The sequence below is a fragment of the Furipterus horrens genome, unplaced genomic scaffold (genome assembly GCF_987537825.1).
Source record: "Furipterus horrens unplaced genomic scaffold, mFurHor1.1.pri manual_scaffold_11, whole genome shotgun sequence".
Classification (NCBI taxonomy): domain Eukaryota; kingdom Metazoa; phylum Chordata; class Mammalia; order Chiroptera; family Furipteridae; genus Furipterus; species Furipterus horrens.
Genome location: NW_028327181.1, coordinates 81,180,111 through 81,308,664, shown reverse-complemented (window position 1 = coordinate 81,308,664; position 128,554 = coordinate 81,180,111). Strand labels below are relative to the sequence as shown.

General features: G+C 50.0%; 6 protein-coding genes, 1 long non-coding RNA gene and 2 pseudogenes across 18 annotated transcripts; 6 read left to right on the top strand and 3 right to left on the bottom strand.

The window, feature by feature from the left end:
- The first annotated feature begins 5,083 nt into the window (after positions 1–5,083).
- LOC149998572 (uncharacterized) lies at positions 5,084–13,150 on the top strand. The gene is made up of 3 exons (XR_016514230.1): positions 5,084–5,318; positions 6,096–6,245; positions 12,776–13,150. It is a non-coding gene; the product is annotated as an uncharacterized LOC149998572 (long non-coding RNA).
- A 5,748-nt stretch (positions 13,151–18,898) lies between these two features.
- On the top strand, positions 18,899–35,184 carry SLC4A1 (solute carrier family 4 member 1 (Diego blood group)). The gene is made up of 20 exons (XM_090290569.1): positions 18,899–19,031; positions 22,937–23,019; positions 23,144–23,234; positions 24,220–24,281; positions 25,137–25,317; positions 25,419–25,554; positions 25,960–26,083; positions 26,206–26,284; positions 26,433–26,617; positions 27,124–27,334; positions 27,578–27,790; positions 27,966–28,114; positions 28,227–28,421; positions 29,357–29,530; positions 29,968–30,057; positions 30,508–30,674; positions 31,204–31,457; positions 32,352–32,521; positions 32,615–32,791; positions 33,469–35,184. Exons 2-20 carry the CDS (start codon positions 23,005–23,007, stop codon positions 33,547–33,549), a joined length of 2,754 nt encoding a protein of 917 aa, XP_090146695.1. The 5' UTR covers positions 18,899–19,031; positions 22,937–23,004; the 3' UTR covers positions 33,550–35,184.
- A 13,516-nt stretch (positions 35,185–48,700) lies between these two features.
- LOC149998570 (cytochrome c oxidase assembly protein COX16 homolog, mitochondrial pseudogene) lies at positions 48,701–49,003 on the top strand (annotated as a pseudogene).
- A 5,262-nt stretch (positions 49,004–54,265) lies between these two features.
- On the top strand, positions 54,266–68,041 carry UBTF (upstream binding transcription factor). Of its 2 annotated transcripts, XM_090257443.1 has the most exons (21): positions 54,266–54,543; positions 55,620–55,743; positions 57,183–57,358; positions 57,920–58,003; positions 58,102–58,257; positions 60,477–60,541; positions 60,826–60,946; positions 61,292–61,402; positions 61,738–61,871; positions 62,032–62,173; positions 62,461–62,502; positions 62,631–62,744; positions 62,835–62,990; positions 63,346–63,501; positions 63,604–63,714; positions 64,117–64,205; positions 64,301–64,490; positions 65,253–65,300; positions 65,399–65,470; positions 65,556–65,699; positions 65,789–68,041. In XM_090257443.1, exons 2-21 carry the CDS (start codon positions 55,686–55,688, stop codon positions 65,912–65,914), a joined length of 2,295 nt encoding a protein of 764 aa, XP_090113569.1. In that variant the 5' UTR covers positions 54,266–54,543; positions 55,620–55,685; the 3' UTR covers positions 65,915–68,041. The 2 variants fall into 2 exon arrangements, with proteins under 2 accessions (XP_090113569.1, XP_090113570.1); XM_090257444.1 differs by lacking the exon at positions 61,292–61,402 and having other exon boundaries at positions 54,269–54,543.
- Positions 68,042–72,721: 4,680 nt separating this feature from the next.
- On the top strand, positions 72,722–80,508 carry ATXN7L3 (ataxin 7 like 3). Of its 4 annotated transcripts, none has more exons than XM_090257659.1 (13): positions 72,722–72,972; positions 74,316–74,426; positions 74,727–74,859; positions 75,064–75,235; positions 75,408–75,505; positions 75,676–75,698; positions 75,983–76,049; positions 76,200–76,285; positions 76,810–76,878; positions 77,136–77,179; positions 77,464–77,535; positions 77,622–77,779; positions 77,881–80,508. In XM_090257659.1, exons 2-13 carry the CDS (start codon positions 74,376–74,378, stop codon positions 78,027–78,029), a joined length of 1,122 nt encoding a protein of 373 aa, XP_090113785.1. In that variant the 5' UTR covers positions 72,722–72,972; positions 74,316–74,375; the 3' UTR covers positions 78,030–80,508. The 4 variants fall into 4 exon arrangements, with proteins under 4 accessions (XP_090113785.1, XP_090113786.1, XP_090113788.1 ...); XM_090257660.1 differs by having other exon boundaries at positions 72,723–72,972; positions 76,004–76,049; XM_090257662.1 differs by having other exon boundaries at positions 72,724–72,972; positions 76,004–76,049; positions 76,257–76,285.
- Positions 80,509–80,587: 79 nt separating this feature from the next.
- Positions 80,588–84,622, bottom strand: TMUB2 (transmembrane and ubiquitin like domain containing 2). Of its 6 annotated transcripts, none has more exons than XM_090257663.1 (4): positions 84,476–84,622; positions 83,856–83,980; positions 82,030–82,593; positions 80,588–81,814 (listed from the first exon to the last, which is right to left on the bottom strand). In XM_090257663.1, the coding sequence occupies exons 2-4, from the start codon at positions 83,888–83,890 to the stop codon at positions 81,448–81,450; spliced, it is 966 nt and encodes a 321-aa protein (XP_090113789.1). In that variant the 5' UTR covers positions 83,891–83,980; positions 84,476–84,622; the 3' UTR covers positions 80,588–81,447. The 6 variants fall into 6 exon arrangements, with proteins under 6 accessions (XP_090113789.1, XP_090113791.1, XP_090113790.1 ...); XM_090257665.1 differs by having other exon boundaries at positions 83,856–83,915; XM_090257664.1 differs by having other exon boundaries at positions 84,530–84,622.
- A 10,250-nt stretch (positions 84,623–94,872) lies between these two features.
- ASB16 (ankyrin repeat and SOCS box containing 16) lies at positions 94,873–101,811 on the bottom strand. Its single transcript, XM_090291122.1, has 5 exons — positions 101,389–101,811; positions 99,611–99,878; positions 96,254–96,746; positions 95,814–95,927; positions 94,873–95,310 (listed from the first exon to the last, which is right to left on the bottom strand). The coding sequence occupies exons 1-5, from the start codon at positions 101,687–101,689 to the stop codon at positions 95,125–95,127; spliced, it is 1,362 nt and encodes a 453-aa protein (XP_090147248.1). The 5' UTR covers positions 101,690–101,811; the 3' UTR covers positions 94,873–95,124.
- Positions 101,812–106,121: 4,310 nt separating this feature from the next.
- Positions 106,122–119,726, bottom strand: HROB (homologous recombination factor with OB-fold). 3 transcript variants are annotated; one of them, XM_090291081.1, is made up of 10 exons: positions 119,577–119,726; positions 118,569–118,619; positions 114,914–116,095; positions 113,168–113,251; positions 112,041–112,181; positions 111,330–111,438; positions 111,061–111,146; positions 110,591–110,716; positions 108,944–109,061; positions 106,122–106,764 (listed from the first exon to the last, which is right to left on the bottom strand). In XM_090291081.1, the coding sequence occupies exons 1-10, from the start codon at positions 119,577–119,579 to the stop codon at positions 106,673–106,675; spliced, it is 1,992 nt and encodes a 663-aa protein (XP_090147207.1). In that variant the 5' UTR covers positions 119,580–119,726; the 3' UTR covers positions 106,122–106,672. The 3 variants fall into 3 exon arrangements, with proteins under 3 accessions (XP_090147207.1, XP_090147208.1, XP_090147209.1); XM_090291082.1 differs by lacking the exon at positions 112,041–112,181; XM_090291083.1 differs by lacking the exons at positions 106,122–106,764; positions 111,061–111,146 and having other exon boundaries at positions 108,994–109,061.
- Positions 113,928–114,248, top strand: LOC149998565 (DNA-directed RNA polymerases I, II, and III subunit RPABC4 pseudogene; annotated as a pseudogene).
- Positions 119,727–128,554: the final 8,828 nt, after the last annotated feature.

The following is a 128,554-nucleotide window of genomic DNA, read 5'->3' as shown; positions in this document are numbered from 1 at the left end:
ATCCCTGAGTGTAGTTCTTCCTTCTTGAAGTATAATTTACTTATGGCAAAAAATAATTTTTATTTTAAGAACACCATTTAATCATTTAATAGATATATGCACTCATGTATCCCACACATGAAGTAAGACATTTCCACCCCCACCCAGAAAGTTCTCCTATGCCTCTTCCCACTACCACAGCCAGTTCTCACTACCACAGAGGCAACCGTCGTCGTCGGCAGCCGTCCGTCTCGAGAGACGATGGCGTAGCTTCTTGAGAGTCTATCTGCACCGCCGAGAATGGCTGTGCAGTCCGATTCGCGAGTGACAATCCCTGCCACACTTGTTACAGGTGAAGGCAGATGGCTGTTGTTGCTGCTGTTGACGCTGCTTCCGCCTCGATCTTTTCTGGACCGCCTCCTCGTTGCGCGCAGCCTCTGCGCGTGATGTACCTTGCCTGACCGCGAGCCTCCAGGCTAGGCGGTCGTCTGCTTGAACTTCCCATATGTTGAGATTGATGGAGCATTGTGTCATGTCCTTTTTGCAGATGTCTTTGAACCGCAGTTTTGGGCGCCCTGTCATCCTCTTGCCTTCTGCTAGCTCGCCGTAGAGGAGGTCTTGGGGATACGGCCTGCATCCATTCTTTTGACATGGCCGAGCCACCTGAGGCGTCTCTCGCTAAGAACTGCATGCAAACTGCTCATATTGGCTCGCTTCAGCACCTCGGTGTTGGGGACCTTATCCTGCCAGGCGACATGCAGGACGCGTCGCAGGCACCTCATGTGGAAGCTGTTGAGTTTCCTTTCGTGCCTTGCGTAGGTGGTCCACGTCTCGCTGCCATAGAGGAGAGTGCTGAGTACGCAGGCTTGGTAGATGCGCAGTCTGGTTTTCTCAGTGAGGCTGGAATTGTTCCACGCTCGCCGGTTCAGTCTGGCCATAACTGTGGCTGCCCTGGCGATTCTCCGGTTGACCTCCAAGTCGACTGACAGAGAGCTTGAGATGGTGGACCCGAGGTTAAGTGAAGTCGTTGACAACCTCCAGGGTGTATCCGTCGATGGTGATGCATGGGGGAGTCCCCGTGCCTTGAGCCATAACATTCGTCTTCGTCAGGCTGATGGCTAGTCCGAACTCCTTGCATGCGTGGGAAAGGCAAGTGACTAGCTGCTGGAGTCCCTCTTCGGAGTGTGATGTCAAAGCTGCGTCGTCGGCGAAGAGCATCTCACGGATGAGCACCTCTTTGACTTTGGTCTTGGCTCGTAGACGGGCCAGGTTGTAGAGCTTGCCATCGGATCTGGTGTGAATGAAGACACCCTCGCTGCAGTCCTTAAAGGCGTATTGGAGGAGCATGGAGAAGAAGATTCCGAACAGCGTAGGCGCGAGGACGCAGCCCTGCTTTACTCCGCTGCTGACTGGGAAGGCCTCAGAGGTTGCGCCGTTGTAGGACACCGTGCTGTGCATGTTGTCGTGAAAGGACATGACCACAGCAAGCAGATGTGGTGGACAGCCAATCTTCCGTAGCAAGCTGAAGAGTCCGCTTCGACTGACCAGATCAAACGCCTTCGTGAGGTCAATAAAGGCGAGGTAGAGTGGTTTATGCTGCTCGTGACACTTCTCCTGCAGCTGGCGTAGGGAGAAGATCATGTCCACTGTTGATCGGCCAGCTCTGAAGCCATACTGGGACTCTGGGTAGACGCGGGAAGCAAGGGTCTGCAGGCGGGCAAGAGCGACCCGGGCGAATACTTTGCCGACGACGCTGAGGAGAGAGATGCCCCGGTAGTTGTTGCAGTCGCTGCGGTCTCCTTTGTTCTTGTACATGGTGATAATGTTGGCGTCTCTCATATCCTGGGGGATGTAACCCTCCTTCCAGCAGCGACAGAGTAGATGGTGGAGCGGCTGTAGCAGGACTGGTTTCCCGCTCTTTAGGATTTCTGGAGGGATTCCGTCGCTTCCTGGTGCTTTCCCGCAAGCGAGGCGGTCGATGGCTTTGCCGAGCTCTGCCGCAGTAGGTGGGGTGTCTAGCTCCTCCATGACTGGTAGGTCTGGGATGGCTTTAAGAGCAGTGTCTGTTACGGTGTTCTTCGTTGCATACAGCTCGAGGTAGTGCTCGGTCCACCGCCGCATTTGCTGTTCCTGGTCAGTGATGACCTCACCTGTCTTGGACTTAAGGGGGGCGATCTTGGAGGGGATTGGGCCTGTTGCCTTCTTGATACCCTCATACATTCCTCGTGCATTGCCTATATCGGCGGCTTCCTGAATGCTTCTGCACAGGTTTAGCCAATAGGTGTTGGCACAGTGGCGGGCGGTCTTCTGGACTTTGTTCCTGGCAGCCCGTAGAGCTTGAAGTGTACTGGGAGTGGGCGTGACCTTGTAAGCCAGTAGGGCCTTCCTCTTAGCCTCGATCACGGGTTCCATTTCTTCCCAGTGAGCCTCGTACCAGTCAGCGTTCTTCCGCTCTTTCTTCCCGTAAGCAATAATGGCGGAGTTGTATATGGCGTCGCGGAGACGTGGCCAATTGGATTCGATAATGTCATCTGCCGCCACTCCCTCGCCGAGTGCATCTTCCATCTTGTTGATGAATTGCTGGCTCTTAACTGGGTTGCTGGCACAACTGGTGTTGATGCGTGGGCGACCCTTCATCTTGGAGTGGTGCAACCTCTTCGGCATTATGCGCACCTTGCTTACCACGAGGGCATGGTCCGTGTCGCAGTCTGCACTGTGGTAGCTGCGGGTGAGGAGGGTGCTGCCAATATCCGTTCTTCTGGTGATGACGAGGTCAAGCTGGTGCCAATGGCGGGAGCGGGGGTGCCTCCATGACACCTGGTGGATCTCTTTGCACTTGAAGAATGTGTTTGTCACGCACAGGCCGTGGTGACACAAGAGCTCAAGCAGTCGCTGACCATTCTCATTGATCTTTCCTCTCCCAAAGTTTCCAAGGCAGGTGGGCCAGGCCATGTGGTCGGCTCCTACTCTTGCGTTGAAGTCTCCAAGGAGATAGAGAGCGTTACTTCTGGGAATCTTGGATAACGCTTCGTCCAGTGCATGGTAGAACTGTTCTTTCTCTTCGGTGGTGGCGCAGAGGGTTGGGGCATACGCGCTAAGAATGCTGACTGGGCCGAAAGTTGTTGACAATCGGAGGGTAAGTAATCTCTCTGTGCCTCCTGTGGGTGGCTCTATGGAGTTAACAAGCATTGACCTGATTTTTAGAACTATAGATTAGTTTCTCTATTCAAAAACTATATATCAGTGGCATTATAAATTAAAAACTCCTTGGCTTTTTTCATTCAGCATAATATTTTTGAGATTCATCGGTGTTGTAGCATGTTTAAGTAACTTGTTTATTCTTATTGATGAGAAGTATAGCATCATTTGTCTATTCATTCTCCTGTTGTAGACATTTGAGTTGTTACCAGTGTGGGACTATGGTATTATAAAAAAATTTTCATGAACATTCTTATTCAATGTTTTTGTGGACATGTATTTCATTTCCCTTGGATAAATATGCAGCAGTGAATCAATAAGTCATAAGACAAGTATGTGATAACCTTTATATTTTTAAAATATTTTATTTATTTATTTAGAGAGGGGAAGGGAGGGAAAAAGAGAGGGAGAGAAACATTGTTGTGTGAGAGGAACATTGATCGGTTGCCACTCGAATGTTCCCCAGCTGGGGACCGACTGAAACCCAGGCATGTACCCCAACAGGGAATCAAACCTGTGACCTTTCATGTTTCATGAACAGTGCTCAATCAACTGAGCCATTCCAGTCAGGGCAAGTATATGATTAGCTTTCAAGAAACTGCCAAACTCTTTTCCAAAGTGCTTATACCAGTTGCACAATGTACAGATGTGTCAGATTTCCAATGCCCAATCTCCTTTCCAACACTTAGTGCTGTATTTTAGCCATGTAATGGGTATGTGATGTATGTCACTGTGGACTTAATATACACTTCTCTGATGACTAATGTCGAGCTTTTTCACAAGCTTATTAGCCATTTGTATATTTTCTTTTGTGAAGTGTGTGTTCAAGTCTTTTGACAACTTTTTCTATTGCGCTGTTTGTCTTTTTCATCATTGAGTTGCAGGAGTTCTTCATATATTCTAAATACAAGTCTTTTATTAGATATAACAAAATAAAACATTTTGGGGCTGGGTGGGTTGCAAGCTTTTCTCCCAGACTGTGACTTGCCATAAGAATCAAGATGCTGGATTTTGTTGTTTTCCAAAATGCTGGACTTTGTTCTAATAGGCAATTACTCAACTTATTCATAATAAACTTAATTCATTTGAGGCTTATTTTTTAGGTGTTATGGAAGGTCTGAATTTGCCTTTAAGGCTAAAATAGCCCTGCAACTAACATGTTACTTTTGGGGGTCTCTACTGAGTGCCCTGGGTATTTTTAACAAAGATTCTCCACTCTGGGTGGTCAAAACTTGACTATAACTAGCCTTCTGTGAGTTCTGGCAATTCTTTAGCTTACAGTGCACCACTGCCTCTCTCGGTGTGGAGTTTCACCCTCACATGCATGGCTTAGTATCAACAACAGTCCCAAGGACACTCTGATGCATATTTCTGGAGCTCTTTCTCTGCACAACTTCCTTTTCTTTAGTATTGCACTTTGCTTTGGCCATTGGGAAGTGCATGGTATATATTTCCCCATCCTCTTATTTTTACCTTTCAGCATGCACACTCAAAAACATTTATTGAACACCTACTATATGCCATGTCCTGTGCAAATTGTACAAGACCTACGTGTAGGTTAGTATATAAGCAGAGGGAATGAAGAGAAAGAATGAAACTCAAAATTAGACAGAGCTATGGGATTGGAACATTAGCATTTGACCATTAGCAAGGAGTGACAGGTTCTGATTTGGGCTTTAGAAAGGTCTTCAGTTACCGGGAAGTGAATGGACGGCTCCTTGGTGATTGGCCAGATCAGGTGGAAGTTTTTCAGTCACTCCCTGTTTATGGCTTAAGCAATGGGTGGACTGAGGCATCATTGGCTGATAGGGGACCTTGGAAGACGGCCAAGTCACAAGAGTCTGTAGGCTGGTGAGAGAAGATAGCTCAGAAAAGACACACCTGTGGAGCACTGACATGGGGGGAGGCGACAGGAGGAAGACGAGCCAGCCCAGAAGATAGAGAAGAAAACATAAGCGAGATAGGAGGAGAGCTGAGAGCAGACACTTCCAAGTAGGGAGAGGCTGCAGGTGTCAAGTGCAACAGAGAAATCCAGCTGAGGACCTGGGGAGTATCCAATAAATTTGGCAACTGATGGGTTATTAGTGGAAAGGGGAGATGGTGGAAAGCGGGATTGTCTTGATGGGAAGAGAGAATGACAGGTGAGAAAGAGGAGACAGTCCCACTCACTGAGCTGAGCTGCGCGGAGGAGAGCAGGGTAATCGCTACAAGGTTTCGTGAAGACTGGTTATTTCAGTGGGGTGGGCTTGAGCTCATCAGGGCTTAGGGGAGGAGCAAGTACAGGGAGAGGGAGACTGAAGGCGGAAGCCTGGGAGAGGTGTTGTGTTAGGGGGCAGGGCGGGGCGCTGAGGGGTAGGGAGTCACATTGAATAGCCTGGGCCCCCTGGAGGACGGGTGGCATCACTACCGACAACAGGAGTTGAAGAAGAGGGTATTTATTAAATTTTTCCAAGTGAAGAGGCCTTTACTGATGGAGAGAAATCCTCTACCTCTACCTGAACTTGGTTTCATGTTCAGTTCTGAATCTATTGAATAATTGATATTACTTTAAATAATAAACATCTTTAATATTCACCCAAGTAGAAGTTAACACTTAGGAAACTGAAAAATTAAATATCTCCATTTTTTAAAAAAGAGTTTATTTACTTACTTTTAGAGAGAGGGGAAGGGAGGGAGAAAGAGAGGAAAAAAACCATAAATGTGTGGTTGCCTCTCACACGCCCCCAGCTGGGGACCCGGCCTGAAACCCAGACATGTGTTCTGACTGGGAATCGAACTGGCGACCTCTCAGTTCACAGGCCAGCGCTCAATCCACTGAGCCACACCAGCCAGGGCAAATTTCTCCATTTTTAATGTGAATTACCAAAACAATAACAATAAAAATAGATAACATTCAATATTGCGTTTACTCTGCTCAGAGCACTGGTTGACGTACCTTACGTGCATTACTTCACTAATCCTCACAACGCCAAGAGGAAGCTACTATTATTATCACCTGGTTCCTATTTTGCATCTGAGGAGACTGAAGCTCAGAGAAGTGAAGTAACTTGCCCAAGGTCACACATTTGGTAAGTGTTGAACTCAGTCACCTGGGCCATGAAGACTCTGCTACAGTTACACACTGTAATAAAAACATGGCTGATTTTTTTCTGAACACTTTAAACACCTTAAACAATTGGCGCCCTGGCTGGTGTGGCTCAGTGAACTGAGCGCCAGCCTGCAAACTGAGGGGTTACTGGTTTGATTCCCAGTCAGGGCACATGCCTGGGTTGTGGGGCCAGGTCCCCCGTTGGGGGCTTGTGATCGGCAACTGACTGATGTTTCTCTCACACATTTGGGTTTCTCTCCTTTTCTTTCTCCCTCCCTTTCCCTCTCTCTAAAAAGTAAATAAATAAAATCTTTTTTTAAAAATTGGCAAAACGTACACAAAATTATTTCCAAAAGTATTATGTCTGGTTATCAGGCAAACTGAGGCTACTTTGCAATGAGGAGAGAGAACTTAAAGCCACCGTGTGGAGGGATTGCTCACATCCTTGCTCACTTTTTTACCTTCATTTTCTGCCCCCTTGGGCACAAGGATGGCCACTTCTTATGCAGAGGCCTGTCCGTGGTCAGAAGTACCTTTGACCCTCTGGACATCCTGCTGTGTCTCCCTGCTGCTTTTCCCACCTGTCGTATTTCAGGTTTGCCTAATTATCCTTCTCTTCCTGGTGCTCAGACTGTCCTGCTAGGCAGAAAAACAGGAGCATGCCCCTGACATCTTTGACAGTTTTCTTGCTAACCCAGGACACAGAAGCCACTATTATCCTGGGAATCATTTCCTTTGATCTACGCAACGTGTCCCAGCAGTAGAGTCCTGGGTGTGAGCAGACTCACTCATGGTGAGGTCATGCAAGGTTTGGGGGTTTGCTGCGCAAATGAGGTGGCAGGATGAGGGTGCCTGTATATTACAGATCCTGGCAGTCCATGGCCTCTGTCCTCTTGGCCTCTATCCTCCAGGCCTGCTCTCTAAGATGCAGGAGGGTTGGCAGGATCCACCAAGCTGCCAGTTCCATCCTTCATGGATACACCTGCTACAGGGCTTTTGGTGCATCTGTTTACTTCTTTGCTAAATCATTGGAGGGAATCCCTGCTCACTCTGGGCTTTACTGGCCAAAATGTTGTGTGACTTGGTGCATGCGAGGCTCTCACAGGTTGTGGGCTACTGCCTTTCTCTGCACTGTCCCAGAACTCCACTGTTTACTCTGCCCAGACTCGGAGGCTCCCAGGCCCCTCAGCCTGGGTCTTGGGCTTCTGTATCCTGAAGTACCTAGCACAGTACCTGCCTGACACATTATTAGTAGGTGCAAAATAAATGTTGTGGACCTACTTTAATGAATAAATGAACTAACTTCCCCTTCATCTCAAAGTTAAGCCTTAGGAAACCTCATTTCCTCCAGTTATCCAGAAGATATTAGGCCCAGTATTTTTTTTCCCAAGGCAAGATGGGTTAATGTTGCTCCCTTCGGAGTCTCCCAGCAGAGAGCACTGGGTCCTGAGATAAGGCCCTGGGCCCTGCAGAAACGGCTCCCTCCTCTCCACTCACCCCCCTACCCAGGGCCTGTTGTGTACCATAAGCCAAGCACTAGTTGAAATTAACTAGGGATGGGGCAGAGCTGAGGCTTGAGCTCCTGATTGGCTGCACCAGGCTCTCTTCAAAAACAAACAAGGCGTGGTAGTAAGGGGATCCTGGACTTGAGGACTCCCTGCCCTCCCCCAGGCTCTAGAAGGGACAGCTGAGTTTTTGAGTTGAGTTTGCTGGAGTCTGGTTGGCCTCCCCTTCAAGGAGCAGAGGCACACTGGAGGCATAGAGGTCACCTCAGAGCTCAGCTTTCCTGCTGGAATTAGGTGTGGGCAGCTCAAGGTCCCCTGATTGGGACAGTCCACAAAGGAGGGGAAGCTGGGGTCAGGGGTTTGGGCACCCAGAGGCCTTGTTCTTTCCCTTCCCCATCAGCCAGGCATTTGGGTTTCTACCCTCACCTGTTGGGAGCATCAGACCTTGGGATCCAGCAAGTGGAGGTCTCCCTCAAAGACCCCCATGCTGACTGGGGTTTTCTCCTAACTGTGGCAATGGCTGCTAGTTACCAGACTTCACTATATGCTTGGAGCTGTGCTAAGGGCTTCCTGCTTTCTGTGCAATATCTCATTCTACGAGCGCAACCTCTCTTGGAAGCTGGATTTTATGGATGAAGAATCTGTGACTTTGAAGACATCAGAGAGCCCTGATTTGTGTAGTTCAGTTGGTTGAGTGTTGTCTCACAAAGCAAACGGTCACTGGTTCAATTCCCTGTCAAGGCACATGCCTAGGTTGTGGGTTCATGGTTCCATGTACCCAGTCAGTGCCTCTCGATGTTTTTCTTTCTCATCAATGTTTCTCTCCCTCTCTTTCTCCCTCCCTTCCCCTCTCTAAAAATAAATAAGAATTTTAAAGACATCAGGGAACTTACTCAAGGACACATAGCTAGTAAGAGGCCAGGTGCAGTTGGTTTGACTCCAAAGCCACTGGCTTAACCACAACTTTCCTTAACACACAGCACACACACACACACACACACACACACACACACACACACACACACACACACATAGGGGGACACACCCATAGGCCCAGGCCAGGAGAGAGGCCCTGCCATCAGCTGTCAGGCAAAGGCCCCGAACATCTGGCCCAGCAGATAGGAGGGACCAAGAAGGGATGGAGCTATTCCCCGAGGGAGGGGCTTGTCCTTCAAGTCAGGCCTGGCCCTTTTCTAGGGGAAGCACCTGTCCCATCTTCCAGGAGGGATGGAGAGAGAAGGGGCCCTAGTGAGCTGGGAGGGGAGGCCCAAACTGACAGGGAGACCCACCTACCCAGAGAAGGGTCAGAGAGAAATCCTAGGTGATGCCTGTGAGAGGCAAGCCAGGGGCAAGACAAAGAAACGAGGGAAGGGGACCACCCCCAATCCTTCCTCCTACCTCAAACACACCAACCACTCTCTGGCCACACAGACACATCAGGCTCGAATTCCTGAGGATAATTTCTTTACCCGTCTCCCCGCTCTTCTTCTCCCCCTTGAATCACTCGCTCAGGCCCAGCGCAGGGAGTGAGGTGCTCCAGTCAATTACAGTTACCCCTCACACAATGCAGGTTTGAGCTACATGGGTCCACTTACACACAGACTTTTTTCCCAGTAAATATGTACTCGGCCACCCGTATCCCTGGGTTTCGCATCTACGGATTGAACCCACTGTGGAAAACTGTATTTTGGATCCCGTTAGAAATCTGTGGCTGTGGAGGGCTGACAGTATGCATTGCTCTGCGTTATTTTAAAAAGTGACTTGAGCATCCACAAATTTTGGGGTCTGCAGAGGTCCTGGAACAAATCCCTGTGGATACTGAGGGACAACCACAGTTTTGAAGAGTCAAAAGTTATACAAGGATTTCTATCTGTGTGTGTGGGGGGGGGGTCGATGCCCCTAATCCGTCCCCCCCACATTGTTCAAGGGTCAATTGTATTACTGTTAAGGTTTGATGTGGAATCCCAGCTGTAGTGATACATATTTTATCAGCACTTGGTTGGTTTTAAATATAGTATGCAGGAGAGAGTGACTGGGGGGATCCCTCACCAATGCTGGGGTTCCTCTCACACGTGTGTTGCTTGGGGGGCCAGAATGCACCCTTCTGTACCACCACCATGGCTCCTGGAATCAGGGGCCCTCTGAATTCAGAGGGGTACTGCCTGGGGCTGACCCCCCTGTTCGGAGGGAAGAGGAAACAGAGCCAGCTTCCCAGTGGGTGGTCGAAAGCTTGGAGAATCCAAGGTCAGCCCCTGCCACACCTAGTCCTGAGCTCCTGCTGGATGCAGGACCACCCTGAAAGGAGGGGGTGACTGAGTCACAGTGGGGCCCTTGGGAAGGGAGGAATGCTGAGCTGGAGGAGGACCAGGGAAGGACAGGAGTACAATCTGTGCTGGGTGGCAAGTCAACAGAAGGGGAGGCGGCTGGGCTGGAGAAGGGCCTGGGCTCAGTTTTAAACATTTAACCAGGTAAAGGACGAGCACAGACCCGAGGACCAGTAGGTCAGGGTCTGGAATCAAGTTCACAAACCTGGAGGCCAGGCCTAGAGGCTGGCAGAAACTAGGTCAGAAGGAGGAATGTGGATTTTATGCTGAGGCGGCCAGGAGCAGCTGGGGGCAGGGTAGGGGATGAAATCAATGGGCTCCTGGCACACGAGCATAGTCCCCTGCAGGCCCTACCTATAGTGGGACATGGGACCTCTCTCCATAGGTCCTCCCCACACACAGAAACCCCCAGGTGTGGGCCCCCTCCCTGTTCACCTCTCCACCTCTGCAGGTTCTCTGCCTTCCCCACAGGTCCTTTCGGGTGGAGAGTTCTCATGCACAGGCCTGAACCCAGGGCCACCTGGGCACTAGGTGGGCAGAGCTGCATCAGCAGCGAGTAGTGGACAATAAGGGACTGTCCCAGCCAGGCCCTCCCATGCCCCAGGCCTCTGGCAGTCCAGTGAGCTACAGGTTTCCGGTCAGCTGCAGCCCCGCCCGCCCGAGCCCCAGTGTGACCTCCAGCTGTCACTGACTGGGAAGAGCCATTTCCTTAAAGTTTTCCCTCCCTGCCCCCATCCAAGCTTAGTACCCTGGCTGCTTGCCTGTGAATCCTGTTCCAGCACCACCCCCCTCCACCCCTCATGACCTGTGTGACCTCTGGGAGGTTACCTCACCCAAGGGTGTATTTATTGATTTTAGAGAGACAGGAAGGTGAGAGAGAGAGAGAGAGAGAGAAAGAAACATTAATCAGTTGCTTCCTGTACGCACCCCGACCAGGGATTGAACCCACAACCTCTGTGTGTGTGTGTGTGTGTGTGTGTGTGTGTGTGTGTGTGTGTGTTTGTGGGACAATGCTCCAACGAACTGAGCCACCAGACCAGGGCTCTGTGTCCCATTTTCTTCAAATATTGTGAAGATTAACCAAGAACAGTCTGTAAGTAAAGACAGTTTACCTTATTAAGGGTGGCCTTTGGGCCACGTGATTAAGTCTTTCTGTATGGGTGAGGAAGCAGAGGGTCAGAGGTTGCTAGTTAATGGGGAAGAGATGAGGCCTAGATGTCAGCCTCCTGCCCTAGGCTGAGGCTTCTTCCAAGACTAAATTCTTCCTCATTTTGAAACCCTGAGGTTTCTGGAGACTTGTGAGCCATCCTAGAGCTGCTCTCTCCACCTGTGGGCTATGCTTCACCGCCTGGGGACAGCAGCTGATAGCCGGTGGGGTTAGTGATGGATTATGAGACGGTACTGAAAAGGGTGGAAGGATGGGGGCAGGACTGGCTGAGTTGGAAACTGGAAGTGACCTCAGGGGTTAGCACTGCAAGGGAGAGGGATAATACTGCCAAATGTTCTACACCAGAGGATTCCACTTGTCTTTCAAGATGGCTCCTCCTTGAAGCCTTCCCTGACTACTTCACTCTCTTATCGGAGAATTCCCGGGGCTGGAGAACCTGCAGCTTAGCCTTGGCTAGCTGAGTGTTCCCTGTTAATACATACAATAAGGGCCAACCATCTCTTCATCATCTAATCATTATTAGAGAGGTTTCCCATGTATTAGCTCATTTAATCCTTCTAACAGCCTTGGGGTTACAACCAAGAGCCTAAGGTTCAGGGAAGTTTAAATGTCTTGCTCACAGAACATTGGCTGAAACTCAAGTTCAGGCTCCCTGGTGCCAAAACTCACACATTCTATCCACTGGAGCCCTTCTCCAAAGGTTGGGGCTGCCTCTGGGCATTTAATTCAAACTGAGTTTCCTGGCACTGAAGATAAAATGGAACACCTGATGAGTTAGGTAGTCCTCCCTTGTCTGAAACAAAGAAATCTACCAGTCCATCTGAAGTTCTAGACTTCATTCTATTGCTTAATCCCAGGAGGAATTTATTTCATGGATTCCGTGTAACATCCTTACCCAGTGATTTGCAGAAATTACAGAAACTTGTCCCAAACATCCATTTCTTATGCTGATCCCATTAGACGCCAAAGGCACGACATTGTGAGAAGTTAAGATGGAATTTCTCAGGGAAATGGCAGCAGCAGACTTCAGGTGATGGTTTTCTGGCTTCCGCCTTGATTCACAGAGGAGCCAAGGGATCAAAGGAGTCAGCATGTGAGGTGGAAGGGGTTGAAAGAGCACTGTGCCTTAGAGAGCAAAGTTCAAGTATTGGCCCTATTGCCTACCCTGTGACTTTAGGCAAGTTACTTAATCTCGCTGAGCCTCATTTTTCCCTTCTGTAAAACGGGAATGAGACTGCATTCCTCAAGTAATTATTGTGAGGAATCATTCAATGATTCATTCAGTAAAAATTGAAAGCCTACCTTATGTCAGGCACTGTGCTGGGCTCCAGAGATACAGTGGGGGACAAGGCTGGCATGGAGTTTATGTTCTAGTGGAGAGAAAATAGGAACTAATTACATAGGGAGCTATCAGTTGGTAGGAGAACGAAGAGGATTTAGCAGGAGATATGATTCTGACTGAGGGTACTGGGTATCCTCTCATTTCCAGTCTCCTCTTCTTCCTGTGTACTAGAACTCTGGACACAGGACTTCCCAGAATAAAGACTACATTTCTCAGTCTCCCTTGAAGCTAAATGTGGCCATGTGACTAAGTCCTGACTGACGGGATATATGCAGAAGCAATCTCTGAAGAATATTCTGGAAGAGAGAAGGCAGTTCTTTCTTTAACTCTTTCTCCTTCCTCCTGGCTGGAGTACAGAGGTGATGGCTGAAGCTCAAGCAGCTGTATTGAACCATGAAGAGAAAACCAATTGCGAAAGATGTCACAGACAGAAGGTACCTGGGTAGGGTCTCTGACACTGTAGAGTACCCTTGCCAGCCTGGGACCTTGTATCTCCAGACTTTTACATCAGAAAGAAATAAACTGCAGTCTTGCTTAAGCCGCTAAGATTTTGGGTTTTCTCTCACACACAGCCCACCCTGATCTTCCAATGATAGAGTAGCTGGGGGTTATCTCTAAATGGCTGGTCAAAGAAGGTGTTTTTCAGGCCAACATTTGATCTGAGACCTGAACAGCGAGAAGGAGCCAGCTGGGGGAGATTGGGGAGGAGCACCTAAGTGGGGAGCGGAGAGACAAGCAGGACCACGCTGGCGCCCTGGTGGAACAGAGCAAGGGGGTGAGCAGGGGGCAGGAGTAACCCAAAGCAGGGAATGGGTGTTACTCCCCGCATGGGGAAGCCATGAGGGATTTTATTCAGGGGAGTGAGGTCTTCTGATTTATGTTTCTAGAATATCACTCTGAGTGCTGGGTGGCACCTGCATTGTAGGGGGTCTGAGTGCAGCCAGGAGGCCGGGTGGGAGGCCCCTGGGGTGATAGAGCTGTGAAGCCACGGGCCTAGGGAGAGACCGTGGGGATGGGGAGAAGAGGATGGAATGTGGAGGTACAGCCATAGAATAAGCCTTCAGGATTGGATGTGGGAGTGAGGGAAAGACAAGAATCAAGGAAGCAGCTTGGTTTGGGGGCATGAGGACCTGGGTTAATGAAGACTAGGGGAGGCCTAGGACTCCTTTCTTTGCTCAGGGGAAATAGTTACAATGAAATAACACTGTTACTGTGTGTCCCTCATGTTGCCTTTCTCAGATATTGTCTCACCTGTGCTCTCAGCAGTGGGGTACAGGACTGGTTTTTGATTGATCCCATTCAAAGTCATCAAACACAGATGAACTGTCAGCTATAGACAGAGCTGTGGGACAGGTTTAAGGGACTGAGCGACGCTCCCTGTTCTTGGGGTTTAGGGTCTGTGAAGGAGAAAGACGAGCCACAGACCATCGAGCAGAACACAGATAGACTATGACACAGGTGGGCTTGGCCGGAGGCATCTCAATCTGCCAGGGCTTGGGGGAGGACAGTAGGGGAAGGGAAGCTTCACAGAATCAGAGATGCAAGAGCTGAGCCCCAGAGGTCAAAGCCTCAGTCCAGCAGACAGGGAAAAGAAAGGTGTCTCAGGACAAGAAAACAGCATGTGTAGAGACTCAGAAGAGCAGAGAACGCAGAACTTCAGGGAAGGCAAGTGTCAAACCTCTGAGAGTTCACAGCCCTGCCTTGAGACCCCTTAACAGATCCTACCTCCCAGAACACCCTATCTTGATGAGCTCCCAGCTCTCTGAACCTGCCCTCTGACCTCTTTCGTCTTCCCCATTTGGGAAAACCCCATCGCTCTTCCCTCTTCCCTGACCACCAGCTCTCAGGGGATCCTGCCTCCTTCTGGACAGACAGTCAGAGTGACTGACCTTTGTACAGATCTGCCCCAGCTGTCCTAGACAGGCAGAAGCCTCCAGAATGCACCCCTATGGCTCAGCCAACGATGCTGGGGATGTGAGTGATGGGGCACAGGAATCCAGGGGAGGAGGTCTGGACAGGCTCATCCCTGAGAACCTTTCCAGTTCCAGTTCTACCCCACCCTGTTCCCCTACTCCCCCCCCCCACTCTCTCACCCCTACCATTCTAATGATTGGCCCACTTATAATGTGCAGAGATGACTGTCCCACTTTCATTAATCCCCAGGCCGCTCAGTGTCCCCAACCTGTGCTGTGCCTTACACCTTCTGCTGCCCCTTCTGATGAACTTTTCTAAGGCTCAGCTCAGAGGCTTTCCAGAACATCTTCTCCACTTCCCAAATTATGTGCCCATCAGGTCCCCCATTCTTTGTTCACATCCCTGGTCGTCACACTCTGGTTCTTCTGTGCTACTGTTACAGAAACAGGGGAGTCCAAAAATCCCCAGAGTTTGCGGCTGGGGGATGGGGAGAAGGAAGGAGCTTTCAGAATGCCTCCAAACGCCTGAGGCTGGTGTCTGGTGTCTTTCTTATGCAAAATTGCTTGGATGCTTCCAAGTCCTCAGGTGGATGGGAGGAGTCTTGAACCAGGGGACGGTATGGAGAAAGCACACAGAGCCTATGTAAGGTTCTGTGAATGGTCAGAACTGTTTGCAACACCCACTGCGTCAGAGGAGGCAGTCCGGGATATATAGGCAGCTGCGGACATTTTAGCTCTCTTGCTCTCGTGTGCTCACTCCGTGTGGCCTGGAGAAGGGGTCTCCAGGCAGCTTTAAGAGGCTCTCGCCATGCAGTTTTGAAAAGGAGAGGAGATCCACGTAGTTTGCAGGAAGAAGGCAATTTACAAGGACGCTGAGAATCCAGGCGGTTCTGCATTGAGAGCTGGAGGGCACCACAGCACAGAAAGTACCTCCCCAATCAGAATTGAGTGATTGGCAGCTGCTGGTAAAGCTGAACTGTGTTTGGAAAGTAGGGAAACGGTGTTTCTGACCTTCCTAAGACTGGCCAAGTTTGGTAGGGGGGAGACAAAGATATGTGTTTATGGGTGTTTTAAAGAACATAAGACTTAACAGCAGAAATCTGCAAATAATCTAAATCTATATAACTTAAATAAACAATTCTTTTTCTTTTCACAAAACTCTGGTATTGAGAGTTATAATTTTGGCGGCGGACAATCGGGCCCCTAACTAAAGAGCCCGTGGGTTCTGTTTCAATCGGAGCAGCCCAGGGGTTCTCTTACACTACCACCTGTCCTCCCCCTGGTACGTGAACTCCTTGAGGATGGATGCTGCATGGCCCTGGCCACCTGATACACAGGTGACATTCAGTCCCCATGGTTCCTTCTCCCCTTCACAACTCAGTCTCTTACTTGCATCCAGAGAAGATGATGTTCTCAGCTCCTTCCCATCTGACATCCCATTTGGTCTTTAAAACGGCCCAGAGAGGAAAACCAAGACCAGAGAGATGTGGCCAACTCAAGGTTACAGAGCCTAGCGGAGCCTCCTGTCCCAGGAGTATCACTAAAGTCAAATATGCCAGCTGTGAAGCACTTCCTTTTAGTAAGAAATCCTAGTGGTCTGAGTCTCCAGTTCATGAGGGCACAGAAAGTCATACCTTCAACATGAAATACCTATGGGTACCGCTAGGTCACCTGGCCAGACCCTGTCCCCTCTGCCAGCCTCCTTCCTGGCCCACTAAAGTGGCTCACCCATGCCGTGTGGACCTCTACTCACCTTAGCTACAAACCATAGCCTACTTTGCCCTGAATCTGAGATCAGACCCTCCCTTCAGTTCCTAAGAGGGAACTGTCCAGCAAGGCTTTGCTGGGGGTTTTGGGAGATCAGCTGAGAATCACCCACTGGGCACCAAAAAGCAGGTATGAGATAATATGATAGGTCTATGTTCAGTGGTCACAGGCCCACACTGCTCCACCTAACACCTCATTGCCAAGCCCATTGCAAGGGACAGCTCACCTAATCGCCATGAACCCCCCTTTCCCACCTGAAGTCTCAGCCTGGTCCCCTTCAGGCCAAGAGAGGGAAAGCAGCCTCCCCTTCCAGGGCCTGCTGCCAAGCCCTCACTCCTCACTGAGGACTGCCTGCATCCCAGGATGATTGAAAATGAGACCCTCTCGTCCCTTCAGAACTGCGTTTCCTGCACACAGAACCTCCCCTTGGGACCCCAGGCTTTCTGACCATCTCCATTCTGCCCAGGGACATGGCTAAGGGGAGGCAAGCCTCTCTCTTGTCTTGTTTACCCAGTGCCCAGGCCGGTGCCAGGCACATGGGGCCTTCAGGTGAACTGAACTGACCCAAGTCCAAAATGGAATAAAAAGGAGTGAGAGGAGCCATCGTTTCTTTCTGGGGAAGCATAAGCAAGCGAACTGTGATGTTGGGCAGATTTGGGGGAAAATCCTACAATCAGGGGAACAAGAATGATCTAGAACACACAGTGTGAATAGAAAGGGCCAGATGCCAACCTGTTCTGCTGCTGCTTGGGCATCTGGTGGGCTGCAGGAGTGGTATCTGCAAGAGGTGGGAAGATTCTGTTCTAATCCAGATGTTTCCGGCCAGCTACCAGTCCTTTCTGGGGTGTGGGAGAGGTGCTCCCTTGCTGCCTCCTGCACCCGGCTACCTCTCAGCTCCTGTGGCAGGCAGAGGAGTATCTGGGTCCTCCCTGGGCCGTGGCAGGAATGCAGGGCTGTCACCTAGTATTCGTTGCCAAAGGCCACAGGGAAGCAGCCCAGTCTGAGCCAGGGGTTGGGACAGATTCCACCAGCCAGGAGAGTGAGCACCAACCTGGAGTAGGGAGCCCAGGGTATAGCATGAGGCAGAATAAAGCCCTGAGTCCCAGCTCAGGCTCAGCCAGCTCCGGGGCCTTGGGCAAGTCGCCTACCTCTCCACCCTCAGTCTCCTCATCTGTAAGAGGAAAATCACAAAAATAACCAGCGCCTTCCCCAGAAGGGTTTGGAGCACTCAGAGAGAGAACACAGGCAAACTGCTGGGCACAGTGCCCTGCGCAGAGCTCGTAACATTCATCGGCTACTCTTCTCCTGGGAAGCCACTTTACCTCTCTGTTCTGTTAGTTTCCTCCTCTGTAAAATGGGGAGGCTGGAGGGATTAAGTGTGACCACCAGGTGAAGCCCCCAGCACAGTGCCTGGAAAAGAAGCCCCATAAACAGGAGGATTCCGGCTCTGGTCAGTCCCTACCCTTTTCTCTCTGCCAGCACTCAGTAGTGCGGGCTTGTGCAGACTCAGGAAATGATTGTAGAATTGCTGGACATGCCCATCTTTCTGTCCTTGTCTCTGAGCTTCTATGTTTGGGATCAGAAGCAGAGAACCCCCAAGCTGACAGCCACAGAACCAGCACTCTTACTTTATAGATGAGGACCCTAAGGAACAGAGAGGGGCAAGCACTTGCCCAGGGTCCCACAGCCAGTCAGTAGCAGGGCTGGGCTAGGATGATTTCTTGTCTCTGCCGCCCAGAGCAGTGTCTGCAAAACCCCCAGGCTGTCTGCTTTCAAACTCTCTTCTTTCTTGCCAATCTGAACACATCTTTCAGTCTGTGCTTCTTTAGCAAACAAAGCCCAGGGATAGGTGACCATTCCCAGCACCCCCAGGAGCAGAGACTGCCCCACTAGGGGGGTGTGGGGAGGGGCACAGCGTGGGCCGAGAATGCAGGCTGCTCTGGGCCAGGCTGCTGACAGAGGAGCCAGTGTGCCCAGACATTGAGGCTTTGTGAGCTCCGAGCTCCTGTGTGGGGAAGGTTGTTTTGTTGACCTGACATTGTTTCAGGTTGACTGAGTGGCAGCGTCTTAGCACCCAGAGGCCAGCTCTTTGGAATCAGCCAGGGTCTTGGGCAGAGGGTAGCCAGGGCACTCATGTCTGGAACAAGATGGGGAGGGGGCTGCCTGGGCCCTGTGAGCACTGGGCAGGTCCCCATGGGCAGGGCTGCAGAGGAAGAGTGAGTCCTGAGGGGGACACCGAGAGAGGAGAGAAGAGAAGACTCCTGTGCAGCTTGGGGCCAGAGCAGAGGGCGCTGGCCAAAGTGAGGATGGACAGAGGCAGGACAGGACCATCCACAGGCTGGAGCCAGACCTTCAGGAGCTGGGAACTCTGAGAAGCCAGCCATCATCAGACCTTAGTCCACACAGGAAGACCAGGAGAATCCTAGGGGCCAGGAGGGAAGCGTTGGGGGCTGACTGGCTGGGGTGGGGTGGGCCAGACTCACAGCTGTCCAGATGTGTGTGAGAGATAATTCTGTTTACTGGGCACCCAATGGGAGCAGAGCGGGGTGGGGTGGGGGTGAGAAGGGGCTCCCATGGCCCATGGGCGGGCAGATTAGGAGGCGGGGGCATGAGTCAGGGGTTTGCAAGCTGCCCCTGGGGCGAAGGAGGGAGACCTGGCGCTGTTAGAGCAGGTGTGAGCTCAGCTGGTCTCAGAGGGCACCCACAGCTGCAGGAGTTCCTGGAGGGACCCTAAGACTTGTGAGCAGGTGAGCAGGGCTGGGAGGGGCTATGGTTGGTTCTGTGGTACCTGTTGTAAGGGTTTCTACAGGCACCCTTCCTAAAATCTTTGCCAAAGTGGGCACAGGTGTTCTGACCTCCAAGGGGGGGAGGTGCACGGGGGGGGGGTGAGAACACTGCAATGTGTGTTGTTGTCCCTGAGGGCACAGGTCCATTGGAGGTGTTCTGACCTCCAAGGGGGGTGTAGCTGGGGTGAGTGGGTCGGCCAATATTAAGAAAACCAGCCGGTGTTAGGAAAAAAAGGCTGGCACGTGGCTGCAGAGGTGTGTGTGGCTGGTGTGTAAATGTGTGTCTGGGTCCCTGGCAGGCTCCTGTTTACTAGGCCCTCAGATCCCGCAGACTCAGGTCTCACCCCCAGCCCCTTCTTTCCCCCATATACGGGGATCCCCAGGCCACTTCATCTCCCTCTTAGGAGATAAGTTGTCAGCTGACACTTCTTCCCATTTGGGACATTTCAGGGAGTCTACCAGGGAGACCTGGCACTGTCCCCGCTCTAGGGGGTGTATGGAGGGAAAGGATGAGTCCCCTACTGCCGAGGATCTCAAAGCACTCAGGCTAATTCTATGGGACTTGGAAAATTAGAAGGGGATAAAGATAGTAAGTCTAAACTTGGTACCCAGTAGCAATGAAAATGATGGCAAACGTTCACATAGAGCTCCTTATGTGCAGGCACTATTTTAAATGCTTTATACACATGAACTTAGGGCTATAACAGGTTTATGAGGCAGATATTATTATCACCCCACTTTATAGATAAGAAAACTGAAGCACAGAAAGGTTGAGTCACTTGCCGTAAGTCACACAGTTAGTAAATGGCAGGGCTGGGATTTGAACCCAGACAGTCTGACTGCAGAGTCCATCCTCTTAATCACTAACACTAAACCAGCTAATAGCTGTTTTGTTTTCTGGAGGCAACTCAGTCTAATGGTTAGAGATGTAGCTAGAATCAGGTAGGCCTGGATTTAATTCTGTCTCTGATACCTTCCTACCAGGGGACAGAAGCAGGTAAACCTCTTTGAACCTCAGCTTTCTCACCGGTAAAATGGGGTTAAGGGCATTACCCACTTCACAGAGTTGTTTGAGGTTATGAGAGATAAGGCAGCACAGCCTAGTGCAATGCCGGGGCGATTACACAAAGGTAGTGCTATGCTACCCGGGAGCCCTCTCTGTCATCTAAACCCCCTTCCCCCCTCCCACACACAGTCTCTTCCAGCTGTACCCCACCTTCTGGGCGGCAGAGGCCCCATTCACCCTTATCTGGCCATGCCCTGGCTGTCTGGCCGGCCAGGTGTTTGGTGTGCTTCCAGACGCATGGCTGTGATCAGGGACCACGCTCTTATCAGTGTGAGACAGAGCGAGGCCTGAAGTCGCAGGATGGCTGGGCCTGGTGGAGGCAGCAATCTGAGCTATGGGTGCACCTTCTAAGGCCCTGGATGAGCACAAGCCACCTCTAGTCTCCTCTTCTCAGAACCCCGGTGGGAAGGCCCTCTTGTGATATAGATGGAATGACCGAGACCTAGAACAGCAGTTGTCAACCAATGTGCCAGGGCACACTGGTGTGCCGCAAGAATTTTTAAAACATGCAGCACTTGACTATTTAGTCAGGGACACTGACCTCTTCTGCCTTAGAGTGTAAAATTAAAGGGAACAACTATAGCTAGCACAGCAATAGCCATCTGGTGTGAATGAATCAAAATTATACCTAATAGTTTTTGTCAGATTAGCACAAATATATTTTTTGGTGTGCCACAGAATCTTAGTAATTAGTTTATGTGTGCCATGAGCTGAAAATCACTGTCTTGGAGAGTCTGGGAGCTGCGCAAGGCTATTCGGCTACTCGGTAGTGGAGAGGCAGCCTGAATCTCGGGACTCTCTGTGCTAGAAGGCCCCTCTGACCATCCCACCTCTCAGATGGGAAGTAGACCAGAGCCCCAACCCCATGGGTGAGACTTTTCCACCTAAGGTTTAACACCCTTGAGAATTCCAGGGACCTGAGGCCCAGGCAGAAGCAAGGCCAGAGAAGGAAGAAAGAGAATAGAGACAGAAGAAGAGGCAGGCAAGGAAACCTGGGGAGAAAGGGACAGGAAGGGACAGAAGAGGGTGAGAAAAAAATACATGATCAAGATCTTCAAGGGGCAATCCTGTGCAGTAGGGACAGTTTTATGCTCAGGCTCTGGGACATTCCCAGATTATCCTACCACAACCTCAAAGCAGGACCTCTCCCTTTCTCAGTTTAGTGGGTCATGCCCCTCTCCCTGTCTCTAAGGACAGCAGAGCCATCCATTCCTCAGAAAGTTCTTCATACAGTTCTTTCTGTATATACTCCCTGTGCTATTCCCTCACACAGCAGCTGGCCCTGCCTTGCATAGTCCCAGCTCTGCCCCTTGCCTGCCAGTTTTCACACTGGGGCTGCCCCTCTCTACCTCTCAGCCTTTCAGGTCCTCCCTGTGCTTCTAGGTCCAGCACCAGTGTCCCCTCCTCCAGAGACAGGCCAGCCCCAAACCCACCAATGAGTCCTACTCTTCTTTCTGCCACACAAGTCCTTGGCACCTAGCACATTTGGCTCCTAGCTTGCATTTATCTGGGGACACCTTTATCTGAACCACTTAGACTGTCAGGTATTCTTGGCTTGCCTCTCCAGTCAGGGCTGGGAGCTTCTTGAGAGTAGGGACAGTATCTTGTTCATCTCAGTGTCTCACTGCTCAGCACCAGGCAGGCACAGAGTGAGCACATTTGTCAAGTTGACCCAGTCTCTGTCACCACAATGCCCTGTGCTGCAGTGGATGAGGAGGGAAAGGAACTCAGCCTGGAGGACCCTGGGGGATCTCCACCCTCCGCCTGGGCTTGTCCTCACATTCCTGGGGTGGGCACACCTTCCTCTCTGCCAGAGACACAACTGGGGAAATGGAGGCACAGGACTCTGTGGTCTCCCGGCTGGGTCCTAGTCACACTGATTCTCCAGTCCCAGAGCCCCACGTCTGCAAGGGGGACACATTTGGACATTCATTCAACATGTAGTTATTAATGATTACTATGTGAAACCATTCTGTTAGCAGTGGGGAATTCAGTGGGGATTGAGACATGCAGGGTGTGTGCCCTCGTGTGTCTTCCTTTCTAGAGGAACCATCAGACAACATATGCACAAATGAATCAAGAAACCAGAAACTCTCTGACAGATTTAGTTAGTGCACGATAGCATGGTCAGGGAAGGAATCTGAAGTGGTAACATTTGAGCTAAAATGTGAGAAGGTCGGAGGTGTGGGGGTAGGGGCATGCAGGACGTAGACAACTGCACGTGCAACGGTCCTGGGGCAGGAAGGACTTGGTAAGGAGGCCAATGGGATAAGTGGGATGAGAGGAAAAGAGACAGAGTTCCAGATAGGGTTGGAGGGAGCAGCAGGGTCACTTCGTCAAGGACATGTGGGCCACTCCCAAGGATGCTGCAGCCCCATGTGCAGAGTGGGGCAGTAATTTCTGGAAGAAGAGAGAGTGTTGTGGAGACTAGGAGGAGCTAAGCCCTTTGAAGAGGAGACAGGTTGGCTGAGTCCTGGGAATGGGCAGGAAAAGAAGCCAGGTGAGGACAGTGAATGGAGAAAGGAGTCAGATTTGAAGAACACACCCATCCTTCCCAAACATCCTTAAGCAGCCGAGCCTCCTTCTCTGCACTGCCCCATCTCTCCTGGTCCCTGCACCTTGTTCCTCACATCTACAAATTCAGCTCCTTCCTCCAAGCCTCCACCCGCATCTCCTTCCCCTGACCCCACTGTCTCCCAACACTTGGGCTCCCCTTCACTCAAAGCAGCACCCTCTGGGGGAGGACCAGGAGACCCCAAGATGCCCTGTGCCTCACTCAGCCTGTGCCCCTCCCCTGCAGGGACCCGCAGTGCGGGTTATGCTGGGGGCTCAGATCCCTGCGAATAACCGGACAATCAGGACAGCACCATGGGGGATTTGCAGGTGAGTCTTTGGTGGCAACTGCTGGCTCCTACCTGGGGGGTCTGGGAACTTGGCCCTGAACTCCTACCTACATGGGGACTCAAGGAGCCCCTCAGAGCCCAGCCCTGATGGCCACTTCCCACAGGAGGATTATGAAGAGGGGCTAGAAGAGATTGCAGAGGAGGAGGACTATGAAGATCCAGGCATTCCTGTGCCCCAGGTGGAAGAGCCAGAAGGTGAGCCCCATCTCCCTCTCTCTGCTGGAGTGAGCTGCGGAGCCCCAGACAGGGACATATGGGGGACTTGTCCTCCCCCCTTCTCTGAACTCCCTCCCCACTGCCCCAGCCCCAGGGCCAGTTTTCCCACAATCCTGGTTGATTGAAGGGTAAACAGAGTTTTGTTTGAAATGACCACAGGAGGGGACAGGGGGAGTGTGCAGGACCAGTCACCCGTCACCATCACCATGCCCCTTGGATTTATGGGAGGGCAGTCAGGCCTGTCTGGGACAATGGCAGGAGCCCACATGCCACCCATGCTGGCTTCCAATGCTGGCTTCTGGGCCAGGCACTGGCCCTGTTCTGGGAACACTGTTCTGTTTTGGGGTCCAGAAATTCTAAAAAATGGGGCCCTTGGGGTCCCCCAGGGCAGAGAGACTTTAGGAAACCTTCCTTGGCCTGTCCAAGGTCTTAGTTGGGGAGGCTCAGGCAGGCACCTATTTACTGTCAACAGGACTTAAGTGCAGGCAATTGGTATTGAAGATAAGAGGCCCCCCTGGGAAATGAGGCCTGGGGTGGGGGGCATGAGGACAGTATAAGGGCAGACCCCACCCTGGTGCCCAGAGCTCAGCTTGGAGGCAGAGAGAAGCCATGGGCTGGCAGGACCATTGAGGCAGGTGAGGAAGAAGGGAACTGGTCCCAGAAGGTGGCAGGAGAGGGAGGAGAATCCTGAAAATTGCCACTCAGGTCTCTCCAATTGCCTTGAAGATGACGCTCCTGCCCATCACTGAGGATGAGTCCCAGGGTCCTCCACAATGCCAGGGGCAGAGTGACAGAGCCAGGCTGAGCCAAGAACAGGCGTGGGGAGCCACAGCCCATCAAGTGGCAGGGGTGGGTTGGGGCTACAAGGGTCCCAGCAGGGCCTTATGCTGCACTGGTTTCTGAGGCCGGTGGTGGGTGGCGCAGGGTTGTGTGGGGCAGCACTAACCGGCCTCTGGGTTTTCAGCTCACCTCACCGAGCCAACAGCCACAGACTACCATACCACATCGCAACCAGGCACCCACGAGGTGAGAACCCCGGCCTCCCCCAATTCTTCTTCTTGTACTGCCCTGGGGACCCACCATTCTACCAGGGCATGCGAGGGATAGGCGCAGCTTCAAACAGACCACAGACAGGCTGAGAAGGAGTGGGGGTCCTGGGAAACTGGTAGAAAGGGAGAGGACAGCCCCCACTGTGCAGAGAGACCGGGGCCCCTTTCACTGAGGAGGGGGTTCACAGGGCAGAGAGAAGCTGGCTGCTGGAGGCCTGAGCTCACAAGCCCTGTGGCCCTGGCTGGGTTGTCAGGTGCCCCCTGGGAGGGCACAGAAATAAATAATGCTCCTCTGCCTAGGCCCCCTACATCCCTGCTGGGCCCGCAGACTGCCTAGCTGGGTAGGAAATTGGTTCCACCCTAAGCGAGGCCTTTGAGAATGGCCACCTGGCCCCAAAGAAATCCAAGAACAAGCTGAACAACACTCTCACTCAACGATATTAGAGGCACGAGATGACCCAATGACCCAAAGATTTCCCTCTGCTCCCCTTCTAAGTGCCCACTCCAATGCCCATTTTGGTCCGGAGGTCCTCCATAAATGCCTCTGAAATGGAGTCAGGGGTCTGGTCAAGCAGCTGAGGAACAGAGGCGGAAGCGTGGGCTGGATCCACGGCACCATCAGGCATCCCCTCCCCAACTCCCCATCTCACACTCCAGGCTGGAGCTCTGGGCCGTCCCCCTGAGCTCAGGATCTGCCCCCAAATGCTGCAGGGCCCTGGGCCTCCTACAAACGTCTCTCGGTCTGCTGAGTGCCCACCATGCCCTGGGCTGCCAGTCTCCCCACAGCCCTGCCCTGAGCCTGACGGACTAATTCATGTCTGTGGGGCCGCAGGTCTACGTGGAGCTGCAGGAACTGGTGATGGATGAGAAGAACCAGGAGCTGCGATGGATGGAGGCAGCGCGCTGGGTGCGGCTGGAGGAGAACCTGGGGGAGGACGGGGCCTGGGGCCAACCGCACCTGTCTTACCTCACCTTCTGGAGCCTCCTGGAGCTGCAGAGAGCCTTCGCCAAGGGTGAGCCCTGACAGGCCCCTCTGCGACCCCTGTGTGTAAGGCTTGTTGGGAGGAGGAGGGCCCCGGCCCAGCTGTCCAGCTCACCCCTCCATGGCCTGCAGGGACTGTCCTCCTGGACCTGTCAGAGACCTCCCTGGCCGGAGTAGCCAACCAGCTGCTGGACAGGTTTATCTACGAGGAACAGATCCGGCCTCAGGACCGAGAGGAGCTGCTCCGGGTCCTGCTGCTCAAACACAGGTGCCCCTGTGTGCCCAGCCCTGGACTACTCCCAAAGGGCCTACCTGCCCAGCCCACCTGCCCCAAGCTCTCTCTGAGAGTCCATATGCCGTGCCCCCCCTGCCAGTTTGGGGCCCACTTTTCTTCCAGGATATCTCCTGCCTCTGACACCACTAGAGGGGTGGCCATGTCTCCATGTTTAGATTTGAGGGCACTCTCAAGGCCCTTCCCCCCACTTGATCCTAATCATTCCAGAGGCCACCTGCTTGCATCCACAACATCCCTCAGAAAGTGCAGATTCTCCTGCCCCAGGGTCTCTCCCTCTGGTCACTGGGAAGTCCCAGTTGGTCGCTCCCACCATCAGTGCTCTGCCAACAGCCCAACCTGAACAGCTTACTCAGCCCCTGTCCCCTTTGTGTTCTGCAGCCATGCCGGAGACCTAGAGGCCCTGGGGAGTGTGAAGCCCACGGTCCTGACGCGTTCTGGGAACCCCTCAGAGCCTCTGCTCCCCCAACAGCCCTCACTGGAAACTCAGCTATTCTGTGAACGGGTGAGGCTGTACAACGGGTACATGGGGAGAGCCAGAAAGCCCACACCTGAACGTGGTTAGAAATGAGAGGAGGGAAGGAAGGAGGGGGCTGAATGCTCCCCTTACCACCCTCCTTCCAACAGGGAGAGGGGGGCACAGAAGGCCGCTCTCCAATTTTGGAAAAGATCCCCCCAGATTCAGAGGCCACCTTGGTGCTAGTGGGTAAGCAGCGGTGCCCCCACCCACTCACTCCTCTACACCCCCTGCTTCCACCTCCTGTCCTGGCCCAGCTGCCTCTCCCTGTTCCTGGACCCCAGCAGGGCCCCTTCAGCCTGGCCTGACTGCATCGTGTCCCGCCCCCGCCCCGCAGGCCGAGCCACCTTCCTGGATCGGCCATTGCTGGGCTTCGTGCGGCTGCAGGAGGCTGCAGAGCTGGAGGATGCAGTGGAGCTGCCCGTGCCTGTGCGCTTCCTGCTGGTGTTGCTGGGGCCCGAGGCCCCCCACATAGACTACACCCAGCTTGGCCGGGCTGCTGCCACCCTCATGTCAGAGAGGGTAAGGAGGGGCTGGCGAGGCTGGGGAACCTGGGAGCCGGGTGGCAGCTGAGACCCTTTCTCCAGCCCGGACTGGCCTGGTTCGTGTTAGTTTCACTAGTTTGGCTCACTCCGTGTAATACAGCTGCTTCTGCCCTACTTGACCTGCATAATCTGGCCCAGCCCTGCCTGGCTTGGCCTGGCCTGATCCAGCCTGATCTGGCCCATGCTGACATGGGTCTCTCCCATCCAGGCTGGCCTGCTGTTGCCTAGTCTGCTCTGGCTTCATCTGGTCTGCTGTAAGCCACCTGGTTTTCTTTAGTTCTTACTCCTTTCCTCACTCAGAGCCTTGTCTGCCTCCCCAAAGCCCTTTCATAGTGGGAGGTAAAGGAGGTAGGCAAGAAAAGCAGTTCCTAACAAGAAGGATCTGGATGAGAGGGCTCTGGTACTGGGGGCATCTGGCTGTGGACTCCTGGCTCCTTCCACCCAGCAGGTCCAGGCAGCCCTGACCCTCTCTCTGGCCTGCAGGTGTTCCGAATGGATGCATACCTGGCCCAGAGTCGGGGAGAGTTGGTGCACTCCCTGGAGGGCTTCCTGGACTGCAGCCTGGTGCTGCCTCCTTCGGATGCCCCCTCGGAGCAGGCCCTACTCAGTCTGGTGCCTGTGCAGAAGGAGCTGCTGCGAAGACGCTACCTGCCAAGCCCTGCCAAGCCAGACCCTAGCTTTTACAAGGGCCTAGGTACCTGCTCTTCCCAGCCCAAGGCTTTCTGAGTCCCCACAGACCCTCAGACACCCCAGCACAACCCTGTGAGCCCCTGGATCCTATCTTTTCATCAAATACCCTGGTGTCCCTCCTCCCTGTCCTGATGCCACCCAGCCTCCTTGGCCACTCCATTCCCATCGTATGATACCCCTCTCACCTCCCCTCTCCTCACATCTTCCCCTGTCACCCCCTATGACATGGTCCTGTCCTTCCCTACAGATTTAAATGGGGGTCCAGGGGTCCCTGGTGGCCCAGATGACCCTCTGCAACGAACAGGCATGCTCTTCGGGGGCCTGGTGCGTGACATAAAGCGCCGCTATCCTCGCTACTTGAGTGACATCACAGATGCACTCAGCCCCCAGGTCCTGGCTGCCGTCATCTTCATCTACTTTGCTGCCTTGTCACCGGCCATCACCTTCGGGGGCCTTCTGGGTCAGTGCCTCTGTGTGCCCTCCACCCTTTCCCCTGACCCTCTGGCCTCTGCGTGGGCCCTGACATTGGCCTGATCTGACACTCTGGACCCCCGCACCAGCCTGCTCATGACATGCTCCACTGGCCCATGGAAATGACCACCCAGCCTTGACCCCGCTGTAACTTCTACCCGCAGGAGAGAAGACCCAGAACCAGATGGGGGTGTCGGAGCTTCTCATCTCCACTGCGGCGCAGGGCATTCTTTTTGCCCTGCTGGCGGCTCAGCCCCTGCTTGTGGTTGGCTTCTCGGGACCTCTGCTCGTGTTTGAGGAAGCCTTCTTCTCGGTAGCTCTGTTCTGGCCCCGCTGTGACCCTGTAACTGGTCCCTGGCCCCACCTGCCTGAGGCACAGCACTGGGCCCATTTGTCTGACCCCAGCTCCCTCTGACCACCTGCAGTTCTGCAACTCGAATGGCCTGGAGTACCTCGTGGGTCGTGTGTGGATTGGCTTTTGGCTCATTCTGCTGGTGGTGCTGGTGGTGGCCTTCGAGGGCAGCTTCCTGGTCCGCTTCATTTCCCGCTACACCCAGGAGATCTTCTCCTTCCTCATCTCCCTCATCTTCATCTTCGAGACATTCACTAAGCTGATCAAGGTGGGAGTGTGAATGAACATGGGGGTGTGCATGTGTGAGACAGAGCATAAACTATGCACACGTGTCTGTGCAGCTTCTGTGTGGCTGTGTTTTCACAGTATGTGACTATGACCACATACATGTTGATACCTGCTGCTGGTATTCTTGCCATGACTGGGCAGAGTGCATGAGAGGGCCCCTCTATGTGCACATGTCCATGTTTATAACCACACACAGAGTGACTAATGGGTAAGTATGTGTGTGAGACTAAAATGGGAAATTGCATGTGTGATGGGGCAGCAGGAATTATTGAGGCTCTGAAGTCTCCCCTCCCTGTCAAACTTGCACTCAAAAACTGCAGGTCCTGTGAGTAGAGCACGCTGTCCCCTCAGCGCCGTCACCTTAAACCATGTTTTGCTTCTGTGTCTGCATTTTCTATGGAGGAAGGGTGGACACTGTCTATCTGCCCCTGATTCTGTTGGTTCGTGGGTCTTCCCAAGTCCCTAAAGCCCTGCACTACAGCCTTCTCATGTCTCCCAGGTGCTGGGTGGTCTCTCTCTCTCTCTCTCACACACACACACACACACACACACACACTCTCACACACTCTCACACCCTCACTCACACTCTCACACTCACACACATACACACACACTCTCAGACACTCACACTCTCACACACACTCACACTTTCACACTCTCTTACTCACACACACACACTCTCACAACCACACACTCACACACACGCACGCACACGCACACACTCATTGCCTTCATGGCCCACCCCACCCAAGCCTGGCCTGGTCCTCACTCCTGAAAACCAAGATGCAGAATCCCATTTCCCCTTTGTTATCAGCTGAGGAAGAAGATAGGTGGATGGACGATGGGTGGATAGATGGGTGATGAACAGGGGGTGGATGGATGAAGGGAACAGGATGCCTTGGTTTTCTGCTGCAGATCTTCCAGAGCCACCCACTGCAGAAGCATTATCGCTACAATGTGACAATAGAGCCCAAACCTCAGGCCCCCCTGCCCAACACAGCTCTCCTCTCCCTTGTGCTTATGGCTGGCACCTTCTTCTTTGCCATGATGCTGCGCAAGTTCAAGAACAGCTCCTACTTCCCTGGCAAGGTCAGCACATCATCCCCACCTGCCCTTGCCTACACTGCCCTATCCCAGTCCAAAGCACCTCCAGCTTTCCCAATGCCATCAGCTCCCCTTCTTACCCTAGATCCTTCTTCCTAATTCCAAGCCTTCCTGGCCTCCTCATCTAGAATCTCACTCTTCAGGCAAACCCACTTCAGCTCCTCAGCATACCCAGGCTGAGAACCCAATAGGGAGCCACGGGAAGGGCTTGGAAGGGGTGGAGAAACTAGGGGGCCAGGAGTGGGGCAGGTCCAAGGAAGAAGAAAGGAGGTAAGTACACTGAGGTGCAAAACAGGACATTAGATGTTGACAAATCCCTTGGGAAGAGCAGGGCCCCTGGGTGAAGAAGGGGCAGAAATGGGGGGAAGTGGGAGCTGGGGAGCAACTGGGCACTAACCGCTGGTTCCTCCACCTGCCCTCAGCTGCGACGTGTCATTGGGGACTTTGGGGTTCCCATCTCCATCCTGATCATGGTCATTGTGGATTTCTTCATCAAGGACACCTACACCCAGGTGACCCTTTCCTTCCACCCTCATTTCATTTCTCTAGTGTGCCCCCACCCCAGAACAGCTTTCCTAGAGCTGAAGCTAGCTAGAACTACCCCTACCCCCTGCCTGCCTCCTCTGGTGGCCCCACGTTCTTCCCACAGCCCTACAGGACCCCTCTGGCTGAAGCAAGGGCCTGGGTCAGGTTGCCCCCTTTATTCTTTAACCCAGGGCAGTAGGAGAGAATCTGCTTCAGTGCCAGGCAGATCCGAGTATGAATCTCACTCTGCCACTAAATCATTTTGTGATAAAAGGCAAGCTATAAAGTGGGGAATGAGATGTATGTAAAAGGCTTAGTGTAGGGACTGGGTACAAAGCAGGTGTGTTATATAAGTGAGCTCCCACATGTCCAGGCCCCTGTGTCCCCCTGTCCCCATCCCCTATCCCAGTGTTCTCACCAGCGTCCCCCTCCTACAGAAACTCAGCGTGCCTACGGGCCTCAAGGTGTCCAACTCCTCTGTCCGGGGCTGGGTCATCCACCCACTGGGCTTGTATTCCCATTTCCCCATCTGGATGATGTTTGCCTCTGCTCTGCCTGCCCTTCTGGTCTTCATCCTCATCTTCCTTGAGTCCCAGATCACCACGTAAGCGCCAGCATGGGGCTGAGCCTGGGAGAGTCTGAGGCAGGGAAAGGGACAGGGTGCGGGCAGGTGAGACACCAAGGACTGATGCTAATTAGTCTCAGCAGAACACGTGGCCCTCCCTACTTGCAAGAATGGTGGACGGGCAGGGACAAGGCCAGGTTTTGTGCAACCTGACAGGGTATAATTTGGAGAGCTCTTTTTAAGAAGAAAACACAAAATGAAAACTACAAAATAAGGTGCCAGATCTTAGAAGGGACCTGTACCAGCAATGCTCCCTGGAGCTTACACTTCATTAGCTTCAGAGTAAATCTGCCTGTGATATTCTAGGTGATGTCTGAAGACATTTCTACTTTCAGAGTTTGGAATCTCAAGATGGGGTGGGAGGGAAGGGAGCAAGGAACTCCAAGGGAGATGTGTACAGAGGGATAAACTGAGGAACAAATAAATTCAAGTATGGGGAAGGAAGGAGGGATCTGAGAGGATGAGGGAGGGAGAGCCCTATTTACCCCTGACTTCCCACATCCCCCAGGCTGATTGTCAGCAAACCAGAGCGCAAGATGGTCAAGGGCTCCGGCTTCCACCTGGACCTGCTGCTGGTCATTGGCATGGGTGGGGTGGCCACTATCTTTGGGATGCCTTGGCTCAGTGCCACCACTGTGCGTTCTGTCACCCATGCCAATGCCCTCACCGTCATGGGCAAGGCCAGCACTCCAGGGGCTGCAGCCCAGATCCAGGAGGTCAAGGAGCAGCGGATCAGCGGGCTGCTGGTCTCTGTGCTTGTGGGTGAGTGAGGGCTGGCCACACTTTCTACCACCCTTTGTCCCTGCCCCTGGACCCGACCCCAGCACCTGCCCCTTAGGATCCAGCCCCCTCCAGTCCTCCTGATGCACCTGCTGCCCTCATCTCCCCAGTGTGTTATTCACATGATGGAATTCTAGAGGAAATGCCCAGGGCACTAAGATGGGTATCTGAGCCGGGGAGGAAGGAGGGCCTCCTCCATTACTAAAGCGTTCTCCAGACAGAAGTTCAGTGAACTGTGGGTTCCAGCCCTACACTGCTGATAATTTGATATCCCTTCTTGTCTCTGGGCCTCAGTTTCCCTTTCTGCACCATTAGAGGGTTCATTAGATGTCCCTGAGGTCTCTCTAGCTCAGCTGCTTTGTGACCAATGCAAAGGACAGTACTCCGGGCATAATCTGGGCATAGGGGAGAACACAGAGGATCACTGAGGTAGATCCAAGTTGAGAGAGGCTGAGAGTCCAGCTGGGCTTGGTGTGGGCAGCACCATGATTGCTGAGGGGGTGGCCAGGGAAGTTCCTGAAAGGAGGCCAAGTTGACATCAGCTAGAAGAGGGTTAGGATCTGGATAGGTGGAGGGTGATGGAGGCATTCAGGGCTAGGGTGAGAAAAAACAGGCTTTTCTGACCTCTGTGACTCCTCCTAGGTTGAAGGAGTAGGCTTTGAAGTTAGGCAGGCCAGAGCTTGACTCCCTGCTCTGCCAGTAACTAGCTGTGTGGCCTTAGGCAAGTTGCTTCACTTCTCTGTTTCCTCATCTCTAAAATGGGAATAATACCTATTAAAAGGACACACAGAAAGGGCTCTACAGGGCGCATGTGGACCCTGCTGGTGCTGGTCCTCGAAGGTGCATGGGGCTGAAAGCTCATGGTTCTCCCTGCAGGCCTGTCCATCCTCATGGGGCCCATCCTGTCCCACATCCCCTTGGCTGTGCTGTTTGGCATCTTCCTCTACATGGGGGTCACATCCCTCAGTGGCATCCAGCTGTTTGACCGCATCTTGCTTCTCTTCAAGCCACCCAAGTACCACCCGGATGTGCCCTACGTCAAGCGGGTACAGGGCCCTCCGGCTGCCCCACCCAGGGGGGTGGGTGGGGGTGCTGGGTGCCAGGGTAGGGCAGGTCGTGATCCCTTCCTCTGCTCACAGGTAAAGACCTGGCGCATGCACTTGTTCACGGGCATCCAGATCATCTGCCTGGCAGTGCTGTGGGCAGCGAAGTCCTTCCCAAGCACATCCCTGGCCCTGCCCTTCATCCTCATCCTCACAGTGCCCCTGCGCCGTCTCCTGCTGCCACTCATATTCAGGAACCTGGAGCTCCAGTGTGTGAGTGGCCGCTCCCCACCTCCACCCCTCAAGGCCTGGGGCAGGAGGGAGGGTGCAGAGAGAACAGGAGCTGGAAGGCAGGGCTCCAGGGCTAGCGCAGGGAGGGTGGATTGGAGGATGTGGGAAGGCAGATAGCAGTGCGTTTAGGGTCTGGGTCTGGGACCTGTGTTTAAATCCTGTCACTGCCACATCTTAGTGTAAAGCCTGGAACAGCTGGCCTCGTTTTTCTGTGCCTTGGATTTGCTCACCTGTAAAAGGAGTAATGAAATGATAGGGTTGTTGACAGAGTTAAGAGGCACACAGGGTGTGTTCCACATGAGCTATCCCAGCCACTGAGTGGCTGGTCCTGTGGTTGCTCCTCCCATGGAATTCTTCTAAGCTCCTCCCAAGGAATTCTTCTAAGACGTGACACAGGTCACTGTGAGGCTGCCTTGGTGAAGGAGTCCCCTGCCTGCACTCAGGAAGTCCGCCTCAACAAAGGGCGTCAGATCACCAGGGGCTCCCCACCCTTTGGAAATCTCTCACACTGACCAACCCTAGGGGCTGCTGGGCAGGACCTGTCTCAGGTTTAAAGAAAGCCAGGCTCTTTCCTAACTCCAGAGGTCCCTCTTGGTGCTGGGGTAGGGCTCATCTGAACCCAGGCTGCTCACCCTCCCTCTTCCTACCCCACCCTCCAGCTGGATGCCGATGATGCCAAGCCAACCTTGGATGAGGAGGAAGGTCGGGATGAATACGACGAGGTGCCCATGCCCGTGTGAGAGGAGAGCCTGGGCCCCAGACCCCTCCACCACTCCACTGCTCCACTCTCTCAGAAAATGCAGAAGTTCAGGGGCAACTCATGGTCTCCCAGGTCCCTCCTGGGGGGTGCAGCTGAGGCGCCAAGGCTGTGGGTGGGAGAAGGGTGGGGTGTCTAGGAAAACTTTCACAATGGGTAGACTGGGTTTTCTGGGTGGAAATGGCCAGTAGAGCCCACATTAGGGTACTCACAGTATAGTGCCTCCTGCTGCCACACTGCCGCATGGGGATACCCTGCTAGGAGCCTTAGATCTGAGAGTCCCACTTCCTCATGACACAGACAAGGGCAATAGCAAGGGAGGGAGTTGGGAGGATGGGTACAAGTTCCTGCTTGCTGTGTGGCCTTGAGCAAGTCCCTTAACCTCTTCAGCCTCTGCTTCCTCTTCTGTAAAATGGGTATATTGATAATAATATCCACATTACAGGATGGTTACTGAGGACTAAAGATAAATGCAAACAAAGGGCTTTGTAAACTCTGAAAGGACTATCATGCTGTAGTCATTCTTTTTCAAGCCTGCCCAAGGTCACACAGCTCCTGAGCCATACAGCTGGGATTTGAACCAGATCTCCTGATTCTGAGGCCAGAGATCTGTGCTCTACTTCAGTCGTCCACCTTCCCATGCTTAGAGATGCCCCTGCTGACTGCACCTTTCCCCTTCTCTGCCGCCAGCCCTTACCTAGGGGCCCTTTCCTCTGGAGCAGAGAAAGGTGTCCTGGGGAGGACAAGGTGTGGGTGAGGGGACAATCAGGGATGGGACTCGGGACTCCTAAGTGCTTGCTCCCATCTCCACTGCTCTTGTTCATTCACTTATTCATTCATTCATTCCACAAACATTTACTGAGCCCCTGGAACCTGTAGACACAGAGGTGACTGAGCCAAGACCCTGCCCAGGCATGGGGAGTGATGGACAAATCAGTCTGTTCTTGATTTGGATAGGGGGTGGGGGAGAAAGGAGATGGGGTGGGAGAAGAGAGGGAAGTTTGTAATTTATTGATTGTGTATTTTCTCAGAGCTATCATTGTACTTTGGCTTCACACACACCCAGACCCCTCATTAGAGACCCACTGCCCCCAACTCCACCCAAGCCAAATCTTGGGGAAAACCTAAATTTATCAATTGGGGTAGGAGACAGTGGGTCCTGCAGAATATGGGCAAAATCTATTTTTTAAAAAAACAAAAATATAAAAAGAGTTGAAAGAACTGGAAACGGTAAGAGATGGTTGAAACCGAGATTCATAGTGTGACAGAAAAGAAAGGAGGTTTTGGACTCCTGATGAAAGGCCCTGGGGTACATCCCTGAAGGCTGACAGCTGCCTCGCACCATTTCACTTTCTCTGCTTCTGTAAAATGGGAACAGTAATGGCATCAGTCTCTAGAGTTTTTATCGGATTAAGTGAGACAGTACTGGTAAAGGCTTTCAACACAAAGGAAGAGGAAGAGCTCAATAAATGTTAGCTGCTGGTTTTATTATTCTGCTTGGGATGTCCCTGTCCCCTCCGTCCCTCTGCACACTGGAAAAGAATGTCACCCACTCTGCAAGCACCCTTACCCTCAGTGCCTGGGAATAGGTTTTGCCAATAAATGCATCTGTGGTGGAGTGACTGCCTTGCTGGAATTCCCCTCCCATAGTCAGGGGTCCAAGGGGTCTTGGCTGGACCAGGTGGACATGGCATGGTGGTGTGAAGCTGGTGCAGGGTTGCAGCCCTAGGTGGCAAGGAGAGCCAGGCTGGGGGTGGCACTAGAGCTAGGGAGGGGTCGGGCTGGTGGTCCCCAAGCTCTAGAGGTGGAGAGGGCCAGCATAGAGTGAGGGGTGGAGAGCAAGGGAAAACAAGTTTACACTCAAGACATCCTTCCTCTCCACAAGAAGCAAGAGCCACAGGGGTGGGAGAGGGATGGTAAAGGGGCCTGGTCCCTGCCTCTTGGACTGTGGACCACACATCCTTTTGAACAGTCAGCCCCCTAGCCTAGACTCTTCAAGTTGGGCAACTTCTCTGAGAGGGATCAACAGAGACGAAATGTAATTGGCTGTCAGTCACAGAGGGATATCTCTTGACCAGCTTCCTACTAACCCCCACTCTGATTCCCTTGTAGATTCTGTCCCCCCAAACCACCCCCCCCACCCCCAGCCACTTTCAGCAATTCTAGGGAGCTGCTGGGCCAGGTGTCACCCAGGACTGGAGAAGATGCCAGGACATACTCCCTCCCCACCTTCCCCTCCCTCTCCAGCCCTCCAGAGAAAGGTTGGTGCAGGGCTGGTCTGCCTGGCTTCCTTCCTTGGATCTATATTTACTTGCTCCTATCCCCAGCTGACCCCTTCCAGGCTGGCCAGGACAGCTGCCAAGGACTAGAGAGCTACTGGAGCCCCAGGCAATCCCAGCCACTCACCTCCCCCACACAGCAGCTTCCCACTGTGTCCCACTGCATTGGCCCTCTCCTGAGCTTGCCACTACCCCATTCCCAGCCTTGAACCAGGAAAGCAGTAGAAAAATGTGAAGACCACAGAAATCAATCAGGATCTGACTTTCTGCCTGGCCCAGGCCTCACTCCCCCTGCATTTCCTGCCCCTGCACAGATGCTCAGCCCCACTCCCTGCATTTCCTCTCATGGAAACTTTCTCAACCTAAATTAACTGCCATAATGAGGTCCACCCTTTTAGGTGAACACAAAGCAACCCCACTCCTGGTAAGGGAATAGTTCAACAGAAGCAAAAAGCTCTAAACCTGAAGATATTTTTTGCAGGACTATTTGTGAAAGCAAGATACTAGAAAGAATCCAAATTCTCACAAATAGAACAGTAGTTAGTGAATTCCCTACATCAATTTAATGGACACCAGGCAGGTCTTAAAAATAATAATGATGTCCGGCCAAGATGGAGGCGTAGACAGACATGCTGCGTCTCCCTCCACAACTAAGAAGGAATACAACTACTTCAAAACTAGGAACAACCAGAAGTTCCAGAAAATCAAAGTGCATGGAAATCCAGCAAACAAAGCTATACTCACCCAGACAGGCAGGAGGGGCGTAGCCAGGCGGAGAGGGCGCGGTGTGGTGGTGGCAGCAGGAGCAACAGCAGCAGGCAGGGGGAAAGCGCAGTTACATGTTTTAAAAAGTCAGGAGGGACACCTGGGGAGTGTTCCCAGCTCCTCACCAGACCGCACAGCTCACGGTCCCAGCGCCAGGGAAAATCAAGCCTCATTGCTTCTGACTGTGCAAACCAGTGGGGGTTGGGGCGGAGGCAGAAACTGCCAGTCTCACCAGAGTCCGCTTGTTTAAAGGGCTCTCACGGACCTAGAACATCCGCAGACCCACCCACTCTGGGAACGACGGCCAGGGCAGCAGCTAGAGGGGCGCCATTCCAGTGCGGAAGTGGGAGAGGTGCCTGGAAAAGGGGTGAGTGCTGGGCAAGCAGCATTGTTCCCTCTCAGACCCCTCCCCCACATACAGCGCCACAACGTGGTGAAACAGGTCGCTCATTACTGACGAATACCTGAGGCTCTGCGCCTTACAACGTAGAAGAAGTGACAGCTCTGCCTGGGACACGGAAGCAGACAAACACAGGAGACTTCCGGCCAAGATGGAGGCCTAGACTGACACGCTCCATCTCCCTCCACAACTAAGAAGGAATACAACTACCGCAAAACCAGAAATAACCAGAAGTTCCAGAAAATAAATGGAAGTCCAACATATGAAGTTATAAACAAGTGGTGCTCGTCCGGACAGGTAGGAGGGGCAAAGCCGGGGCGGAGAGGTCAAGCTGTGCTATCCGCGGCAGCAGCAGAGACAGTGGCAGGACAGCGGTAAGCACAGACACCCATATTTAAGGGGAGGCGAGAAGCGCCTGGGGAGCACCCTCAGTCACAGACCAGACCCGTCAGCTTGCAATTCCAAAGCTGGGGAAGGCAGACCTCCATTGCCTTGGACTGTGAGGCCTGGAGGGGGTGGGGATGGAGGAGGGGGCTCCTGGTCTCTCAGCAGAGAGTGAACAGCAGGAATCCATCTTGGACCCCAACCCCCACAGAGAATGCCACAGCGTGGTGAGACAGGTTCCCCGGTTGTCATGAGTGCACGGGGCTCTGCCCCCTATAGCGTAGGAGGTGCGACAGCCCTGCCCAGGAAGCAAAGGGAAACACAGAATGGTCAGGATGGCACAGATCATGACAGAGATCCCGGTGACTCAGCTGACCAGACAGCAAATATCTAATCTAATGGACCAGCAGATAAATAATCTTTCTGAGGCTCAGTTCAGAGCTTTGGTTATAAAAATGCTTACAGACATAACAGCAGATCTTAAACAAGATGGGGAAGAAATAAATGAAGGCTAGTCCTGCTGAAATGAACACAAATACATACAAAACTAGAGGTGAGACCAAGAAAACCAGGGATCAAATCAACAAATCGGAACATAGGGAAGGAACAGTCAACCAGTGCAGAAAGAGGAAATGAGAAGTGAGGAAAATGAGGAGAGGCTCAGAAACTTATCGGACAACTATAAGTGGGCCAACATCCAAATCACAGGGTTGCCAGAAGGTGAAGAAGAAAAACTAGAAATTGAAAAATTATGTGAAAAAATAACGAAGCAGAACTTCTCTAACTTGGGGAAGGAAATAGCTTTACAGGTCCAGGAAGCACAGAGAGTTCCAAAAAAACTGGACCCAGGGAGAACCACACCAAGACACATTATAATCAAAATCTCAAAAATTAAGGATAAAGAGAGAATCTTAAAAGCAGCAAGAGAGAAGAAGAGAATTACATGCAAAGGGACTCAATAATACTATCAGCTGATTTCTCAAAAGAAACTCTGCAGGCAAGAAGGCACTGGCAAGAAATATTCAAAGTAATGAAAATCAAAAAACTACAACCTCAATTACTATAACCAGCGAAGTTGTCATTCAGAATAGAAGGGCAGAGAAAGTGCTTCTAGGACAAAGTAAAACTAAGGAGTTCATCAAATCCAAGCCACTGTTATATGAAATGTTAAAGGGACTTGTTTAGGAGAAAGAGGATCAAAACTATAAACAATAAAATGAAAACTGTATCACAACAACCAACAACAGAAACTAGGGAACCAAAACAAAGGCAAACTAAGTAGGCAACGAGAGTGTGAAAATAATTATAGGTATGGGGAACATTATGGGGAGAGGTCAGCAGGGAGGAGGAAGGGGGGAAAGAGAGGGAGATGGTACAGAAATTAAGAAGCATAGTAGGAGGGAGTGGAGTAGACAGGAAGATGTTGAGAAGAACTATATGCACAACCAATGGGCATGGACTGGGGGGGGGGGCGACAACTGGAGGGAGGGATGCCACTGGGTGGAGGGGAACAAAGGGAAAAGAAATTGGGATGACTGTAACAGCATAACCAATAAAGCATATTTAAAAAAACAAACAAACAAAAAATAATGATGATGATGAAGGTGCTGTTGGATTAGCTTGGTACAATCAAGCTGGATGTTTGAGGCCAAGGGTTTGGAATTCCAGTTTTGTGATTTAGTAGGAATTGGACAAAGAACCTCCTCTGAGCTCAGTTTTTCACATCCGTAAAATGGAGATAATGAGATTGGACCTAGAGGTCCTAGTCCAGGGCTGGGATTTTGTGAACAGAAGTTTATTTCTGTTACTTAAGCAAGATACAAAGTAATGTAGCCATCATGGTGAAAAGTATTGTATGCACAAGAATGAAGGCTTAAACAGAAGAAATTGAAGTACCATGGTGGGAGAATTATAGAGGGTATCGATTTACCCCTCTTCTTTTGGACTTTAGGTGCAGAGGGTTAAGTTAATTATCCTCCTCAGTTCAGGGCAAATTATCACTGAGCATTAATGTGTCTGTCCATCCTTCCTTCCTTCCCACCCTCCTTCCTTTTTCTTCCTTCCTTCCTTCCTTTCTGCCCTTCTTCCTTCCTTCCCTTTTGTTCTGATTTCCGACTTATATTTTCTTCCTCCTCCCATAGACAATGACTTAATGTGCATCTTCTTGTGTGAACATGTTCTTGAAAATATTTATGATTGATACTGTTTTAAATTTATTATGGAAGTTTTAATACATACACCAAAGTAGAAACAATAGTATAATAAGCCCCTATATACTCATCTCCCAGACTCAATAAATATCAAGATTTTGCCTTGAAGTTTTGCTTAAATCTTTGCCTAAAATATATATTTGTTTCATCTTTCTCATCTTTCCCTTTACTGAACTAAATACTTTAAAGTTCTTCTCATATATCATGTCATTTTCCCCTATATTTTTCAGCTGTGCATCCCCTCCAACACTGAACATTTTCTTACCTAACTGCCATACCATCATCGCACTCAACAAAATTAGCAATAATACCCAATATTCAATATATAATCAAATTTCTCAAAATGTCTCTTTGCAGTTGGTTTGTGATGTGTGTGTTTGTGTGTATTTCTATATATTATCAGCATTGTGTTGTAGGCCTCACTCTGTTGGTCCTCTTTTCACCCAGCACTACGGTTTTAGCCACCAGATTGCTCTGTGAATGTGGAGTTGCTTTAACAGCTGCGTGGTTCTCTGTGGGGTATCCCCCATCCTCAGCCTCTCCACTCCTCCAGGGAGGGACACACAACTGCACCCACTCCCCTCCCACAAACAATGCTGCAGTGCTGTCCTCGTATGGATCTGGTGAGAATTTTGGGGGGTTATATACCTAGGAGCCAGGAGCAGATTTACTAGGTCATAGGGTATAAATATGTCTCTCTCAGTTTGACTAGTTACAGCCATCTCTTTCCCTACAGTGTCCACACCAGTCTACACTCCCACAGGCAGAGCAGGAGAGTCCTATACTCCCATATGAATGACACTCTCCAGCTGTCTGGTTTTTGCTAATTTGACTGAGGTACTATCTCATTATTGATTTACTTGCATTCTCCGATCACTAAAGAGTTTAAGCATCTCTGCATTGCTGATTATTCTTTAAGATTTGCTCTTATATAAATTGTCTTTTCATACCATTTGGTCATATTTCAATTGAGGTTGATGCTTTTTTGGATGTGGATTTGCAAGAGATCCTGGAAGATTCTATCCATTGTTGATTTTAGACCTTACAAAAATATTCTCGCATTTTGTCATCTTGCTCTTAAGTTTGTCTACCTCACTGAACAGAAATCTTTTCTTTCAAGGTAATTAAATATACCCAAGAGCAAGAGTTTGGACTTGATTTAGTAGGAACTAGGGAGTCATTGCAGGATTCACTTGGGAGCTATATACAGGAGGGATTGGCTGCAAGAAGGCAAATTGGGAATCTGCATGTAAGTGAATCAATAGCAGGCAGGTGGACAAAAGTCCCTACCATCATAGGACCTCAAGTTAGCATGGTAGTCAGGTGACCCACAAGAGTAATTGGTATTCTTCAGGGAGTAGTGGAAGCAGAAGGGGGATAGGGTTCGGCAAAGACTCCTGGAGACAGAGATATTTGCTTTGACTCCTGAGGGTAAAGTAAGAGCTGGCCCAATGAAAAGAGAGGGGAATGACTTCAGGAAATAAGGGTTTGAAAAATGGAAACCATCCAAGAAATATTCTGAGGATAAAGTGGGTGAAATTGCTAAGCAAATTCAAATGACATGGCGGAAAACCTGCTGGGTTGGCAGGCCACATGGTGACTTAAGAAAGTTCTTTCTTCACGCATTGACGAATACCTATATTGTAAAGGCTCCACCCTTTACAATATAACAGGTACAATAGCTCTACCTAAGACACAGAGGCAAACACAGGAGACTGTCAAGTCAAGGAGACAGAGAAGTATGGCCCAAAAGGGGGGGCAGATCAAGGTTCCAGTGGAAGAACTGAGAGACAAGGAGATAGCCAACCCAACAGATGCGGAGTTTAAAACACTGGTGATAACAATGCTCACAGACTTGTCAGATATGACTGAATATGGCAAACACATAAAGAAAGAAGTGAAGGCTATGCTAAGTGAAATGAAGGAAAATCGACATGAAACCAATGGTGAAGAGAAGGAAGCCAGGATTCAAATCAATGATTTGGAACATAAGGAAGAAATAAACAGTCACCCAGTACAGAATGAAGAAACAAGAATGTATAAAAGACAAGAAGAGCCCTGGCTGGTGTGACTCAGTGGATTGAGTACCGACCTGCGAACCAAAAGATCGCAAGTTCAATTCCCAGTTAGGCCACATGTCTGGGTTGCAGGCCAGGTCCCCAGTTGGGGGCGTGCGAGAAGCAACAGATCAATGTATCTCACACATTAATGTTTCTCTCCCTCTCTTTCTCCTTCCCTTCCTCTCTCTCTAAAAAATGCATTAATGAAAAAAAAATTTTTTTAATGAGGAGAGGCTTAGAAAACTCTGGGACAACTTGAAACATACCAACATTTGAACCATGGGGTGCCAGAAAAATATGAAGAGCAAGAAACTGAAAATTTAATTTAAAAAATAATGAAGGAAAACTTCCCTAATTTGGCAAAGGAAATAGACATGCAAGACCAGGAAGCACAGAGTCCCAAACAAGTTAGACCCAAAGAGGACCACACCAAGACACATCATAATTAAAATGCCAAAGGTTAAAGTTGAAGAGAGAATCTCAAAAGCAGCAAGAGAAAAGAAGAGAGTTACCTACAAAGGGGTGCCTATAAGACTATCATCTGATTTCCCAAAAGAAACTTTGCAGGCAAGAAGGGACTGGCAAGAAGTATTCAAGTGATGAAAAGCAAGGACCTACAACCAGGGTTACTCTATCCAGCAAAGTTATCATTTAAAAATGGAAGGGCAGATAAAGTGCTTCCCAGAGAAGGTAAAGCTATAGGAGTTCATCTTCACCAAGCCCTTATTATATGAAATGTTAAAGCAACTTATTTAAAAAAAAAAGAGGATCAAAACTATGAACATTAGAATGACAACAAACTCACAACTATCAACAACTGAATCTAAAAAATAAAAACCAAATCCAACCAAGCAAACCAAAATAGCAACAGAATCATAGGTACGGGGATCATTTGGACAGTTATCATCTGGGAGAAGGAAGGGGGAAGGGGGAGAAATGGGGAAATGGTGCAGGGATTAAGAAGCATAATTGTTTCGTACAAAATAGACAGGGGGAAGTTAAGAATAGTATAGGCGAAGGAGAAGCCAAAGAACTTACATGAACTAAGGGAGGTGGGATTACTGGAGGGAAGGGGGGTACTGGGCAGAGGGGAGCAAAAGGAAATGAATTGGGACAACTGTAACAGTATAATCAATAAAATATACTTAGGGGAAAAAAAAGAAAGTTGTTTCTTACCCTAACTGATGTGGCTCAGTTGGTTGAGTGTCATGACACAAAGTGAAAGGTTGGCAGTTCAATTTTCCATCAGGGTCACATGCCTGGGTTGCAGGTTCAGTCCCCGGTTGGTCCCCAGTGAGGCAGCCATTTCACATCAATGTTTCTCTCCCTTTCTTTCTCCCTCCCTTCCCCTCTCTCTAACAATAAATATAAATAAAATATTTTTTAAAAAAGAAAAAAAAACTTTCTATCCCAGGCACCTGGGCCTAATGCCAGGTGACAGGAGGTGAGGAAGGAAGGGCTAGTAAGGAAGCAGAAGCAGGAGATGTGGGCTATGGTCCAGGAGCTTGGCAAGAACAGGACATGGAGAGAGCATCCAGCTGACCTTTTTCCAAGATGAACCAGAGAATGATTGCAGGCTGAGAGGACACATTCATAGGCATGTAACCATCTCTCTCTTTCCTATAAAATATATGTTCAAATTTCAAAAAAGATGTATATATTACAAAACATTTAAAATTATGGAACTCTTTAACACAGAGAATAAAAGCCTCCAATAATCGCATGCCCCTCCCAGTAACCAGTGATCATAATTTAGAGTATACTTCTCCAGATTTATGTATATGTAACACTAATTAACATATATATTAGTAGGGCATATATAATTTTTAACAGAGTTTCAAGTACATAAAGCAAAAACTAATGGAACAAAAAAGACATAGATAAATCCACAATCGTAGTAGGAAACTACAATTACTCTCTCAATAACCCATAGAACAAGTAGACAGAAAATTATTAAGGCTATATAACACCTGAAGACCAACCTACTTGGCCTAATTTATATTCATAGAACATTCCAACCGACAATAACAAAATATATATTCTCTTCAACTGCACGTGGATCACTCATCAAAATAGACCATATTGTAGGCCATAAAACAAACCTTAGCAAATGTAAAAGAAATGAAATCTATGTCCCCACCAGAATTAAATTAGAAATCAATATCAGATATCTGGAAAACTTCTGAATATTTGGAAACTAAGCAAAGCACTTTTAGATAACTCATAAGTCAAAGATGAAGCCATAGAGAAATTAGAAAACATTTTGAACTGAATGGAGTTGAAAACATATCAAAATTTGTGAGATGCAATTAATCAGTGCTCAGAGGAGAACATAGTACTGAATAATTAGGTTAGAAAATAAGAAAGATTTCAATCAGTAATTTAAGCTTCCACCTTAAAAAACAAACTAGAAATAGAAGACTAAATTAGATATAAAGTTGTACGTTTGAAACCTGAATGGTTTTATTAACCAATGTCACCCCAATAAATTCAAAACATAAAAAACAAATTAAACATTTTTTAAAGAGTAAGTTAGGCCCAAAGCAGACAGAAAGAAGAAAATAATAAAGATAGAATACAAATCAGTAAAATAAAGAACAAAGAATAGAGAAAATCAATAAAGCCAAAAGCTAGTTCTTTGGGGGGGGGGGAATCAATAAAATTGATAAACCTCTTGCCAGGCTGGCCAAGAAGAAAAGAGAAAAGACATGTTACAGATAATAAAAATGCAAAAAATAAAAAACAACAAAAATGAGAGGACATCAGTACAGACCCTAAAGATACGAAATGGAAAACTACAAACATAAATATCCATAAAGTAGACAACTTAGATGAATGTAAAATTCCTTGAAAAACACGAACTATCAAAGCTTACTCAAAAAGAAATAGAGACTGTGATTTCACTTATATTTGGAATGTAAAGAACAAAATATACAAACAAAATAGAACAGACTTATAGATACAGAGGATAGAATGACAGTTGGAAGAGGAGAGGAAAGTTGGGGGACTAGGTAAAAAAGACAAAGGGCCCTGGCTGGTGTGGCTCAGTGAACTGAGTGCCAGCCTGGGAACCAGAAGTTTGCTGGTTCAATTCCTAGTCAGGGCATATGCCTGGGCTGTGAGCCAGGTCCACAGTTGGGGGCTTGTGAGAAGCAACCACACATCAATTTTTCTCTCCCTCTCTTTCTCCCTCACTTCCCCTGTAAAAATGAATGAATAAATAAATAAATAAATATTCTCACTTTATCTTTAACCTTAAAAAAAAGAAAAGGTCAAGGCATTGAGAAGTACAGATTGGTAGTGACAGAATAGGCACAGGGATGTAAAGTACAGCATAGGGATGTAGTCAATACTATAACTGTGTATGGGGCCAGATAAGCTCTCGAAATATCAGTGACAGGACCGCTCCATAAAATACATAATTATCTAACCACTATGTTGTACATCTGAAACAGAAAAAAAAAAAAAATACTACTGAATGTAAACTGTAATTCAAAAAAAAAAAAAAAGAGAAAAAAAGAGACTGAACAATAACAACAAAACAACCTGATTCACAAATGAGCAAAGGACTTGAATATACCTTTCTTCAAAGAAGATATATAAATAGCCCCTGGCTAGTGTGGCTCAGTGGATTGAGAGCTGGATTGTGAACCGTGGAGTCGCTGATTCGATTCCCAGTAAGGGCACATGCCTGGGTTGCAGGCTGGGTCTCCAGTTGGGGGCATGCAAGAGGCAATCGACATTTCCCTCCCTCCCTACCTCCCTCCCTTTTACTCTCTCTAAAAATAAATAAATAAATTATTTTAAAAAAAGAAGATTTATAAATGGCTAATATATACATAAGATGTTCAATATCACTAATCATTAAAGAAATACAAATTAAAACTACAATGAGATACCACCTTATACCCATTAGGATGGCTACTATAAAAAGAAAATAAAAACAGAAAATGACAAGTGTTGATAAGGATGTGGAAAAATTGAAACCCTCATGCACTGTTGGTAGAAACGTAAAATGGTACAGCCACTGTGGAAAACAGTATGGTGGTTCCTCAAGAAAGTAAAACTAGGATTACCATATGATCCAATAATTTCACTTCTGGGTATATACCCTAAGGAATTGAAAGCAGAGTCTTGAGCTATTTATACACCCATGTTCATAGTAGCATTATTCACAAGAGCTAAAACCCAAGTGTCCATCGATGGATGAATGGATAAGCAAAATGTGGTAGATGCATATGAGGAAATATTATTTAGCCTTAAAAATGAAGGACATTTTGACATATGGTACAATATGGATGAACCTTAAGAACATTGTGCCCATCACCATGGCAACAACTAGAGGGGCACCAGTTGTTGCATGCAGAAACCAAGTGAAGTGATGGGAAAAGGGGCAAGTGCCGAGCAAGCAGCATTGCTCCCTCTCTGACCCCTCCCACACATACAGTACCACAACATGGTGAAATGGGTTGCCCCCCACTGATGAATACCTAAGGCTCCACCCCTTACTACGTAACAGGTGCAACAGCCCTACCTAAGACACAGAGGCAAACACAGGAGGCTGTCAAATTGAGGAGGCAGAGAAGTATGGCCCAAAAGAGGGAGCAGATCAAGGTTCTAGTAGGACAATTAACTGACAAGGAGACAGCTGACCTAAAAGATGCAGAGTTCAAAACACTGGTGATAACAATGCTCATAGACTTGACAAACATGATTGAATCTGGCAAATGCATAAGGGAAGAAGTGAAGTCTTTACTAAGTGAAGTGAAGAAAAATACACATGAAACCAATGATGAAGGGAAGGAAGCCAGGGTTCAAACCAACGATTTGAAACACAAGGAAGAAATAACCAGTCAACCAGTACAGAATGAAGAAATAATAATTGAAAAAGATGAGGAGAGGCTTAGGAACTTCTGGGACAACTTGAAATATACCAACATCTGAGTCATGGGGTGCCAGAAGGAGAAGAGGAAGGGCAAAAATTTGAAAACTTAGTTGAAAAAATAGTAAAGGAAAATTTCCCTAATTTGGTGAAGGAAATAGACATATAGGTCCAGGAAGCACAGAGAGTCCCAAAAAAGCTAGACCCAAAGAGAACCACACCAAGACATATCATAAGTAAAATGCCAAAGGTTAAAGATAAAGAAAGAATTTTAAAAGCAGTGAAAGAAGAGAGCTACCAACAAAGGAATTCCCATAGACCGGCAGCTGATTTCTCGAAAGAAACTGCAGGCAAGAAGGGACTGGCAAGAAGTATTCAAGTGATGAAAAGCAAGGAACTACAACCAAGATTACTCTATCCAGCAAAACTGCCATTTAAAAATGGAAGGGCAGATAAAGTGTTTTCCAGACAAGGTAAAACTAAAAGAGTTCATCATCACCAAGCCCTTATTATATGAAATGTTAAAGCAACTTATTTAAGAAAAAGAGGATCAAAACTATGAACATTAAAATGACAACAAACTCACAACTATCAACAACAGAACCTAAAAAACAAAACAAAAAAAAAAACCTAAGCAAACAACCAGAATAGGAACAAAATCATAGATATAGAGATCATATGGAGGGCTGTCAGTGGGGAGGGGGAAGGGGGAGAATGGGGAAAATGTGCAGGGATCAAGAAGCATAATTGGTAGGTACAAAATAAACGGGGAATGTTAAGAATAGTACAAGAAATGGAGAAGCCAAAGAACTTAATATGCATGACCCATGGACTGAACTAAGGGAGGGGGGCAGATTGCTGGAGAGAAGGGAGGTACTGGGCATAAGGGAGCAAAGGGGAAAAAATTGGGACAACTGTAACAGCATAATCAATAAAATATACTTTTTAAAAAGTGAAGGCAAACTCTGGCTGGTGTGGCTCAATGGATTGAGTACTGGCCTGTAGACTGAAAGGTTGCCAGTTCAGTTCCCAGTCAGGGCACGTGCCTAGGTTACAGGCCAGGTCCCCAGTTGGGGGCATGCAAGAAGCAACCACACATTGATGTATATCTCCCTCTTTCTCCCTCCCTTCCCCTCGCTCTAAAAATAAATAATAATTTGTAAAAACTATGAAACTCCTAGAAGATAACATAGAAGAAAACCTAGATGACCTTGGGTATAGCAGTGACTTTTTATTTTTATTTATTTTAAGATTTTACTTATTTAGTTTTAGAGAAAAGGGAAGGAAGGGAGACAGAGAGGGAGAGAAACATCACTGTGAGAGAGAAACATCAATCAGTTGCCTCTCCTATGGCCCTGACTGGGACCAAACCCACAGCCTAGGCATGTGCCCTGACGGGGAATCAAACAGGAGACCTTTCGCTTTGCAGGATGATGCCCAACAAACTGAACCACACTGGTCAGGGTAGCTGTGACTTTTTAGATACAAAACCAAAGGCCTGACCTATATAATAAACTGGACTTCATTAAAATAAAAACAACTGCTTTGCAAGAGATAAAATATCAAGAGAATGAAAAGACAAGCCACAGACTGGAAGAAAATATGTGCAAAAGACATCTGATAAAGGACTGTTATCCAAAATACACAAAGAACTCTAAAAACTCAACAACGAAAAAACAAAAAACCTGGTTGAAAATGGGACAAAGATCTGTATAGACATCTCACCCAAAAAGATATACATATAGCAACTAAGCACATGAAAAGATATTCAACATATAAGCCATTAAGGAATTGCAAATTAAAACAATGAGATATTACTACACACTTATTTTAATGGCCCAATTCCAAAAACACTGACAACACCATATGGCAATTAATGTTCAATATATTTATATCCTAACCCAGGAATTCCACCCCTAGAAATATACCCAGAAGGAATGAATGCATATATCCACCAAAAGGTATGCACAAGAATATGTGAAGCAGCTTTATTCATAGGAGTCAAAAACTGGAAACAACACAAATGCCCATTAGAAGCAGAAAGGAAAAAGAAAGGAGATGAGTCTAGGATGTCCTCTCTGGGAGAAAGCTGAGATTCTGGAGGTGGCGCTGGGCCGGCATGGCTGGATGTCCAAGGGGGCCTGAGGTTAATTCATGTTTACATATGCAGTAATGTGCTCCTTGCCCAAGAACAAGACCCCCTGCTACAGGGTCGCTGTGTTGTTGTTGATTGTTGGAGGTTCTTTTCCTCTTTGTGAATTTTCACAAATCTGTTATGATGTTGTGAATATTAAAACTGATCCTGAATTAGGACAACAACAACAACTAGAAATGAATAAAGTGTCACTGGAATCAGAGTATGATGACTAGAAAAATATTTGAGGACCCAGGTGTTGGGAAGATCCTGACCTCCTCCAAGGCCAAAATCCAGAAACCCTGAAGATTAAGACAGTTTAACTATGCTGATTCATTTTTTTTTTAAATAAAATGTTATCAACTGAATTCCTACTACATACTCCTATTCAGTGGAAAGAAAATTCCAGACCTGCAGAAACCTGGATGTGAGTAATTTGATGACAGATAACCTTGATTTAAAAAATCAAGTACAGGTTTTTTTGCTTCCCAACTCTGCCATTTGCAGATGAAAGTAATGTCGACCATGTATATTTTATACCACTCAATAAAAATGTGAACACTGGAAAAAGAAAAATAGAGCTCTGGCTGGTGTGGTTCAGTGGATTGAGTGCTGACCTGTGAACCAAAAGATCACCAGTTCGATTCCCAGTCAGGGCACATGCCTGGGTTGTGGGTCAGGTCCCCAATTGGGGGCATGTGAAAGGCAACCACACATTGATTTCTCTCCCTCTCTTTCTCCCTCCCTCACCCTCTCTCTAAAAATAAATAAAATCTTTAAAAAAAATAGAAAGGATAAATTGTGATATACTTCTATAATGGAATGCTATATAGCAATAAAAAGGAATGAACAATATGCAACATGTTAGTCTCAGACATAATGTTGAGGGAGAGGTCAGTTGTAAAATAGTACATGCTGTATGATTCTATGCGCATGAACTCCAAAAACAGGCTAAACTCCTTTATGGCAATAAAGCTCAGAATACTGGTGACATTTGGAGGGGAATATTGACTTAAATGAGCTTGCCAGATGCTAGAAATATTCAATATCTTGACTGGTTGACTGTATGGTAGTTACAATATATACATATATGAATGACATGTATATTAATTCATCAAGCTGTATACTTAAGATGTGTATTCTTATTTATCTGTATACACACCTGTATACTTCAATTTCAAATAAATAAAAATAAGGGACAGTAACTTCCCCTACCCCCCAAAAAAGAGACAGGAAGAAGTCTTTATGTCACTATCTTAAATAAAAATTTAAAAACAGGACATTTCCAAACACATTAAAATACATAACACTGAAAATAATACATTCATCTGTACATCATCTAAAATTACTCCATGAACACTGAGAATGACACTTTCGTTAACGCATTCCAGGCACACTAGGGGTTTTATGTGAGCTGGTGCTGGATTACTGGCAACCTAGGGAAGGGCTGGCTGAGAGTTTGTAGTTAGGATTATGCCTTGTCACCAGCCTGGGCTGGGGTTGTGGAATGCTGAGGCTCTGCTCTAAGGCGCAGGGCAAAAAACTGGAAGGGAGGGAAGGATGAATTATGAGGAGGCAAAGAAAGAGGACCAAGGGCATATTCCCTCATGCTCTGGCCCAGAGCCCGAGTCCTAGACTTCTGACCTCAGCAGAGACACAATAGATGTAAAACAAGCCAATCGGTTTCCAAGTGGGAAGAGTGCCAGCCTTGATTTTTGCTGCCCAAGGAATGAAAAGTCAATAATAATCATTCTTATGATTCATGTTCATCCTGTTTTATTCCAAAGCACTTTACCAAAAGGCACTTTGGCCCAGCCAAGAAGTTCAGGGCCAGGAGCCAGGACACCTGGGCTCCAGATCTGTGTGTGGAAGACTTGGAAGTTTCTTAGGGTCAAAGTTTCTTCTACCTTAATTGTGGCAAGTGACATTATGAAGAATTTTACAGTTCTACATATATCATTTCATTTGACCATCCAACCCTGGTGAGGAAAGCAGAGAATATGATATTGCTATTCTAGTCTTACAGATAAGGAAACTGGAATCAGGTGAGGTTAGGGGGCTTGATCAAACTCACAGCCTATTAACAAGGTGGGGAAGCTGAGATGCTGGGAAGCTGGGACTTCCCATATCAAATCCTTTGTTGTGTCCCAGTCTCTGTGAGATGGCTTGATCCTACACAAAATGTCTTATGTATGTTCCAAGGGCAGAACTGGGTTTCTGGGGCTGAAAAGTGTATTAAAAATAATAATAATAACAAAGTAAAATAATTTCCAGGCCTGGGGGAACGGGTAACTAACAAAAAATACCAAATGATGAGTCAAAATTAAGTACAGGGCTTTGGAGCACCCTGCAAATGCATTAGCATTAAGGTAAATCCGTCTCTCCTACAGGCCCAGCCCACTAAAAAATCTGGACACACTAGATCTTGACAGGGTATTTCTCCCTGTTTGTGAAACGTGGCAGATGTGAGCTGTGGAAGTCCTGGGAAAGGAATCTCATTTCTCTCAGGAGACAAGAGGAATTACAACAGCAGGAAGGCTGTGCGACACGACAGGGGAGAGTCCAAAGGGGCCGGTGACCCAGCTGGCGGAGATGTGGGCAGGAGCAGTGTTGGTGTGGGAGACGGGCGGCCTGGGAGCTGAAGCAATGGCTGCCCCCGGAGCGACGGCCAAAACTGTAGGCGAGTCTGCTTGAAGGCATTCTTTAGACTGTCTTCTGGCTCCCTGTGTCTTGATAAACCTACCTCTGAAGAGGGGAGGCTGAGAGAGACAACCACAGCCGACAGCAGTGGGAAGGTGGATCGTGGTCCCCGCCCAGGACTTTTGATCCCCGGCCAGCAGGATGCGGGAGTGCGGGAGGCCTACACGAAAGCTGCCCAGCTGCGGCTTGGGCGGAGAGGCCGGGGTGCTAGGCTCCCCTCAAGACTCCCCGCCAACAGCCTGGGTGGGGTGAAGGACGGGGTGGGGGCAGCGTCCGTGGCCTGCTTTCCCAGGGCTGGCGGAGCCTTTTTGACAAGCTGATTGCGTGGCTGGGATTGGCTGATCCCCGCGTGACGCCGGTTAACAACAAAGGTGGAGTTGAGAGAAATTAGATTAAAGGAGAGAAAAAAAAATTAAAGGGGGAGCTGGCAGGGGACCGAAGGCAGAGACCGAGGGGGAGATGTGCGAAGCCTGGTCTCCTAGCTCCGACTTCGCCCGAAGGGAGGCCCCTTCCGAAAACCCACTGGAATTTTGGTCTCCACCCCCACCCGGGCCCAGCTAACGAAGCCTGGGTGCGAGGGATGGCCGCTGCTTTCTCAGAAATCCCAACTCCCACCCTGACATCCCTCAATACGGCTCAGGGGGAGAACTTTTTGCTCGGACTCCTTGGATCCTAAACCCGGCGGAGGTGAGGGGCATTGAGAACGACGAGAGGCTCGCTCTAAAACCCGGAAGGCCCTCGCAGGGCACGGAGATCGGACGAAGCGGGGTGTTCCCCCGGTTTTTCCATGTGTTACGAATCTAAGAGCTTCTTTCTTTTCTTTTTCTTTTTTTTGTAACACCCCCTCCCTTTGCCACCCCCCCGCCCCCCGCTTTGGCTTCAGGGTTGCAAAAGCAAAGAGCAATAAAAAAAAAAAAAAACCACGCACACACTCAGACACACACCAGTGGCGACAAGGGGAGAGTTGGAAAGACGCAGGAGAGAAGCAGGAGAAAGGAGGCAGCAGGGAGGGAGCAATGGGAGCGGGAAGCAGGCAGTTTCCCTCGCAAATCCCCCTCCGGCCCCACTTCGCCTCGTCGGCCCCGGCAGGGGAGCGAGGAGCCGGACGAGCAGATGGAGAGGAGCTCGCTGTAGGCAGCGCGCTTGGCCGGAGAATGGAGGAGCCGCCAAGCGCCGGCTGATTGGAAGAGAAACGCAGAGCGATGGAGGCGGGGGTAGGAGGACGATTTCTCTGCGGGGACTGGCGGCGGCGTATACGCCCGGGTCGGGCGCTGCAGAGCTTGGCTAGCTTTCAACCCGCGCTCGCCGGCTCCAGCCCCGCGAGCCCCCACCCCCAGCCCTCCCGACGGCTCCGCAGGTGAGTGTGAGCTGGGGGCAAAAGACCCAAAAGTCTCAACACGCCCGCCCTCCAAAAAAAAAAAAAAGAAAAAAAATTTTTTTCTTTTTATTTTCGTGCAGCCCCCAGCGCGGTGGGAGGGAAAGGGTGAGGCTGAGCAGCCTGGAGGAGGCGGAGGGGCCAAGCGAGGCCAGGGTTGCCCGGGAGGCGGTGGCGCCGAGGCGGCTCTGACGGTCGAGCGCTCGGAGCGGCGCCGCGCTGCGCTGAGGCGGGCGGGCGGGCGGGCGGAGCGGGGCGGGCGGAGCGCGGCGCGTGGGGCTCGCCATTAGCCGTCGCTCCGCTTCGCCATCTCGGGCTTTGTCTGGCGACTCGCTGCCCCAGCGTCGGCTGCAGCGGAGCTGCGGCTCGGCTCTTCAGCCTGCCGCATCCCTAGGTACCCCTGGCCCGAGATTCCATTCACACGCTTGGTAAGTAAGCCCCAGTGCCATGGATTTCGGGGGAGAGGGGTTGCTGCGAGTGGCAGCGGCGCCGATCTCCATGCGTCCGGGCAGGCCTGGGGAGACATGCCGGGCTGGATTGAACCGGCTCCCAGAGAGGCTCCTCTGCCAGAGCCCGTCGCTCCCTCGCCCTTTCTAGGGTGTAAGAAGCAAAGGTTTTTCGTTTTGTTTTGTTTTGAATTACAGGTAAGGCATTTTGTAGTTTTTTGGGCTTTTTTTTAAGTTTCGTGTGTGCGCTGTTCGGCAGCAAGGGAACCGCGAGATAACCGCCGAACCCTGGCGCCGCGATTGGCATGCGTGCGCCCCAAGCTGGTGGCCACGCTCCGACTCCGGGGGTGAGGGTGGGCGCGGACCACCCGCTCCGGGAGGCGGAAGAGAAGCGGATGAAGCTGGTGTGGAAGTCCGACTGAGCTGGGAGGACTTGGGGGAGAGCTTCGGAGCAGGGCTACGGGCACCCCCTAAGCCTCCCCAGCCGCCGGAGGGCCCTCCAGGCACCCGCTCTGCAACCACGCTTCGCGCCCTCCCTTCCGCGCCGGCCAAGCATGCCAGTTCCCCTACGGGTCTGGCGAGGTCGCTCTCGCCGCCTGCCCCGGCTCCGAGCTCCGCCGCCATCGGGCGGCTGCGTGTCTCCCTGCCTCGGCCCCCCCTCCCCGGCAGCGGCAGCAGCCGCCGCTGCCGCCGCCACCACTACCCCCCTCCCCTCCTTCCTTCCCTCCGCCTCGGCCGCCCGGGTCCCCCCAGCTCCCGCCCCTCCTCCCAGCTGCCCCCCGCGGAGCCCGCCCGGGCAGGCTGTGGGAGGGAGCGGAGCCGGCGAGGCGGGCGGGCTGGCGCTCGCTCCCCGGGGGTCGGTGTGCGCTCCACGGGGAAGGACGCGCTCGCTGCCCCGCTTCTCCCGCCCCCCTCCCGCTCCTCCTCCTCCCTCCTCCTCCCCGCTCCGGCGGTGGAGGCTGCGGCGGCGGCGGCGGGGGGTGTGCGAACTGAGGCCGGGGCTGGCGGGCGGGCGGCGGGCGGGCTGCCTGCAGGCGGAGGGCGCTGTGCTTTGTGCTTTTCGCCGCGAGGAGCAGCAGGCAGCAGCCACAGCCGCCGCCACAACAGCAGCAGCAGCCGCCGCCCCAGCGCCGCCGCCGCCGCGCCCGGAGGAGGAGCCGCTGCCACCGCGGGAGGGAGCTGCGGCTGTGCCCGGCCGAGCGGGGGAGGGCGCCGCCGCTCAGAACCGGGGAGGGAGCTGCCGGAGCGGGAAGCCCGGACGCAGCGCTGCTCCGGGTAACCGAGGAGGCTTGGGACGCATCCGTGATCAGGGCCGGGCGGCGGAGAACAAACAGCGGATGAGGTGGATGCCAGGAGGGGGCCTGGAGCGACCTCCGGACCGAGGACTGGGTGGGGGAGGACCAGGGTACTGGAGAGGACGCCGAGAACCGGGGGAGGGGAGGGCAGGAAGCGAGGCCCGAGTCGAGCCCCAGCCGAGAGCGGAGGAGGCCGCGCTTCTTCGAGTCGGCAGGCGCAGTTCTCGCCGGCCGCCGGAGGGGGCGGCGGGGCCGGTGAGCGCTGCGCCCCCGCCTCCGGGCCGCTGTCCTCCCGCCCTCTCTTTGGCTCGGCTCCCCGGAGGCCGGGGTGGGGGCGCCGGCGGGGCTGGGCCGCAAGCTTGGGGGAGGAGGCGGCGGTTCCCGCCGTGGTCGCGCCTCTGCGCCGGGTTCCTCCTTGCGAGTCGGGGTGGCTGGGCGGTGGCGGCCCCTCTGGCCTGGGTGGGTGGCTCGGGGGCGGGGGACAGGCTGCTTTTCTCCGGCTGCTTGCCCGTCCAGAGGGGCAGGGACAGCGTCGGGAGCCCGAGCCCGGGGATGGGGGGGGCGGCGGGAATCCGGATCCGGTCCCCGGGGGCGGTGCGGCCGCTGCGCTCCGAGGCTGGCGGCGGCTGCGCTGCGTCCGGGTCCCCGCCGGGTTGCGGAGGCGGGGGGAACCGGCTGGGGGGAGGCGGGAGGAGGAGACTGCGGCGCGTGCCCGCTTCCGAGGCCGCGCGCGCCCTTTACCCGCCCTTCCTCCTCCCCCGCCCTCCAGCCTGGGGCCTCCCCAGTCGGGCGCAAAGGGGAGGAGGAGGGTTTTTTTTTGGCCCGGGTGGGGGAAGGAGAGCGGAGGGCGGGCGCTAGCTGCACGCGGTAGCTGGGCGCAGTCTCTCGCGTGGGCAGGGGAGGGCGCAAGCCACCGAGACAGGCTGCAAGGATTTGGGGGAGGCGGATAGGCGGAAAAGGAGGGGAGTTCTTTCACACCCACCCTCCTATTAAATATACTAGGGTCCTGGCTGGGTCTCTCTGAGAGTGGGGACTTGTGCCCCCTCCCCTCTGGGGGAGGGAGGAATAGAAAGTCTCTCACCTCCCTGCTTGCCTGAGTAGAGACTGATATCTCTTCTAAAAGGTGAGGTGGCTTTGAACCCGGGTTTCCCGGCCAGCGTGATCGAGGAAGTGGCTGGACGGCTGGAGAATGAACGGAGAAGCTGACTGCCCCACAGACCTGGAAATGGCCGCCCCCAAAGGCCAAGGTAAGGAGCTCCCACCCTCAGGCCTCTTCAGCTTAAATTCTCTTATCCCACATGGCTGTCTGCAGGACCCACTCCCCTTCTAAAGGGTTTCTCCAGTTTACATTCTCTGAATTCAGATGGGGGGAGGGTGTCTTTTAAGAGTCAAGCATCCCTTACACCGGGGGTTTGGCTCAATCCAAGTCATTAGGCCTTGTATTTTTTACACTCTATTACCCCTTGCATTAAAGAGAGAGGTAAGGAAGCCTCTGTAAGCCTTCCTTCTGGGGTTCCCAGTCAGCCCGGGGTGTGTGCTCCCCCGGTGCCCTGAAATGGGAGGAAGGATGAGAAATGTGGAGGAAAGGGGAGAAAAGAGGGGATGGGAAATATTTTCAGGGTTTTTTATTACTAAGAGGACAAGGTTTTTGGTAAGGTAGTTGGAGAGTATATTGGTGGTTTGAGACCCCCAAGCCAAGGAAGTTAGACCTCAGCCCACCCTGAAGGGATCCATTGTGTATCCGGGCAGTGGGTCGGATGAAGCTGAACATCTGGCAAGACCTGTGGGACATTGAGAAGAGAGAGGATTATGGGTTTATGTGACCTGCCCTACAGAAACCCTGGCCCAGGTTACCAGATGTAAATGCAAATAAGGAGCCCTTTTGACTCCTAGCCTTGACCTGTTCTCCCAGCTCACCTTCCAGGGCAGTCAACCTCCAGAGTCCTCACTGCATTTCAGTGGCTGGAAATAGCTGTTCCAGACTGCCTTCTTTGCCTGTATAGGGAGTTGGACTGAGAAGACAACTAAAAATTCTGGGAGTTCTCCTTGGAACAGGGCCCTGAGAGCCTTTTCCCACCTGCCTACCTGCCTTGCCTTACAGCTTCCTTCTGTGGAAATGGAAGAACCATTTCCATTCCATTTTTCTTACTTGTCCCAAATTCTCCTTTGGTCTTCCTCAAGAGACCAAGAGAGGGATGATGGAATACCCATGTCTCTAATGTTAGTTTTCAGCTGTGCTGGAGAAAAACATCTGCATTGGTTCTCCTTACAGCCCACAACCCATCCTCAGTTGTTGAACACTTAGGGCATCTACCTCCAACTTGGACTTGAACTTGGCAACACATTTAGAAATGCTGCCTCCTTGCTTCCGTCCCCTCTGATAAGCTATCTGTTTTCCTACAGACCCCCAAATCACAGAAGCTTCATTTCCTCCCCTACCCTACAGTAAGTAGCACTTCCTGGTACTCAAGTCTGGCTTTCTAGGTATGACACTGTCTGGACTGGGATCCCTGCTGTAACTCATAAGGCCCCTTAGGATTAGGCCATGTTTTGTCTGTATCTACAGATGGAAAGTAACCAGGGACTAGGATGCTCTGGGGAGGAAGAGTTGAGCACATAGGGACTGGGGAACAGATGGAGGGATAGAATGAGCCAAGCATGGATTGTCTTTCTTACCCCTCCCCAGACCGCTGGTCCCAGGAAGATATGCTGACTTTGCTAGAATGCATGAAGAACAACCTTCCGTCCAACGATAGTTCCAAGTTCAAAACCACTGAGTCACATATGGACTGGGAAAAAGTAGCATTTAAAGACTTTTCTGGAGACATGTGCAAGCTCAAATGGGTGGAGATTTCTAATGAGGTAACTGATACCCCCTTTCTTGATGCTTAGGAACACACATCTGTACGGACCCCTGCCTTTACCTTCCTGGTGGGGGAGATGAAACAGAACTCTATAAACAGGAAGGAAAGAGACCGGGCGAGGTGCTTATGTGGTCGCTTTTGTGCATTTTGGGAGGTGGCACGGTTGACAGCACTGGCCTAGAGTTCTCAGTTTTGCTACTTTCTAGCTCTGTGGCCTTGAATACTTATCATCTTGGAGCTTCTGTCACCTGAGCTGTTTGTTCTAGGGATTGAATGAGGTGCTAGCATGGACAACCACATTGATGTCAGTTGGTCACCTTGCTGCTGTCCTTTGGTGTGTCTGACTGCCTGGGCCCCTGCAGTAGGCATGGGCCAGTCCTGGGTGTCTGCCTGGATGTCAAGGGCTACCTCAGTTATGTGGTTCTTGGCCTCTGACTTTCCTCTTTTAATAAATTTAGTCTAGTGGAAAGTAGAGGAGACCTGTTGAAAAACAGGGGTATGCTACTGGGTAGTGTCCCCTCTTCTGAACTTCCCCTTCCACTTACCTCACTTCTTCCAGGTGAGAAAGTTCCGTACATTGACAGAATTGATCCTTGATGCTCAGGAACATGTTAAAAATCCTTACAAAGGCAAAAAACTCAAGGTGAGTTTCCAGGAGGAGGAGCACAAAGGGGTAGGAGAGGAATGGTCCAAAGAATGGATGGTGTTTGAACATCACTGTGTCCTTGTTCCTGCTTCCAGAAACACCCGGACTTCCCAAAGAAGCCTTTGACCCCTTATTTCCGCTTCTTCATGGAGAAGCGGGCCAAGTATGCAAAACTTCATCCCGAGATGAGCAACCTGGACCTGACCAAGATTCTGTCCAAGAAATACAAGGAACTGCCAGAGAAGAAGAAGGTGGGGGGAGGGGGGCTAAAGTGGTGGGAGGGAAGAGGCTGGGAGCAGCTGGTGTTGTGTGGGTTAGCTGTTGGGGTCAGGGGGTGGGGCTTAGACAGAAGGACCTGGCATCAGGGACATGGGTGGGTCAGCAAAGCAGAGTAGGGTCTTGGGCAGCCACACCTGATCACCCCACTCCCAGGTCCACACACCATCAAATACAGGCAGTCATAGGTGTAAGTAACCCAGGCTGAGGTTGGCGGGTTCTGGGACCAACCACAGTCCACAGTGTTCTTTTATACAGCTCTGCTCCCATGCATATGTCCTCACTGTTAGGTCTGCATAGCATAAAGGCAACCCCAGGAGAACAGGTTATCCCAATTTTGTTAGCAAGGAACTGGGTACAGGAGGGTATCTTGTCCTAGGTCACACAACTAATGATGCTAGAGCAGGACTTTGGTTTAATGCTCTTATTGCTATGTTTACATGTTAGATGGGTTCCTTCCCCATGCACACATGTTCGCCCAAGGATACACATTGTCTCTGGTGGCCTCATGCTGTCCCATACCACTGGAGTCTATTAACCTTGAGCAAAGGTTGCCTTAGCCTCCCTGACAGGGATGGATGGTCCAGTAAAGTCAAGCAGTTCCTCAAAGAGATAGGCAGCAAAGCACTGAAGGAGCCTGCAGCTGGGACATGAGTGAAATGGGTTACAGAGAGAGATGGACACAAAGAAGAGATGCCAGATGGCAGACATGGAGCCAGGGAGAGGTGATGAGGGGCAGCAGAAGAAGTGAGACAACAGTTATCCACAGCTAGCTTTCTAGAGGTGGTACTGGCTGCTGCACTGTCAGTAGCCCACTGCCTGGTTTGCACACCCTCGCTGCAGTCTCTCGAGCCCTTGGTTCTGGACTCAAAAAAAGCAAGCTTGGCTGGGTAAAACCAGCTGTCTGCAACTGCTGCCTGAGTCACGCAGGAACCTGAACTGCTGGAGCTATTCTTGACCCTTTGATGGGGATATTGAGGAGCTGAATATATAAGCAATACCCAGTCACTCATGGGATGGGAGGGAGAGAAGAAACTGGTAGAGTAGACAGTGTGGTGGCTTAGGGGATGTGAGACTGTTGTGGCTCCCACCAAATCGCTGTATGACCTTCGGTAAGTCATTTTACTCTCTAGCCCTGGTCTTATCTGACTGAGGAGGTGTGGAGGCTTGAGCCTGGGCTCTGTGGTGCCTTTCAGCTCAAAAGGTGATGTGTGTGAGAAGGGCTGAGATTGGAGTAAAGCAGACCGAGCTCTGCTCCCAGTTTTTTTGAGAACCTCAGAGGAAAGTGGGGCTTTCTCCTGGTGCCTGGTGTCTCTTCTGTGAGAGGCAAGGGTTGAGCTCAATCACCTGAGCCCCTGGCCCTTTCTGCTGCTTGTGAATCTGGGAAAGCGGGGAGAAAGGAGAAATGGACACTGAGTGGGAGTCAGAAATGGACACTGAGTGGGAGTCAGGACAGGAGGTAGATGAAGGAAAAAGACATTGGAAAGGAAGTGGAGAAGGCTGGGAAGAGGAAGGAAAGATGCAGGGAGGAGCCAGGTGATGGTTTGAATGGAGAACCAAGCCAATGGAAGGATTACAGGAGATGACAGGGAAGCTAAATGGCTGAGGAGGGAAGGGGAGGGAGGTGTCAGAATTGTGAAGGACAGCCTGGGACCCAGAGGTGCTAGATGGGGGGAAATATCACAGTATAGGAGATGGTTACTAGGATGTGATCTGCATTGGAAGACTTGACTCTGGGGTCCCTTCAACTCTCCTGTGGGCCACCTCTGAGGGGGCAGACCAATATCAGCTGCTGTAGACATGGGAGGAGGGAGTGATGGAGGCAAGTCCTACACCTCCTGACTCCTCATTGTGCAAGTTTCAAGATTTGGGGGAGTCCCAGCCCTGTCACTGCTTACTGTGAAACTGGGTAATGTCATGTCCCCATTCTAGGACTCTCCCTATCTTAAAAGGTCGGAATAGGATGTAGGATGTGTTTTGGGGGACTCCTGTAGCTACCACTAACCTGAGTTCCTGGGGAGCCCCACCCCCCACCCACCCACTGGAAGGCAGGTCAGCCTCTGTTGCCTGCCTGCACCCTCTTCCATTTATCCATGTCATCAACTGGGAGGCAAAATAGCTAGCAAGGAGGACTCAGTGGCTTTTGTAGCTCAGGCCTTGGGTTGTGGATGACCCCGTCCCCTCCTCCCCCCAGATGAAATATATTCAGGACTTCCAGAGGGAGAAACAAGAGTTCGAGCGAAACCTGGCCCGATTCAGGTAAGGCAGTGGAGCCCAGAGAAGGGCCACAGGGCACTGGGTATGGCAGGATAGAGTAACACTGACCAGAGCCTTGAGCTTGCCATCTGTGAGGCATGGAAGATAGATGGGTCACGTGTAAACCTTAGTGGGTCATGCTCAAGGGCAGGGACAGTCAGGCAGCCGCTGTCCCAGTCGTCTCCAGTTGATAGGCCTAGGAGCATTGGTGGGCGGGGCACTAGCTGGGTTGGCCCTGGCAGCATCTCCCACCACCTGCTGATTGTTGCTCCTCACATTCTGGCTAGGGAGGATCACCCTGACTTAATCCAGAATGCGAAGAAGTCGGACATACCCGAGAAGCCCAAAACCCCCCAGCAGCTGTGGTACACCCACGAGAAGAAGGTGTATCTCAAAGTTCGGCCAGATGTGAGTGGCCAAGGGGTGGGGGCAGAGGGCACCTGGTGGTGGCAAGGGGGGGAGCCGCATCAGGTCGGCTGGGCATGGAGCAGGAGAGGAGGCCCCTCCCCAGGGGTGGGCTGCATGGACAGGGCCTGGGCCAGCTGGCGTGCAAGCGTGTGTGTGTGCGTGTGAGAGCCTGTCCCCTGCACCCAGGCGGGACCCCCCCGCCTCTCTGTCTTCCCCTCTTGGCCTGTGGGGGACACTCTTGTGACCTCCTGTGGCCTGAGGGGGCGGGGCCTCTGTGCCCCCCACCCCCCTCCCTTCCCCCTGCTCCTGGCTGCCTGTGTGTGTCTGACGGCTTTTGGTTTGCAGGCCACTACGAAGGAGGTGAAGGACTCCCTGGGGAAGCAGTGGTCTCAGCTCTCGGACAAAAAGAGGCTGAAATGGATTCATAAGGCCCTGGAGCAGCGGAAGGAGTACGAGGTTAGGCTTCCGCTGCGCTCCTCCCCGTCCGGCTCTTCATGAGCCTCTGCCCTCTGACTCTGGCCTCCGCACTCCGCAGGAGGCAGTCACTCCCCATTCCTCCATTGAGGGAGGGGCCTTTTGGGCCCCTTACCTCTGCCCCTACCTTTCCTGTGCACCCCCACCATGAGATCTCAGGCTAGGGCAGGGCAGGGCACCACCTCGTGTGACACAGAAGACACACGGCCATCCCCCAGCTTTGCTCCCTGCCTCCCCTTCCCAGCGGCTCTCCCCCCTTCCTGGCCCTGGCTAACCCCACACCCCGTTGCCCTCCATCCCCCCACCTCATTCTGCAGGAGATTATGCGTGACTATATCCAGAAGCACCCTGAGTTGAACATCAGTGAGGAGGGCATCACCAAGTCCACCCTCACCAAGGCCGAACGCCAGCTCAAGGACAAGTTTGATGGGCGACCCACCAAGCCACCTCCGTGAGCGCTGCCCTGGGGTGGGTGGGTGAGTGGGCAAGTGGGCAGCTAGAGAGCTGGCTGGTGAAGGACCTCAGCCTGGTCTCTAGAAGCAAGGAGGCCTGCTGCCCTAGGTCACCCTGTCACTCACAGAGATACTGTTTCCTTTCTGTGGTTCTGATAGGAACAGCTACTCGCTGTACTGCGCAGAGCTGATGGCCAACATGAAGGATGTGCCCAGCACAGAGCGCATGGTGCTATGCAGCCAGCAGTGGAAGCTGCTCTCCCAGAAGGAGAAGGATGCCTACCACAAGAAGTGTGACCAGGTGAGCTGTGGCAGGAACTACCCCTGGAGAGGGAGGACTCTTGGATGCCCTTGGGAGTTTGAAGCATGAGGTCTGACCCCATGGGCATCTGCTTCAAACTTGGTGTGCTGGGTTTAGCATCTGGGTGGAGGACCAGATAATGTCAAGCCTTATGCTTATCACCTATGGTGGGAGACGAGACCCCATCCAGGCTCCAGACGGCTTGCGGAGGGCTCCTGTTCCCACGCACTGGAGAGTTTTCAGTGAGCCTGCCCGCAGACTGACCCTGACTCCCCTTCCTTTCCCAGAAAAAGAAAGATTATGAGGTGGAACTGCTCCGTTTTCTAGAGGTGAGTGGGTGAGGTAGTGGGCAGAAAGAAGCAGCCTTGGGATGGGTGGCAAGGCCCTTCTGACCACCTGAGAGCAGACTGGCAGCTAGGTGTGCAACCCCATGCTACCCACCTCTTTCCCCCACCAGAGCTTGCCAGAGGAGGAGCAGCAGCGGGTCCTGGGGGAAGAAAAGATGTTAAACATCAACAAGAAGCAAACCACCAGCCCAGCCTCCAAGAAGCCCTCCCAGGAAGGGGGGAAGGTAGGCAGGGAGCACCACTGAGCAGGTGGGGTGCTGAAGGCGGGCTCCCTGTCAACGCTGAGGAATCTGACCCACTTTGCACATCTACAGGGCAGCTCAGAGAAGCCTAAGAGGCCGGTGTCAGCCATGTTCATCTTCTTTGAGGAGAAGCGGCGGCAGCTCCGGGAGGAACGGCCAGAGCTCTCCGAAAGCGAGTTGACCCGCCTGCTGGCCCGCATGTGGAACGACTTATCCGAGAAGAAGAAGGTCAGGCTGGCCAGACCAGAGGGGCTGCCAGCGCCTGAGTGTGGGCCGCTTCTTCCCTAAGGGCTGGCTGCACTTCCTCATCCCTGCCCCGAAGAACCACACTTGTGCCTAGGCTCAGATGCTGGGGCTGGGAGCCCAGCAGGCCGGAAGGCGGGAAGCTGTCAGCTGAGGGCTGTTGGCTCCCTGGGGAGCAGCGCTGGTGGGCGGGGCTGAGCCTGAGGCTGGGGACGTCCGCACCAGCCCACGCCTTTGCGTGTCCCACCCTTGCAGCGGTGGGGAGCCTTCAACTGCTGGATGGGGAACGCGCGCCCCCTGGGGGTGGCCGGGAGGCTGATGCCTGATGCCATCTCTGCAGGCCAAGTACAAGGCCCGGGAAGCTACCCTGAAGGCCCAGTCCGAGAGGAAGCCTTGCGGGGAGCGCGAGGACCGGGGCAAACTACCTGAGTCACCCAAGAGAGCGGAAGAGATCTGGCAACAGAGCGTCATCGGTGACTACATGGCCCGCTTTAAGGTAGCAGGGAGTGGGAAAGGGGTTGTTCTGCAGCCTGTCCACACAGGTCTCTTCCTGCCCCAGGTGACCCCTCCCACAGCTAACACCCCTGTCTGTCCCCAGAATGATCGAGGAAAGGCCTTGAAAGCCATGGAGATGACCTGGAACAACATGGAAAAGAAGGAGAAACTCATGTGGATTAAGAAGGCAGCCGAAGACCAAAAGCGATATGAGGTGGGAAGGGGCTGCTGGTTAGTGCAGGGGGGATGGGGGGGAATGGAGCTGGGGCCACCTCCCTCCACTTAAAACTTGGGAGCCCCCTTTTGGGTGCGCTGCTTGCTTCACTGCATGGGGCTTGGAGCCCGAAGTCCCAGCCTTGGTTGTGTGACCCAGAACAAGTCTCAACATTCTTCTCTGAGCTTCAGTCACTCATAAGTAAATGGATGTGACATTTGTAATTATGAAAGCAGTGCCCAACAGGTGTGAATTGTCAAGAAGTTGCTCCCTGGCTATTTGTCCCCCTTCCTGGCACATAAAAGAAGAGCCAGCTGAGGCAGTGACGGCATGGGGTGAGAGGTAGGAATATGTTGGGAGGTGGAGATAGGATGAGTGTAACCTTTCTGGGTTTCCCCACAGAGAGAGCTGAGTGAGATGCGGGCACCCCCAGCTGCTGCAAACTCATCCAAGAAGATGAAGTTCCAGGGAGAACCCAAGAAGCCTCCCATGTGAGTCTGGAGCCCACCCTGGGTGTGGGGAGGTCAGGGCTCAAGGGCTGCTTGGATGGTATCCTGACCCTCCCTGCACCACCCCCACCTCCCAGGAACGGTTACCAAAAGTTCTCCCAGGAGCTGCTGTCCAATGGGGAGCTGAACCACTTGCCACTGAAAGAGCGCATGGTGGAGATCGGCAGCCGCTGGCAGCGCATCTCTCAGAGCCAGAAGGAGCACTACAAAAAGCTGGCCGAGGAGCAGCAGAAGCAGTACAAAGTGCACCTGGACCTCTGGGTCAAGGTGAGAGGGCAAGGGGGCCCTTGGAACAGGGAGGCATCATGCTGGCTGGTCTGCATTCATGAGTTCACTTGGTCTCAGCAGTTCTACAGGGTAATGATTACTATCAAAGATAAGGAAACCAAGAATCAGAGAGGTTATGTAACTTACCCAAGGTTACACAGCTAGTAAGTAGAAAAACTCAAATAAGACTGCCTTTTCCTTCCCATTTGGGGCTAGGGGACCTCTCCTGGATACTGCCTTGGCCCCACTCTGTGCCTTGGTTTAGCAGTCAGATCTGTAGAGTGGAGTTACTTATGTCCTCCCCAGCCATCCAGGCAGATGGGCCAGTGACCCAGGGAAAGAGCAGGGTTTAGGTATTCCAGAAGTTTGGTGAGCCCCAGACTGCCTCATCAGTGGCTCCAGGCTTGGTATTGGGGTGGGGGTGATGATGTCAGGCTTTGGGGGTAGGGGGTGTCATCATGGGGATTTCTCTTTGAGTTGAGAAAGGCCCTGACTGGAGCTTTCATTTGAGTAAAATAATAGAAGGGACATGAAAAATAAGTCTTAGGACAGGATGGCTAAAAGAGAATTCAGAGCATCTTGAGTAGAAATAGTGGAGCTTGGTTCTCAGATCCCAGGGTTCTTCTGCAAAGACCCAAGGTATAGGGAGACCAGGAAAGGTAAAGATGGGTAGTGATAAATGCCTGGTCTGCTGTATGGCCCTTGGTCAGCAGTAGTTTGGGTGGTGTTCCAACCCTTACCTCCTTCTTTGTCTCCCCCCAGAGTCTGTCTCCCCAAGACCGTGCAGCATATAAAGAGTACATCTCCAATGTAAGTCTGGGAGCAGGGTGGCACTGGGTAAGGGGCCATTGGGGGTATCTGTGACTCACAGGTGTTCCCTTTGTCTGTATCTCCATCCTTTCCTACAGAAACGTAAGAGTATGACCAAGCTGCGAGGCCCAAACCCCAAGTCCAGCCGGACTACCCTGCAGTCCAAATCCGTAAGGAGTCCTTCCTGAGGGGCGGGGGTCTTTGGTGCCTGGAGTGGTGTGACAGAGACCACTGATGCACCTCTGTCCCAACCAGGAGTCTGAAGAGGATGAGGACGAGGATGAGGATGAAGAAGATGAGGATGAAGAAGAAGAAGATGATGAGAATGGGGACTCCTCTGAGGATGGTGGGGACTCCTCTGAGTCCAGCAGCGAGGATGAGAGCGAGGAGGGGGATGAGGTGGGCTGAATTGGCATAATGGGAAGGGAGGGTGGGGCCCTGCCAGGATGGCCACCTGGTGATGGCATGTTTCTCACCCCCTTCCCCAGAATGAGGAGGATGATGACGATGAGGATGACGATGAGGACGATGATGAGGATGAAGACAATGAGTCTGAGGGCAGCAGCTCCAGCTCTTCCTCCTCGGGGGACACCTCAGACTCTGACTCCAACTGAGGCTCAGCCCCATCTGGGGCTCGCCTCTCCAACTGACCGCCTTTGTTTCTCCCCCCCTGTTCTGTCCCCTGCCCTCCCCCACTTTTTTCTTTCTTTCTTTTTTAAACAAAATACGGTGGGGGGAGGGGCTGGAGGAGCCCAGGCCCGGACTCTGCAGCCTCAGAGACATCAGCCCTGGGGGCCCTCCAGGGAGTGCAACCATCGGACTGAGCCACGACTAGACTGGACCGTCCCACCCCTCTTCCCACCCCTCTTCTGCACTTGCGGTTCTGGCATGGACAATGGGCCTGGGAAGTGGGGGGAGTCCCAAGAGTTCAGCCCAACCTAAGCGGGGGTGGAAGCTTGGGGAAGGACCCCTCCCTTCCCAGAGGGGCTTGCTGCCTGGATGCCTACGTTGGAACTGGAGGCAGGGAATATGGGGAGAGGAAGGCAGGTGCCTCTTGAGAAAATAGGCACTGCCTTATAGACCTCTCCCCTGCCCCCTGCAGGAAGGAGCTACCTGGACCCACTCATGGGGGGAGGGGGCAGAGGTGTTTTTTATATATGTGTATATATTTTTTTTTTAAGCTCTGAGCTGTCAACGAGACGTTTCCTACCGATCTCGGCTGCCGTCTCTGTTGTCATTTCTGGGAGAGGGAGGGTTTAGTGGGGTAGGATTGGGACTTTTTAAAAACTTGATACATATGGAAAAGTGCGTGTGCGTGTGTGTGTCCTGTACATAGCATGGGTGCACCTGTGGATGTGTGCAAAGGCACATGAATGTGTGTGTGTGTGTGTGTGTAAGAGATGGGGAGCCCATGTCAGTCCATGAATCTGGTAAAAGGGTTGGTGAGGGCCAGGGAGACATTGATCCTGGTGGGAAAGGCTGGGGCTGGGAAGGCTGGGATGGCCCCTTTCTCCACATCCTCTGCTTCGCCTAATCTCTGATTCAGATGGGGGAGGGGTGCGGTGCGGTGCGGGGAGCGGTGCTGAAGCAACGGATGCTTCCTACCAGTTTCCCTCTGCCAGGGCCACATGACTCTGAATTGCTGCTGGTATCCAGTATCCAACAGGACTGTGGGGAGGGAACAGACCAGGTGAAACTTAAAGCTTTTATTTGGTGGGAAAGGCCTCCCAAGTTCATCTGAGGGATCACCTGGCCACCCTAGGCACAGAAGCTGGGCTTCAAGAGATGTGTTGCAAGTTCTTATCCCTTCTGCCTTTCCCCTATACCCTCCAGCTCCCCTGCCCCCATTTCCTTTGATTTCTCAGGTCTGCTCCCTTCCCACCACCCGAACCCACAGCTGGGGAAGAGGTCTGCAAAAGCTACTTTTGCAGTCATCTAACCCTTCCCAGCCATCCCCAAATTTCTGCAATCCTGATTCCTAGACTTAATAAGCCAAGCCACCTTGTCTTTGTGGATTTTTTTTTTTTAATTAAATTTGACCCCCCCCCCCCATCATGTCACTAACTAATTTAATTGGGGCTCTGTGCTTTTCCACCTTCCCCCTCTGAATGAGAAAGCCAAGAGATGGGGGAAGAGGGGATTCCACCTAGGAGGTGGGGTAGGAAAGGTGGATCCTGCTCCCAAAGGAAAGCAAACAATCTGCTTTGCCTTGGATGTGGTGCTGGGGGTTGGGGGAACTAGGGAGGGACACTCCCCACCCCCACTCCCCTTCCTTTGTCCCTATCCTGGAATTAGGCACAGGGGTTCATAGGTTCTATTTCTTACCAAGAGCCCCTGCAAAGAACCCCATACCCTGTTTGAATGCCCCTGCGCTGTTGTGTTTTAGTGGAATGTGTTTTCATTTAAGAACAGCTTTGAATGGGGCGCTATTTTTTTCCGGTTTTAAAAATTGAAAAATTCTTACAGTACAAACAGGGCTGTGGGGGTGGGGATGTTGGTGCTGTAAGAGGTCACTGAGTGCATTTTGGCACTGGGATGGGATGGCTGGGGTGGGAGAACCCCCGCTCCCCCCCTTTTTTTCTAATATTTAAGGAGTGTTTTTGTAGGTTTCAACAACAACCACAACTTGAATTTGTATCATGGGAGGGGGGAGTGGCTTAGAGGTGTCTGCCTAAGCTTAAAGCCAACTGTGGAAGTTTTGTTTTCCCTTTTTTTGTACAATAAAGTGAAAAACAAAGGTCTGACTGCTGTGTGGTCACTGGAATCAATGCAGGCAGGTAACTCTGTAGGTTCAATGTGAAAAGACCCTTGAAGCCAGCTTGTTTGCCTCTTTCTAGAACCATCTTCCTCTTTCCTAAAGATTTCATAGGCAACCTACCTTAACATTGTTCTGTCCTACTGTTCTTGTACTTTCTCATTTCAGTTTGTTCACCTTGGGTTGTCAGACTACTAAGGACGGAGAGGAGAACAAATGGCATTATTTACTCCCAGAGTGCATTGCCTTGGGAAATTGAGGGTGATTGAGGGCTCAGGGTTTCACCATGGTCATGAAAGGGCTTGTAATTGAGAGTTGGGATAACCCTCCTACCTTGAGTCCTCAGCCTCACCAAGATTAGGAATGACTTTCAAAACTCCACCCAGACATCTGGTGGGCCTCAATGTTAAGGAAGAGAGCCTTCCCTGTACAGGTAGGTCTTGGCTGGGTTCCTGGAATCACCAAGGGCCGAAGACCCAGGCCCTATCCAAGAGCTCTTGTCTCAACTCCGTACCCCTTTCCTATTCTTGTCGAAGCTTCTGAAAAACTCATTGCCCTTTGTGGTCTCCCATTTCCTCACCTGTCACTCACTACTCCCCTGAGGTAACTCTAAAGTCACTAACATGTTCATCATTACCTCCAGTGGGCATTTCTATGTCTCTTCTTGATCTACTCTTCTTGTATCAGTTCCTTCTCATTCTGCCCTAGGTGTTCATGTCACTCAATAAACTTCTTCTAATTATCACCCATAGGTAAGCATTCCAAGAAGTGGTATCTACAGAAACCACTCTTCAAGTCGCAGACCTGTATAGACTTCTGTGTGTCCTCTGGGGTATATTGCACCTCAAGATGCAAAATGATCACCAACCATCTAGTTATTCAATCTAGAAACCAGGGTTTCGGCATTAACTCCTTACCCTCTTTCATTTCCACATTTATTCCTTTGCCCAGACCTGTCCATTCTATTCCCTGTATCTCTGAATCTGTCTGCCCTTCTCCACTACTGCCATCCCTATCCTTCTCAAGGCGACATGACATGGTTGCTCAACTTTGGCCATGACCTCCTAAAGCTCGTCTTCATGCTTGCACTCTTGCCCCCTACAGTCTGTTCTGTACATAGCAACCCAAATTGTCTTTTAAAAACAAATCTTGTTTATTTCTGTACTTGCTAATTTACCATGTCTTAATTACCATGACCCTACAAGGTCTGGCCCTACTTTCCTTCTCTTTCTTTCACCCCACTCTTCCTAACCACTCACAATTATCCAGCCAAGTGAGCACTCTTTTGTTCCTCAAACATGTCTACCACAGGGCCTTTGCACTTGTTCTCTGCCCAAAATACTATGCCCCAACTCTATATAGCTGGTTTTCTTTTTTCAGACCTCAGCTCAAATGTCACCACACAAACAGGCCTTGCCTCTCGACCTCCTCTAGAGAGGCCTCCTCCTACAGTTCCTTGTTTATGTATTTACTTGTTTATTTTCCAGCTCCCCAAGTAGAAGACACCTTATTTGCTGTTCATTATAGTAGTCCCAGTAAAATTGCCTGGCAGACATTTGACACTCTAGAACATTTGTTGAGCTCTGGCTAGTGTGATTCAGTGGATTGAGGTCTGGCCTGCGACCCAAAGGGTCGCTGGTTTGATTCCCAGTCAGGGCACATGCTTGGTTTGTGGGCCAGGTCCCCATTTGGGGACATGCAAGGGGCAACCATACATTGATATTTCTCTCCCTCTCTTCCCCTCTCCCTAAAAATAAATAAAATCTTTTAAAAAACAAAGAAATAAACATTTAAAAAAAAAAATCACTTCCTCCAGGGAAGCCTCCCCTGATCCCAACAAAAAAATCTCCATGCCACTTGTTTCTTCAATGACCTGGATGTCATCACATCAGGCTTTTGCTAGGCTGTAAGTTCCACTAGGACAAGTACGTCTCTCTGTAACCCCAGAGCCGAAAATAAGTGCAGTCCTTGGTGTTTATTGACTGGCGATAACTGTGAAGACTGGGCATATGCCCAAAGAGGTCACCACCACAGAGCAGCCCAGGCCAAGTGCTGAATGAATTGTATAATCCAGTTGTAAAGGAATTTGGTCTGAGGATGGCCATAGGTGGGTAAGTGACAAAGAATTTAGGCAAACAGGGAGGATACAGGAAGGCTTCCTTAACATGTGTAAATTCCTTACAGCAGGATATACTACGCATATTTAGCGACAGATCAGCATCAATGGAGTGGAGAATTCCTGATTCACTCCGTGGAGGTACCTGAAGGCCTGGCCTCACTCCCTTACTCTGAACCCTACTTCTGAGAGTCTCCACTAACTGATCCCATAGTAACTCTAACATATCCCAAATTAACTTTGTCCTTCTGTATCATCACATCTCAGAGTTCCCCATCTTGGTTAAAGGTGTTTTCAGTATTCCTCTCTCTCCTTTCCCCAAACACCTCAATCCTCCATCGATAATAAAAACCTACTGCTTCTGTGCTGGGCAGGTCGCTAAGCTGGTTGGAGCGTCGTCCCATACACCAAAAAGTTGCGGGTTGGATTCCTGTCAGGGCACCTCTCTCTCTCATCAATAAACATATCCTCAGGTGAGAATTTAAAAAAAGAATAAAAATATAAAAACCTACTGCTCCTAAGGTTGTATCCAGACCCCACATTCCTGACTGATCTACTTCAAACGATTACCCTTGATTTCTCATGGCATGTAGGTTTAAAGCCCACAAACTCCTCAGCATATTCTTAGTCCTCTGTAGTCTGACCTACTCACTTTCTGATGCTTCCCCACCCATTTCTTTGTTCTCGTCAATCCCCAGACTAAGCCATATTCTGAAGCTTGCTGTTTGGGATGTCTAGTACCGTCTTAGTTTACCTTGACCTGGTTCATCTCCCACTTCAAGAAGCCTTTCCTTACATCACTTGATCCCTCATCCTGGGCACCTCTCTCTCCTATGTGTCTCTTGTTTTTATCATATGATTTGGCAATTATTTTCCTACAGTTCTGTCTACACTACAGATTGTGAACTTGGGGGAGTACAATTGTCATACTTCATGTTTGCGTTCCAGCACAGATACAAGTTCTTACAGAGCTCCATAAGAACAATAACTAAGGTTTACCAGGCACTTACACTGAGCTAAGAGTTTCATATGCACTGACTTGTCAGTCCTCACAACAACCTAATGAGATAGGTACTATCATTATACCCAGTGACACTAGAGGAAACTGAGGCAACAGAGCCCATTTGCCCAATTTCATTTGTCAAGTCCACAGATTTAAATTCAGATCTGATTCCTGGTCTTAACCACATAGTACTATCTACTCTATACATGTTTGCTAAAAATTAAGGAGCCAATAATGGTCCCGAAGATACGACTTAAGACTTTCTTCCTTGTTTAATCTTATCCTCTGAGGGAGAAGGCTGTCATACACCCATTCCAGGACTCCAGACAGAGAGTAACCGAGGTGGAAATGCCAGTCTACGCAACTATTGAGGCTGGAAGGTCCTTTTCTCCAGAAGGTAAAAGGGGAGAGCGGGCGGATATGGGCGCACTCAGGAGTCACTACGTCGGGGGAAGGGTCTGGCCAGTGCCAGGCAGTTTAAGAGGTGGGGGTGGGGAGACCGGTCCAGCATGGGTTCCGGAAGCAGGAAAGGCGAGCAGGTGTGGGATCTAAATTAGGATGAGGCCGGGGAGGACACTCTGCTCAAAAGGGCACAGCTCAGCATCCGCCCTCAGCGAAGGACCCCCATCTCGGGCGTTCGCGGGTTCCGGGCCTGGAGCGGGCTGAGACCCGTCCAGAAATGGGGAACCGACGTTCAGACCAGCCCCTTCAGATCCATAGGTTCTTTTGCCCTGAGGTGCTAACTGCGCCCCACTTAAACTCTAGCCTCTTCACAGAAGTGGCTGTACGCTTCAGGGTAAACGCCGCGGTGGAGGGGCTGGGGCGGTGGAGGTTGGGGGATAGAGCCGGGAGTCCCGAGGGAAGGGCGGGGGAGCCTGGGCCGGAAGGCGTCCCAGGCTCGGCTAGGAGCCGGCGCTCTCTTTAGACGCCACCCGCTGCCCCCGCCCCGGAGCCGGCCGGGACGGCACACTGTCTCCGCCCCCCAGCGCACCGCGCACCTCACCTTGAACGCCGCCACACCCACTACCATTCTATTGGGCCGGCTGGGCCGAGGCGAGATGACGATTGGTCAAGGTGGCTCCTGAAGGCCCCGCCCATATCCCCGCCCCCGTCCCCATCCGCCGGTACTTTGGCCGGCGGCGTGGCGCCCCTCCTCCCCGCTCGGTCCCCGCCCCCTGGAGCAAATGCTGCCGAGCTGCGGCCGCGGGGCAGATGCACGCGCTCGGGCCCTTCTAGCAGGCGCGAGCCGTCGCTGGGCGCGCGAAAGCGAAAGAAGGAAGAGGAAGGGAGGGCGGGGGCGGGGTGTTGAAGAGGGGCGGGAGGAGGAAGAGGAGGAGGTTGGAGCGCGCTCGCGCTTGGCCTCGAGCCCGCGCGGAGGGAGGGGGAGAGGGGCGCGCGCGCGCACGCTCGCGCTCTCGCTAGCTCCATCCATCCATCCTTCGGTCGCGGCACGCGCGCGCGCTCCGGGCTCGCGCCGCACCCCCCGCCCGGGAGAGGCGGGCTGGAGTGGGGGGCGGGGGGAGGGACGCGCGGACGGCGCGCGGACTGCGCGCGGGCGGGGTGAGGTGAGGAGGAGGAGGCGGCGACGGGACGAGAAGGGAGGGGAAGGGGCCATGGCCGCCCGGTGAGGCGGCGAGGCGGGGGGGCGCCCCGACCCCCCGGCCCCGGGCCTTGGGCCCCGGGGAGAGGCGAGGACGGACCGACGGACATGGGGCTCCGGAGCAGCCGCCGCCGCCGCCGCCGCCGGAGGACGCGGCCCTGAGAGGCCGCCGGGCCCCGGCGCGGCCCCCCGGGCGGGGTGAGTACGGAACGGAGACGGACGGGGGAGGGGCCTGCGGGGGGCGGGGGGCGGGGCCCGAGGCGGGGCTTGGGCCCCCTCCCCCCAGGTCTGGGTCAGCGCCCCTTCCCCTCCCCCCGGGCCGACGCGGAAACGCCCGGCTTCCCCCGGCTTCCCGGCCCGGCCGGGGGCCCCCGCTCTCCCCCTGTCTGGGTACCCCCCCTGGGCGGGGCAGGGCCAACCGGGGAGGGGGCCGCGGGGCCTTTGTTAGGGAGCCAGGCCCCAGCCCCCGGGACAATAGAGACACCCTCCCGGACTCCTCTCCCCGGCCGGCCGGAGCTGTCGGCGGGTGGAGAAGGGGAAGGACCGGCACGCGTCCCACTCTGCCCACTCTCTTAAGGGTCGGTCTGTCCCGGACCGGCGCCGGCCTCCGGCGGCTCGGCTCTCCTCCCCCCAGTCGGTATGATGCAGCAGCAGTGCCGCAGGGACGGGGGAAGAGCCGAGGCCCGGCCTCCTACCCTCCCCAGTGCCCCTGGCTCATTTGTCAGTCCCCACCCCACTCTAGGCCGGCTGCTCCTTAAACTCGTACCCACCGCTCAGAGGGGCCCCGGACTGTGGGCTCTGTTTCTGAATCCTTTGGTGGGGATTCCTGGACTTTGGGGCTCTTGGAGAGACTTCCGGGCAGGTCCAGAGGGAGGCAGGGTGGTTATCTAAAGGAAGAACAGGTAAGGGGAGTGCCCACTCCTGGCATTCCATCCCACCAGGCTCTATCCCCTCTTGCTCATGGTGACTAGAAATGGCCCTTGAGCTCTAGGTTTCTGTGGGCTCCACTCCCCTCCTGTAGTGGTAGGCTTATTTCAAGGGAGGACAGTGGGGTGAAGGTTGTAGGGTCCTAGGGCCATTCCTACTTCTGGTAGCAGTACCCCCCCAAGTGGACATCCTGGCTGAAAGCAGAGGTGACTCTGAGGAGAGCCTAGGGAAGGGGGGGTGTATTTAGGAGTCTGTGCAGTTCTTTGCCACACCCTGTGGGGCCTTAAGAGTTCCTTCTCCTCCCCCTGCTGCATTGCACCATGGGTATCAAAGAGGGGTTTGAGTTTTGGGGACCTGGGATAAGCTGCTGCCTCCTATAGACCCAGACTCTGATTGGCAGTAGAGTCCAGGGCCTGAGTTAAGGCCTGGGAAGGACTAGGCCATCTTTGGGTTTCAGGCCCTGAAGGACCATCCAGAGTTAGTGAGCCTAGGCCTTAGGGAGGGGTATAGCTTGATGTTAGGATTAAGCTCTGAGCAGTGAGGTACGAAGGGGAGGTAGCAATGTTTAGAGGTGCCTTGGACTCATACCAACACCCCCACCCCCATGTGTGCAGCCGTGTTGCCGCCCGCTGTGCTATGAGCAGTCAGAGCGCCGTCTCCACAAGAGTTTACAAATGAAAATGGAGGAAATGTCTTTGTCTGGCCTGGATAACAGCAAACTAGAGGTGAGGGCTCCCCCACGTGTGCCTCTAGTTCTTTCTCTTGATGTCTCTACGTCGCTATATCTGGCATCCACACCAAAGAGGAATTTGGGTAGTCAGCCTTATTCCTTAAAGGGAATAGGACCAGATGAAAAGGCCCAAGGATCAAGAAGAAGAAAGAAGGCAAAGTCAAGATGGGGGAGATGGCAAAGAAAGCATTATTTTTGGCCAGGGCCAGTTAGCAGGAGATTTGGTTGGTGAAAATTGCTTTCAGTCCAGGCAGCTATGACTCTTGTGACTGTGGATATTCTCCCCTGCACCCAGGCCATCGCTCAGGAGATATACGCTGACCTGGTCGAGGATTCCTGTTTGGGATTCTGCTTTGAGGTACACCGGGCTGTCAAGTGTGGCTACTTCTTCTTGGACGACACAGATCCTGATAGCATGAAGGACTTTGGTGAGCTTCAGGGTTGAAGGAGAGCAGTCTAGCCTTGCTCTGATAGTGCTTGGAGGTTCCTCCTCTGGAAATGTCTTCAGATATAGAGCCTGGAGCTCTAGTGAGCTTAGGCAAGGAATTGGAAGAGGCTATGGGGCATGGTGTGGGGAGGATGAGGTAAGGGTTTCCTACTTACCCTGATCGCCACGCCTCTCCTGTCCCCAGAGATCGTGGACCAGCCGGGGTTGGACATCTTTGGACAGGTTTTCAACCAGTGGAAGAGCAAGGAGTGTGTTTGCCCCAATTGCAGCCGCAGCATTGCCGCTTCCCGCTTTGCTCCCCACCTGGAGAAGTGCCTAGGAATGGGTCGGAATAGCAGCCGAATTGCCAACCGCCGGTGAGGGCTTCTCCTTCTGCTAGAACCAGAACTGCTCATCTTTTGCAGTTTGTACCATAGTGTCCCATGGGGGCATTTGGATACACAGGGTGGGTCGTGCTTGGCCCCAGGTGCTCCACTATGTGGGGGCAAAAGAGAGGTAGCAGCCTTGGCCCTTTTTCTTTCTTATCAGGATTGCAAATAGCAACAGTATGAACAAGTCCGAGAGTGACCAAGAAGATAATGATGACATCAATGACAATGACTGGTCCTATGGCTCAGAGAAGAAAGGTGCTTGGGAAACTTGGGGGCACTGGGGTGGTGGGCCAACAGGAATTGAGTATGTAACAATTGCAAGTTATTTTGAGTGAGGGTGGAGATGTAGTTTTGTACTTTCCTTTCGGTGCTCTTAGATTGGGAACTGAAAGTGACCCTGTCCTTTATCCTTTTGTCCTACACAGCCAAGAAGAGAAAATCAGACAAGGTGAGAGCCGGGGCAAGCATGAGGGAAATTTGGGTGAAGGACAGTTAACCCTCCCCTTTGGGCAGGGAGTCCTCAAGTATCTTGACTCAAGTCTGAGGTCATTGGGTGCCTCTGGGTTCTGGGATGAGGGTGTCTGTGGTGGGCAGGAGGGCAACAAGAGGCCTTGGGGGGTTGGGAGGCTGGGTATGGGTAAAAAGAGTAGGAATTTGAGGATGTTTCTTTGTCAAATCTTTTTTCCTTCCCTGGGTTCTCGGCTCCCCCTTATCGTTACCCTTTCCCCAAAGCTATGGTATCTCCCATTCCAGAACCCCAATTCCCCTCGAAGATCCAAGTCTTTAAAACACAAAAATGGTAAGTGGGGCTGGAATAACATCAGTGATTCTAGCTGTATTTTCTGGGACTCATTGCTGGAGGTGGAGGTGGGAGGCTTGGGGGACAAGGGTATTGAGGGAGGGCCTGTGATCCTTCTGTCACCCCCACTTCCTCTCTGGTTATTTTCAGGGTTCTCTGTCTGTACCTCTGCACCAAACACCCTTCCCATTCTTTTTTCTTCTTCAGGGGAACTTAGCAATTCGGATCCTTTTAAGGTGAGTGAGTACGAGCTGCCCCTCTTAGGTTCCACCTCATTTTCTTTGTTTTCCTTGTGGGTTGGGTGAGATTTAGACAAGTGGGGATCAGAATGCTGACAGCCAGAAGCACTTGATGGGGTATTTAGGTCTTGCATATTGGAAAACTGCTGGAAAGTCGTCTTTTTTTTTTTTTTTTTTAAGATTTTGTGTATTTATTTTTAGAGAGAGGGGAAGGGAGGGAGAAAGAGTGAGAGAAACATCAATGTTAGAGAGAAATATTAATCAGTTGCCTTTTGCAAACCCCCAACCGGGACCTGGCCCACAACCCAGGCATGTGCTCTGTCTGATTGGGAATTGAACCAGCCACCTTTCAGTTTGTAGGCCATTGCTCAATCCACTGAACCATACCTGCCAGAGCTTGCTGGGAAGTCTTAAGGCATCCTCACTTAGAATGGGTTGAAAGGGACTGGTTCTTCACCCCATCCCTACTCTCCTTTCTTTGGCTGCTGCTTCTCTGACCTGTACCTCTGGTTCTCCCCCAGTATAACAACTCAGCTGGGATCAGCTATGAGACCCTGGGACCTGATGAGCTGCGTAGCCTGCTTACCACGGTGAGGGACCAGGGCAGGGGAGGCCTTTGGGAGTGGGGTTTAGCCTCAGGCCCTGAAGGAGGCTGGTGACATAGTCAGGGCCGTAGAGTTCTCTCTCTGGAAATAGATTTTCTGGCCATTGGTGATCTGGGATTGTCTGCTCTGGACATCTTGGGGCCATCTCTGCTTGTGCAATCTTGAATTTTACAGATGAAAATATCTAATGTCTAGAGTAGGTCCCCCTTCATCCCTCCTTTCAGCTTATATTCCTCTTCCAGCAATGTGGGGTGATTTCTGAACACACCAAGAAGATGTGCACCAGGTGAGCTCAGAACCTAGAAAGGGGGCCAGGGGGCCCTTCTGCACACACACCCTGGGCGTGGGTCGGGAGTACCATGGACTTGAGCAGTGGGACTCCCCTTTGGTCAGGCCATAGGCCATAATCTGGGGGCTATAATGGTCAAGGCTTAGGGCACAATCTGGGGGCTCTTCATCCATCCCTTCCCTATTGTCCATCCCTCCTGCCTCTGCTGAGGGGAGGGGCTTAACCTGAGTTCCTCAGACCCTTCTTACCTTGTCAGGGTCTGATCGTTCTCTCCCTACCAGGTCCCTGCGCTGCCCCCAGCACACAGATGAGCAGCGGCGAGCCGTGCGGATTTACTTCCTTGGACCCTCAGCGTAAGTGACCTGTAAGAAGGGTAGTGGGTTGTGAAAGGTTAGGATGGTGATTGATATCTGTAAAGTCCTTCTCTGGCCCTTTCTAGCGTCCTTCCAGAGGTCGAGAGTTCCCTGGATAATGACAGCTTTGACATGACTGACAGCCAGGCCCTGATCAGCCGGCTTCAGTGGGACGGCTCCTCTGATCTCTCACCCTCTGATTCAGGCTCCTCCAAGACGAGTGAGAATCAGGGATGGGGTCTAGGTAGGTGATCCAGCTGGGCCTGAAGCAAAGGAGTGGTGGGGGCATGTTTGTGTTCTCCCGCCAAAACCCTGCCCTCATCCCTTGTGCACCTTTCTCTTCAGGTACCAACAGCTCCGAGTCGCGGAAAACAAAGAAGAAGAAATCCCATCTGAGCCTGGTAGGGACTGCCTCCAGCCTGGGCTCCAACAAGAAGAAAAAGCCAAAGCCACCGGCACCCCCAACGCCCAGCATCTACGATGACATCAACTGACTTGGGTGCAAGGGATAGCCTTTGGCTAAGCAGAGCCCTCTCTCCCAACCCCCACCCAGGTGGTGTAGCCTGGCAAATGGACGGCTGCTGGGGGTCTGGGCTTGAGAAGCTTGGTGGGCCAGGCAAGCAGAGGATCCAGTTATGCGCCCCTGGGGGGTGTCAGGGTCCTCTGCGATGGAGTACGACCCCTCGGCATGCAGGACTCAGACCTGGACATTTATGCCTTGGACATAAGTTTGGTGGGGAGGCGGTTTTCATATTTATTCTGAGTTACTGGATGTCCAGCTAGGCCAGGGGCCTGACCTGGGCACTCTGCCAGGGCACTGCCTGCCCCCCACCCCAGGAACTGGACTAAGCCCTGCCGAGGAGCATTATGGCTACCTGGGAGGCTGTGGGTTAGAAGCTGAGCCTGGAGGGGGCCTCCCCCAGCTGCCCTCAGCAATGTGAATGGGTCCGGTGCTTGGAGCTGAGGGGCAGGGCTGGGTGTGCCCTGTGTGTGTGCAGAATCCTATCAAATGCCCCAAATCCCAGGGGTAGGCAGGCACAGCAAGCTGTCTGCTGAGGTAGGCATCCAGAACTGCCACCGCCTTCCCTGCCCCTCACAGGGGCAGCCCTTTCCCCTCAGTCCCCATGGGCCTCATTGGCAGCATGAGCTGTCCTTTTGTTGGGTGCCAGGAAAGGGCCTCCAGCCTCTACAGCTTCAAAGAATGGGTAAGGGGAGGGTAGGAAGAGGGAGCTGTGTATCAAAATGACTCCCCTACCTTTTCTCCCTGACCCAGGGCTGGTGAGGAGTGGGGCCCCAAGGTGAGAGGGAACGGTGCTGCTTTATTTGAAATGTTTTCTTACCTCATTCCCTGCCCCAGGAAGGGGCTCAGCCTCACCCTCCTGGGGTGGCCCCATGTTCCTCCTGCCTACCCTGTCCCACTGCCCTTCCAGGGCAGCCCACGTTCCCAACTGCTGCTTGCCACCCTCCTCTTTCACCTTGACCAGCTTCAGTTCCTCTTTTGATGCTCCTGCCTCCAAGACCTGCCCTGTTTCCCGTTCCTTAGCCGCTTTTAAGTTATTTATTCTGTACTTGTGGTTTGGGGCTCTGAGGAAAATCCTGATCTTTTACCTCTTCCCCTTTGCTAGGAGTAGGGTGGGAAGAGAGGGTAGTCTGTGCTCTGGGTTATCAGTGGAGGGGAAGGGGTGTCATGTCTAGGCATTGCCCCCTCTGTGTACTGTCATGCCAGTGTGCCCACCTGCCTGGTCTACATCCTGAAGAGATGTACCGTCCCACCTCCATGTGGGCACCATCACTCCCAGGAGCCAAGCTGGAGGAATGCAGTCTGGGCTGGGAGCAGAACTAACTGACGTGGGTGGAGCTGACCCTAAGCCAAGTTCTCTGGCATTTGCTGGATGTGTCCCCTGCCCTCCTCTCAGGAGGAGTTACCCCACATTGGGTAGCTAGTACCCAGGACTGGTTGGACTGATTTGGGTTAGGGATCCTAGAGGGTTAAAAGAACAACAGAGATGGGGTTGTAGTACCATCTGGAACCCCAACCTCCCCCTGGGGTTGTTCTGCTTGTGGCTGAAGTCTGGTTACAAATCGGTTTTTAAACCCAAGAATTGTGCTTATTTTTTAAAAAGCCAAACAGATTTTGGCAGGAGTTAGAATAAATCCTGGGGCCTAGGCTCCTCTGTTCTTGAACCTCCATAGTCTTCTCCCTCTAAGGGAAAGCCAGAGGGAAAGGAGGATCTCAGCCAGTCTCCAGCCTGCTTCCAAATGACCTCTTGGAAGTAGGTTGAAGGTGAAGGGAGGAAGGCCAGGGGCCATTCTTCCTTCTGAGGCAGCTGCAGTTCAGGCCCTACTATATACCCTTTCCCTTTTGGCCTCTCCCTTTCCCCCTTCTGGTTGGAGGAGGGAGAAGTGGGAAGTAGTTTGGGAACTGGTTTGTCCACATCCACTTCCCCATTGTTCCTCAGCCTGCCCTCAGGGCAGAGCCCCCTGCCCAAGCTGGGTAAGAGATGGGCTTGGTCCAGCAGGGATCTGAGGGAACAAATCCCTTCCCTTCTTGGGAGAGTATGCCCCCCTACCATGTAGTTTAACAGGGGCTAGGAGCTCCCCCACTCCCCTCCCTCTAACAGCAGGCTGTGTGGGTTTCAATTCCCATCCTTCCCACCCTGGCTAGGTGTCGTCCACCCTGTACCCTATCATGTGTCTGAGTGTGTGTGGGGGGGTTCTGTACTAATTTCCATGGCCGGTGGCTTTTCCTTCCATGCATCACTCCCCCCCGCATGCCCAGGGGCCACCCGCCTGGCATTACCGCATGCTGGGGTCATTGGGGGAGGGGGGTGGGGCTCACGCTGTCCTGTGGTCTTGAGATTTTTATTTTTGCATATGTAATCCATCTTGTACAGGTAGCTAACTTTGTAAACGCTGTGTATTTCCCCTGCCCCCATGGCTGCTGGTGTAAATAAACTGCATCTCCCATTGGTAGCGGGGCCTACCCACCCTCATTACCATGTTGCTGGGGGCAGAGCAAAGCCATTCTCTTAATGTCACAGGAGGCGCCACAGCCACAAAATGGAACTTTATTCAGTCGCAGACACAACCCACTCCCCCCATCCAGGACCCCCAGAGACAACGGCTGGTAAAACAGTGCTCCACACTCAGAGCTCCTCTTTGGAGCTGGGCAGGGTAGGTCACTGGCTGAGGGCCAGAACCATTTCTTGCTTACAGCCTTAGGCCTAGGGTAGCAACAGCTGTGGCCTAGCCTCTCCCAATGCTGGGGGCTTGGCTTTGTGTCCTAGTCCCCTTCCTGATGGAGCTCTAAAGGACTATTAAGGGGGAAAAAAAGTGCTTTGAAAAAAGGGAGAACACTGGACACTGTCCAGAACATGGAGGACACCCTATTCCTGCTAAAGGGGTAGAGGGAGAGGCAGCTAGGTGCCTATAGGGCACGCTGACTTAATCTTCATTTCTGCCTGTATGATTTTAGTCTCAAGAGATGGATATTCCACTAAAGAATTGAAAGGTACTCCAGGTTCTCTGCAGAAGTATGCAGGGGCCACACTGAGCTGCCCTGGCAGGTGGCCCTGGCTGCTGAGGAACAAACATGCAGGACAATGAGAAGAGCTACGGTCACAGCTAGGAAGGAATCCTCAGAGCCTAGGCTCCCCACGCCACTGAGCTGGGCCATCAGCGTGGCTCTGAACTTCAGGACCCTAAAAGTTAAGGAAGATGACATCCTCATTTCTACCTGAGTTGTGCTTGTGCAGAGGGGATGTCTGTACCCTTGTGGATGTGAAGGGGCTAGAAGAGGACCCACCATATCCTCTCCACCCCTCCCTCCAGGCCCTTGGGCCCAGCTCTGGCCAGGAAAAGGGGGAGGCCATAAAGGAGGAAGACCACGCCTTTCATTTTCTCCCTATGTCCTTATCGTCCATACATCCCAAATACTAGGAAGCTGAAGAAGACAGTGACCCCCACCAGGGAGACAGTGGCAGGTGCTGTGAAGAACTGGCGATAATTGATACGGAAGTACCAGACCACACCCAACAGCACCACAAACACAGGCACCATGAGGCTGCCCACACTGACACTAAGGCTGGGGGACTCAGTGGCTGAGGAGGGGGCCAGGGAGGCTGAGGGACCTGGAACAGCTGACCCTGGGGGTGAGCGGTGGCAATGAATCACACAGTTGTTGGTAATGTTCAGGGAACGCAGTGTTCGGGCTGGGTCCTGCAGCAGGCGGCCCTGGTAGATCAGTTTCATCTGGCTCTCTTGTCCAGGGAAGTATTTACTGTAAGAATGAAAGAGAAGGAAAGACAGAGGCCAAGGAATGAAAAAACAGGCCTAAACCAACAAAGGGCAATGGGGGGGGGGGGGGATTAAAGAGTGTATTTCTAAGAAATCTCACCCATTCCTAATAGGGCTGGACCTGACACTTCCCTGTTGAGGCAACCAAGGGCTGGGGACATGGGGTATGAACAGCCTCCCACTTACCAGCTCACTCACCTTTTTAGGGTACCCACAGTATCTTCTGGCCTGGCCACAGCCAGCTCCTCGGTGTCATTAAGGAATTTGAGCCGTACATTGATGAAGCCAGGGCTGGGAGGCAGGGAGGTGCTATCCTCAGATCTCAGAGGAGCTTGTGAATTGCTGCTCTCTGGGCCCACTTGTCTTTTGGACAGGCCTTGGATGTCAAGCAGATGCTCAAGGCTGGGTTCAACACCACCCCCAGCTCCAGGCTCCCCTGTGGAGTCTCCACCTTCTCCAGTCTCGTCAGCCTTCTCATCATTACTCTCTGTTGGATGGGGGAGTTCAGTTGGCTCTGGGGTGCCTTGGCTTGCCACCAGATGGTCCACATGCCCCAGGTGGAGGACGGATGTGTCGCCAGCTGACACAATAGTGCCCAGGAGCTGGTTGCTACTGCTGTCAGCTACATAGGTAGAGAGCCAAGCTAGGACCAAGGCTAGAATCAGCACCACCACACCTGCCACCACAGTCACCTCATTACCCACACCCTCAATAAGGGTGACATCATTGAGTTCCATGGCCTGGCTGTTGACTGGGTCCACACTGCAGGAATAAAGGGGGATAACATCAGCACAGCCTCTAGGGTTGCAACCAGATTTCAAATTTGTTTAGGTTCTAACTGACACAACCCTGAAAGAAAATGGAGTTCACTGTCTTGCGGAAGGGGAAACAAACCTTTCTAACTCTGAACCCCCAACCTAACGCTAATGACTTACCCTTTACCTCTATTGTGAAACTCTTTCAGATTCCACACCCTTCCTCTCTCACATTCCAAGCCCCTAGTGATCATGGATTATTAGGAAAACCTTACAGCTTTGTGTTTGTTGCTTTTTTGGTAGGTTGGAGAAAAACATTTGCTTCTTTATGCCCTGAGTTTTGCTTGGACTTCTATCACTTGGTGAAGCAACTATGCCCCTTTGAGAAGTCTCCAAGGTGGCCTCAGAGAGATCAAAAAGCCTGTAGTATTTTATTCTGGGGCCTTTTTGGGGGTATAGTGCAACTCTTGCCAGACTGTCTCATTTAAAACTCACTCATGGTCACATATTTAGATCCAGATGTGAAGAGCCAAAGAAAATTAACTTATCATCAAAAGCAAAGTCAGATATCCCCAAAGGGACAAAAGAGTCCAAAACCCCCAAAGGCCCTGTAGGGGTCGTCAGCAGACACTACGCAGCAGACATTGTGTCTGCCTCCTCTGTAACTCTTCTGGCAAGCTCTGGGGAGCAAAGTAGGACAGACACCAGACACACAGCCCTCGTGGGTCACCATAGGCTCCCAACTAAAAAATCACTACCTGAGTGGAACAGATCTGGAAGGTTCCCAAAATAACTGTCACAATCCATATCTCAGTCTCTCTGTACTGTGTACTTTCTCAGCACTTTCTTAGAAAGGCAAAGGATCTCAGCTTGCTCCTCGGAGTACCTCCTTTCCCTTGGAGGATTTACTGCTTTCACAGCTGCCCCTGGGCAAATCCAGTCTAATGATTATCATTACCAGACTATTCTCACAGCAACTATAAAACTTCATTATATTCAGCTACCTGTCCATCTCTCTCTACTAGACTCCTGTAAGACAAGGATCACATGTATTTCTCCATGTACTGTAGTGCCCAGCATAATGCCATAGTAGTTGCTCAAATATCTGTGGAACATCAACATCTGACTAGCTTCCACATGCTTCCTGGAGTGAGGAAAAATAATAATTTATAATCCTGGTCCTGCCTCTTTCTAGCTCTGTAACCTCAGACAACTTTCTCAGAGCCTCAGCTTTTTCATCAGTAAAATGGGGTTATAAATAGTACCTACCTCATAAGATTGTTTTGAAGATGCCGGGAAATCATCGAAGCAAAATACTTAGCAGAGTGCCTGGTACATTGCAATTGTTCAATAAATAAGTAGTAGCAATTATTTATCACTCCCACAGCTAACCCCTGATGGTAAGAAGGTTGTCATTAACTCCGATTTACAAAAAAAGTAAATTCCGGCGAACAGAGGCGAAAAAGAGAGGCACAAACACAGGGAACTTTCGTGAGCAGGGGACCGGACAGGACCCCAGGTCTCCCGCCTCAGGGCCTTCGCTCTCTCCTTAGCCTGTGAGCGACTCAGACCGCGCGGTGAGGGGGTGTCCCCTGCCTTTTCTGAGGCGAAGGCTCCGCTTTTGGGCGGTCCTATCCTCGCGGCACTGGAGAAGGGGTCTGTGGGCCCAGCCGAGCCGAGAGGTTGCCTGGTTCTAGCCCCCGTGCACAAGCCCACTTCTCCCAGCCGATGAGCGGTAGAATCCGGTGAAGGGGTCACAAACCATCCACACCCCTCAAACTCCGGGGCGGGGCCAGGGGCTGGGGGCGGGGCTTGAGTACGCGGGGAGTCATGGGAAATAAAGAGGGGACTGACCGGTACTGTGTCTGGATAGGGAAAGAGGTCCTCACCTGAAACGGCCAGACTAAGCGTTTTGACTTCGCCAGGACGGCCCATGGACTCACCTTTCCGTAGGGGCCGGAGAAGGGGCTGGCTATCCCCGATTCTGCCCAAGGTCCAGTCTCTTCCGGCTTCTCCAGGAAGTTGTTAGAGCCAGAGATAGGAAGTCCCGCCTCCCCGCTTTGCACTGATGATGCAAAATCTACGTAAGACCGGCTGACGTAAACGTATTCTTTAAAAGGGACAGGTTTTTCAGCGGAAGGAGGGGCGGAGTCATTGTTGGCGGGATCTTGGCTCTCCCGGTCAGGGCCACGCCTGGTGGGCGGGGTCCGAGAAGCTCTGGATTGAGGGGCAGGGCCAAGAGTAAATTGGGGGCGGAGCTTTAAAGAGGGCGTGGTATTGGGTCTAGAAGATTGAGCGCGCTGGCACCGCTGGGCAGAATCCCTGAAGCACTTCCATTTTTCCAGATTTCTTCTTCCGGCCTCGCTCTCAGCTTCCCGGTTTGACAGGATTTTTTACTGCTCCAGGCTAGTGGGGTCAGTAAGGACTGGTCTCTGATTTCCCAGAATTCAGGAAAGAGACAATTTAGTCACTATGCGGTGCTCCGAGAATGCGGCTCCAGATAGTGTGGGACTTGGGTAAATTATGCAAGAAAGCATTTCAAAGAAGGCATAGATTCATCGCAGGTTTAGAGCACAAGAAAAGGAGGAGTCCCCTAGACGGTTCAGCTTCCAAGGACTTATCCAGATTTTGCAATTAAATTTTTTCTAAAGATGTGCTGGGTTTTTTTTGTTTGTTTTCTGGTGAACTATTGATTAAAGTATAAATATGATGCAGACGGGCAGACTCATAAGGGAAGAGCTCAGTGTTACACCAGTAGAACCAGCATTCGGATCAAGAAATAGAAAATGACCCATAACTCCCCTTGTCCTCTTCCAGCCACTAATTTACAGAATAGTCACTTTAAAAAAAAAAAAAATTAGAGAGAAAAACATCAATTTGTTGTTCTACTTATTTATGCATTCATTGGTTGATTCTGGCATGTGCCCTGACTGGGGATTGAACTCAGAAACTTGGCTTATCCGGATGATGCTCTAAGCAACTGAGCTACCTGACCAAAGCTAAGAAGTCACTATTCTGATTTATGTCACCATAGATTAGATTTTTGTTTCTGTACTTTGTATAAGTGGAATAAAAAAGAATGTACTCTTTGTTGTCTGGCTTTTTCCTTTTTAAGTATTTATTGTAAAATACACATAAAATTTACTACTTGAACCATTTTAAGTGGCTAATTCAATGGCATGAACTACATTCACAATGTACACACTGTCCACTTCTGTACCCATTCCTCCTCCCACCTCAATTCTACTTTCTATGAATTTCCCTACCTCAGGTACCTGATTCTAGGTATCTCATATAAGTAGGAACCACACAATATTTGTCGTCTTTTTGTCTGGTTCATTTCACTTAGCATGTTCTAGACCATTCATTTAGGGTCATTCATGTTGTAGACCATATCAAAATTGTATTCATTTTCAAGGCTGATTAATATTCCATTATATGTATATACCACATTTCCTTTTTTTGGTATGTTTTATTGATTATGCTGTTACAGTTATCCCAGTTTCTTTTTCCTTTGCTCCCCTCCACCCAGTAGCCCCCCTCCCTCCAGCCACATTTTCTTTACCCATTTATCTGTTAATGGAAATTTGTGTTCTTTCTACTTTGGGTTGTTGTGAATAATGTTGCTTTGAACATTGATGTACAAGTATCTGTTTGAGTCGCTCCTTTCAATTTTTTTAAAATAAAATTTTATTTATTTATTTTTAGAGAGAGGGGAAGGGAGGGAGAAAGAGAGTGAGAGAAACAATGTGTGGTTACCATTCACGTGTCCCCCCACCCCTGCCGCCGCCCTCCAGGGACTTGGCCTGCAACTCAGGCATGTGACCTGACTAGGAATCAATCAAACAAGCAACCCTTTGGTTTACAGGCCGGTGCTCAATCCACTGAGCCAGGGCACTCCTTTCAGTTCTTTTGTCTGGCTTCTTTTGACCAACTATGTTTTTGAGATTGAAAGTACTGTTTTAATTTCTCCATATATATATACCTTTTGAGTTTAAAGCTTAGTGTTTTTATTTTGAATGACACAGGATGAGGCACGACATCATAGTACAGTCAAACAGAATTTTGAAGAGTGAGTAGAGATTTACCAAGCAAGGTTCCAAACAAAGAGAGAATAGCAGGTTCAGGGGCTCTCGAATATTTGAGGAAATGAATAACCCAACAACTTGAACCACTGTTAATCCTTTTGAGAGTTCATTATATGCTAGGAAATGTGCTATATATTAATATGATCTTTTTTTTAAAAAAGATTTTATTTATTTAGTTTTAGAAGGGGAAGGAGGGAGAAAGAGAGGGAGAGAAACAACAATGTGTGGTTGCCTCTCGCACACCCCGGACTGGGGACCAGGCATGTGCCCTGACTGGGAACTGAACCAGCAACCCTTTTGTTCTCAGGCCGGCACTCAATCCACTGAGCCACACCATCCATGGCATCTTCTTCTTTTTCTTAAATAAGTCCCTTTAACATTTCATATAATAATGGTTTGGTGATGATGAACTCCTTTAGTTTTTTCTTGTCTGGGAAGCTCTGTATCTGCCCTTCGATTGAAAATGAATCTTTGCTGGGTAAAGCAATCTTGGCTGTAGGTCCCTGCTTTTCATGACTGATTATTTCTTGCCAATCCCTTGTGGCCTACAAAGATTCTTTTGAGAAATCAGCTGACAGTCTTATGGGAATTCCCCTGTAGGTAACTAACTGTTTTTCTCTTGTTGCTTTTAAGATTCTCTCTTTATTTTGAAACTTTAGCATTTTAATTATATATCTTGGAGTGGGCCTCTTTGCATCCATCTTGTTTGGGACTCTGTGCATCCTGGACTTGTGTGTCTATTTCCTTCACCAAATTAGGGAATTTTTCTTTAATAATTTTTTCAAATAGATTTCCAAATTCTTGCTCTTTCTCTTCCCCTTCTGGCAGCCCTCTGATGTGAATGTTGGAACACTTGAAGTTGTCCCAGAGTCACCTTACACTATCCTCGTTCTTTTGGATTCTTTTTTCTTGTTCTGATTGGTTGTTTTGTTTTGTTTTTTGCTTATTTTCCATATCATTTGATTCTCAGCCTCATCCACTCTACTGTTGTTTCCCTGTAAACTGTTCTTTATTTTAATTAGTGTATCCTTCATTTCTGACTGGATCTTTTTTATGCTTGAGGTCCTCACTAAATTCCTTGAGCGTCCTTATAACCAGTGTTTTGAACTCTGCATCTGATAGATGGCTTATCTCCATTTTAGTTCTTTTTCTGGAGTTTTGATCTGTTCTTTCATTTGAGCCTCATTTCTTTGCCTCCCTGTGTTTGCTTCTATGTATTAGGTAGGGCTGCTATGACTCCCTGTTTTGGTAGAGTGATCTAATATAGTAGGTATCCTATAGGGTCCAGTGGCACAGCCTTCCCTATCACCCAAGCTGAGTACTCAAGGTGCACCCTTCATGTGGGCTGAGTACACCCTCCTCTTGTAGTTGAGCCTTGATTACTACTGGCAGGTCAATGGGAGGGATTTACCCAGGCCAGTCAGCTGCAAGGACTGGCTGTGACCACTCACCACCAACCCCTGCCCTCCATGGAGGATTATCTGGGCAGGGTGGTGGTGCTCCAATGTAGTCTGTAATTGTCTGGGTGCACAGGCTCTGGGGTTTCCCAAGTGGTGCTGGCCAAGGTCAGTCCCCACCTGTGTTTTGCCCAGGGCCACCCTACCTGAGCTATAAAGCAATCTGAGATGGCTGCTACTTGTGCTGGGCTTGGAGAGTCCCAGGTGAAGCAAAACTGTGAATCTAGGCTGGTTATTACTCACGCCAGGCCTGGGGTATGGTGCCTGGGGGCTGGCTGGAGCCTCACTGAGGCTAACTGCTGTTTGTTTGAGAGGATTTAGGAAGTTGGGAAGCATGAGTGAGACCAGCCATTCCTATGGAAAAGGAACTTGGGTGGGCAGGTAAGTTTAGTGGGACAGTCTCTGGGGATCTCTAGGGCGAGGCAAACAGTGTTCAGCAGGTTGATGGAGTCTTGAGTCTCAGATATGGCTCCAGCCTGCCGGCTCTGTGGCTCTGTTAGGGACGGGTTCAGAAAAGGGACAATGGCCCCTCTTTCTCTCTGGGAGAAGGCTATTCCCTAGATCTTGCCTTGGTGCCAGACACTTTACTTTCTCCCTGTATGCCTCTGGTGCCTTTTAAGCTGCTACCCCAGTACTGGAGCTCAAAGGGAGTGAGTATGATTAAGTCCATGTGTGCGTTCTTTAAGAGGAACTGCTTGGGACTCCAGAAGTTTCTTCCGCCAACGCAGTCCCCACTGGTTTTTGCAGCCAGGTATTATCTTCCTGGCACTAGAACCCTGGGCTGGGAACCTGGTGTGTGGCTGGGACACCTCGCTCCTGAGATAGCCCAAATTTTTATCTACCACATGTGGGTGAGGGACCAGCCTGTTCCACATCTGTGCCCATCCTACCAGTCTGAAAGGATGTGGTTTCTTTAATTCCATAGTTGTCAGGTTTTCATTCAACTTGATTTCTGACAGTTCTGAGTGATGGTTTGAAATCGGAAAAGCCAGTGTCTGTGCTGCCTGTCATCTACCAGACCCAATAAGCAGAGGCAGGGATCGAATCTTTACGGGTGCTTTATTCAAATGGTGATCTGAGAAGACATTGGGTTTGTACCGTAACAGAGAGACTGTCTTCAATTCCATTATAAACGGACCCTTTTTTTTTTTAATGTGTTTTATTGATTGTAATATTACATTTGTGCCAATTTCCCTTCCCTCTGCTCCCCTCCACCCGGTGGCCCCCCTCCCTCCAGTTGTCCCCCCCTTTTAGATCATGTCCATTAGTTGTGCATACAGTTCTTCTCAACCTCTTCCTGTCTACTCCATTCCCTCCTACCATGATCCTTAATTCCTATATCATCTCCCTCCCTCTCCCCATTACCCCTCCCTGTTGACCTCCCCCCAATATGTTCCCTGTATCTATAGTTCTTTTCCCACTCTCGTTGCCTGTTTAGTTTGCCTAAAACGAACCCTTTTTATAAGGAGAAGAAATGTATAGGTAAGGGGATTGGAATTCAGAGAAAAAGTTAATTGGATAAAAGCTGCAGCATTCCTTCATCTGTGTCCTAGGTGGTGGTCCTTGTGCCTTGGGCAGTGGTCTTTGTGTCCTGGGCTTTGGTCGCCTCACCCTGGAGTACAATGGCTCAGATACTGTCTTGATTGCTTGCACTCCTCCTGAGGTGCACAAGTGAAAGTGCTTGTGGTCTCTGGAATCAAGGTGGATCATAACCTTCCAGTTCCTGAAACAATGGCTTTTTACATACATTGATTACTAAGCTTATTAGCTGTTACCTGAAACTAAAATTTTCCAGCATTTGAGTCCCCCATCAGGTTGTTGTATATTTTAGTTGTAATTTTGATGTGGTTGTGCAGGGAGGCAAGTTGTGTTTACCTATGCCGCCATCTTGACTATATGAGAAACGCTCACAATAAAACACTGGGACACAGGACTTAAGCAGTAGGCGAGGCATTGTTTATTCACAGGTCTGCAGAGCTGGACACACAGCCATATCAGGGATATGTGTGTGTGTGTGTCTGGAAGCAGACAAGCAAACTGGTTTTACACTAACACGAGTAGTGCCTCCCCCCACCTTCTCCCTTCTCCCCTGTTTCTCCATTTGCTGGATAATCCGGAGTTACAATCTAACACGATTAACTGAATTAATTGAGGGTAGTGACTAACTAAGGGTAATTTGGTTATAGGTCTGTCCCCAACTCTCCCTTGAAGTTTCCCTAACTTGTTTGCTGGGTTGTCTAGCTACATTTTCCCATTTCTCTGTGTTTGGTGATGAATATCTACCCCCTTTGATCTGAGGCATTTGTGCTGAGTTGCAGAATGTCCCCTCCTGACTTGTAAGTGTGCTAATACTGTTGACTCTGACGTGGAGATTTAATTACATTTGTCCTTTGTTGCTAATTACTTTCTACTGGTTTGAGAGTCACCAGTTTTTGTTTTTGTTTTTGTCCCTTACAACCAGAAGTGTCTCTTTTTCTTGTGTTTTTTCTTTTATTATTCCAGTATCCCAATGGCTGCATGCATCAGGTACTTGATAAAGATTTAGTAAATGAATGATGGATGGATTCATAGAAGTTGGGAGGAAAAGATTGGGGATTTGATAGAATTCTGTCATCTGCTAGCCAGAAACAAACTTTTTTTTTTTTTTTAGATTTTATTTATTTTTAGAGAGAGGGGGCGAGAGGTAGAAAGAAAGGGAGAGAAACATCACTGTGTGGTTGCCTCTTGTGCACCCCATACCAGGGACCTGGCTTGCAACCCAGTCATGTGCCCTGACTGGGAGTCCAACCAACGAGGCTGTGAACCAGCCAGCCTCTGGTTCACAGGCTGGTGCTCAACCCACTGAGCCACACTAGCCAGGGCCAGAGGTGAACTCTTGAGTGAGGAAAATAGGTGGAAGTAGGAAGGATTGGCTAGGGATGAGACAGAGTTGGAATGCTCAGTGGCAGGGATGAAGGGTTGGAAAAAGTGGAAGTTGAGCCTGACAAGGGATGTATTTCGTGAGTTTGTACAACAAAGGACAAGATACAGTTAAGGGTATTTTGAAAGTGGGGCTTTCAGGCTTAGGTTTTTGAGGTTGGGTTTTTTTTCTCCAGAGGAAAGAAAGAATTCTATAGTTGGGACTGTATTACCACCCAAAACCAGTTCTTTTAAATATAATAATAATTAACAGTATTTTAATGGATCTTAACTCCCTTGGACATTGTTCATAATGTAGTTTATGAGATGTTTCTTTATCTTAAACTATTGAACTTAGGTGTTTTTATACCTTTATGTGCAGTTAAGATGGCTATAGAACAGTGAATGTATCTATAAATCCTGGGATGCTGCCTTAACTAAATATGTTTATAGTAAATCTGTTTTATTAAACAAGGTGCTTGGAGGCATAAGACCGATGACGTTTAGGATATAAACTTGTAACGAATAGCAAATAAGCCACTCTAATGCACAGTTTAATGAATATAGTCTATAATATTAGACTACAGTGGTGTAATACGATAAATATTCCTTAAACAATAGCTGTCTGGTGTGAATGAATAAAAATTATACCTATTTTTTTGTCAGATCGGCAAAATATATACTTTTCTGGTATGCCACAGAACTTTAGTAATTAGTTTATGTGTGCCATGAGATGAAAAAGGTTGAAAAATCACTGCAATAGACAACAAGTATCTGTTCCTTTAATTTGCATTAATTAGATTGCTAGTGAGTTTGCATTTTTCATATTTCATCGGCTAGTTTGTAAACTAACTCTTTGGACCTTTTGTCTTTTCTTCCCCTTAATTAAAAAAAAATTTTTTTTTTTAAATTTCACAAGAATCCCTGGGTACCCCTTTGTAAAAAATTCAAATATGGACCATTAAAAGCCCCACTGGCACAGTTCCTCCTTCTCCACTGGCCAGAGGGCAAATTCTTGAGTTCGAACCACCTTCCTTGACTTTTCCTATTCCTCTACAGTCATGGAGTTTGTTTTGTTTTGTTTTTGCTGTACGTATTGTATTCCAACATGCTTTTTTCTCCTTAGCAATAGTCTTGAAAATTTTTCCAAGGCAATATACATACTGTTCACTTGGAATCCCTTCCTCGTTCTTCCCTGCTGAGGGTACTACCCTTTGTAAGGGCTAAATTGTATTCCATAGAATGGATTTGTGTACCACCTCCCACTTGCCAAGTTGTTGCAGGCAATGCCAGGATGAATATTTCCCTATGTGCCAGCCTTTTGTCTAACTGGGGAGCAATGCTTAAGGGTACTGTTAAATTGCCCACAGAAGAAGCAATTTCCTTTCCCACCAATAGGATGTACAGGAACTTATTTCTCCATATCCTCACAGGCCTTGCTTATTATCAGTCTTTAAAATTTCCCCTAATCTAGTGGAATATCATATTGCTGTTTTAATTTGCACTTCCCAGATTGCTGGCAATGTTGATTATCATTCACTCAGATATTTGAGTGTCTGCTCTCTGCTAGGCACTGTAGAGGCACCGTCAACAATGGTAATAAAACAGGTGTCATTCCTGCCCTGGCCTGGTGGCTCAGTTGGTTGGAGCATCATCCTGTGCATCAAAAGGTTGCGGGTTTGATCCCCAGTCAGGGCACATACCTACATTGCAGGTTCAGTTCCCAGTCTGGGCACGTACAGGAGGCAACCGATCGCTGTTTCTCTCTCACATCAATGTTTCTCTTTTCCCCCACTTCCTCTCTTTCTAAAATCAATGAAAACATCTTCAGGTGAGAATTAAAAAAAAAAACAAACAACAACAACAAAAAAAGATGTCATTCCTGCCCTCACAAATCAAGGGAATGAAATCTTATATTTTTTAAAAATTTTATCTACTTTAGAGACAGGGGAAGGGAGGGAGAAAGCAAGGGAGAGAAACATCAACGTGCCATAGATAATGTCAATCGGTTGCCTCTCACATGCCTCTGAGTGGGGACCTGGCCCACAACCCAAGCATGTGCCCTGACTGGGAATTGAACTGGCAAACTTTCGGTTTGCAGGCCAGAGCTCAATTCACTGAGCCACACCAGCCAGGGTGGAATAAAATCTTTTAGCTCTACTACATTTTTCAATATTTTGCCTTTTACATGTGTTAATGATCTGGTGTTTCTATAACACCGAATTTAAACTTTTTCTGTATCCAGACCTACTAATCTTTTATGCTTTTATACTAGAAAATCTTCTCCTATCCCCAAATAATATACCTAATCATATGTATCTTTTGTTTTCTTTAAATAGGTATCTTGTGATTGTAAATATAACAAAAAGCTGAGCTCAGTGGGGTTAGCCTGCTGTGAGGGGTAGACAACTTAGCATCCTCCTCTCAGAGTGAAGCTCCCAGCTTGGGCCCTGGATGAGAGAGAATTCCCCTCTCTTCTCTCTGGCCTTTGACCCTGTGAAATGAAAATGAAAATGAAAATGTCCAGAAAGGAGAGGTTACTGCTCTGCATAAAGAGGTAAAAGCCTGTCTTTGTGTTGGTCAAAGGGAATCTCTGCAGGTACAACTCCACAGATGGGGGTGGAGGGCTGGCAACAGCTGCAGAAGCCAACCCCAGGACTCCTGTCATCTCTACCGCATGACTCCAAATGGTAATGGCATCTGGGATCCCAGAGTCCCTCAGCAAAAGGACAGGAGTGCAGGCTGTTGGGAGCCCCTCCTTAGTTCCCTCTTGAGGTGGGTACTACAGGTTCAGGGGCTGGGAGGGGCCTTGTGTGGTTCTTATTACCCTTTTTCCTATCACAAGAGTAGCAGTTGCTCAGTGCAGAAAACTTGGGAACCATAGAAAAGGACAAAGTGGGGAAAATAAACATGGAGTGATAGGTATCTCAGTCACATTTCAACTGAACAATATCCACACATTGGTACTGTGCACAAATCATTTATTTGCGACACAAAAACTAGCTTGGCTTGAAAAGCTTCCTCTTAAAAGTGAATGGTGGTACATTTGACTCTGGAACCAGAGGAGGAAGTGAGAGAGAAAGAGGGGACAGCTAGTGGCTGGTCCTCTTGTCACAGGCCCTCAGATCTCACAAGTGTGGTGACCACTGTGTAAGACACCATGCATCAGAGGGAGGCGCAACACAACTATAAATGGGTCCTGGGCATCATGCATTTATTCCTCCCTCAACAACCATTCATTGAAATGCCTGTTCAAGGAATATAGTGCCAGTCTCAGCCTCGTTGAGGCAGATACAGGCTCTTAAGTATGATACCAAGGAAGGCTACCTGTAAGGTTGGTCAGATAGTGCTAGTGAGCCATCTTGAAGATAAAATCAGCTTCAACCAGGGTATAAATAAACAAATAAATATATATATATTCCCATATATATATGGGAAGGGTATACCAAGGAGAGGGAATGCCTAGAAACAAAGGGTTTTAAGAGCATGGGTTTCATACCTTGGCTGGTGTGGCTCAGTGGACTGAGCAGCAGCTTGCAAACCAAAAGGTCAGCAGTTCGAGTCTCAGTCATTGCACATTCCTGGGTTGTGGGCCAGTTCTCCAGTTGGACCAATCCATGTTTCTCTCCCTCTCTTTCTCCCTCCCTTCCCCCTCTCTAAATAAATAAATAAATAATCTTGTGGGGGGAGGGTGGAAAGAGCATGGGTTTCAAGATCAGTCTGTGAGGTCCTCCCTTCAAATGGCAGTTCAGTTAGAGGCAGAATCTATCACTCCTCAGGAAGCTGAACAGATATAAGGTGGCAGGGGATGGGGGTGCAACAAACATCACCACCTCCTGGCTTGGGGTCTGGATGGATGGAGGAGCCATCATCCACTTAGGCAAAGAAGAGGAGATGAATGAAGGCTGAGTCTGCAGAGCTTCCCATCAGAGAGTGGAGCTGAAGCTCAGGTCAGGTTGGAGGTCAGCAGTTGGCTCAAGAAGCCAGTGGAGAGATAAGCTGGCCCGGGAGGGTATGCAGAGTGTGGCCAAAGGGCCAGCGACTGGCTCTCTAGTGTTGCGGGATACGATGGATGAAGAAAGCAGGACATGGTGCTCACTGGATGTGCCCCTCCACATGAAGCAGCAGGTAGTTTCTGAGGAGCTGGGGCAGTGGGAGGCGGGCAGCAGCCTGTCGGCAGCGGTTACCCAACTGAGTACGCACAGCCAGCCGGGCCAGGTGCTGCAGCCGCCTCGGCTGGTTCACCATGCTCAGGGCCGAGCTGTAGAAGGCTTCATGCTCCTAGGCCAGGAGTGGAACAGGGTCAGATGGCCCCATAACTTTGTCTCTGCCCTGCCAACTGGGGGCCACTTAGTAGTAGGGCTCTTGGATTTTGCAACATGTAAAAATTGGAACCATACTGAAAGACTCATTCCGAGCCAGAGAAGCGTTGCAGGGGTCATGGGAGCTGGGACCACACTGCAAAGCCCTGTCTCAGCCATGTCTGTACCCACCGCCACTCCAGAGAATCAGAGTGCCCACTGAGTCTGAGATGCCTGATAAATATTCTGATGCAGGCGAGAGAGAGAGGCTTTAGAGGTGTGTGGAATTAGAGGTTGTTCTGAGCTGTAGGGGTTAGGGGGAACCTAGAACTCAGGGGTTTCCCTCTGACTGTCCTCCAGCCCAAGGGCCCTCCTGCTCCTCCCCCCAGGAAGCCCACCCTGGAGGGGTAGGCCTAGGGCCCAACCTTCCTTTCCATCTCCCCCAGAGTCCAGGATAGATCTCTGCCCCTGGGTTGGACATACCTGCCACAGCTCTGGGAGTACTGCCTCCACCCAAGTATCACAGGATGGGACACAAGGGTAGGCATTAAGCAGGACTTCCAGGGCCTGAGGGAAGTTGGCACAGTGTTTCAGCATCTAGGAATCAAAAGAGGGTCTTAGGGGCGCCATGCCTCTCCCAACCAGGGTCATGAGTCTATTTTCCATGCCTCAGTTTACCGCACCTTCAAGGGTGCTCCATAACTTCCTGATCCCAGCTAGTTTCCTTGGACCCTTTTTTTCTCCGTTGGACACCTTCCCCTATAGCCTTCGCTGGTCCTTCCCAAAATGGGGCCAGACCCCTGGTCATATAGGTTGGGCTCTCAGACTCTTGACCCCTCCTCTTCCCCCTGTGGTGGGTCAATTCCATAGGCAGGCTCCCCCCACCCATCTGGAGCCTCCTTTCACAAGCTTTCACTACGTACCTCAGGGTGCACTGGCTGGGCCCCATAGTCCAGTAGCGTGGTGAAGAGGACCTCAGGCTCCCAGTTAGGAGTGTCCTGGACAGCCTGCAGCGCACAGTCCATGGGTGTGTGGCCTGCTGCGTTGGGCACTCCAGCGCAGGCCCCATGGTGCAGAAGCAGCTCTGCCAGGGCCCCACAGCCATTGGCACAGGCATTGTGCAGCGGCGTGTGGCGCTTGCGCCCGGCCACCCGGGCATCAGCCCCAGCCTCCAGGAGCTGGCGCGCCGCAGCGTGGTGCTTCCGACCGCTGCCTGGGCCCTCCGCCCCAGCGCAAGCCGCGTTCAGAGCTGTCTCACCCTGGCTGGTGCGCAGGCCCACATCGGCTCCATGCTCCAAGTAGAGAGCCACGTGCTCCTCCAAGCCTCGTGCAGCCACCACGTGCAGGGGAGTCATCTCGCTGTCCCTTGCAACCACGTTCACAGTAGCTCCCGCCTCCAACAGCAGCTTGGCGCACCTGGGGGCAGGGCACAAGGTGCCATGCTAAATCCTGACAAACCAAGGCCTGGCCTGGGAGCCCCTCAGCCTGCTGTCATCCCTTACCAGCTCTCTTCCTATCCCCTGCACCTGGAGGGGAGCCTGCTGTCCACCGTCAGACTCATAGAAGCCCCATGACAGACAGAAGAGCTGAAAGGCCCACGAAAGGCCCAGGAGCATCTTCAGTTTTCACTTGAAAAACTTCAGCCCAGAAAGGTCACAGTGCAGCCAAGGACACACAGCAAGTTAGTGGCTATAATGAAATTAGTACTCACTGCCTCAGACAGTCCCTCCCAGAGTCTAACCTGACTCTCCAATCCCACTGGGACCCCAAGACCTGGTTATGAATCATTTGTCTCAACATTTAAAAGATTTTATTTATTTATTTTTAGAGAGAGGGGAAGGGAGGGAGAAAGAGAGGGTGAGAAATAGCAATCAAGGGTTGCCTTTCATAAATGCCCCAACTGGGGCCAAACTGCAACCCTGGCATGTGCCCTGACTGGAAATCAGACCAGCACCCTCTTGATTTGCAGGATGATGCCCAACCAACTAAGCCACCATAGTCAGGGCTGTCTCCTAACATTTTGATAGCATACACACACAAAATTGAAAATTCACTACTGTGTATACTATGAAACAAAGTTAAAATAAGTCCTAATATTTTTTTCCTGCCTTCAAAATTGAAGACCACCCTTTCAGACAAGCCACACCCACTCCAACAAAAGAAGGCACTTGGGGACCCACCTGCCCCACTTTCCTCTAAAGAGAACAAACAAAACCAAACAATAAAAAAATAGATTTTAGGAAGCACTTGCTTCAAGTTCCTGGAAAAATTATAGGCCAGAACACTGTAGAGGCAAATATTTATCCTTAACCACCATGGGGTAACCCAAACACAACAAACTAAATTAATGATGAAACTAAACTAACTAATTTAGAATTAAAAAGCCAGAATGCCAATGAGTGGAACTCAGGAGCAGATCTGTCAACTCCAACAAAACCCTGACCAGCCCTGGCTGGTGTGACTCAATAAACTGAGCGCTAGCCTGTGAACCAAAAGGTCGCTGGTTTGATTTCCAGTCAGGGCAAATGCCTGGGTTGCGGACCAGGTCCCAAGTTGGGGGGCATGTGAGAGGCAACTGATCAATGTTTCTCTCCCTCTCTGTCTCCCTGCCTCCCTCTCTAAAATGAATAAATAAAATCTTTAAAAAACCAACAACAAAAAAACACCCTGGCCAAGTATCCTTCCCCCAAATGTCCACATCATAATTAAAATTCCAAAGGCTAAAGATAAAAAGAGAATCTTAAAAGCAGCAAGAGAACAGAAGAGTTACCTACAAAGGAATTCCCATAAGACTTGTCAGCTGATTTCTCAAAAAAAACTTTGCAGACAAGAAGGGACTGGCAAGAAGTATTCAAAGTGACAAAAAGCAAGGATCTACAACCAAGATTACTCTATCAAGCAAAGCTATCATTTAGAATGGAAGGACAGATAAAGTGCTTCCCAGACAAGGTAAAGCTAAAGGAGTTCATCATCACCAAGCCCTTACTATATGAAATGTTAAAGGAACTTATTTAAGAAAAAGAAGATCAAAACTATGAACAGTAAAGTAACAACAAACTCACAACTATCAACAAATGAATCTAAAAAACAAAAACAAACCAAGCAAACAACGAGAACAAGAACAGAACCATAGATATGGAGATCATATGAAGGCTTATCAACAGAGAGAGGGAACGGGAAGAATGGGGGAAAAGGTGCAGGGATTAAGAAGCATAACTGGTAGGTACAAAATAGACAGGGGGATATTAGTAGTACTAAAGGAAATGGAGATGCCAGAGAACTCACATGCATTACCCAAGAAAATGAACTAAAGGGGGGTGTTGCTGGAGGGAAGGGGGCAAAGGGAAAACAATTGGGATAACTGTAATAGTATAATCAATAAAATATACTTAAAAAAAAAAGGGCTAGGGAAAGAAAAACAGAACAAAACAAAAATAAAAAATAAGTAACAGAAAAAGAGAACAACCAAAAAAGAAAGGGCTGAGAAATTTGGATCACTCTGTTCTATCACTGATCTAGATTTAAGCAGGGGAGAGGTTCCCAGCATTTGGGCTATGGAGTGTCTCCCAGGAGTGACTGAATCTTTACCAGGGACAGTCCTGTTTGTGGACTTGATTTATAAAAGTGCAAATACCAAGCCCTGGCTGCTGTGGCTCAGTGGATTGAGCATTGGCCTGCAAGCCAAGTGTCGCTGGTTCAATTCCCAGTCAGGGCACATGACTAGGTTGCACGTCAGGTCCCCGGTTGGGAGCGCGAGTGAGAGGCAATCACACAATGATGTTTCTCTCCCTCTTTCTCCTTTCCCCTCTCTCTAAAAATAAAATAATAAATAAATAAATAAATTTTTTTAAAAAAGTGCAAATACCACTATATAGGGGGCCCAAGAAACTGTTTACCTTAAGAAGGTGGGAGGAGAAAAGAAAAAGAAAGTGGGCATGAGAGCTGTGTGGGGCTTCATACTGAGGTTGGGAAACACCAGACTGGATCTTTCCTGACGCCTACCTCAGAACAGCTGGGAGTTTGGCTGTGGAAGGTTCACAGGAAATAAGAGACTAGTTGAGACAGGGTTTTCCCAAAAAGCAACAGGGCTTCTGCCTTCTGGGCTTAGCTGATGCAGCCTTGGACAAATCACTAAACCTTTCTGAGCCTCCGTTTTGTCTCTGAGGTTGTTGTGAGGACATGAGTATATGAGGTGCTTCTCCCTTCTCCTGGCCGTGTGAGCTGTAGGCACACAAACACACACACTACACACAAACCCTCCCCAAACCCTGGGCACCTACTGCAAGGACTCAGGGGCTGTGCAGAGATGCAAGGGAGTGGTGCCTTCCTCAGACAACACGTTGGCCTTGGCGCCAAAGGTCAGCAGCAGCCGCACACAGTCAGACTGGGCCTGGGCACATGCCTCATGCAATGCTGCCCGGCCCCCAACCCGGGCATCCAGCTCAGCTCCCTGCTGGATGAGGTGGCGGGCGCAGTTGGTATAACCTCGGGCCGCAGTGATAGTGAGGGGCACCGTCTGCTTGGTCTTGGGGGTCAGCACCCAGAACCCTGTGGAGAGCAGACAGTGTTTGAGGCGGGGTGTGAGCCCCGCAGGCAGGGCAGGCTGTGGTGAACAGCTGATGTTGGCTTTCCCTCTGTACCCCTGGCTGAGTACACACACTCTGTGCCAGGCTATACCTGTGGAAAGGGCTCATTCAAGTCCTGATTTGGGAGTGTAAATCAGAACAGCCTGTTAGAACGGTTTGTCAATCTGTAACCAAACATAGTATGTGTGTCACAGAAACAAAATTAATTGCTCTTTAAAACCAAAAGGGCGGCTAAAGAGGGCAAATCCTGTTAAGGAATCCTCTGGGTCTCTGAGCTGCTGATGGAGTTCTTGCCTCTTTTGGTTCACTTGCAGCTCTGGTGCTGGGGTTAAGGGAGGGATATGAACAGGAGGTCCTGGAGCTGAGCTTGGACGTGGCCAGTGAGCAGAGAGGAAGGAGCCATGAGTTTGGAGTTCTAGGACACTGCTAGGCTGGGGAGTGGGGGAAGGCTGGAAGGAGAGAATGAGAGGTGGGGGAGGGGGACGGAAGAGTGGTGAGAGGGTATGATCATAGCACTGGTGTTGGATCCAAACTGTAGAAATGGCAAAGGACCTGTTTAAAGAACATAGATTTAAAGAACATAGATGCCTAATATCCAACTATAAATTGTTTGCATTATGGTAAAGTAAGGCCTGGGTTTTCTAACTCTTGGGTAAAGAATGTTTTATTTATTATTAGAATTGAAATAAGGCCAAGTGCCACTTGAGGGATGATGGACATGCTGCAGGACGAGGCCAGGTTATCTCGGACAGGCTCACATCACTAATAGTTGAAGACAAGCAGGAATTTGGAGCCTGTGGTGACTGTAAGAACATATGCTCTCCAAGGATTTTGAATCCCCAAATCCATGGGTGGGGTTGGAGGCAATCTCTCATCATTTAAACAGGGCAATCTGAATTGAGGTATTTGGTTTGCATGGACAAATCCTCTGGTCAGAATAGATCCTAAGGAAATCAGCTGGCAAGTATGCAAAGATATTCATCATATTGCTATTTAAAATTGTCTTAAAAAAAGGAACCAAATCTATCCAATCTATTTGGGGGCCTAGTTACATAAATCATGACATACCCATACAGTAGAATTTATGCCCCTATATAAAATATTATGTCAACTTATGGTTATTGACATGTTACATGGAAAAAGAAACACCAGGTTATAAGATAGCATATGGATATAATTCTGTGGAAGAAAAATATTCATATGTGTGGATATATATTTATAGAAAAATTGCATTAGAATTATAATCGTGTTCCTATGTAGTTAATATAATGTTAATATAACTTTAATTCTGGTAAAACATACAAACCACTAACCATGCCTCATTTCTGCTTAGGAGGGAGCTAGAATGGGCACTGAGAAGAAATGGTGTAATTTATGTTCTGGAGGGAGGGGATGGGGCTGAATGTTCCCCCTCTCCCCACCCCCACCTCTTCCCTCTCCCTCCTCTTCTGCCCCCACCTGCTGCTCCCTACCCTGTTCAGGTGACCAGGCCAGCTGGTTGCTCACAGTCTCCACAATCATGTTGGCGGCGTCTTCATCCTGGAACAAGGCTTGGACCTGTTGCAGGTCGCCAGAGAACAGGGCATTGTGGACCGCTGGATCTCGGCAAGAGTGGCGTGGCCTAGTGAGTCGGGCCCTGGAACTTGGAGGGCACCTTTGACTCTGGTACCGCCAGGCTGCTGCCCGGCGCCGGTCCTCCCACTCCAGCCACTCTCGCTGTAGGCGCAGAGAGCGCAGTGTGGAAGAGGAAGAGGGGAAGGTCTCTTCTGCCATGGGAAGGAGTGCAGGGATCTGGTCACTGGCAGCTGGGCAGAGCCTGATGTTACCACCCTTGTTCAGAGGAGCCACCCTGCCCCCTCACCCATGATCCAGAGAGAGCAGCAGCTGAGGCTATAAATAGGCTCTGCGCGCTCTGGTAAACACGTGTCCAAAGTCCTGATCCTGGCGCAGAAAAGGTGTTGGGCCAACCCCCCACACAGGTGTAGGGCCAGCCCCTGCCTCTGCTGATGCCCTCCAATAGGGCAGCAGGCCCGCAAATGAGGCCATCCCTGCACCCCAGGGTCTACATCATCCCACTTCTCCGGAGCGAGCACCTTGGGTTGAGGTGAGGGAAGCAGTCAGTCAGGAAGATGGACAGGGCAGGGAGGAAAAGCCAGTCCCCCAACCTCTCTGATGCTGGCTGGAGGGCAGACCAGCCCTGGAGAGAAGGGTTGGTGGAGAGAGAGCTCAAACGGCTCTTCCCAGCATCCGCAGTAACCGCAACAGCTCTGCACGTGTATGCACAGGGTTTAACAATATTTAAATCACTTTTATATCCATCTTTACTTGGTGACCATACTTTCTGGCTCACCCAGGTAAACAGTAAACTTGGTTTTGATAATAAAGTATATAATCAAGCTAATATCACACTTGAACCCCTCTGAGATGTGTGGTCTTATGTCTGTTTACCAATGAGGAACTAAGGCTTAACCAGGTAAAACAGCTTGCTCAAGGTCACAGCTTGTGAGGGATGAAGCCAGGACCAGGACCCCAGCTGGCCCCACTCCACAGATGGTGCACTTCCGCTCTAGCTGCTGTGGCCATGTGAGGGTGAAGCCAGTTGTGAGCTTCTCCCCACTCTCCAAGCAAGATAACATGGTCTCTGGAAACTACCTTCAGTGAGTCCCCCCACCTCCATCCGACCCCTACTCCTAACAAGGGCTTGTGTGCCTGCCTACGGGCTAAGGGCTTGACCTTGTAACTCTGGGGTCTCCGGATCAGAGACCTTTAAGCCACAAACCCATGCACTCAGGAGGAAGCTGCTCTACTTCCAGGAGCCTCTAGAGGGAGGAATGAGGCCATGAAATAGTATTAGCTGGTGTGGCTGCCAAGCCAGGGAAGGAGAGGCAGGAGGGATGCCAGCTCCTGCCTCATAAGTTCTCCTAACCTGGAAGATCACTCAGTGTGCAGGTGGGCTGGCCCCTTGGCCCCTCAGGGCAGGCCCAGCCCCATACTGCCTTGGTTGCAGTGGCTGGTCTGTCTCCTCCTGGCTCCTCTGCCCCTGTACTTTGTCCCCTCCTGGCTCTGTAGCAGCCCTTGCTCAGTTATCTCTTGACTCTTCCTCTGCCTGGACCCTTGCTCAGTTATCTCTGACTCTTCCTCTCCCTGGACCCCTCACACAAACAAGTTCCAGCTCCTATGCTCACATTTTCAGTCACCACCTCTACATTTTTAACTTGGACCAGCCTAGCCTCCTACCTGGTGTCCTTCCTCTGGCCACAACCCATCTGCTTCACTGCCTAAATGGAATGATCTAACTAAAATGATTAAGTCCCAACTTGAAAATTTCTGCTGACTTCAGACACTTCCCCTCTCCAACTAAGCCCCAATTTTGTGGTTTGGTCTCACGTCACATAGCATTCTCATCGTGGCTCCTCACCCTTCCCTGACATTCCCTCTGCTTGGAATTTTCTTCTGACTCATTCCTCAAAGTCCACCTCAAAGGTCACCTGCTCTGGAAGACATCCCTACAGCAGCCCCAGGTCCCCCACTCTTCTGGTTCCCATCACTCCCAATGCATGCACTTCGTAAAGCACCTGTCCCAGTATACTGTAGATGACAGTCTGCTGTGCCGGATGTGGGCTACAGAGGAGGCTCCAAATTTATTCAGTTAGATTTCTGGTCCCAGCAGGGCCTGGCACACAGTAGGTCTTGACGTGGTGTTTAGGGGCACTTGGTGCATAGCAGGCTCACCTCTTATGTGTAGTGCATTGACTGAGGGCTCTGTTCTCTGCCAAGGCAAACACTCATCTGCCTGCCCAAGTGGGTGGCAGCAGCCTGGGCTGTTTCCGGCACTGCCCTTACCCTGCTGTTCACCAACTCTGGCCCCAGCTTCTTGGTGGTATTCCAGGGTGGGGGATCACAGAGGAAGAATGAGATCATGCACAGCGAAGGCTTGGAGGTCCTCAGAAAGGCGCCTCTATAAATGCAGCAGTGATTAACCCTGTTGGAACCCATTCAGTATTTTAATTGCCCCGCCAACGGCCTGGTTGAGCACCCACAGCTGGGTTCCCAGGGTTGGGAGCTGGCAAGGTGGGGTGGGGCCAAGAGGGGCCAAGATGGGGTGAGCGTCCCCTCCCTCCTGAGGCACACAATAGTCATGGTGTGTAGGGCCATGACTATGCTGATCTCCCCAGCCTCTGTGTAACCTTTTGTCACACAGGCCTGAAGGTGCTCTGACTACAGCTCAGTCCCCAGATACACCATGTGCTCTGTCTTCTGTCCTTAGCCGTAACTTCCTGAGGGCAGAAAAACCATCCTTAGTGTTAACTTCTTGAGGCCTTTACTTCAACCCACACATAAGCCCACAGGGAGCCAGTTCTACTGGCAGGAGCAGTGCCATGTCATTGGATACCCAGCCTGACTTTTGGAGCCAGAACTTGTGGGGCAATGAAGTACACCAAAAGAGATAGGAAATCAGTCAGGACTGTGAGCAGCAGAGACCAGGGATCAAGGGGGGTTGAGTGGGAAAAGGCACTGCAAGCCAGGGGAACAGGGTGGTTTGAAAGCAGGAAGAACACATGACCCAGGTCTAAGCTACAAAGGCAGAGCTGGGGAGTTCGCAGCAGGTAGAAGAGAAGTGCATGGTCTGCTCAGGCAGGAAGACCAAATGAGAGTGCGAAGCTTAAGAGTGCTGGTGAATCAGCGCTATTCTTGCTCCTGGGCTTAGAACAGAAAAGCCTTCTAGAACAGGGCTCCACTGCAACGAGCAGCTAGCTGAGCATGGAGTTCCTAAAGCGCTTCTTCACCTCAGCCTTGAGATGGACCCGTGGGATCATCTCTCTTTGGGAAAAGGGAGGCTAACATCTTCGCCCAGAACAGTACCAAACCTATGAGAAGTCCCTGACTCACAGCTGCTTAGTGAAGACCGGCAGAAGGAGGGGAGGCTGGTGGCCTAACTGGGGTCTTTAACCCACACCCCCTCATCCATGAGTAGAGAGAATCTTCCTTTGTTCCCTTCATTCCAGAAAAGGAAAACAAAGTTGCCAACTTGGTACTATTAGACCTTTCACACCCCACCCATGCCCCTTGTCTAACTCTGGTCTGAAAGGTGGTGTAGAGAAGCTACAGTGACCAAGAGTTGCTTGGAAACAAAATTAATAAAGTAGTATTAGATTATAACTCAAAGCATAAAATAAATACCCACCGGTCCATACTGATATAAATGAATAAATAAAAAATGAGGGAGAATAGGCCAATGCCCCATGCATAAGAATTCCAAATAATCTATGTGAATATTCTTCCCTTAAGGAGGTAGAATACATGTAACTTGTCCTATGTGTGGACTGCACACAATGACTTCCTTCCAAAGAGGAGAGTACAGAAAGGGAGAAGGGTAACTTCACAGTGGAGAAACCTGGCAAACCCCCACCTCAGCCAGGTGATCAAGGCCAGCATCAACCCTTGACAGGATGCGATGAGAATAACACCTTACCTCTGTGGTCTTCCTCTTAAAACATATAACCCCAGTCTAATCATGAAAAAACAGCAGATAAATTCCAGTAGAGGGGCACCCTGTAACATGTCCAAGCCGCACTCTTCAAAGCTGGCAGGGTCATAAAACAAGAGAAGTCTGAGACAAAGCCACGGCCTGGAAGAGCCTAAAGGGACATGATGAGACATGATGCCTGGGTGTAGTGGGGGATCCTGGACCAGAGACAGGACAGCAGGAGAAAACTGAGTAAATCTGAATAGAATATGGAGTTCAGTTAGTAATAATATATCAACACTGGTTCTTTAACTGTGACAAAGCTACCATACGTAATAAGAGGGGAAACTGGGTGTGGGGTATTATGGAAACTCCCTGTAATATCTCTGTAATAATTCTGTAAATATAAAACTGTCTAAAAAGAAAAAGGTTATTTTTTTTTAAAAAGGGAGAGAGCCCTGGCTGATATGATTTAGTGGACTGAATCTGGCATGTGAACTGAATGGTTGTGGGTTCAATTCCCAGTCAGGGGACATGCCTGGGTTGCGGGTTTGGTCCCCAGTTGGGGGTGCGAGAAAGGCAACCGATCGCCATTTCTCTTGCACATCATGTTTCCCCCCCTCTCTAAAAACAAATAAATAAATAATAAAAATAAAGAGAGAGGGAGAGAGAGAAAATGAGTAGCTTGGCTCTGTGTGGTCGAAGCACCACTGACAGGGTGAACAGGACAAGGAGCAGCAAGGATGGAAAAGAGAGGGAAGCAGGCAAAGCAGGCAGCAGCTTTATTTCAGAACAAGGTATCATAGCCACGCCCCTGCCCCCGTACCTGTGAACCTTGGACACAGGTAAGCTGGACAGCTACAGGCCTCAAGGGACAAAGCAGAGGGAAGTCTGAGAGTGTTCCTTCCCTGTCCACAGGAACAGATCGCCACTGCTGTGGTGTGGCTCCTCTCAGCTCCTCAGCTGTACAGGGACTAGGGTGTAAAAGGACGAGGTCCAATGTCTTCAGAAGTCAGGATGAGGTGGGAGAGCAACACAACTTCGTGGCTGGCAGGAGAACGATGCGCCCCAGGGCTTGGAAGACGGGAGGGTAGGAGAGCCAGTCTTGTGCTGGGTTCTGGTATGTCAAAGAAGACCCAAAGTGACGGCAGTGCAGGTTCCTGAGACGCAGCTATTCTCGGGAACCCAGGCGGAAGCAACCACAGAAGTCCTGAGCTTTGCCTAGTCTCCGATCGTGCTGGTCTTCCTGCGCCTTGGGCACGATCAGACACAATCAGAGCCTTGCCTGCTCACGGTGGGTGCCCTGCCTTGGAGCAGTCCCAACTGTTGCTCCCACAGAAGAAGTCCTCAGGGAGCTCACTCAGGAGCCCATCCAGGTCATCTGCAGGGGGTATGGAGAGGGTGGGCAGACTGAGGGACAACATCAGGGCTGCATGTGACTCCAGTTCAAGGCTCCTGCCTTTTAGGAGGGTCTGGACCATGCAGCACAGTCAGGAGGCGGCTCTTCCTGGGCAGCAGTACCTGCGCCAATAGGCCTGACCTCTGTCTTCCCTCTGTTCCCCACATAATCACACATGACAAGAGGCAGGGGCAAAATGCCAGGCCATTCTGCTGAGCAAGAGGCTTCCCTTAGGCATCAGTGGTTCCTCTCTTTCCTTCCACAGGCACACTGCCTGAGCAGAAAGGCTTCAGAGGTCCCCTGGTGCAACCCTCTCATGGGACAGAGGGAGAAACAGGGCTGGGGAAAGCCATTAGATGCATTCAGAATCACAGTCCATTAATCTGACTTCTCATCTGAAGAGGGGGAGACATCATCCCTTCCCCCGAAGTGCCTCTGTAGGCATAGGGAATAAAAGTAGCTCTTCCTGACTGGTCCGCAGGTGGGGTCTTATGTCTGAGAATTTGGAAACTGAGCTGACCTCAGTAATCCCTGTTGCTCCAACAACAGCACCTAACACTAAGTGCTTACTCTGTGCCAGGCACAGGGCCACACACGTCACACTCATCACTTCGTTTATGTCATTTATGTCTCACAGTACCCCTCATAAGGCATCTCGTGGTAGATCCTGTTATAATCCTCACTTTACCTGAAAGAACAGGGTTTAAAGGGTCAAACCACTTGCTCGGGTGAGCATACGTAGGCTCCATACAATGCTGCAGCCACAGCTTCTAATAGAAAACTCTTGCTTAATGGGTGGGATCAGGCAGCCATAGGAGTAAGTTAGACTGGAACTACACCTGCAGAGCTGAGCTCCCAGTCTGGCACAGAGCACTCGATAAACATTGCTGCTAGGAGGACAGAAGTCAGTTTGAGGGCTCTCAGAATTTAATTAAGGTGATCAGCACTGTTCTCAGAATTTGATTATAACGGAACAGTTGCCCCTCACTAGCTACATTATGACTATTTGGAGAAACACTGTGTTAAATGAAGGGAAACGAGCAGTTGGGAAACTGGGAATCAGTAAGAATTAGCATTGTATCTCCAAGCCTTGTCCAGCTACCACTAGCAGAAGATGTGACTCCAGCTGCAATATTCTATGTGCAACTCTCCTCACTCTTACCATGGTCACCAGCAACCTTCTGAAGATGGTTTGGCTGGCCTGTCATCAAGCTTACTTACAAGGTGAGAGTGCAAGTTTCCAGACAAGCTTCCAGCATCAGGGATACTTTTTCATAGGATATAAATAAATGGGCTTTGTGGTTTATCAACTGGTCTACTGTGAATCTGGTTAGTGTGGAGATACCTACCCATAATCCCTTGAAGTTTGGGGCCAGACAGGGTTGAATTTATGAAGTCAAAAAGCTAAGGACTAGCCCTGGCTGGTGTGGCTCAGTGTATTGAGCGCCGGCCTGTGAACCAAAGGGTTGTGGGTTTGATTCCCAGTCAGGGCACATGCCTGGGTTGCGGGCCAGGTCCCTAGTTGGAGGGCGTGAGAAAGACAACCACACATTGATGTTTCTCTCCTTTCTTTCTCCCTCCCATTCCCTCTCTCTAAAAAAATAAATAAAAATCTTTATTTTAAAAAAAAAAAAAAAAGCTAAGGACCAGACATGGACTGTGCTGGCTTCACCTGGGTGATGCTGCCTCCTGAGGATCAAGCTGGTCTTGCCCTAAGACAGCTGTGTTTGGACCTCTCATATCTGTATCCTGGCCGCACCCTAACCACATGGATGGGTGACTTCTCAACACTGCCTAGAAGGCCCCTGAGCTTAGTCAGGATGGGAAAATCTGCCTCTGTGATCTGGCCATCAGCCCACAGAAGACCCAAGGGGTGGCACAGGGATGGTGTCAGTACACCTCCGTGTGGCTAACAGTATATGGCCTGGAGATGGGGTAGACCAGTGGGTCACACTGTTTGCTTTACGTGGCCCCTATCACACTGTTAATAGTTTGTGGCCTGCAGGTCACCAGAGAAGCCACCACATCTGATTTCTGTAAGATTCCATAAGATCCAAGGATTCACGGGAGGAACAAGATGCAGCCCCAGAAGAATCTGGCTGAGCAATTCAAGACGAAATAGAAGAATTTCTTTTGCTCCTGAATAGGCTGAAAGCCTTACCTGCTTCTGGGAGTTCTTCTTCGGGGGCTGTGCCTGCCTCTGGGTTCTGTGCTGATCTGATATCTTTCCCAGGCTCTGCAGTCTCATGCTGGAGGCTGCCATGGAAGCTACCTGGATCCTGGGGACAGCAGATCTGGTTACCAATGCCTGTGCCCCTGAAAGCCTTCTGGACAGTACTATCTCCACCCGGACAATCTCAAGGGAATAGATGGGTGTTCAGGAAAAAGGACAGAGGAGTGTGACAGGGGCAGTTACCTAGGCCCATGCTGCAGGGAGGGAGCTGAAACACCAGACATCCAAAACAGCAGATAATTAAAAACACAAAACAGAAACAAAAAACCTTTTTGGCTGGTCTTTTTTCTAATTCTCCTTTTATCTGACGTTTTAGGGAATCTATATAACTGGAGCAGAGTAAAGGGGCCATTCAGAAATATGTTGAGGCGTTAGCCTGGGATTAAGAATTATCCGTTGCCTAGGCCAGGTAGCTCAGTTGGTTAGAGCACCATCCTGGTATGCCAAGGTTGCAGGTTTGATTTCCAGTCAGGGCACATACAAGAATTAACCAGTGAATGCATCAATGAGCAACAAATTGATGTTTCTCTCTCTCTCTCTCTCTCCCTTCTTCTCTCTAAATCAATTAAAAACAAACAAACAAAAAAACCAATTAGCATCAATAATCCCCAAACTTGCTAATATATAGACAGGTAATTAAAATTAGTAACTAAACCATTAAACATGGTTAGCTCTGGGGAATGGGAGTAGAGAGGTTAAGTTTCATGTTTTGCTTTATTCTGTACCATTTCAATTTTTTTCAATAAGTATGGATGAGTTGAAATTTAAAAGAAAAATAAGGATGATTTTTTTGAAGTGGAGTGCTTTTGAAAGAATGTGGAAGGCTAAGTAGAAAGATGAGGAAAATGGAAGTAGCAAGTTAGAGCTAACAGTGTAACTTGATTAGAAGTCATTGATTCTAACCCACTTATTTTATAGAGGAAGCAACAGTAGGGGAGGGGACAGGACTTGCCAAGGTCACATTACAAATTACTAGCAGAGTGAAGATATGACCCAGGTCTCCCAACCCCAGGTAATGACACCAGCCCTGGATCCCAGAAAGGGTGGGGGTGGCCACAGAGGAGATGCTGTCTGCCACGTCAAGACGAGGCTCTGCATTCTCGCTCCGGAGTGGAGCTGCCTGGAAGCCCAGTCTCCATCAATTCCCAAAGGGGGTGTCCCCACCTGAGTTCTGTGTGGGTATCCCCTCACTTAGCAGGGGGAAGACCAGAGCAAGTGCTGGCTCACCTGATAGGCCATTTGTAGCTCACTGTTCTCTGCACTGCCACCTACTGTAGATCTGACCCTCAGCCACTTACTGAGGGCCACTGCCCCTGATGGACCCTCACCTGGTTAGTTCTCAAGTGACTCCTGTCCTTTCCATGATCAAGTCTGCCACTGGACTCTCAGGGATCACTAAGAAGCCAGCTGTTCCTCTATTACTGTGCCATCTGGCAGGCAGCTGGACTAGGAATATGGGGAGATGGCCTTGTCTCCAAAGGTGTCTCTTCAGATGAGGGTGGAGAAGGGGAAGAAAGCATAAGACCCAGGCAGAAAGTGGCACTACTAGTTCCCACTCCATCCTGCTCCTCTTACCTTGGGGAAGGGCTGAGATGGCTTGAGGACATTCCCATCCCCAGAATCTGGGCTGTAAATATGGACCAGGTTGTTGGGCGTCACGTTGAGGTAATGGTTTCGGAGCGAAGGAGAAAACACTCCAATCTGGAGTCAAGGAAGGGGAAAATCAGTGTTGCTGCTAAATAGCCACCTGGTCCCTACCTGTTTCTCCCTTGGTGGCCTCTGCACCAGGGTCACACAACTCGCTCCTGCTTCAGCCCTGGTGTCTGAGTAGAACCACTTACCACAACACCCTCCCGCCCACACAGCACAACCCCCCGTCCCATCCACCTCCACAGAATGGGTTCAGGCCTTTACTCAGCTCCAGTAAGCCAGGGGCCAGCACCAGCCCAGCCACTCCGTGCCTGGGTGCTGGGAGGGAAGAGAGCCACACACACAGCTCAGGGGCCCCCTCCAGAGTGGAGGGGGTGGAGAGCAGCTCCCCATACCTGCTTAAGCAGCAGCACTGAGCCAGGCTTCAACTCATTCTGGCGTGTCTCAAGCAGCAATCTATGCACCGTGCCCTGCATCTCTCCTGCAAATACCACATGGCCCATCAGTCTCAGGGTCAAAAGCAGCTCAGTGGCGGGTTTGGGCCCTGACTGGGAGGTGGGCTGCTCACTATCTCAATTTTCCCAACTACAAGAGAGGGTCACTCCCCATCTCCTGCCCTCAATGAAGGCCACTTATCAGATACTCCCAGGACCTAACTCCTTACCCGTGGGGTCCTTGAAAACCACACTGGCGTCCATCATGCTCCGAGTCAGGGACTTGATCATCACTGCCATGTTGGGGACCTTGTTCCTGGGAAGCTGCTTCAGGGCTGCCTGGTTGCAAGGAGAGGCATTGGCTGAGCCAGCCATGTCCCAGCAGGAAGTTTCTCAAGTGTTCCAGGGCAAACTGGGAGGTGGTGGGGGCAGGGGCAGAGTACAAGTGTGATGACCTTCCTTTGTGGAGGGTAAAGAGGCAGTTTAAAGGATTCACCTTGTCTTCCTCTGGCAGACCTTCATTTCTCTCTCCCTGCCTCCTTTCTTTAGTGTCTATGTATTTACATAGAGCTCTCTATCACGGCAGACCACGGGCAAGGATACGTTAGCACATGTACTAACGTGTGTCTGCACAGGACTCCTGACCTCTGAGGAACTCAAAAGCTAGCGGTGTGCCTACCCCACCCCACCCAGGGCCTGGATGTGCAGAGACATGCCCATAACACATTCTCTCCTTCTACCTGTGCCCAGTACTGTGGATAGGAGTGGACAGGTAGGTTAGTGGAAGGTACAACCTCAGGGACTTCATGCTCCCATTCAGAAAAAAGCCTGTGGTAAGTGGGAGCAAACAGAAGCCCCATTCCTAAGGTGGAGCAGGGCAGAAGGTTAGTGAAAAGGACAAAAATGGTCTTCCTTCGAGTCTCAGCACCCAGGACCCTTACCTTCCGCAGCACCATGACGATGCTATAAGTACAGAGGAAGCAGGTGGGGTCTCTCTCGTCCAGGCCCAGCGCAGATTTCATAGTCAGCCAGGGCCCGCGCCCAAAATCCTCCTCCACCGATGCTTGGGAACTAGTAACAACCTGGCACCACAGGGGGAGGCCTGCATGAATGGGTCCACCTCGCTATAGACCTCAACCGAGACAGGGTGCAGGGGTGGAAGAGAAAGAGCAAGTTCTCTGTAGCATGGTGGCCATAGTGTTTCCTTTCATTTATCTCCAAGGTCAGAAAATATTGAAATCTTGTTGTATATCACATCATATCACACTTAGCAGCAATAGCAGAGATACTCTTTATTTTGTTTTATTTTAAATCAGATCCTGATTATAATCACATTGAAGCAAAAGGCTGTCCGTGCTTGTTTCTTGTATTAGACTTGAAAAATCTCAGGGCTAGGGAGCCCCCCACATACATTTATAGGCTTGCAGAGTGCCTTAGCCATTTTGAAACCAACCATATTTTATTTGGGATGCCCCTGGCTTTAATTATTAACCTTCTAATATCAAAAGCTGCTTTGATTCAGTTGAGTATTTACTGCTTTGGATCTGAACTAGACTGGTGGGCTATGGCACAGAGAAGAACTGCTACAGAGAATTAGAAGCAACCGTGGGTCTGAGGGCGGGACAGGTCAGCCAGAGTTTCAGGGAGGGGGCTGGGGCTCACTCACTGAAAGGAACCCCCGCCCCCCCCCCTCCCCCCGCAGGCAAGACAAAGGCAGATCCTTCTCAGCTAATTCCCAGAAACCTGAGAGGGGTCCCTGAGATACATTTTCCTAATACTTATTACACTCTTCTCCCGAGAAAAGATGGAATTAGCTGGGCCTTTCTTAGATGGGAAGGAAGCTGGCCCATGGCATTGGTCACCACCCGGTTGGCATCAGAATAGCTTCACTTTATGCCAGTAAAATTGCCACCGCCTCAAACTGCCTTCCCCAAATGCCCTTTGCTGTGTGATCCCAGGGAACAGGCCTCATAGCATCAACGCTGATTCTCAACTCCTAAAACATGCAGGGATGTCCCTCACTCTTAAATGATGCCCAGGAAGTTCACATTTGCACAGAATTAGTTACCTCTGTCCGGAATTTAGCCAGAGCACCGTGAGTCGGAGTGTGGGGCGTGGAAATCATGATCTCCTCCAGATTTTTCCCACTGTGCTACAAGGAGAGAGAGAAGAAGGTGAAAGCAAGCTCAGCAGCTGTTATTTACAAGTGCAGAGTCTCGTCTGGGTTACATAACGAGTTCAGGAAACTATCAGGGACAATTAACACATATTACATCTCTCCTAACAAAGTCTCAGGAGCTTGTTGGCAGTTTAAGAAAAGACCCTTTGGGGATCGTTTTGGGAATGTGAGGAAGCTGGAGCTGGCCCAGGAGCAAAACCCAAGGCTTCCTGAAGTAGGCAATGACCTGAATAGAGAGGCCTGTGATATGCAAAAGGATAGCTTTTGCCAAGCCCCTTCTTAGGGACCTAACCCTTCCCTACAGAGACCCAGCCCAGGAGGAATGCAGATGGCCTTTTTGGATTTCTCTTAAATAGGTAGGGAAGAGCAACTAACAAGTAGAAACTGTTTCAAACACGTTTAAAATACTAGGAAAGGGGTACGTATACCTACCATGATCTGCTGAAATCCAAACTCTCAGCACAGCCCCAGCTTCCCCACGTCAACTCTGCACACCAGTCATAATGAACAGTTCTGTGGCTGAGCATCCTCCTCTGATGCCTCTGTGCCTTTGCACATACTCTTCCCTGGCTTCCCACAAAAATGTCCTCCAACACAGCCCATTTGGAAGTGGTGATTGAGAAGCTTCTGTAACCTAAGGACTACTAAAATGGACACCCAGTGGGACATCCAACCCCCAAAGCAGCAGTCAATGATATATATCTGTGGAGACTGTCATAGAGAAAATGAAATAAAATCCAGGGATCCAATCAGATGCAGAGAATGTGGACACAGAATAATCTACAAGAAAAGGACTAAAAGATTGGTGGTTTTTGATGCTCGATAAAACATGGAATTCAGAAAAATATCTTTGTCTGCATTTGGATTTGCTGTTAATGTTTAGCTTTTGAGTAGTGTACTTATCTTTGTGAATGCAACTATATACATAATGATTTCATTTTAAAAACCATATTGTATTTAGGTATCAATAGTTTATATAAGAAAATTATTTTCTGTTCAATTACATTATTTGTAATTTAATTTTATTGTATGTGTCATCTGGTATGATGAAGGTTAGAAGTGCTTCCCCAAATCACACTCTTAATCAAAACCTGAAATCGTTGGGGCCCTTGTTAAAAATAAAGGTTTATATTATCAACTGAAAAAAAAAACCACGTCCTCCAGAGCCCAGCCTTCCGACACATGCGCCTATTAACCTCCTACTTGTCCACCCAAAACCCACTCAGCAAACCCAAGGAGCCTGGTGCCTCTCAGCACCCAGAAGATGACCTCTACTCACACTGTGCATTTTATGCATAATCGTTTGTTCACGTCTGCTTCTTCCACTAGAAGAAGCTCCAAGTAAACTGCCAAACTTAGCAAATAAGAGTGAATATTCCTGCCTCAGTGCTAGCAAACAGTAGGTACTCAACAAACATATGAAGATTGTGAAGTTAAACACCGCTCATGTGTGGTTTTTCAAATATTCAATTCTTCTTTCCCACTTCTTTTGATCCTTCCACAGATTTGAAGACCCTTCCCCTCTATACTTCCTTCCTTTACTTCCCCAGGGAGTGCTGGACCTCTGCTTCTTGCCTTTGCCCCCTGAACTTCCTGGTTGGCTCTGGCTTCTGCCAGAGAGAAGCTATCACTCACTTGGTGAGGCAGGATCCCTGCTGGGCCTGGGAAGCGGCGTGTTTTGGTTCGGGTGGTGGTGCAGGTGAGCTGCTGGGGTGTCCGGTTGGCAGCAGTGACCAGCTGTACCAGGTGGTTGGTGACTATGGGCGTCTGCAGAGCTGCTTGGGGAACCAGGGAGGAGTGAGAACCTTTGGGGGTGCTGACAGGAGACTCGACAGAAGACATTGGAGCTTGGGGTTGTAAGGGCCCCCGAGGGAGAAATCCAGAGACAGTCCTGGAGAGAGCAGGATAGTTTGAGTTGTGAGGTTGTAGAAAATTAGGTTTGCCACTTAAGTGAGCATTTGGAGATTGGAATGATTGACAGGGCACACGATTTTGAGGGCTACTGCAAACACGTCTGCCAGCAGCTTGCAGAGGCAGGGGTCCTCGAAGTGCGGAACCTTTGGGACAGACTTCCCAGTGGGGTTGCTGAGCAGGAACTGCTGAGGCAGTTGGGACAGGAAGGTTACCCACGGCACCAGGTCTCAAGTGGGGCTGTGGAGTCCTGTGGCAGACAGCAGAATCTGGAGGCTGATCCTGGGCTGACGTGATACCAGTTACGTGGGTGGCAGGCATAGGCCCCTTTTGGCAAGGTCTCCTCAGATCAGCTGCCCGAGCCCTTTTAGCCAATATTAAGTATTCCTGCTGCCTGGTGGGTAGAATTCCTGCGGCCTCACTGTTAACTCCAAGTCCCAGCTCTATGCCAGGCCCTTCCAGCTCCATGCTTGCCAGGACCTTATCAAATTCATCTTGTTCAGGTCCCTCAAAGCCACCAATCACCTGCTGTTCGCTCTCAAAGGTAAGCAGGGGGTGAGAGGCCGAGGACTGGGGTCTTGCTGGCTCTTTGAGCACTTTTGTCAGTGTCACTCTCCTCTGATCGCCCGTCCAGCTGCTGGAAGTTGAGACAGACCGTAGGGGGATTGTTCCTGTGGAAGGTGGACCCCTGATGGCTCTGAGCATGCTGGAGGTAGGAAGGCAGAGTCCCAGAGCTGGTAGGTCCAAAGCCTCTGAAGAAGCAGTGGGGCATGATGGCAGCTGCCCAGAAGACTGTGCCTGAGTAGTCTCTTGTGCTCTGGAAGGGACAGGTCTGAGGCATCCAGCATTCACAGGTCCTGAGCCAGCAAACTGGTTCTCTGCATCCTCCACAGCAGACAAGAAATCCTACAAAGAAGCAGAGATAGTGGGAAGTCAAGAAACACTCTGCTTTTACTGTTTCAGGCATGTGGTGTGTATATATGTGAAGATATACATAAGCAAGAAAGAAGGCATGAAAAACAATGGTGGAGTCTCTCACCATGACCTTTGACTTTGCCCACAAGCCTACCACCAGTCTTCTACCAGAAACATTCCCAGGCTAAGTCTTCAGGTAGCTCCTGTTTCTTTATTCAATCTCGAGTGAGAGTTGGGAGGTGGGGAGTGGGCAGTGGTGCTAGTGGGGGAGCAGCAGGAGAATCAAAGGTACCAGGGCACTAAGGAGTCAAACAAATCACTGAAGGTCACAAGGAGACTAGCTTTTTGATGTCCAGCCTATGAAAGGGATTTGTCCAGCCGATCATGCTGCTTGTCCTCAGCCCACTCCTCACCCCCACCATATACACACACACCCATATCCCACAGTAAGCCAGAGAGGCCTAAGAGGCAGAAGTTAAATATAGCTCTTCAGTCAAGTTAAATTAAGTATGGATTCCATTTGGGAAGCAAGGTGAGACTGACACCTTCAAGAGCAACAGACCTGTTCTGAGGGTGTTTTTGAGTCAGAACTGCTGATTTAACTGACAGAAAGGTCCCCACTTCCCCAACCCCTGCTGCTGCACTGGATTGTCTGAGCTAGAGCAAGGTTTTTCCCCTGCTTTGTGTGTTATCAGGAGAGTAGCATACTCCACCACTACTTTAGGGTGTAGCAATAATAATAATAATAATAATAATAATAACAATAATATCAGAATTACTACAACAATCAAATCCTGATGACCCTGGGGTTGATGAATCCCTTTTCTCAGGAAGAGCTTACTTTCAGACGTGATGTCATCTGACTTGGGAAGAGGGAAAGGGACTGACTGGTTATGGAACAGAGACTTGATCTGTCAAGAGTCCTTCACTCTTAATTTCATTACTAGCCTAGCAGAGGGTCACTTTAACAGTCACCTTTTCAACCTATAAATCATCACACATCTCGAAAGCTGAAAGACAAAGACAAGGACACATTTTCTTGACAAAGCTGGCAGTTTTGTATTATTTGTAAAAAATAAATCAAGTCCCTAAGTGATAACAAAAACATCTAACATTTGAAATCTCACAGGGTGGAAGGTACCAATGTAAACATTTTCCTAGAATTTTCTCTATGAATTCTCGCATTGGCCCTGAGTAGGTACTGCTATCATTCCTGTTTTTTAGATGCAGAAACTAAGGCTCAGAGAGGTTAAGTGACTTCAGAGAACCAGCACTAGAACCTATACATGCCCTTGTCACTCTGTCTTAATGAATGGACTGATTTTTTAGAGAGGTCTGACGAAGGTTGTTTACCCCCTTCAAATCTCATGTTCTAAAAGCCTCAGAGAAGGGGAGTATGGTGCGCAGGCTGCCAGAAGGGCCCCTGATGCAGCATTCACCACCATACTCAGCACAAATTAGGCATTTGGACAAGTTCTAAATGTGATTTTTAAAGCAAAGTGCCAAGAGACAAAAAGTAGGTTTGAATGGCTTGTCATTGATAAAATAGAGCAATTTTATTCTATAAATGTAATTTAGTAGTTTCCATGTATGTTAGAGTCAAGTCAGGGGGCCAAGACCTCATCCTAGCTGTTGGTGTTTTATCTTTTTTTTTTTTAAGTCTCCTTATACCCCCCTCCTCTGCTTTATTCTTAAGTAGGTTAATTTACCTTTTTGGGCTTGACTCACTCAAATGCTACTTCTCTGTGAAAAGGATTTGAGGTGGCAATTTTTGGCCTTCCAGATGAAACTATAGCCTTTGGATCTAAGTGGGAAGGGAGCTATGGCAATCCCTAGTTCAGTGATCATTAGTCTGTGGCTGCACCCAGAGGTTAGAAATACCCCTGCCGTGGTCCAGCCCCAGAAATTATGACTTAATTGGCTTGTGGCAGAGCCTCTACAGGGGGTGATTCTACTGTGCCAGCTTCCAATCTAGTCTAATCACTCATCTTCTGAGGAGAGAGAGAGAGAAGGAAAGAGTATTTGAGGCAAAAGAATGCCTCGCATATTGCGGAAGAGAAAATGGAAGACCAAAGAATGAAGTATAATTTGCCCTGGCTCACGTAGCCAGTTGGTGACCCCAGGCTTCCTGCCATCCAGTAATTGTGTTGTCTCTGGCTCTCCATAAACATCCTTCCTACCTCAAGTATGTCCCCAAGAAGGTGAATCAAATCATCCAGACACAGCTTCCAGGCAAGGGCCCTTATAATTTAAAGGTATGAAAATCAGGGAGCTTGTCTCTCTGGCTTTTTATTTGTTTCTAAGATAGTTAAATAGGTTTACATTTCTCATCATTCCTCAGTGTCTTGCAGACCAAAAACAAGTGCATATCAAGTAAAAGGAGACTGGGGCCGATTGCTTCAAAATGTTCCGGGCCTGGGTGTTTACATCTTAAGACCTCCTTGGTTTGCCAACACTTTCTTACCTCATCTTCAAACTCTTCTTCCACAGCAAACAACTTCTGCAAACTGCATGCCTGAAAGGAAAACAAAGCAATTGAGATTGGAGGAGAAATACCATTCACAAGTACACTCTGTCCTCACTCTGCTTCTTCCCAATTCTAAGGAGACCATAAAGTGTACTGTTTTCGGTTTGTTTGTTTTGTTAGTGCTGGGGGAGAAATAAGAGCTGAGGAAAGATGGAATTTAACTTAAAGAGATTTAGATGGTCTCCAATCCTTTCTCCGTAAAATAATCCAGTCAGGTCCATCTGCACTAATCTTGGAAGAGGAGGGAAGAGGCAAAGGAAAGGCTGCCAAAGGAAGCATGGGTCATTCTTTAGACTCAGCACTGCTTAAATGGGCATAAGGGTTTTGCCACAAAGGTGTGGCCTGAGGAAACTTTGTCAACATAAAACACAACGGTAAATCCAAGCATGCCTAGCACAGTGGCCCTGTTTCTGAAAGCCAAGCCAGTGCTTTCTACCTAATCCCATGCCCGAAGGCGATGGTCCCAGGAAGGCGGGATGCCCCAGTCCACAGTTCCCTCCCAGGCAGCAGGGCTGCAGCGGCCAGCCCTGAGATGTGTACGGAACTCAGAGCCTCGGGTTGTGCCTGACCCCAGATGCTCGAGTAGCAAGACGTACAGTTAGGGATGCCTACCCCCAAGCGTCCAAGGCTCAGAAGGACGGGTTGGGGAGAGAGGGTCGGTCAGGAGGCCCGCCGTTTGAGTGCACCGGGAACAGGAGTTTGCCAAGAAGGTAACAGGAAGGAAAGAAACGGAGGCCCAGAGGGAGGTGGGTGGAGAGAGCTTTCCTAGGGTCTCCGGGGCGTCCATGCCAAGCCCTGACTCGAGCCCAGGTCTCCCGACATCACTGAACTCTCACCCAAACCCTAAACCGGCCCTGTAGCTCGCCTGGGTCAGGGGCTGGAACCTGGAAGGCAGATCCCAGGCCCCAGGACCAAGAGGCCAGGCGGCCCCAGTCGCAGTATTACCATAGCGACGGCGGTGGGCTTCGGCCGGAGGGTTAGCCGGGCAGGCCCCAACTCAAGTGGTCGCCGGGGCCTCAGATTTGGCCGGGCTCTGCGGCGAGGTCGGAAAGGTCCCTGCTACCCGGGCGAGTACCAAGAGGATCGTAGTTCAGCCAAAGGCTGGCTCGGTAGGCCGCATTCGAAGCCGCCGCCACTCCAGCGTCTCCGCCTTCTTAAAGGGGCGGGCCTATTTTATCCCGCCGACACAAAGGCCCTTCATCCGCCAGTCTTCCGCCCCGGCCTTAAAGGGAAACTGATGGGTTCTCGGTCGCCCCCCAGCGGCCGCTCGGGCCGAATGGGCTGATTCTACACGCGTTCCAGTGAAGTCAAGTTTGGCAATTTGTGCTCATACGCCCAATTCTGCCCACCTTCTTCTCTTGTGTTAAGCACACTAGGCATTGAGTACTTGAGCGTGACTCATTCACACCAGAATCCACCCCTTTGGTTTGTCTGTCTGTTCATCTATCACACATCCATCCCTCAATCTTCGTAACACATTTATTAAGGAAAGTGTTTGTAGTCTGACTCTTTTTAGCCTTCATGTTTCAGCTTAGATCTCGGATCTTCCCTGTCATCTATTCTCTCAAGTAACATCCCTCTGTCATCACCATTTCCTTCTCAGCACTTTTCATAATTTGCAGTTGTCATGGTTTACATCTTTATTGTGTGTCTTTCTCACTAGAATATGAGCCCCTTGAAGGAAGGGACCTTATCTGGCTTGTTCAGGTTGGTGTCTCCAGCACTTAGGACAATGCACAAGAGAGTTATTGAATGACACAATGGTTAGTAAGTTTGGACACAGTGCTTGACACTGGGGATAGAGAAGTGAATGACTACTTGTGCCCTGAAGTTCACAAACAAGCCAGGGAGACACAGATCAAAAATAGAGTCCAGGAGACCTGTTTAGAGAGATGAGCAGGGGCCTAGTGACCTGGGAAGGCCAGCTTTTGTCATTAAAGACTGCTGTGGTTAATGACCCTCAGTCCAACCTGTTTCTCTTTTTGCTTGTCACTGCAGAGCCAGTCAGAATGACAGCTAGGGTTGCATAGTTTTGAAGGCTCAAAAGGCAAGAGGAAGGTCACTGATTTGAGTCCTTAACCATCTGATCTGAGCCAGCCCTGAATCTTCCCCAGGGTGGTCTGGCCTGGTTTTACCTCTGGCAGCCTATGGCTTCCATCACAACTTCACATGGATCAGTTTACTTGTCATATGTCAGAAAGGAGGCCAGAATGGCAATGGGAAAGGGAACCTGGACTCCTAACTTTTATACAAGTTACGAATCCCCTCAAGGCCTCTGTGCTTCTGAACTGGGGGACAAAATCCCAATCCTCCCCTTTACAGACCTCTCCTCACAGGAATCCCAGACACAGTTTATCCTGCACCCCTGTGGACAGTGCTGGAAACCCAATTGTAGGGCTCTCTGTGGATCTGACCTCTGTCAGCTCAGGCTGACAGGAGATCACAGAGCCCAAAAGGCCAAGAGGAATAATGATAACTTCTATCCACACCATACACTGCAGCTTCCAATTTTAGCCAATAGCTCATCCTGTAAAGAGTGAGGGGCAGGTATTACCTTACGGATTAGGAAACTAAGGCCCAGAGAGGGAAGGGATTCTCTCAGGATCACATAGTCATTCAGTGGTGGATCTTCTGGTTGGAAATGCTATGCTTCCTCCATCACCTTCCTAAGTTAAATAAACTTGACATCTGTTGCCCCCACCTCCTGTTAGAACCTGGATGGGGGTGGCGGAGTGGCTGTAGCAAATGGAAAATGTGGTCCTGGGATTTTTAGAGTGGGCCTGACAAGCAATAGTATGAAGGTTGTCTTTGATTTTAGAATTGGGAAGGACCCCCATGCTGAAGGATTCTCCCACAAATCAAATGTCTTCTCTTTCTTAGCACTGTAATCTTACAGTAAAGACAAGGAGCAGGTCTCCATGGTGATGGGGCCCAGGACCCCTTCCTCCTCTTAGAAGAGGAATTAGTGGGCTTAACTCCAATAACCAGGCTTTAGGATAATGGGAACTCATAAAAAGGAATGTGTGGCCCTGGCTCGTGTGGCTCAGTTGGTTGGAGCATCTCCCGTAACCAAAAGGTTGCAGGTTCGATTCCTGGTCAGGGCACGTTCCTAGGCTGCGGGTTTGATCCCTGGTCTGGAAACAGATTCATGCAACCCCTGGTCTAGATGCATATGCGTACGGGAGGCAACCAACTGATGCTTCTCTCTTGCTTTGATGTTTCTGTCTCTCTTCTATCTTTCTTTCTCTCTGAAAGCAATGGGGGAAAAAAATGTCCTCAGGTGAGGATAAAAATAAAATAAAATAAAAATAAAAAATAAAAAGGAGCCCTGACTGGTGTAGCTCAGTTGGTTGGGCATTGGCCCAGAAAGCAAAAAGTCACTGGTTCAATTCTGGGTCAACACATATGCCTGGGTTGCAGCCAGGTTCCAGTCACATATCAATGTTTCTCTACCTCTCGTTCTCCTTCCCTTCCCCTCTCTCCAAGAATAAGTAAAAATTTTAAAAAATCTAAATAAATAAATGAGACGGGGTGAGTTCAGGGAAAAGAAGTGGATGCTGGGACTTGGGCAGGAGGACCCACACCAGAAAACACTAAATCCCCAGCTGTGAAGTGGGGTACAAAGTGGAGTGAGTGTAATGAGAGGGTCTCAACAGTACTGTGATTTAACTTAGAATAATAGCACCTGGTACTTCCTGAGCACTTTCTGTGTTCCAGGCAAGATTCTGAGCATTTTACATATGTCAACTTACTTGATCATTGTAACAAGCTTCAAAGCAGGTGCTAGGATCACGTCTGCCTTACAGAGGAGGAAAGGGTCAATGTCTTGCCCAAGCTCACATACCCAGTAGGTGGTGGAACTGAGATGATTAACCAGGCAGTCTGGCTTCAGCATTCACAGGCTTGACCACTATGTTGTTTTGCCTCTTATAATTCCAACAAATTGGGTTCTTAACCTGAGGATTCAAGAAATATAAGTCCCTTGTAATTAAGTGCAAAACATCACGTGCCTATGCACATATGCCTTGTTTTGAGAATTTATGGATTTCATTACATTTTCATGGGTCAGAAGTCTATTGCCTTGCTTTATTTCAAGACCAGAATACACCATACCCCTTCATCCCTCATTTTGTGTAGATGCCTTACTATCTCCTGCCTGGACTATTGCAGTAGCCTCCTACATGGTCTCCCTAACCCAAAGGCTCTCTTCCCTTCTGTTAATTCTTTCTAACATGCATCTCCTTCACTCCCCTATGTCACCCTCAACTACCTTCCCAGTCACTAACAACCTCTCTCCACCCCAGTCATTCTTCAAGCCCTAGTTCACAGGCTGCCTCCTCTAAGAAGCCTTAACTGCCCTGGGCAGATTCAGGTTTCCTGCATTTGAAGCATAGTTTTACAATACCTTAGGTTTCTTATATGTCTTGTCTTCAGGTTTCCTTCAAACCTCCTTGCTGAACTTTGAACCTCTTCAGGGCAACAACTATAGCTCCTCAATTTTTTATTTTCCGATTTTATTTATTTTTAGAGAGAGGGGAAGAGAGAGAGAAAGAGGGGGAGAGAAACATCAGTGTGTGGTTGCCCCTTTCGCACCCCCAACTGGGGACCTGGCCCACAACCCAGGCATGTGCCCTGACTGGGAATCGAACCAGTGGCCCTTTGGTTTGCAGGACGGCACTCAGTCCACTGAACCACACCAACCAGGGCTTTGGCTCTTCACTTTAGTGAAGCAGTACTTGGCACAGGACCTGGCACATTGAAGACACTCAGCAAACATTGGTTGAATCATTTAATGTCATTTGTTAGGAGGGAGTGCAAATGCGTCTTGGCAACTCCATGCTCACTTCTGCAAATACCTGCAGTTGCTACATGAAGAGCCTCACCTTTGTAAGTACAAAGGAGAGCATACCTGGAGTATGTGTGCATGTGTGTGTGCATGTGTGTAAATAGCATTCTTCATTGGCTATGGAGTTAGACAAATCTTGGTTCATATTTGACCCTGCTGCTAACTGTGTGACCTTGACTAAATTACTTTACCTTTCTGAACCTTAGTTATCTCATCTATGGAAACGGAATAATTCATCTTTCTCACAGGATTGCTATGTGATTAAATGAATTAATGCATTGAAATGGCCAACTCCATGGCACTTTGGCAGGGGCTCAACAATGTGGGTTCCTTTTCTCGCTGGTTGAGTTTGCAAACATGTGCTGAGATTTGTTATGGGAACCACATGGCTTGAGTTTGTATCTATTTCAGCATATTTGCAAATGCATTTTGCCCCAATTTGTATTTTTATCATATGAATAGTTATATGCGAGTCAGTGTGCTGATGAACGTGTTTATATGTTTCCCCTGACATTTGCCTTGGTATGGAAAGCGGCATACACTGGTGTGGTTGAACACACACTGAGAACCTTGCGTGGTTTTGTTGGTGGGTGCATGGTGCATGTTGATTGAGTGTGTGAAATGTGTGTGGAATGAAATGTCTGTTGTGTGCTGCATACGAGGGTGGGGAAGGGCTTGTCTGTTGGTGTGACTTTGTGTGTGTGTGAAGCACGGTGGGATAGAACTTTCTGTGTTGATGAAAATATTTTCTGTCTGCACTGTCCAACAGAGCAGCCACTAGTCACATGTGGCTATTGAGCATGGAAATGTGGCTAGTGAGAGCGACTGAAGAACGAAGTTTTAATTGTAATTAATTTGAATGGAAATAGCCACAGTAAACAATAAGACAGAAACCTCAAACTTGTTCTCCAGAGACCAGTGGTGTGCATGCCCCTCCCCCTTAACAGGGAAACCCATCTAACATGTCCTGACCCCAGCAGATAAATGGACCGGCTGGAGCCCTGCCCGCGCATGTATCCTTGTGTATGCGTGTGTGTGTGCACGTGTGAGATGTACAGAGGGGGCCATCCGCCTCCCTCTTCCCCAAGTCCCCAGGCAGACGAGCAGTGAATCAGCCTGACAATGAGGTGAGTCATTCATGAACTGCTCGAGGCCGACCCAGCAGGCGGGAAGCAAACGTCAGCCAGCCAGCCGGCCCTCCCCTCCAAACCCCCAGTGGGATCGCTCAACCCCACGCACTGCAGATGTTGAAGAAACTGACGCTAGCGAATCAAGGCATCAAAGCTCATCTCCTCAGCCCCTCCCTCTGGTTTGCAATCCATTCATCCCCCAGCCCCTTCCTCCCCTTGGGTGGCATGTGAGTCATCTCAAGATCTACACCCCCAGTCCAATCCGCACGGTCCTAAGCATCCCGTCCTCTAAGGCAGGAGTGTGGGGGCAGGGAGGCTGGACCCCTGGTGGGGGGCCACCGGCTTCCTTTGGAAGAGGCTGGATCTCCAGAGCTGGCATCCAGCTTGGCTGGAAGAGCACCAAGACAAACATGGGGGCAGCAGGGAAGGAGTTGCTGAAGCTGCTGTCCGGAGCAGCTGTGGCAGGGGGTGAGGAGGGGATTTGGAGGGGGCAAAAATATTCCTATGTTTTCCAGGGAAGTCCCAGACAGTGTCTCCTCAGTTCCTGACAATCTTGAGAACTTCATAGCTTCTCTCCTCTGTACTCCTTCACCTGTACCCCGCAGCCTGTACTGCACTACTCCCCATCAATCAGCCTTCTACTCTTGGACTGAACTTCACCTGAGGATTCTGACTTAGATAATTGCGTCCCATGGTGGTGTCCCTTACAGGGTCAGAAAATATCACCAAAAGCCTTAAAAATGTGTAAACCCTTTAAAGGATTTATACTAAGAAAATAATTATCAATGTATGCAAAGATTTAGCTACAACAAGGTGCATCACAGCACTATATTAAATGGTGAAAAATTGGAAACAGCCCAAATGCCCATCGAAAGGGGATTGAATAAAGAAACTAGTAAAGCAGCACAATGGAATACTAGGCAAGCCCCGAAAATGACATGCAAGAAGATTTGATGCCATGGGAATTTTTTCACAAAAAATTACATGGTAAGATATTGTGTACAGTGTTATACAGTTTATTTTGAAAAAAATATGAATATGGTAAAAAGATTAGAAAAGTATTTACTCAATTATTAATAATTGTTTTCATTGGATTATGGATTTAGAAGTGATTTTATTTTCTTCTTTGTACTTCTCAGACTTTCCCCCCCAGAATTTCTACATTAAGAGTTTGGCTTTTTGCCCTGGCTGGTGTGGCTTAGTGTCTGCCTGCAGAAACAAAGGATCATCAGTTCGGTTCCCAGTCAGGGCACATGGGTTGCAGGTCAGATCTCCAGTTGGGGACATGCAAAAGGCAACCACACATTGATGTTTCTCTCCCTCTTTCTCCTTCCCTTCCCCGCTCTCTAAAAATAAACGAATAAAATTAAATAAAAATATACTTAAAAAAGTTTGTGACTTTTACAGTAGAAAAAATAGCCTATCAAATGTTTTAAAAAGCCATTTGTGGAGATGATAATGAGAATTAAGTGTAAATGGGCATTATATTGGGGTGATGAAATGTTTTAAAAACTGGAGTATGAGATGGTTGTACAACTTGGTAAACTTAATTTTTTAAATGTTGAATTGTACACTCAAAATGGATAAATTTTATGTTATGTAAATTACTAAATGTCCCTAAAAACTAACAAAAGCCATTTGCTGGGCTGTTTGCCATTAAGGTCAGTCTTCCAACCTGACCTCAAGGTCTTGGGGTAGGGATGGCAGACAAAGTACAGACTCACAAATTTGAATTTCAGGTAAGGAGTAATTTTTAATATAATTATAAAATAAATCACATAAATTTAAAAAGTCATAAACTCTTAATATGAGTACTCTGCAAAATTATTACTTATCTGAAACTCATTTAACTGGGCCTCCTGTGTTTTTATTTGCTAATTCTGGCAACCCTAGTCTGGAGTCCTTGCTCTTGCAGGCTCCCTGGGGCAGGGAAGCAAACTTGAGGATGGACATCTGGGCTTGCACCAACCCCCCTTCCCCCAGGGCAATTCTACAGAGGCTGGGAGAAGGAGATGAAGCTCAGGAACTGGAAACATCGGGTGAGATAGGGTGGGGGTTGTGTGGAAGGTGGGTACCTTGCTAGGAATGAAAGTGGCCAATAGCGTTTCAGCTGGTTCGGAACCAAGGACCGGTAACACCAAGCCTGGAGGCGAGGGCGGGGCTTACCCCCTGCAGTGCTGTGCTAGCTATCCCTTCACACAGGTTCTCTAGGTCATGCGCAACAACCCAGCGAGGAGGATGTCATTGTCCATTCTTATAGGTGAGGAAACAGATTCTAAGAGATTAGGTATGTTTCCAAGTTTACAGCTAATAGGGGTCAGATCCTCAGTCAGATCCTTGCATCTTCACTTACTGGATTTGTGGCTTTTGGCAAGTTCATTAATTCTCCTGAACCTCAGGTCCTTCATTTTATAAATGGGGATAATAATAAGAATAGTACAAGTACCTTGGAGGTTGGGAGGATGAAATGAAAGTCTGTTGTCTGCTGCTCTGTCTGTCTGCTGGGCAGGAAATGCCCTCATGGACGTGCTGCAGACCCTACTGCTTAAGGATGATGCTTCCTAGGCACCGTGAATGGAGCACTTCCTGTCTGGGTGTCCTGAGTCCTCAAAGAGTTCCCAGAACAGAGAGGACATAGTTGTCTCCGTCTATTTGGGAAAGACCCCTCAAACTTGGAGAGACCTCATCTGGCACTGCACCCAGGGAGCCTGGGTTCTGCCCTGGCCTTGCCACTTGTTTAACCTTCCGGGACCTCTGTCTCCTTATAAATTGGAGTACATAATATCTACCTAATAGAATTGTGAGAATGATAATATATGTGATAGGGCCTTTCAAAAAGAAGTTGCTTAATAAATGTTTACAAAGAAAGGGGAGCAAAATGTATGTCAACTGAAGACTACGTGCTGGAAGAAAAGCAATTGGTCCAGTTTTTGTGTGGTTATAGTTCATGCCCCTCCATATATCATGTAAGTACATTGCATCGTGTTCTTTATTGTCTCATGACCTCAGGGCCAAGAGGCCTTCAAGAATCACATGGCACACCCCTCCAATGCTCAGAGAAGGGAAGTTATTTGCCTGAGCTTCTATAGGTAGAGTTGACCTGTGTTGCCCAGGCTCCCTCCTTCTCTATTGCTCCACCCTAATTCTTGGGGCTCTGTTGTTTTTATAGGATTATAGTCTCCCAGAGGGCAGGTACATTTGCACCCTCTGTCCCCTCCCTGACATGCATGCTCTGCTCAGAAAAGACACTTTGAAGGAAGCTGCAGACATGCGGGATGTGACTGGCCATAGCTGAGCTGGCACTGTTGTGTTCATGTGGCTTTGACTCCTCAGCAGGCCGGCCGGAATCCTGTACCATTCAGGAAACCCTGGGCCTCAGTTCCAGGTCTCCTCAGGGAGGCGGGGAAGAGAACAGGTTCCTTTTTCAGTTATCCCCCTGGACCTCCTGCTCTTCTCGCTGCCAGAGGGGTAAGAAGGCTCCATGTAGGCCACTCCACGTCCTTGAGGGGAGCTGATCTGAGAAGCTTTGTCCTAGGGTCCCACCTCTGTCTCAGGCCTTCTGGTCACCTACTCTCTTTTAGCAGGTAGCTGGCTGCTGTGAGAGGCTCTTAGCTGATGTGAGACTATAGACCAGGGGACTGGAAGCTTTTTCTGCTCTCTCTCTCTTTAGGCACCAAGAAAAATTGTGCTAGCTGCATCCAGAATAATTTGTTTCAATATTTTATTTATTTATTTTTAGAGAGATGGGAAGGGAGGGAGAAAGAGAATGAGAGAAATATCAATGTGTTGTTGCCTCTCACATACCCCCAACCAGGGACCTGGCTCACACTCAGGCATGTGCCCTGACTGGGTATCAAACTGGTGACCCTTTGGTTCACAGGCCAGCACTCAATCCACTGAGCCACACCAGTCAGGGCCTGTCCTGTTTTCTCATTCATTCATTCATC

Excerpts from the sequence above, each read along its gene's own strand:
- SLC4A1 (XM_090290569.1), top strand. Across the intron at positions 27,335-27,577 it reads TAGCTTTTACAAGGGCCTAG|ATTTAAATGGGGGTCCAGGG; the intron begins GTACCTGCTCTT and ends CCTTCCCTACAG. Across the intron at positions 30,675-31,203 it reads CTTGAGTCCCAGATCACCAC|GCTGATTGTCAGCAAACCAG; the intron begins GTAAGCGCCAGC and ends CACATCCCCCAG.
- UBTF (XM_090257443.1), top strand. The coding sequence starts at position 55,686 with ATGAACGGAGAAGCTGACTGCCCCACAGACCTGGAAATGGCCGCCCCC. Across the intron at positions 58,004-58,101 it reads ACAAAGGCAAAAAACTCAAG|AAACACCCGGACTTCCCAAA; the intron begins GTGAGTTTCCAG and ends TCCTGCTTCCAG. Across the intron at positions 64,206-64,300 it reads GAACCCAAGAAGCCTCCCAT|GAACGGTTACCAAAAGTTCT; the intron begins GTGAGTCTGGAG and ends CCCACCTCCCAG.
- ATXN7L3 (XM_090257659.1), top strand. The coding sequence starts at position 74,376 with ATGAAAATGGAGGAAATGTCTTTGTCTGGCCTGGATAACAGCAAACTA. Across the intron at positions 75,699-75,982 it reads AGAAGAGAAAATCAGACAAG|CTATGGTATCTCCCATTCCA; the intron begins GTGAGAGCCGGG and ends CTTTCCCCAAAG. Across the intron at positions 77,780-77,880 it reads GAATCAGGGATGGGGTCTAG|GTACCAACAGCTCCGAGTCG; the intron begins GTAGGTGATCCA and ends CTTTCTCTTCAG.
- TMUB2 (XM_090257663.1), bottom strand. The coding sequence starts at position 83,890 with ATGATTTCCCGGCATCTTCAAAACAATCTTATGAG. Across the intron at positions 82,594-83,855 it reads CTTCAAAACAATCTTATGAG|TGTGGACCCAGTCAACAGCC; the intron begins GTAGGTACTATT and ends TTATTCCTGCAG. Across the intron at positions 81,815-82,029 it reads ACTGTGGGTACCCTAAAAAG|TAAATACTTCCCTGGACAAG; the intron begins GTGAGTGAGCTG and ends TCATTCTTACAG.
- ASB16 (XM_090291122.1), bottom strand. The coding sequence starts at position 101,689 with ATGGCAGAAGAGACCTTCCCCTCTTCCTCTTCCACACTGCGCTCTCTG. Across the intron at positions 99,879-101,388 it reads GGCCTGGTCACCTGAACAGG|GGTTCTGGGTGCTGACCCCC; the intron begins GTAGGGAGCAGC and ends TGCTCTCCACAG. Across the intron at positions 96,747-99,610 it reads ACAGCCCCTGAGTCCTTGCA|GTGCGCCAAGCTGCTGTTGG; the intron begins GTAGGTGCCCAG and ends CCCTGCCCCCAG.
- HROB (XM_090291081.1), bottom strand. Across the intron at positions 116,096-118,568 it reads AAGAAGAGTTTGAAGATGAG|GATTTCTTGTCTGCTGTGGA; the intron begins GTAAGAAAGTGT and ends GCTTCTTTGTAG. Across the intron at positions 106,765-108,943 it reads AGAAGAACTCCCAGAAGCAG|ATGACCTGGATGGGCTCCTG; the intron begins GTAAGGCTTTCA and ends TACCCCCTGCAG.